General features: G+C 46.7%; 3 protein-coding genes and 1 long non-coding RNA gene across 16 annotated transcripts in view; 3 read left to right on the top strand and 1 right to left on the bottom strand.

The window, feature by feature from the left end:
- LOC116782713 overlaps positions 1-200 on the top strand; it is a 1,044-nt gene extending 844 nt beyond the window's left edge. Inside the window, exon 2 of the long non-coding RNA XR_004355328.1 lies at positions 1-200. This exon is cut by the window's left edge and continues 225 nt beyond it. This is a non-coding gene — a long non-coding RNA (uncharacterized LOC116782713).
- A 67,278-nt stretch (positions 201-67,478) lies between these two features.
- Positions 67,479-70,109, bottom strand: CRYAA (crystallin alpha A). The gene is made up of 3 exons (XM_032679565.1): positions 69,912-70,109; positions 68,845-68,967; positions 67,479-67,796 (listed from the first exon to the last, which is right to left on the bottom strand). The coding sequence occupies exons 1-3, from the start codon at positions 70,098-70,100 to the stop codon at positions 67,587-67,589; spliced, it is 522 nt and encodes a 173-aa protein (XP_032535456.1). The 5' UTR covers positions 70,101-70,109; the 3' UTR covers positions 67,479-67,586.
- A 19,468-nt stretch (positions 70,110-89,577) lies between these two features.
- Positions 89,578-107,103, top strand: U2AF1 (U2 small nuclear RNA auxiliary factor 1). Of its 11 annotated transcripts, none has more exons than XM_032678540.1 (10): positions 89,607-89,696; positions 90,577-91,100; positions 92,141-92,228; positions 92,440-92,496; positions 94,976-95,042; positions 99,260-99,309; positions 99,923-100,021; positions 101,128-101,261; positions 101,578-101,670; positions 104,061-107,103. In XM_032678540.1, exons 6-10 carry the CDS (start codon positions 99,280-99,282, stop codon positions 104,197-104,199), a joined length of 495 nt encoding a protein of 164 aa, XP_032534431.1. In that variant the 5' UTR covers positions 89,607-89,696; positions 90,577-91,100; positions 92,141-92,228; positions 92,440-92,496; positions 94,976-95,042; positions 99,260-99,279; the 3' UTR covers positions 104,200-107,103. The 11 variants fall into 11 exon arrangements, with proteins under 11 accessions (XP_032534425.1, XP_032534426.1, XP_032534431.1 ...); XM_032678537.1 differs by lacking the exon at positions 90,577-91,100 and adding an exon at positions 95,852-95,918 and having other exon boundaries at positions 89,608-89,696; XM_032678541.1 differs by lacking the exon at positions 90,577-91,100 and having other exon boundaries at positions 89,615-89,696.
- Positions 107,104-115,432: 8,329 nt separating this feature from the next.
- On the top strand, positions 115,433-141,111 carry LOC116782691 (cystathionine beta-synthase-like protein). Of its 3 annotated transcripts, none has more exons than XM_032679538.1 (17): positions 115,433-115,598; positions 121,472-121,591; positions 122,601-122,812; positions 123,405-123,511; positions 124,422-124,556; positions 127,065-127,144; positions 128,351-128,485; positions 129,023-129,092; positions 130,708-130,799; positions 131,608-131,733; positions 132,431-132,515; positions 132,711-132,816; positions 133,579-133,653; positions 134,347-134,481; positions 135,425-135,533; positions 138,874-138,958; positions 140,545-141,111. In XM_032679538.1, exons 2-17 carry the CDS (start codon positions 121,550-121,552, stop codon positions 140,652-140,654), a joined length of 1,704 nt encoding a protein of 567 aa, XP_032535429.1. In that variant the 5' UTR covers positions 115,433-115,598; positions 121,472-121,549; the 3' UTR covers positions 140,655-141,111. The 3 variants fall into 3 exon arrangements, 2 of the variants coding, with proteins under 2 accessions (XP_032535429.1, XP_032535428.1); XM_032679537.1 differs by having other exon boundaries at positions 115,450-115,598; positions 134,347-134,458; positions 135,372-135,533; XR_004355316.1 differs by lacking the exon at positions 140,545-141,111 and having other exon boundaries at positions 115,450-115,598; positions 134,347-134,458.
- Positions 141,112-141,515: the final 404 nt, after the last annotated feature.

Here is a 141,515-nt window from a genome sequence, read left to right as displayed (position 1 = left end):
CATGGAAACATAGGGTGCAACTGAGGAAGACACTGCTTTTGTGCAAGAAGTGCCACGAGGATTAAAGTGCACCAGGTGCAATGGGTGTGGATGAGTCAGGAGATCCTGGCTTCAAATGTGAGCTCTTCAAAGTGGTATCTGCCTTTTTTGGTGAGCCTCACGCAGACCTCTCATTTAAAGAATGCAGAACCATAACAAAAGTCTGAACAGCTCTGATATGTGAACTGAGGTTGCAAAGCAGGGCTCCCCAGGGGTTTCTTTCTGCCCCCAGGTGGATAAAATACTGCTGCCTGTCTTTCTTGTTCTTGGAGAATGGAGATGGGGCACGTGGCTGCCCATCCCAGGGGTTTGCTGCTTCCACCAGCCAGAAGTGCTGCCAGCTCTGCCCCAGAGCTTCCTGTCGAGGCAGAAATTTGCTGCTCATTAAAAAGAGACAAAGGACAATTAGGTTGCAAATAAAATGTGTTATCTCCTCTTGGAAGGCCTGCCAATCCACCAGGCCATCACTTTCTCCAGATTTAGAGAAGGTGTCATGTTAGTTCATAGAATCATAGAATAGTTCGAGTTGGAAAGGACCTTAGAGATCATCCCTGCCATGGGCAGGGACACCTTCCACTATACCAAGTGGCTCAAAGTCACATCCAATCTGGCCTTGAACACCTCCAGGGATGGAACATGCACAGCTTACAGCAAGACTGATCAGCACCTGAATGGGAAGATCTATCCCCAGATCAGGGGTCTGCCCCTCAGTGTCTGCTCCATGCCACACAGGCTTTAGGCTTGACCTGGAGCCCTCAAACACTGTGTTTGTAAATAGTTTTGGTATTAACTCAGCATCTCTAAACCCCACACTACACTATTCTCCTCCAGATTCAAAAGAACAGTGCTCTCTCTTGTAGCACTGCTTCACTGAACACAGCCCTATTCGTGGCTTAAACCCAGCCTCTTTGGTGAACTGACAACTTCAATCCACATGTTGCACTCTGCTTATCTGGAAACTGACTTCTTCTGATAAACCATAATCTGGTTGCCCACCATCCTCATCCTCGGCAGAAGTGCAGAGTCGATGCAACACTTCACCCAGGCAGTTACCCAACATGCAAAAGCTCTCCTGCTCATGTTAATCCTCAGTGTCAGATGCAGTGGAGACAACAAGGAGGTCCTCACAGCACCTCTCCTCCCTTCCTCCCTCCCTCCTTCCCACCAGACAGTGGGACCTGGACTGTGCTCAGCTGGTAGGAGCTGAGGCAGCACCAGGGGTTGCTGGTGTTTTACTCTCCTGTCCACATAAGGCACCCATTTCTAAGCCTAAAAGCAGAAGACAGTTTTACAGTAAGAGTCAAAAGTCTTAGTTTCACTGAACTCAACATACAATAAACCAACGTGAGTTTGGATAGCATATTCAGGGTTTATTTCTGCTTTTTTTTTAACTTTTAAGAAACCTTCAGACCCTAGAATGCAAATCAGCATCTGCAATTAGCAAATGTTTTTCAGGCATTTGCTCCTCTCCAGGAATAAGGGTTTTCCCAAAAACTGTCAAATACATTTCAGCAGTTTTTCTAGAGTTTTTAAAACAGCATTTGTACACTGTTGTTGGGTGTATGTTAGGTCCTGCTGATTTTAGCCTGTCCAGCCCGTTCTCTGCTGTCACACTGGTTATGGAGATCTGGTAAACCATTTTGATTCAAAGCCGTATTATCTTCCCTTTCACCCCCCTCTTGTGGAGAAACAAACGAGAGGGAAGCTTTGCAAGGAGATACAGAAAAAATACCAGCTCAAAATAAGAGAAATTTGTGTCCTTTGGTAGCGTGGGTGAGGACAGGGAAGAGATGGGGAATAAGAGAAATACAGAAACACCTGCTCACTGCGTTTTAGGGAGGAGAGGTGGGAAGGGACATTCTCGAGGAGGGTTCCACAGCGAGCAGCAAGGAGAGGACATGGAAACAGCTTCTCTGTGTGGGAAGCATCGTGCTGTGGATGTGGAGGGATGCACGCGAGTACCTGCCCAAAGGATCTTCACTGACAGGGGATCAACACAGGGAACCAGAACCACCAGCAAGGGTGACTGCCAGGCACAGCTTAGCCATGACTGGACAGCTGCTGCAAGGAGCCAGAGGGCCATGAGGGCCTGTGTCCTGCCTCAGATCCACAGGCTACACGAGGTCTTGTACTTGCCTTTGTGCTGCTCCCAACTGGGACAGGTCCCAGCCCTGTGCCTCTCCTATATCCTACCTCCTGTGTACCCCGAAATCACCTCAGCCCAGGAGAAGAGCCTGCCTGCCTTCACGGGTCACTGCTTCACCCTCCTGAGCAGCACCTTCTGAGCACCTTTCTGAGTAACACCTTCCCAGTCTGCTGCCCATCCTGATATCACCTTTCTTCTTCCTCCATTGCTGCCTCCCCTTCTTAGCAGTCCAAGCTCCAGCCTCTTTGCAACATGACTGTAAGCTATTTCCAAATCCTTTGTTTGGAGCTGGCAGCTGAGCCACAAACCATGGCACTCGCTTGCTCCCAATCCCTGTCCATTCACAGGCAGGGGCTTATCCAATGCATCCATCCATCAGCTGGAACTGCATGAACCTGCAAGGAAAATACGGATGCTGAGTGGATGCTTGGTGCTACCCACTGCTATCTCGGAGGGTGGGCTTCCAGTATTTCTATGTGTTGTGAGGAGAGTGAGGAAGAGCTACGCAGTGCTTCTTTGGTGCCAGAGTGGTTGTCTCCATCCTGTGTGGCTGCCTGCCCTCAGAAATGCAGGGACTTGGCTATTTGATGTCATTAATTGCATGGGCGAAGCTCTTAGCAACGCTCTGAGCCATTTGTAAGGCTCAAAGATGACAATATATATGTAATTGCTGCAGTATGCCAGACATGGAGATCTGGTCCTGTAGTGCTCCCTCCAACCAAAACAGATGTTCATTAATCACTCCTCAGGTGGCACTAGAAGTGACAGCCACTGATTTTTCCCCAGCTGCCCACGAGGAAGGACAAAGCTGCAAGGGGGCCTGGGACAGGGTGGAGGGCAACTCCAAGGGAGTCCTCACACAAGGAGCTACTTCAAAGGACAAGTGTTTTTCAGGGAGCACAGTGAAAAATATCCTGCACAGCCTGGTGCTTTCTGCAGTTGAAATCTTGGACACTTTCCCTCCATCCTTATTTCCTCACCATTCATCGATCCCGATGCCCTTTCAATCCCTCATTTTTGCAATGTCAGCAGCATTAGTGATCCCAAAATGCTCCAAAGTCATTTCCATCTTGCTCTCCCTGACACGGAGACCTCATTACCCTAGAGTGCCTGAATCCATCTGCCTTTTCCTTGGGGACTTTATTCCTACGGGATACAGATGTTTTTACAAATGACAGAGGCAGTGCTGTGGGAACTGGGGGAAGAAGCACATTCTTCCTGCCTCAGCGGGGATGTCCGTATGGGCAGCACACCCATGAGATGGCCTCAGCTGGAAAGCTGTGGTAATGGCAGTACAACACCTAAACCCTGAACAAAGAGAGAAAAGTACAGGGCATCAGCAGTGTGAGCCTACCTGTGCCTGCCTGACACCCCAAAAAGCAGATAAAACCTCTTTGGTTCTCACTTAAGTCACCAGGTATATGCATGCACAGCTGTGACAGGGATTGAGCTGCCTTTTCCCACTTTCTCAGGCAAAGAAAGAGACTTCCGTTGGAGAAGCTGGTTTATGTTTTTTATTTATGCCTTGGTAACCTTTAAGTCATGGTTTAATCACATTTGATCAACAAAACATGACTGGAAAATGAGAAGTCAGATGTTTAAAATTTTGAAAGTACCCAACAATGCTCTGAGGTTTTTTAAATCTGATTTTGTTTTTCCCTCTGGATTGTTTTAGCAGAGAAATTTTGCGCTTCTTCAGTTCAGATTTGAAAAGAGTTTCATTTGACCTAAAATGGCCCTTTTTTTCAGTGAGAAGTCCATTCATTCTGAAAACAAAATGCATGGCAACTTCCAGGCAGAACACCGTCCTCGTGTTAACGCAATGCTGTGCCTGAACTGCTCTCCAGCCACCCCTCCCCTCCACCCCAAGTTTAACAAAGTGATGCATTACATGTGCACATGTTTTTATCCTCCTTCCCGCCCTCAACTGGATAAATAAAGTCCCTACCCTACACCCCAATGAGATCAGTGGTGAACGCCTCAGGCAGAGCCGTCACACCCCCATGTTTGTGGCTCTTTGGGCTGCTTTGTGGTCCTTGGACCTCCCCGTGGGTGAGTTTTGCCCCAGGAGACTGAGACAGTTCAGGGCACAGCAGGACAGAGGAGAAAGGCACAGTTGGGTGTCGACATCAGGCTCAGAGAGAATAAAGGAGCTATTTTCACCCCTTTTTCTGACTGGCCTTGGCCTTTTACTGCTTGGCACTTGCTGTTTTCCTCCAGGTCCACAAGCCATTGACTGGCTAATGGAATTCAATGGAATTGGTTAACTGGCTTGCACAGTCACCAAAGGAAAGGGAAAGCTGTTTTATCCTCAGCTTCAAAACCATCATTCAGCTGCGCACACGAAACACCCATAAATGGAAGTAACAGCAGATGAGAAAACCATTCACCACCCCTGCTCCATACTGAGCTCTTGCAAACTCCCTACTGGAGCTCCAGCCCGCCAGGCAACACCATCCTCAGCCAGGCAGCTCCACCTTGAGACTGGTGAGAAGGCAGGGAATCTGTACCCTGTGGGCATCCCTGGTGGGCTCCAGCCTTTCCAGTCTTCTCCAGGCCTACATGGACACCAACTCACTAATAGGCTGTCTCCTGCTACATGGCAGAGAGGGATTCAGATATCAAATAGATTTTTGTCTGGGCAGTCAAACTACTGCTGCTACAAACTTCAAGAATGTTGCCAGGTTTGATGGTTACTGGGCACAAAAACATGTTCATACACAGCAGCCTCTCTAATGCAGACAAATCCACGGGATCCCAGAAGCTAAGGGAAGGAGAGAAAGATGCCTTCTACCCATCATCTCTGTCTGTTTTCCTGGGTTTCTCCATCTCTCTGACTCCTCTTCCAGGACAGTCTGTATTTTTTTTATCTTTTTTTAATCTTATTTTAACCCCTCAAGCAGAGTAAATAACAGGAAGGATTTTTAAGTGGGGAGGAAGGTAGGGCATTAATTACTGTAAAATACCTGAGAACCACCACCCACCAAGGTGTCTGAGATGTTAGGTGTACAAACAAAAGGAGCAGATCAACAGGCAGATTAGGTTGTTTAACCTCTCTATTTTACTGAGCCAAAAAGGAAAAATTGAGAGGAAGCCTTGAACAGTTTGGCAGTGCAGAAAGATGCAGCCAAGACAGAAAAATGTGGAAGAAAACACATCTCCTATTCTGAAAAGGAGGTCTTAAAAAAAAAAAAATAATAATTTTTGAGGCATTTCTGCATGAGACAGACGTTTGGCTCCCAGAGCTGGAATATGGGCCAGAAGCAATCAGGGACGGCGGGCAGAGGGAGCATCCATAACGAGGGAGCCTGCATGTGGGCTCTTATCACTTGGAAGCTAATAGATGATGAAGACAGCCTAATCCATGCAAATATAGAATAATGACAACCTTGACTTCATGCGTCATAAAAATAGGGGGAACAAGGGAAAAAAAAAAGAGAGACGGAGGGTGAGAAGTAAAAACCAGCAGCATTTGAGTCAACGTGCGTCACTAATGGATGGGGCCAGAGAGAGAGAGAAATAATCAATCCCAGTGCAGGGCAGAGAGTTGGATCCTGCTCGTGTGCATGGGGAAACCTGGCAAAAAGGCAGCGACCAAAGCCCTGCCATGGTAGTGGTGCAATTAATTGATAACCAATGGGACAACTGAAGAGGAGCCGTTGTGAATTTAGGAAATTTTGATTATCCATCGGATATTTTCTTTCCCGGTGATAACGTGCTGTCTGGGAAGCAGCTCCTCCTACAGGCCAAAGGCTGTGTGAGGTCCCACCAGGTGGCTGTGGAGGTCCATGGTGTCACAGGTGGGGATGTGACAGGGTATGAGTCCACTACAGGCAGGCGGCCACACAGCCAGATACAAAGCAGCACATCCAACTCCCCCCGAGATAAGCATCCACACAGAGGTGTCTGGGTCTTTGTTTGGAGTGTAAAAGCTGCCATTGCTGACAGAGAGGGTTTTCAGCACAATCTGTAGGCATCTTATCCTTGGCCTACTCCTTTCCTTCTTCATTCCTGGTAATCCACTCCTCCACTTATTACTGGAGAGGGGGTCAGATAGATGAGACTCATGGCATTTTTTTGTCTGGAGCCTCAGCTATTTTTGCTGTAAATACATTGAGTTAGTCAGGTCAGATCTATTTTTGGTAACCTCCTTGCTGAATTTCATACCATTTTGTATTAAACTCTACGTCTTGTGTTATTCCTCTCTTCAAAATTAGTCAAATGCCTGTCACATTCCCGAGGTTACGCTAACAGATCAATTATTGCCTGGATTAATTTCCCTACCCCTGCAGCCTCAGCAGTTTTCCAGTCTCATGGCCCCTGCTTTCTTTCAGAGACTGATCCAAAAGTCTGGCTGTCAGGCAGGTAATGTCATGTGCCTGCTTTCCTAATTGTTTGGGGTGGAAATACTGGCCATCTGGATTCATGGATTTCTTCTGACTCCTCCTCAGATGTCAGGGCCCCTCCATACTGACCATCCCTTCATGCCTTTGCCACACAACCCATCAAATCACTTCTGGTCTGTATTATTGCCACACCTTTCACCTCACCAATATCTCAGTGTTGTCACAGACTTTAGCTACTCATGGTTTATCTGGTGAAAGAATCCAAATGTACTGAACCTCTCCCTGTTCATGGAGAGAGACTTTTCAAATGGGCAGGTAGTGACAGGACAAAGGGCAATTGTTTTAAACCGAAAGACAGTAGGTTTAAATTAGATATTAGGAAGGAATTCTTTATCGTGAGGGTAGCAAGGCACTGGAACAGGTTAGTCAGAGGAGATGTGGGTGCCCCATCCCTGGAAGTGTTCAAGGCCAGGTTGGATGGGGATCAGAGCAACCTGATTGAGTAGAAGGTGTTCCCACCCATGGCAGGGTGTTGGAATGAGACGATCTTTAAAGTCCCTTCTAATCCAAACCATCCTGTGATTCTGTGATTTATATTGAACTAGTATGTACTGTTAATAACTATATTACCCTTTCACCCAGTTTTCCTGAGCCTGTAGTAAGATTCCATGGGCTGTGCAGTCACACTGGAATTCTTGCTACAGTTGAGTGCAAGATTTTAATTCTTTTTTTGATTCTCTGATAAAATAACACACTTAAAGGAAAGATCACATATTTTGTTGCCAGTTTAATTACATATCTGTATCCCTTTGCAAAAACTTAGCCATGTGTTGTTTTTTCACAGGTACAACTTATAGCTATAACATGGAATCCAGTTCCAGGGGGAAACTTTTAAAAAGTTGGGTTCTTGCAACTTGTTATTACTTATACTGGTTTGGGCCAGTTCCCTTCCTTTAGTACTTCAATTCCTGATGAAATCTTAGCTCTCTTTAGCCTGAAAATCATATACCTGTCATGCAAACGCCTTTCCAAACATCCTCTGTAATGTCCTTAGCCTTTTAAATTGCCCTGTCAGCTCATTTACAGACCTGTAGTTCAGCAACCCTCTGGCAAGCTTCATGCTTCCTGTGCGCCTGAAATGTTCTTGTTTGCTTTAATATCTTCAGCACTTGCCTGTTCTGGACCGTTCTCAGCTGTCATAATTTTTTTATATCACATTTCTCTTGACGTTGCCTGCACGTCTTTCCACTGGTGTTATTCACTGCAGGCCACTCCTTTCTAAAGGGAGAATTTTTGGGGTCAGGCTTCCTTTTAACCCTCCCTGGGCTTCAGGAGTTGTTGGTTGTCATGGGTGGCACTCACTGAAAACTGAGCTGAGGCAAGGCCTGGTGGTACCCAGAGTGCATCAGGGTACCTGCCTCCCTGCCCCTTGTCATCCAGACCTCTTGCTCTGCCTGGCACATGTCTACAGGCTAAGGAGCCAGGAGCAGCAGTCACTTTAATGCCTTCCAGGCCTTTCTACTGAATCTCAATAATCAGATATCTGAGGAGGAAACAAAAACCAGAGCATTACCTGGAGACTTTAATGCTGGTCACTCCCCCTGGACTTTGCTAATAGGAGGGATTGCATCACCTGTCCCATTATACTGCCTGTGACTTCAAAGGCGTTGCACAACAATAATATCTGCTGTGCAAACAAGCTGCATTCGCTGCTCAGGACCTGCACGGCCAAATTGTTCTCCTGCACTACTCCCTGACGTGGCCTCTGAGCCCTCAGCACCAGCTCTGCCTGCTCTGACCGCTGAAAGTGGGTCACTCACCCGCGGGCACACAGACCTCGCTCTGGGCTCCGTGTCAGGCTGCTCGTCTCCTGCCGTCCTTATCAGGGAGCTGTCCCTGGGGACACAGTAACACCACTAGGCACTGGGAGGTACTTGAGACAGGAAGGTGCTTCAAGAAGGCAGACAGCCTGCCTGCCTTCTCACTGACCGCTGTGGATGCCTTTGAAATGGGGAGTCGCACTTGCTGGACTGATTCTCTTTGGAAAAAACATGTCCAGGCAGTACAAAAAAAATCTTAGTTTATTTTCACTGGCTAGAACTGTGCAGGCAAACAACACTGTAGAAAGAGTCTATTAAGGCTCTGCACCACTCAGTTTGAACTCTGAGTGCTGTCGTCTCACAAAATAAGCACCTGATCTCATTTCTCTGGAAAGGGCTTGTCTTGCCTTGATACGGTGCTGAAGCAGGGATGATATTATCTTGTCACTTCCCGTGTTCCTCTTAGGCTGTTCCCCTCCTCTTGCAGAGGGGATCACCAGAGGCATGAAGAGGCTGTTTTTTGGGGTGGAAGCAGGCTGAGCCTGTCCCAGCCGGGTCCTTCTTGCAGCAGTGGGGTGCAGATGCCCATGAGCATCATGTCTTTTACCAGTACCTCAGGGCTGGGGCTGCAGCACTGAGTTTCTCCATTCGTTTCCCTGCCCCTCTCCCCCTCATTATTCCAGTTTCAATTCGGAAATGCCACGAGGCCAAGAAGAATATGATAAAGGCTGAGGACACCAATGGGGACCTGCATGCTAATCCAGCTCTGCCATGGGTGAGCTGCATGCCTGTCAGCAAGTCACTTTGTTCTTCCCATCCTTCACTTCCTCCAAAACAGGAACAATCATTCTCAGCCACTCACCTTTGTGAACGGCTTAAGTTATTGTTACCCCATACTGTAAAATTTAACCTGCCACTAACAAGCTAAGGGATGGTAACAGTCTCTTCAGGCCATGGCCATCCCACTTGCACCCCATCTGCCCTGCCCCTGGGTGAAGGCCCTGCTTCTTCTTGCTCTTCTGCTCTGCCAAGTGAGGGCAGAGCTCAAGCTCCTGAGCTGCTCCATGACAATTCTGCCACAGAGGAAGGGAGGTTCATTGACACCTTTTTGTGGCAAGCCAGAAGATTGTCCCTTTTTTCTGCCATTGTGTCTCAGGGTGAAGAGGTCACCCCATCTTCTGGTAAGAAAATGTTGTTTTCTCTTAACTGCTCCTCACACACACATCAGTGTGTTAAAAACAATACTTAAAGCATCTGTGAGTAATGGTGAGAGGGGGGAGCTTTGGATGGCACAAGGTGAGCTGTGAAGGCAGGATCCTGGTGTCCTGCCCACCACCTCAATGTTTGGCTACACTCTCTACAGCAGAAAGGGACTCTGTGGAAAGGCTACAATAGGCAGAGCTTTGAGGCACTCAGGGTTCCAAAAAAGTGAGATGTGGTTTCCTTTAGCAGGAAAAAATGCTGCTCTGGGGTACAGACTGGTGCCACAGGGCATAGGGTGTGTGTGCTTGCACCCAGAGCCGCTGCTGCCACCTCAGCACTGATTGTGGTTTAGAATTACTATTCATTTTTTCATTGTGAAACAAATTTAACAGGCTGGGCTGACTAAAATGCAGTCCAGAGGTGGCCCCACACAGGAACATCACTTCTCTGACCTCACATGCTTTGTCATGCGAAATGGGATTCAAGCTCCCAACTGCCCTGCTGCTCACCGCTCCCCACTCCCCCTCCATGGCCAGGGATGGAGTGCTGGGTGTCCAAAGCCAGTTGGGCATGGTGCAGGGGACCAGCCTGTACTGGGCAAGGGGTCAGGGACTGTTTCCCTGGTACAGCCATTGCAGGAGGAATGATAGAATCATAGCATAAGAGAATGATTTGGGTTGGAAGGGACCATAAAATCGTGGAGTTCCAACATCCACTGCCATGGACAGGGACACCTTCCACTAGACCAGGTTGCTCAGAGCTCCATCCAGCCTGGCCTTGAACACTTCTAGGCATGAGGCACCCACAGCTTCTCTGGCCAACCTGTTCCAGTGCCTCGCCACCCCCACAGTAAAGAATTTTTTCTAATATCTAACCAAAACCTACTCTCTTCCAGTTTGAAGCCATCTCCCCTTGTCCTGTCACTCCAGATCCTCGTAAATAGTCTCTCTCCATCTTTCCTGTAGGTTCCCTTCAGGTACTGGGAGGCTTCAATTAGATTACCCTGAAACCTTCTCTTTTTCAGGCTGAACAACCCAAGTTCTCTCATCCTTTCCTCGTAGGAGAGCTGCTCCATCCCTCTAATCAACCTGGTGGCCTCCCCTGGGCTCGCTCCAAACCAGGAGGAACATCTCTCTTCTCAGCAGCACTCGCTGGGCAGCTGCTGGGGGAGAGAAGGGAGGCAAGCAGGTAATCGTGTTTGGGGGAACCAATTACTCCTGTGTTCCCAGCCAGGGCTTTGGCTCTCAGAAACAACAGTCTCTCAATAACCATCCAAGTTTTCACTTACATCGTGGCTCGTGCTCAACCGGCGCGTTTGGAAGTGGTTATTCCCTTCAGCAGGCACATCTGGGCAGGTCGTGGTTCTCCCAGCATCTCCCTGCTCTTTACAGGGGTGCTCAGGCCTTAGTGCTTTAATTTGCAAGCTTTGCTGCAGCTCCCACTTTTTTGCCCTTTGCAGCCAAAGCTGTAACTCATGGTGAGGGATTTCTGATCCAAAGCCTGATGTGCAGCTCCCCGGTGTTTGGACATCACGCTGAGTATTCCGTCTGTCACCTGTCTCTGCTCCTCTGAGGGAAAAGCTAAAGCCAGAGAGAGACACAGGGAGAGAGATATAAATCCTATTATAGTTTTACAGGTCTAATCTGCCAAAGCAGAACGGGAACAAGTTTTAATTTTTTAAGCACCCACTTTCAATGTTATTCAGGGATACTACTCTTTTCCACAATCAAAAATTAGTTTAAACTATCTTGAGCTTAGCACCTTATTACACAAAGCTTCTTAGAAATAGGAATAAAATAAATATTCTCACACAAAAGACTGGCAGACCAAAATGGCCTGCGAATGCATGGCTAATTCAAAGTCAATGAGATTTCAGATGTAAGGTACATACATTTACAAAACTATTATTCTGCTTCCTCAGAAGATGTTCTTAGTCACAATTTTAATCCAGACAAGGTGTCTGCTGGAGGGGGGTCTTTCCCTGTGAGGTGAGATAGAGAATTTTCCCCTCATTTCAGGCAGCATAAATCTAGAGTTCTGCTGCTGCAAACAGTGGTGTGACAGGATTTCACCCTAATTTCACACCACTTCCATTGGGTATTTACCCTCTTTTTTTTTTCCAATCTTCCGATAAGAATTTTCTTTTCAGAAAGGTAATTAGTCTGAAACAAAGAGCTGAATCCTTCTGTAAACTCTACAAGAGATTAGGCCACTTTTGCATATCACTCCAGAGATAATAAGAGCTCTGGGAGCTTTTCAGAGAGTAACTTATTGGGCATAATGAGCTTCTTACTGAGGCACCTGCCACCAGACCTGCTTGAGAGTGTCTGCTCCCAAAGGTCTCTTGAAATTTAACTGTGGTTTATTTTTTTCTCCTAGTCAACTGATGAATTTACCCCTCAGAGACATCACTGCAAATGGCTCTCTCAGAGTCCCACGTGGTGTTTCAGTCCAAGACTGGGCAGTGACCTTTGTATGTCCACAAGGCTTGAATGGTCCAAGCTTAGCACAGAGGGTGTTTGTCCCTCTCAGCTCCCCAGCAATGATGGCACTGGAAGCAGGTGCCAGAGGCCCAGAAACCATTTAAGTGAACCAGCTCCAGCTCCGGGGTGTGGGCTACACCATCACTGAGGAGCACTGTGAAAAGAGAAATGATGTGCTTATGCACCTGCAGACAGGTAGAGGAGGTGAAGAGGACCCAGAGCAGAAGGAAACTTCTGTAGGTTCAGGGAAGCAAACACTGGGTGAGTCAGCACTCTCCCCTTCAGAAAGGCCATGATTTCATTTGCTTTTCAGATGGCATTTTCAGGGCTTATACAAAACTGCAGGCATATTCCAGGCTCCCTGAGCAGCTCTTCCCCAGCTCCAGGAAGTGCTTGTATATACACACAGCATGGTAAAAGTCACTAGGCAGCACAGTTACAGATGGGGTACATCTACATAGACCACAGCAACCCATGGGTGTGCATGAGAGGGGCAAAACTAGGTCACTGAGGGATGACTGATTGGGAAGGTGCAGCAGTGAAGCCTTTGGAGTTGCCTGGCACAGCCCAGGGGGACTCTGCACTCACACATTGCTGTCTGAAAAGGCATAGCTGGGACTTGGCAGCACTTTGCATGCTGTGTCCAGTCCAGGGAGGACAAGGTAGCACAGTCGTGTGGGTTCTGGTACAGGCTTCCTCTGACGAAACCCTCTTCTTGAGGAGACATGCTTCCTCCCTGGGAGCAGGATTTGTTCTCTGGGTTGATGTCAGGCTGCAGTTAGCATTGCCTCCAGTCCTCCTCCTCTTTGTCCCTTTCCCATTAGTGTCCGGGCTGTCCTTTGAGAATGATACTGCCCATTCCTCCCTCTGCAGAACTGCAAATTCCCACTCAGTAACCTCAAGACCTATACTTTTGCCCTGCTTCCTACTCCCTCAGAGCTGTGGCTGCTTTATTTGCAGCTCAGTGCATGGCCTCTCTTTCACTTTCTGCCCACAGACATCACCCCTGATACCTGTGCACCGCTAAGCCCAGCTTAGGAGTGGGAGTGGAGATGGGAAACAGCCAGAGCACACAGGGCTGCAACAAAGACCAGGCTGCTCACAGGGCCACTGCACCTTGACCAGACCCTGAGGGCATCAGGTACCCCTGCACCCTGGGGATAACCAAGTGACACAGGTCTCACAAAACCTGATGAGCCTGACAATTCCCACCACACTTCACCGGCCATGGCATCACCTCTCCCTCCGTCTAGAAAGACAAAAACCCTCCCAGTCCACCAAACAGGTTGACCCATTTCTGTGTCTTGTGCCTTACTCAAGCAAGTTGCCCAGGGGAGGTAGAGTTTCCTTAAAGGTTTAAAGACTCCAGTAACCATGGCTGAGCTGGCCTCATGTTGGCTGTATCCCTGTTTTCGGGGAGGAATGCAGGTGGACTAGATGATCTCCACACTTCTAATAGTGCAACTCTTTATTGCCATATGGTTTATTTTAGTCTCTCCCATATTCCTTGCAGACAGAAAACGTTGTAGCCCAAAGGAAAGATTTAGCAGGGAAAATGATTGCTTTTGACAGTATTCAGTGTGGCCTCTTGCTGAAAAGAAGGCGGGCGGGCAGTAGCTCTGTCTTTTTAAGATGACAGATGGGAATACTAACATCAGTGCCTTTGGTTTGCTTCATTTTGCAGAGAAATCGTTTGAAACTGCAAACACCTCTCACAGAGCCCTGAAATATGGCAGCCATAAATCCAGATATGCCTTCTGTGGTGCTCCTTGAATTGTGAGTCTCTCTGCAATGGCATCTCAGCAAAGGGAAGCTTTGTGTGGAGATAACAGGAGCACCGTGCGCTCGGCTCGTTGCCCTGAGATAGTCAAGAGCCAGTGCTCACACACTCTCTGCAGGAATCAAATTTCATTATGGAAACTTTTTACTTGTTGCTGCTTTTAAATAATCCCCAACTGGGCCTGTCTTCCCTTTCCCCCCATCTGTTTCATATCTGTAGCAAGGAAATAAAAAAGCCCACGTAGGAGAGAGGGGAGGAAGGCTCGTACCCTGTTCCTCACTCACTAACCCAGCACATTAAAAACCCTTGGCTTTGTCTTCACCTTACCTTCATCACTGGATGGGGTTTTTTCCGAACTTCACACTTAAACTCATTAACATCACTTTTCCATTTGACCCACTTAGGAGATCTGCGTCACCGGCGGTGTTTCAGCGCTGAGCAATCTCCCTCCACTTTTCTGCTCGTATCCTTGGAGGAGGGGGGCAATGCATGTGGGTCTTGGATGAGCAGCACTGCCTTTGCATGGATCTATATTTATACAGAACACCTGAATGGGCTCAGATTTACAAGAGTTTTCTCCAATGAAGCTTTGTGTCAACACCTAATGGGGCACTTTTTCACCTCTGGATGCTGATGTGCGGAGCCTGCGCCGCTGCTGCAACGCCTGCTCTGCACAGTCAAACAAAGCTGCTTTTTTTAGACTGACAACCTATAATACTGCTGGTGCTGTGGAGAAGTGATAAAGGTAACATTTCACATCGCCAGTCAGAAACTGCCTCTCTTAGGATAACTTGGCAGAGAAAAAAAAAGAGGAGGGGAATAAGCACAAAGCAGAGTGCGCAATTGTGAGCAGCGATGACGTCCGTCGCCACATAATCTCTCCAGAGCCATGTTTTGAGCAGGGTTGGGTGACACTGCTGGAGGAAACACAGGAACCAGACACCGAAGGGATGCTGCTCCATTGCCCTCCAAGCCAGAACGCTTCTCTGCAAGTCGTACGTGAAAAGAAAAAATATTTCTAAAACACTGTCTTGGTGTAAAAGATGACCAGTGAACGTGCAGTTTTCTGTGGCAAAAATGGTGCTGCCAGTGAGGGGACCATAGCAGGGAAAGGCCTCCAAAGCCGTGGCTATTTCCCTGGCTCCCAGACCCGCTCAGCTTGCCCCAAGGAGAAGGCAGAATGCGAGGAAGAGAGGCTTAACTCTTGCTGCCGGCTTGGCAAACCTGCCCTGGGCTCTGACAGGCAATCTGGGATCATTCCATCCCCTGCTTTATCGCCTATAATGGAAGAGCAGCTGGCTACATTAGACCCTCTGGCCAGGGTTTTGCAAAGCAAAGCATTCACTGGTGATAGGGGCCAGGAGAGCAATCACCACACTGGTCTCAAGTGCTGCAGTTCTCCCTCCTGTTCTGAGAGGGGTCACCTCACCAACACCTTTTGGGCTGCACCCTGAGCCAGATCAGAGAACTGATAGCACTTTCATTTGCCAGTTTTGGTTTGGTTTTTTTTTTTTAGTTGGTTTCACTTCCTGGAGCTCCATTACATGCCTCAGTAGAATGTGGCCCTGGCAAGCCTTCACCAATGCCTGACTCCTCTGGGGCTCATTGTTAAACCAGGACTGCATCTGGGAGGACCCTTGGATACTGTTTAAACCCACTAATGTGTCCCCATGAAGGGCTGGAGCCAAAACTCATGGTTAATTTTGAGCTGGGAAAGTCTCTTACATGCCTTAATTCACAGCAAGCTCTTCCTCAGTTGCCTCCCTTACAGGCTCCAGGCAAGTCCATCAGCCCTACACCTTCTACTCAAGGCCTGGAGTGGCTCCACTTCGGAGCTTTTGGAAACCCCACATGAAATGGCTTCACTTTCTCCTATCTCTACTGGATATTTAAAAAGTTGTGGTTCACCTGACATGCGGTTTTCAAGGGCAGATAGTGATTTTCCCCTTGGCTTCCCCCAGCAAGCCACCTTATCCCAACCCCATCAGTGGCACCTCTCCCTGGGCATACCTGGGCTCACCTCACTTGCTAGACTATGACGGGTTTAACAACTCCTTTCCAAACCTGTATCATCACACTTGGAGGTCCAAAAACTTTGGCTCCAAAATTTCCCCCCCAGCCAGCGAGCACAGGAACACCATTGACGCAAAGCTGCTTTTGCAGGTAGTCCCGCCTGTTCACTCAGCCATGTTTATTCCCTCAAGTAATCTGCTTGCAGAATAAAGGGCAACGGGAAAACGTCTTAAGCTCAGACTCCTCTACATTACAAAATCACCTGGGAGATTTTTCTCTGCTGTAACAAAAGCTGTGCTGTGCTCTGATAGAGAAACTGCCCGCCAGAGAAGAGTCTGGAGGATCGGAAAGTTCATTGCTCAGGGGCGAGGGAAAAGGGTCATTGCTTGCTTTTTGCTCGGTGTTTTTGTCTGAGGCTGTATTTTTTTAACAGGACATTTTAGCAAATGGATTTTTACCCCCGGATGATGGTCACCCTTTTGCCTCTTAGCTGTTATGCCCTTCCTTTGATCCTCCTTCGGGACCCTTCACTGCTGCAGGTCACAGGAGAAGGACTGATCAGCTTGTTTTAGGCTCAGGTGGGGAGCAGTGAAGCTGCACAGGGAGGCTGTAGGCTATCGATCCACTAAAATCTGAACGAACATGATATTTGATCTGTAATTATGTAGCCAGAGAGGCTCTACAGGGCAGGCAGAGTCAGCATTTTGGATTGGATGTAATGTGCTTTTTTTCCTGTTGCTGTAAATTAGCTGTGAGCGCACCTTTACACCTCATCTTACAGTGCTCCCTGTCAGAGATCTCTGCCTCCAGCCGTGGGCAGAAGAGCAGCACTGAGCTAATCTTGCTCCTTCAATGCCCTTTTCACATGCCATTCTTGGCTTGCTTTCTGTCTGGGTTTCATCAGGCTGTAAAAGTTAACTATGTGCTTCAGTCGTACTTTACGAGGCTACAATTTAATTTAGCAGCTCATTTATGCAAGTTATCCATGTCTCCCTCTCTTCCATTAGAAGGCAGCTGTTGGATCCACCCTGTGCACAGGGGAATGATGTCTGTGGATAAAGAGCTGGGAACTCACCACTGGCCTCCAATGACAAAAGGCAGTAACAGGAGGTGTAAACAAGGCTGGGTTTGACTTTAGAGGTTTAGAAACACTGCCCAGGTGTGTAGGATAGTGCTAGGAAAGGCAAAGCTCACCTAGAGTTGACACTTGCAAGAGGCGTCAAGGGCAACAAGAAGAGTCTCTGACCCAACATTAGTAGTAAAAGGCTGAATAAGGAAAACAGGGGCCCCCATATTGCAGCAGGTGATTTAGTGACAGCAGAGACAGGTAAGGCTGAGGTATTTGTGGCCTTATTTGCCTCAGTCTTCAGCAGCAAGGTCTCCCAGGCCTTTTAGGGACAGGGTTGAAGGGCAAGGAGAACAACCAGCAGTGGATGAGGATCAAGCTTGGAGAGTATCCTGCACATGGGACCCACCAGACTCCCCACAAAGGTGCTGAGGGAGGAGGCTGTTGTCCTCACAAGGCTGCTCTCTATCATGTTTGAAAGGTTGTGGAGATCAGGGGGTACCCCAACAACTGGAGAAAGGCAAACATTGTACCCATCTTCAGTGGAGGGCAGAAGGACAGTCCAGGAGACTGCAGCCCAGTCAGCCTCATGTCAATCCCTAGGAAAATCAGGAGCGAGGAAACTCAGGGACTGACATACCTTGGAACATTTTCTGGATACAGGAAATAAAAGAAGATGATTGGGAACAGCCAGCATGGATTGAAGAAAGGTAAACCATGTTGGATCAACCTGACTGCCCACTGGGTTAAAAAGCTGGAGGGAGATGTGAATGAGGAGTCAGCTTCTCCACTATCTGGAGACTAAGCAGATGAAGATGGTACCAGCTAATTTGGGGTATTAGGAAGAGTTTATTCCCTGCTAACAGGCCAGATACTCCCATAGGTGCAAAGTCTCAGGTCCAGGACACGTCCTGGCATTCTGCATTTTACAGTAGCAACCAAATAAATAATGTTGCAAAACCTTTCGCTTTCTTGTTTGGTGTCAAAAAGGGGAAAGGAAACAAACTTAGCAGAAGTCAGCCTGCTCACATGTCCTAGTATTGATACACCTCAGACTTTAAGAATTTTTTTAACCCTCCTAGAGAAAATTATGTTTTCCAGCCACCGTTGCTCTTCTTTCCTTGCCCCTTGGTGGTGGTGATGTCAATGGGCCCTTTTTGGAGGACTCTCCATACCTCAATCCCATAAATGTACATTTTCAAGGGATTTGAGTTTCACAGCCTCCAGGGAGCAGTGACACTGTCTGATTTGGCCGGGAGGCTTAACAGGCAGTGAGCTTGTCAACGAGAAATAACAACTCTGCCAAAAAATCTAGGGCAGCATCTCACCTTGCTGGGGACGAGTGCTCACCTGATTATGGACACATGAGACTGCAGCTCTTGGACACTCTAGAAAGCCCAGGAGCTGGGATTTCAAAGGAGATCCAGCCCTGTTGGCTTTCAGGCCAAATTTCCCATGAAAAAAAAAAAGGTTCATCTAAAAATAAAAAGTTCAGACACGAAAAACGAAATAATCATAATAATAATAATAATGAGGTGGTTTCCCCAGATAATTACATATTTCAAGATCAGACATTCTGTACTTGCACACAAAATATGCTCCCTGCAGGTTTTCCAAAGCTCAGTTTTCCTTCAGGGAGCAGCACTTTCTGTGCACTGCTGCTGCTGGTTTCCTGTGAAGGTAAATGTTTGTTGGTATACAGCTACAGCCCTTTTTACTGGCCATTAATAACTATATGCTAACAGACTACAGAAAGCCTTAATGTTCAGAGTATGAATATTGATGCTGTAAATTCATGTGAGGCATTTGCATTTATTACTATACATTATTTGCACAGTGTCTGCTGAGGGTTCTGTACCCTTGTGGTTAATATGTATGCGAATAAATCAGTGAGTATTAGTTGCTGAGGCTTAGTCTGTGGGCTCTGGATTCAACTGGAGCACTACTATTGAATTTATGAAGGGAAAGTCCAGTCCAAAAAGACTACTGAGGTTTGATTGCAGTGAAAAATTATTGAAACTGGTAGAATTTGTTACTGAATTGAAGCCTAAATTGGAGTTTTACAAGCAATTTTGACAGACTTCAAGGGTCTAAAAGCTTCCCTGCACATCTCTGGGAGCAGGATCAGGGCAAAACACTGACGGCATGTTACAGAAAAGCCAGTCTTTTATTTTCTGTTAGGATGGCACATGTATCTAACATTTGGCAAGTGCTATTGCTGTCTTTGATACATTTGCAGAAAGGAGCTGTTAGGACTTTTTTTCCTCTTAGCTCTGAACTTTCTCAGTAGAATTTCCTAATATCCCCAATGAATCTTGCAAAGAAATGAGAATTTTTTCCTTATGTGGTATCCTTCATGGATGTGGGAAGTTTGTTTCCTTGAGCAGCCCACTGAAACTGCTTTCCCAAGAGATTTACCAAAACATGCAGCTGTAGCAAAGGCAGCCCTCATCAAGCAGTGAGGCAATTCCCAGGCTGCCAGTGGCACAGGAGTGATGGAGTCAGTGTCTCTGTACCATATTCCAGTGCTCCTAGCCTGGAGAATTACAGATATGGATGAGGATGAGCATGCCCTGTGCCCTGAGAGACTGACCAGGATGGCTGCAGTGGGGGACACTCCTACTGGTACCCAGCATGGTGCAGACAGCTGGAATCATTCCAACATGCATCATTATCCATAACCACCATCCTGAGGTGCCCCATGCCGTTTGCCTTAGAAACAACTCCTCCTTTTAAAGCAGGTACGACAGTGGGAGCTCTAGAATTCAAGCCCTGCCTCTGCAAACCTCCCTCTGTCCCCCACCAACCCATTACACACCCACTGCATGGAGCACAATGCTGGCCACAGGCTGGGAGCTCGGAGCAAAGCAAACCAGATTCTGGTGTCCTGGTGCACAAACCAAGGAACAATTTGCATAATTAGGGCAACGCAGGTTTGAAAATGCTAAGCACCTCCTTTGGGTGCACGGCAAGCTCAAAGGGATCCTGCTAAACCTTCCTGTGGCTTGCTGGTTATCTCTCTTTCTGTCTTGCCCAGGATGGTTCTTTCAGAGAGATTTTTAGCCTGTGTTACCTCTCGCCTCCTGGCTGAAAATATTTTTACCACACCTCATTGCACACAGAAGCAAAGTTTCTTAGATGATAATAACATACGAAAGCTGTGGTCTGTTCCTCTCCTTTGCAGGTCTGTTCATCTCTAGCCCTTCAAAAAACTCTGGGATTGACGCAAAAATGCAGGGCTATCCCTGGCATCATGTTCCCTTTCCTCAGCTGTCTTTCACAGTGTGTCACATCTGCCTCTTGTGGCAGCACTGGTGTAGGACTGAAGGGCGAACTCATGGGGGCGGGCAACACGTGTCCCCTTTTCCCAGCTTTGGGGAGATTACCCACAACCTCTTTGCTGTATGAACCGTTCCAGCCCAACCGGTTTCTTTTGGTTTTGAATGTTTTTTTAATGATTTCTGATGCCAGTTGCCTTTGCTCTGTCTGTCACAAAAACCGAGAGGCTTTGTGAAGATCTTAGCGTGTCTGTGGTGTTAAGTAGTGACTCATCTGACCGGCAGCCACCCCAGCAAGGGATGTTTGAGAGTGCATTTGTGTGTGCACGTGGAGAAAGGCTCCTGGCACAGACCTATTGCACAGCCCTGTCACTCCTGACTAGTGACAGAAAAAGCAGTTTGCAGAAGACAAGCCTCATCAGCGGTGTTGGTGGCATTGCATGCAGAGGTGGCTGGGTTTACCTGCAAGTAATGTGAGCCCTCAGAGAGACAGAGAGCAGATGAATGGGCGGGGGGCAGCACATTCAGGGCTTTGCCATCAAATCTGAGACTAAAAATCCAAGAGCATTGCAGTAGCCACTGAAAACCCCTCCACCTGTTACCACGTGAAACCTCTGAGGCCTGAAGGTACGCACCACTGGCTCTGGATTCATGTGCCACATGTAAAAAGAAAAAAAAAGGCTGCATGTTTCCAGGTGTGTGAGCCCTTGGAATTTTGTGTCTGAGTGAATTAATTAATTGCTTGACAAATTTATTGGTGAATTAACATGGCTAGGCTAATGCTCGTGTTCTACTCCAGCATTTGTTCGTCCCTGGAATCCGCTGGGGCAGCGTGAGAGGAGGAGGATGGCCAACCCCACAGCCACAGTAAGGAAAATGCTGAGGTTCGGCAGTACCAGGCTGTGTCCTTGGGCTTCCCATTGCTCTCTTTGCTCCTGAGTACGCCCAACACCATACACTGCCAAGGGTTTACCGTTCCCCTCCATGTCTGTCTAGCTTTCCCCCTACCTATCTCCCTGTGGGAGCTCAGACAAGGCGGGAGGAGGGCGGGGAGCCCAAGATAAAGCACACGCACTGCCTGTACGTGACCAGTGCCACAGCCACTGGGATCAGGCTTTCACTGACATTAGCAAGAGCTGGATCAGGCCTCACCAGCTCAGTGGTGATGGCTGAGAAGGGGGTGATTAGCCGGGTTTGTAGAGGCTATGCTCTCCAGGACCTGGGGACAGCCAAGCAGGGCCCCTTCAGGCTGTGCTGTTTGTTATTCAGCCCCCTCCAGGAGGATTAGAGCACGAGGCAAAAATTTTTTGGGCGTGTGATAAGATTTTCTTCCTGAATTTCACGCTGAGTCTGAGCTCACTAATCTTCCCCTCAGAGCACGGTAGACGACTCCTCATGCAGCTGACACGGAATTTTAATCCCTCGCCCTGACCCAGCCACGAGAAAACCACTCGTAACGCCCCTCCCGTCATTCGGGAGCCTCCCCGGGAGCAAGTGACACCCAGCAAACCCCAGGGTGGAGAAGACCCCCCCCCGGCCCCCCAGTGCCCCTGGGCAGCCCATCCCTCTCCCCTCCCATCCCGCAGCTGCTGACATCAGCAGACGTCGGCACAAAGCGGCTCAGGAGGTGGCATGAAAGGATCAAGGAGCAAAGCCGAAAATTGAATTAGCGCTTATTAGGAGGGCGGCTGGCAGGGCTGTGGGGCGGCCGCGTGTGGAGCCCCGGGTCCAGCGTGTCCCACACGAGCGGCTGCAGCACACGTGGGGCTCCTGGGAAGTTCCCCCTCTGCCTGAACTCACAGTTGGAGAACCAAATCCAGCCCTCCTCCTCCTCCTCCTCCTCCTCCTCCTCCTCCTCCTCCTCCTCCTCCTCCTCCTGCTTCTGCTCTGCAAAGGACACACGTCAGGGCCCAGGCAGTGGCGTCTGCATTGGAAACACTCCACGTAGGGAGGTGGTGGCATTAGGGAGCTGAAACACCCTGAGCAGAGGGACTTTGGCGTCACAGAGGTGGTGGCTGTGTGTGTCCCCCGGCCTCCCCCACTTGAGAGCACTTGCTCACAGCTCCGTAAGGGGGTTTATTACCCACGGAGCCTGTGTGCTAATTGCATTACTAAGCAAAGTCCTCATTAGACAGGAGGCCGAAAGGGAGCACCAAGTTAGTGTCAAGCGTGTGTTTGTGGGGAGAATTTACATTGACGCTCGTATTTAATGCTCCAGTTGCAGCCTATTGCAGACCCCAGGGTGAGCAGGACTGATCTCTACCTGGATCAGAGCAATTCTCCTGGGATGTATCCCCATGATGTAGCAGGTCCTCAAAAGTCCATTTTTGTCTGCAGCCAAGAAATGCTACCACGTTGAGGGTGTTGGGTGACAGAGCTGAGGAAGGCCCCTGAAGGGACTGGGTGGGTTTACCTTATACTGTCAGGTTTGATTTTTGTTGCCTTCAGCTCCTGATGGATTGAAACATCCTCTGTAACAAGGCCCATGCTGTGGGAGCTCTTTGTAGCTCCACACTTAGAGAAAAATGCTTGGCTACTGTTAATCTTCCTAATAACATGGGTCTGCCTCTAGATGTAAGTGCTAGCTATTAATTCAAGCAGTTTCTTCTCTGTTCAAAGGACATAAAGACCTCATTTATTGCTTTGTACCTGCCCATCCTCCTCGTAGACAGTTTACTTGGTAAGACAAAAAGTGCTGCTTCACCACGTCCCCTTTGTTAAAAGTGCTGCCTGTCCCAAATACAGCATCCTAATATTAAATATTTCACAGTGCTGCGTGGGAACGTGCTACCTCAAAAGCAATTTAGTGCCTGATGCTTTTGACACTGAGTAGTTGAGAGGGCTCAAAATGTGGGATTGTGTGTCAGAAGAGGAAAACTGCTTGGGGCCAGTGTGGGACCTGCTTGAGGCCAGGCTTGTTGAGTGTGCTGCTCCCAGGGAGAGGCAAGGGGAGCATTTCAGAAGTAGACTGGAGCCTCAGATATGGTACCTTGGTCTCACAGTACTCCTGCATTTGGGTCTTGCAGTGGTGCTGGCAGGACTTCCGGTTGGGAGGGAGCTCTTCTGGAGCCACGGAGACCCATATGGGATGGATTAACATTTGATGGAGCTGTTGCAATACCACCCAGCTCACTGGAGTGAAGGCTAAGCATGATGCAGAGCCTGTGGCACGTTAGTCCTGTCCCAATTTGCCCTGCAAAGCTTGGTGGTTTCTTGTTGGCTTGCAGAGCAAGCTGCCCTCATCCTGCTTGTAAACATTGGCATTCCACTCCCTCATCAATGGCTTGGCATGAACAGCATGAGCTTCCAGCTTTATCTACTGCCATGCTTTTTGGGGAGGGAGGCTGCGGGCTGCTGAGGGGACAGGGATGGGACCATAGGCACATGCGGAGGAGGAGGACTACAGAAGATGATTAAAGGACTGGAGCTTCTCTCCTACAAGGAAAGGTTGAGAGAGTTGGGCCTGTTCAGCCTCCAGAGGAGACGCTGAGAGGGGGCCTCCCCCAGGTCTGTAGGGTCTGCAGGGAGGGGGCAGAGGATGGACCAGGCTCTGCCTGGGGGGGCCCAGCAATGGCACAAGAGGAACAGGCAGGAACTGATGCCCAGGAAGTTCCACCTGGACATGAGGAAGAACTTCTTTGCTGGGCAGTGACCGAGCACTGGAACAGGTTGCCCAGAGTGGGTGTAGAGTCTATTTCACAGAAGATATTCCAGAACTATCTGGACACAGTCCTGTGCCATGTGCTCTGGGATAGTCCTGCTTGTGCAGAAAGGTTGGGACAGATGACCCGCTGTGGTTTCTTCCAACCTGAGCCACTCTGGGATTCTGTGACTTGACCTGCAGGGATTCTCAGGGCTCCTCAGAGGCACAGCCTCTGGCCCTCTCACCAGCTGCAAGTGTTTACCTTGGCTTGACCATACACATGGGATTCTCAAACTTTATAGCACATCTTACGCTTTCCCTGCATCTTTTTTTTTATTATTATTTTTCCCCATGCACTGAGCACTGGTTCAGATAACATTTTTAAAATCTTACAGTTTTGAGATTTCCCAGCATATACTGGCAGAGTGCTGCTATTTCCAAGTTCTCCCCTCAGGGCACACAGTCCCAGGCTGTGTCACTGCCAGACTTTGCTGGCTGAGCCAAAGACAATGTCATTGTGGATGGATGCAAAGGACTGCCTTCCTCATTTGGCAGATGAGAAACCCTGACCACTTTGAGTCACTTAAAGTATTAATGTCATCTCCAATAAATGCTTTGCTTCTATCTTTATCTTCTTTATTCTTTTCAGTGATGCTGGTAACTGGTTTTCTTAAAAACGTCAGAAAGAAGGTGCTTGGATTTTTCCTCGGGCATAAATATTTGTCCAATGGAGCACAAATCTACTGTCAGCTTCTTTCAGCCCAGGACTGCAGAGTTCCAGGACTTATAAATGATTTGAAAAATGTAAACCAGTTTTATCTGTCTGACTCAGCTCCCTATCCCTCCAACAAGAACACCGTGGCTAACAGAAACCTCTTGAGCTCAATTATACGGATATTGACATTTATTCAGCTGTGACGTTCACGGCTAGAGACAATAAGAGATTTTTTTCTTTTCCTTTTCCAGCATCACCTCAGCAATCCTGCTACCCATAGGGGAAATACTAGCAAGGGGCATTTTGCACTGAGCACCTATTGCAAACTTTGCTGTATTGACTGACACTCTCTGGCAGCCGAACACGTCTCTGCTGCACCCGTGTCTGGCAGTCAGGGAGTTTCTGTAGTTACTTACTGCCCCAAGAAAACTCAAGCAGTCAGTCAATTATTTCTCTTTATAGTCAGATTTAGTGCCCGATGTGGAGCTGAACAGTCAACAGAATCACAGTGTATGAGCCAATTCATCTTGAACCGGCCTTGCTGTGGGGCTACATGGAAAAAAGCCTCCCACTGGGGAAGTTTTTAAAGTATCAGTGCCCTTTGACTCAGTGGGACAAGGAGGAAAGAGGAGAGGGCATCGTGTTGCCCCCACTAGCACTGGGACAGGGCGGAATTCTGATCCCACCATAAGCAGGAGTCTGTAGGGGCACCCTTGCTGTCAGGAACAGATCTTTTTTCAGAGCTTGCCAAAGAGCAGGAGAGAAAACTTGGCAGACAGCAAGGCAAGGAGGTAAAAAGGGGAATTTTTTTGACTGGAGATCCAGGCAAGTGGCTTTTTCCCAGTTCCCTGCATTTTTATCACCTGGATACAGTTTACCCAAGAAATTGTGGATCTACCATTGTCTAGTGGAGGGTGTCCCTGCTTGTGGCAGGGGGGGTGGGCTATATGATCTTTGAAGATCCCTTACAACCTAAACCATTCTGTAAGAACATGCTTAGACAACTAAGGAGATATTGGAGCTGAGTGAATAAAAACATTTCAAGAAGGTCCTGGTGAAGAAAACTGCCCACATCTTCCCCTTTCCAGAGTCCTTCTACAAAGATAAAATTGCACATCCATCCAAAAAAAAAAAAAGTGAGGGGGATTTAAACAAAATAATTTGAAGGCTCCTATCTTGTAACTTGGGACTTATTGCACCATCTGTGAGCAAGCTCTAGGGTGCCTCACTGGGAGCACAGAGGTAGCTCAATCTTGTAAAACCCATGACTGCAAAGTATTTGACTAAAAAACTGAAACCCCAGGAAAAAAAAAAAAATCTCTGTCCCTGCTTTTGCCTGGATGAACCAGAAAAGTGTGTCTGTCTTTTCAGGAGACGGCACTGCTGCAGATTCAGCTGTGCCTATACAGGCTGCAACCGACTCCTTTGTTTCTCCTTTCAGTTTCCCACAAATACAATCTATAGCCGATGTCATGCTTTTCTTTTTATCAATATATTGCTGGGCTTTATCAGCAAGGCTTTTATTGCAGCTCTCCCCGCAGTGATTAAAGGTTAAAAAGGACCAGCCCCGAGCGTATCTGTGAGTGGGGCTTGTGTAATCTGGGAGCAGTGCTGGTGCAGGGCTTCGCTGACGTAACCGGCTGGGGAAAATTACCGAGACGCCTGCTGGGGGACAGAAGTGACTAACTCTCATCAGCAGAGTCCCGGCTTCTGAAGGAGCTGCTGCTAAGGCAATGGGCTAAAATAGACCTGGAGGGAAGCTGATTTCGAGCAGCAAGGGCCCTTTTTATTTATTCTTATAAAGAGCGCTCTGTGCGGATTGCGTGTGGAACTCTTTGTGTGCCCCTGTGGAAATCGGAGGGATAAACAAACCTGGAGGCGACTGCTAGAGCCTGACATCCTTTTGCTGGCATTTATCAGCCCCTGGCAGGATCCCCACGAGGATCCCAAGGGCAGCTGAGACCTGGCCAGACCGCAGGCTGTCCTGCTCCCAGTCCTGCATTAGATAAGCAGAGCTGTTCCTCAGAGCATCATCCTGCTCCTAAAAGGAGCGAAGTTCTGGGAGCTTGCGTAAGGAGACAGAGCCATCAGATGCAGGTCTCTCGCCTCCAGCTGGCTGCCGTGATTTTGGGGATGCTGAGTGCTGCCTGAGGCTGAGCAGCAGCGCCTGGCTGGAAGCCATGAGATCTCAAGGGTGAGAAGAGCCAGAGTAAAGCCCTGGTGAAAGCCCTGGGAGCCCATCCAGAGCCAGGGGATTCAGGGTTTGGCCCTTGATCTAATCCAGGGACAATCCCACTCACGTTGCACAGGCTGCACCTGCTCAGGCCTGGAGGAGGGAAAAGTTGTTTTTCTAGCCCTGCCCTGTGGCCTTTGTGCTTGGTGGCGGGTCAGGAGGGCCTTCCAATGCTTCTCATGGGGCAGGGGGGAGGACCCAAAACCAGGGAGAGTCCTTGGCTGAGAGGTCCTCCAGTATCAACCTCCAAAGCAGGGGTGTCCCCACAATGTGCCGACCTCACAGCCAGAAATAAGGCACATTTCATCCCCTGGTCCTCACAGGGGGCCATGCCAGCAAAGTCTGAATCCATGTCATGACTCCCAACCCCACACCTGATCCTTCCACTGTGTGACTTCTGGGCTACAGATGTGCAACGGCGCTTTCCTGTCCAACTCCGTGCAACTGAGAGAACCCATCTGGGCTCAGATAAATAGGAAGTCAGACCTTGTCTCATCCCCTGCCAAGCTGGAAGCCAGTTACAGACACAGAGAAAAAGCCTCCTGTCTCGGTTTCCTCTGGAAAAGCACAAGGGGCTGGACATAAGGAAAGCAGCAAATCTGTGCTGCTGTAGCTGGTCACCATCCGGAAAAGGACTGCAGTTTGTCCTGGCTGTGAGAGGTAGCACTGACCTATCTTGCTGTCACTGGTGAGGACAGAGTGGCTGCATCAGTCCACCCAACAATTGGATGCTAGAACCAAGGGGAACCAAGATATCTGAGGTGGGACACACTTGTGCTAAAAGGAACCCCGCTGGCACAGCTGAAGCATCTCCTCTGCCAGATGTGAATTGCAAATGCAGGTGGGATGCAGTCACTGGGTATCCCTGGCAAGGTGGACAGAACGAGATCTGAGGTTGGACAGCCAGCCCAGGAAAGCCTGGAAACATTTCCAAGGCTTCACAGTCTTTCTCCAGCTACTTAGGAGGCACAAAGCTTTTTCACAAACATCGTTTGTGGTACAGGCCAGTGTAATAAACAGCCACTTTCTACCAAATCCTGTGCACAAACTATGTTACTATCACCATGTGAATGGAAGCTGTAGCTGTGTTTGTAGACTACTGGCTGCTGTAAATGTATCCCTGTAGGCTTTAAATCCATGCCTGGTTGTCTGACGATTGGTTTAACTGGTGCTAATTCCCTGGAAATGAATGGAGCTACTCATCAAATGTTTCTCCCAATGAAATGTGCTTTTTCTCCCTCAGGCAAATCGAGAAGTGCCCCGGGAGGGCAAGAAAAGCCCTGGGAAGCAAGGATAGCTTAAGCAATAGCCATGAGTTTGTGGGTAGTCCTGGGGAGACAGGAGGTGCCTGTCACAAGCCCAAAAGCTGCACAGATCCTGGGAAGCCCTGGCCCCTCTGTGCCCTGAATGGTGCCAACTGCCAAAGCACCAAGAGAGACATGGAACTCTCCAGGTGGACCAGATCAAAAGAGAGTCGTTTCCACCAGATCTATGGCTGTAGAGAAACAGACTCTTTCTGTGCATCTCTGCCTTGCATTTGTGTTAATCTGATCTCCACAGAGGGACAGGGAGCATCTCCTGCGTTCGTCACCACTCCATGTCCGCAAGTAAGGCTGGAGGGAGACGTGGTCAAGGGATCACAGCCCTGCCCTCAATCCTACCACAGCCATGCCATTCCAGAGAGGTGTTTTGCCTATTCACCGAGCACAGAGACTGGTTGGATTCACAGCCAACATGAGGCCTCTCACTGTCTGCCCATGCACAGTAGCTCGCTCCTGTTGATAGGCGTGCAGCAAACATTCAGATGCATATAGTATCACAGAAAAATAGGGATTAAAAAGTAGCTTTGCTGGTGTTTCGTGGTAGCAAATGACACCAGCTTGTGCTCTGTGTTGTAAAAGGCTCTGAAAGGTGTATTCACGGGAAGGCAGTGTGGGAAGCATGTGTCATGGTGCCATGTGGTGCCTGAGTCAAGGTTTAATCGCTGGGGCAACTCCCTGAGGTGAAACTGAAGTAGACACGACTGAAAACTGGAAGTCAGAGTAATTGTCTTTCCCCTCTTTATAACTGAATGATCTTTTATATTTAGTTTTAACCCACCTGCTGCCAGGAACGTGCACCTCCACAAGGAGGTGGAGAATTGGTGCTCCACAGGAGTGTCAGCCAATCCTGAGGGTATCTAAATCTGCCCAGAGATAAATGTTTAGGCAGTGGCTGATTACATTTTGTTATATTGACTAGATAAAGACTCAGAATTAGCGTGGGGGGGAAAAGTGCTGCTCTGCTACAGTTCTTCTGCATGACCTTGTGCTGGTCATACAACTCACTGTATCTCATTTTCTGGAATAACACCACCCATCACCCAGATCTGCTGCAAGCTAACTTGGTAATTACTAGTAGGGTGCTTTAGGAAGCTGTGCTAGTGTTCTAGGAAGCAACCACTGTTGAAATTTTTTCACAGCTGAGCACCTCAGGCTGGCTGGAAATGGTTCAGGACAAGAAAAATGGACTTTCACAATGTGGGGGCCCCTTTAGGGCACAGGATTTGAGGTGACTCAACAGCAAAGAAAGGATTTGTTTGGTGAGAGAACACAGGTGTGCAGAAAAAGTGCTGTGATTGCTTCCTTCAAAACAGGCAGAAAGAGATTGCCATGTATTTACTATCTCTAATGTAAGTCCTTGGACACCTCAGGGGTGTTCCCTCACAGCTCACAAATTCTCATCCATGCACCCAGATGACTGATGTATGATCTGCTCTGCTGAGGAAATATATATTAGAAGATACAAAGATGCAATTCATAAGACCAACAATCTTCACCACTGTGTTTCTTTTTTTATAAGATCAGACTCCTCTTGGGGGCAATGTGATGAGAACCAAAAAGATGGGGCTTTTAAGGGGGATCACACTCCATCCTTCTCTCAAACAAGTGGCCTGGGGACATGTTTTGTGAGGGTAAAAGGAGCTGGAAGCACAAACTTCAGCACAACCTCCATTCACTGACCCCTGCCAGCACCTACCTCTTTTACTCTAGAGTTTGTGCACTGTACTTGATGTGGTTGATTTTTCCCAGGCTGCAAGTGGAAGTCACCTTAGTGACTTATCCAGCTCATAGCTTGAAGAAACTGTGTCTCTCAGCTTCCCACAGCGTAACAAGATAGAGCAACTGGCTCTAAGTAACTCCCAAACAAGTTCAGGAGGGCCAAAATAGATGAAATGGATAGCACAGAGTTCATTTCCCAGCAGTATTAGTCATCTATTGCTTTTCCTCTGTTTCCCTACCTTCTTTGCACTCGGATACACAAGCAAAGTCTGTCATAAAAAAGTTTCAGAGCTCCAAAATGGGGAGGAGAATGAAGGCAGATTTTTAACCTTGCTTAAAGTTTTAAAGCCACCTCTGTTGTGCCGTCTGAAGGAGTACTAAGTGGGGGGGGGGGAATAAATATAATATTTCAAAAACACTCTGAACTGTAAGAATATTACACCCATAAAAATTCCAGCCTGAGCTTATAAAACTTTAACAGTGGTAATATTAAAAATGCAGAGGGGACCAACAGAGAGCAAAAGGGAGAGCAGTAAAGAAAAGAAGAACGTGGCAGGAGGAAATACACAAAAATATGTGGATTAGCTCAGGTGCTTTAGGCATTGGCTCAGCATGAACTACATACATTGTCAGTCCAACACAAACTTTTTGTCAGCAAAAAGTTTGGGGTAAAGGGAAGTGGAAGCAAATGCCTGGGATTTGTGAGCTGAGAGAGAAGTGGAGATAAGGAGCACATCAGATCTAGGGGACAGGGATATCTCCAACCTGGTGTGCAGGAAGGACAACCATTTGTAACTGCAAGGCTGATAGTTATGGCTTTTCATGAAGACACCAGGCCCGTGGAAGGGGATGGAAGAAGACTTGTTGACATAGCTGGGAACAGGGAAGGCAAAGGGATTGGTGGAACGTGGTGGGAGTAGCCATACAACAGTTCATCTGGCCCCTGCAGGATAAAGGTGTGGGGACAAACTCTGCAGGAAGGATGGAGACACGACAGTGCATGATAAATGGAACAAAGGAAAGGATAAGTTTCTGTCGTTGGGGAGAAACAGTTTTTCCCCCTGCAGTTATAAAATGGTAAAACCCCAGGGGGTGGTGACCGTTGAAGTTTTGAAGTTTTACCCAATGGACGCTTCTGCAAAATGTAAACATATCACAACCAGAACGGAAGAGAAAGTTGTTGTAGTTTGGTAGTAGAAGAGGTGACCATGTTGTAGGAGCCACGAGGAGAGGGCAGGAGCCCCACTGGGGGCTGGGCCCCCCCAGCCCCAGCTGGGACCTGCAGAGACTTGGAACAGTGTTAGACTGGGCTAAGTGTCTGTAGTTGAGCTGGGAGATGTTTCTCCACTGTGAGCAGCAACAAGAGATCCTGAAAGCAGCGGCAGACCAGCACTGACCGGAGAAAAAGCGGCGGCACAGAGCCAAAAGATAAGAGAGCAGCAAACAAACATGCAGCAAAGCAGACAGAACTTCTGCAAGCTGAGAGAGAAAGAACAGCAGCAGAGAGCAGAACTAAGTTCTACAGAGAGAAAGTTTGGGGGTAAGAACTGCAAAACTCCCTTAAACTTTCTTTGAGATCCCTCCAAAATGGAGGGGGTGGACTCTTACTGATCAGAAGTCCTAAATGGAGTAAAGGAGCTAAGAAGCTCGGTTGTCCTGAGAGCTCAGTCAGGACGGTGTGTGGAGGTTGACCTTGGGGCCCTCCCTTGCTGCAAGCTACAAAGAAGCTCGCAGCCATCTTGAGGCAGGGCACAGAAGCTCTGCAAGGGGCTTGAGCCCCCTGAAGATACCAGACTGTCACAAAGACCCCCTGTGCTTCGTGGTATGACCGTGGTGGAACGACCTTTGTCTGGGGTGACTTAGCCCACGGAAGACCCCTTTGCCTGCGTCGAGGGGCCGAGAGAGGCTTGGAGGCCTCCCTCGTGTGTGCTGGCAGAGATCCAGCTCCAACTGCTGCATGGAAGACACAGAGAACCTGCTGCCTTAGAAGATACTGCTGCTCAGAGACTAGAAGGGGTCTTTTTCTTCTCCCCTCCTGGACTTTTATTTGGAGGGGAGAAGAGATTTGATCCATTGTAAATACTATTATGTCATGGTAGAGATAGCTAAGGTTGTAAATAATGTGTTGCAGTATTTATTTGTACAGTCATTGTAATATATTCCCTTTTCCCCACTTTGAGTCTGGTGTGTTTGTCTGGAAAAAACCCATCTCACACTGGGTTGAGATGTGGGAGGGGGAATGGAGCTAGGGAATTAGACTTTGGGGATCTCAAACCATGACAGTTTCCCAGCTGTATAGTCTGTGCCTGCCTTGCTCGAGTCAGGACACAGGGGAGACCAGGTCTGCCTGATTCCTTGTTGCCAAGCAGGGATGTGCTCATTAAGATGGGGTTCCCCTGAAAGAAATTTAGTCTGGGTCAAGAACCAGCCAATGGGTAGAAAAAAGGCCTTGTAGAAAAGGGAATTAAAATCTGGCAGTGAGCTCCCGGTGGAGTTCATCGAGGAGCTGTCTTGGACACTATCTTAATCCTTATTTTCTCTAAATGACCCTAGCGGAGAAGGCAGGAATGACGTGAAGTTGGGAGTCACTGCTGGTACTGATAAGGATTGGAATAGTGCGTAGGAGGAGCTGGTTGCCCTTAAGGGTGAGACTGAGACAAATGGGAGGTAATTTAGCGGTAAAAAATGCACTGCCATGTACTTGGACACAGCAAGGAGGAATTTCTGCTGTATCCTGGCAGCTTATCCACAAAGGAGCAGAGATAGATCGCTCAGCCTTAGGATGGCTGTGAGCCACGAGGAAAGGCAAATGCAAATGGAATCAGTATTTCCAGGAGGGCCTGGAGAGAGCAGTGCCAGGGGATGAGGACCCGTGGAGACCTCGGCAGTGCTCGGGACTGTGCTGGAGCTGCTGGAGACATCTCCTTGTGCCAGCTCAGGCCTTGGTCCTGCGCCCTGTGATGGACCCCAGCAGCTCCCTGCAGCCTGGGGGGCTCTGTGGGCATGTGGCCACTGTCCATAACCACTTCTTTCCTTCCAACATGCCCGCTAAAATTTGAGAGATGAGTGATTTAAGCTTGAGGATAATGCTGGCTGTTGAGAAAATGCCTCTGAACTATTCCTGACTGTGCTCAGACGAGACATGACAGCACTAATGACTGCTGGAGGAATGGAATGCTGCAAAGGCTTTCCTGCAGGAATCCTAGGAGCAAAGCACTGCCCAATTTTAAGCTGGAGCTTTGCAGGCCAATAAAGGCAGTTGCATAACATGACTATGGGTGACAGAAGAAGATACGACACAACAACCCAGGAGATCCTGTCCAGTCTCATGATTTTAAACTCGTTATCTGTAGGGAGAGCTACAGACATTGATAGAACAGGGGCATCCAGCTAGACACACTGGTATTAAATCTGCAGATGAATCATGGCCAGTACTTTGGGGCAAATAAACAAGGTATGGTTTATTTCAGACTTGTCTTTGGAAAGCCCCCTTCATGACCTGGGAATTTAGAGTCTCTAGGGTGAGGGAAGTAAAGAAAGCCAAGATAGACAAAGCCACTACATCAAAATGCCTCCTTTGAAGAGCAGTGTAGATCTCTGTTGAGCTCCTAAAGAGCAGGACAGACACAGCTCTTACCTGTGCCAGCTGGCCCAGAGGCTTGAAGGGACCTCTAGAAAGGACTAGAGATCCCAAAACCAGCCTGTCCTCTTAATCCAATGCATTAATCATATAAATAGGCAACAAGCAAAGTTATAACAAGAATCTACCTGGATACCACCTTCTTCTATGGTCTGGAAAACCATAAATGTTTCTGTCACATCCTTTTTAATCAAGATAACCAAAGGTCATGACCAAAAGGACAGTGACCAGATATCACTACATGCCCTGGGCATGAGTTTGGAGGGCCAAGGCAAGGGCAAGTAGGGTGGTGACCTCTCAGGGTCAGTGCTGGCTGAAGGGTCCAGGCAGGTCCATAGCAAGGGGAACAAATCCAGGGCTTTGGTGCATCTCTGGTATCCCCAGAGTTGGGCTTCAGGGGCATGCTGGGCTCAGGATAACTCAGAGAGCAACATTCATTTTGACTCCTGCAGAGATCAGATCAGGCTGGAATACAGGAACAAGAAACAGGAGAACTTCTTAGACCCTCTGTCTAGCACTAAACCTAAAATGCTGGAGGATCAACTGCTGAACATCAAAGTACCCACAGCACTCCATCCTGCAGCAGCTGGGAAGATGCAATGACCTCCAGTGAAAAGATGCAGACTAATTCCACTCTCTTTGACCCTTTTAGAGGAAATTGTTTCTATCTCTCAAGAGAGGAGGGTTCGATTTAAAACACAGCGGCTGACTCGCTCTGGCCTGTAAATTGCTTTTAAAGCACCAGTCCCGTGAGAATCCCCCACTTCAGTTCACCTCCTGCCCTGCCCAGTGCAAGGCAGATTTCAGCTCCTCGCAGACCAACCTGGCAGCCTAAGTAACACTCTGTTCATCAGTTTATCCCCTGCCAGACAAAGGAAAATCGACCCCCTTGATCCTCGCTCAGGAAATGGAAGTGGTTCTGAATGAACTCCATGTGTGAACAGCCTCTGGCCCTGCTAAACTTGGCTGTAGGAAGCAGTAATTTCCTCAGTAGCTGGCTCCTCTCTTCCCATGCCAGAAGGACTCTCACAGCATGGGGTGGGCTGGCTTGGGGAATGGGTCAGGGTCACCCCCAGCTCAGCTGGAGAGCTGTAAAGCACTGTACTGTGGATCCGTGGTGGCTGGATTGTGGATCTGGGAGCTGGCCTTTTGCTCACACTGGGGGAACCTGCAAACTGGGAGGTGACACCAAGTGCTGGTGAGCCAGACTTGAAGCTTTCTGTTGAAGGGTGTTTACTGATTTTGACTGCACTTCGTTTTTTCAGTCCAGGTAGGCTTTGGCCACCCCTCAGGAAAGCTGATGATCACCTGCTGAGAGCCTCTGCCTGGAGTGTGGGACACTAAGACCTGAGCAGGGACAAAAACTTTGTTCCCCCACGTCCTGAGCAATGGAAAACTGCCTTTTAAGGGGGAGAGGCTGGCCCAGAGTCTGGCTCTTCCCAGCTTGGCACAGCCCATTTTGTTCGTCCCAAGCTCTGGCTAGAAGGATGGGGATGAGCTGAGTGGTGGTAAGGGGAAGAACCAAAAACTCAGGTACTTTATTTTTTCCCAGGGGAGCAAAATATATGGGAGATCAACCTCCTACCAGCCAAAGCACAGACTTCTCAGATGCTCCTGCAAAGCCGTCAGGTGTCAGCAAGTGAAAGAGCTCCCCAGGGTGACGAGATGATATGTCTGAGTCCAACCAGACCTGCCAGGGTCAGGGGGTAGTGTGCTGTACCCCAGCCTGTGCTCCCTGGGAAGGCCTCAGATTTCACTGTTAATCAGCACAGAGTGGGTGCCATAGAATAAGAGATTTCCAAAGGTCTCTTTTCCAAAGACCTTTAAGGTCGTCAAGTCCAACCATTAACCCAGCACTGCCAAGTCCACCACTAAACCATGCCCCTAAATGCCACATCTATGTGTTTCTTTGAACACTTTCAGGGATGGTGATTCCACCTCTTCCCTGAGCAGCCCGTTGCAATGCTTGACCACACATTTGGTGAAGAAGTTTTTCCTTATAACTAATCTAAACAACCCCTGACAGACACAACTTCAGGCTGTTTCCTCTCATCTTGTCACTTGTTACCTGGGAGAAGAGGCCAACCCACACTTTGCTACAACCTCCTTTCAGTGGTTGTAGTTCTAGAGAACAATAAGGTCTCCCCTGAGTCTCCTTTTCTCCTGGTTAAACACCCCCAGCTCCCTCAGCCACTCCTCACCAGACCTGTGCTCCAGACCCTTTACCAGCTTCCTTGTCCATCTTTGGACACCCTCCAGCAAACCTTGGAGTATGTCAGACCCTCCCTGGTCTGTAAGCCCCTACCTTTGGGGTAGGAGCCCCATTCCTTCAGACAGGATGGGGGTCACTTAGCTCATGCAGCATAGAGGATGAGTGACCTGCCAGAGGGTCTCTTGTCCTTTGCATGCTCATTCTGTGCCCTCCCAGCCATGACTTTCATAAACACTGCTCTCTGCTCTTCCTTCTTGGGCCAGAAACTTAAACACTGGGGTGGTTTCACTTTCATTCATGGGGAACACCTTCAACCTGCAGGTGATTCTAGGAGGGTTTGGGCACCCTCTGAGAGTGTGGACTCCTGACCCCTCTTCCACTTTACATTTGACTTGGACCCACATGACCTCCTGATACAAGAGGGAAAAAAAATCTATGTAGCTGAAGTAGGTCCTCTCCGAAGTGAGCTGGTCAGTCAGTCTAAAGAAATCCAATTTGTTTGGCTTGTCAGAGGGAGGAAAGTCAGGAGGTGATGTGACCATGGCTGACAACCCCCCCCGGGAAGAGCTCTGTGCCCAGCGGATCCGTCGGGACGGTGAGAAGAAGCACGACAGGATGCCATGGGTGCACGTGTGCCCAGGCAGGCCAGCTCAGATTGGGAATAAAAGCATGTATTCACTTCACAGGCATAATTAACCACTTCAACAGCTTGCCCAGGGATACGGCACAGTGCCTTGCAGCCTTTAAAGTCAGGATTGACTGCCTTTCCCAGAGATTTATTAGATCTCTGAAGAAAGTCCTGGGCTTGACGCACAAATCACGCTCTGTGCTGTATCAGGGGTCAGGCTGTCCAACTGTAATGACTCCTTCTAGCCTTGAAATTTATGGCCAGTGTCAGAGGGACAAATAACTCCTCTAGCAGTGCCTGCTGGAGGAGAGAGAGCTCCCAGGGCATGACCATCTTCAAGGAGAGAGTGGCAGAAGCGCTGCCCAGGTGGCCCTGTCTGTCCTGTGGCCCTTGATGCTGTGCTGGGTGACAGCCTGGGGACACAGCCCCATCCTCCTCGAGGCTTACCCTCCTAGGCAACCCAAAACTCTGATTGAAACCAGGGAGCCGTCAGAAGAAAAGGGCTGATAAATGTTCTGCTTATCTTTCAGGCAGATTTTGTTTTGCAAATGGGGTTTAAACAGAAAAAAAGGAGAAGTCTTCTGCCAATCCTGTTTTAAGGTTTTCACAGCAAAAGGATCTGTGGGTCTCAGCAGATGTCCTATGCCTTAGGATAGCACAGTGAGATTGGAGGGGGAAGGTCAGGCTTCACCCTTCCCACTCTGCCTGTCCCTCTGTAACCCTTCCCCAATGCAAATTTCCATTTCCTGAGCAAGCTGCTCATTCCTCCTATGCAGGGACTTCCAATTTTCTCTCCACGCAATGATTGCAGCAAAGGCTCTGCGAGGGGGAGGGGGAAGTCTCTGTAAAATGATAACTCAGGGGGTAACTCTTCAACAGGATCTGGATAGTTTTAGCTGTGCAACTGTCATTTACATTAATGGGAGACATACAGCTAAATAAGCGTACTGGAAATACCCTGTTCCCCAGCTGCCCAGTCATATGAAAAAAAAAACAAACCAAAAACAAAACAGAGGAGGAGGAACAAAAAGGTTCTGTTCTTCCACCGCAGGAGGCCAAGAGAAGACCCGTGGCAGAGGCAGAGATGTCACTCACTCCTCACCCGTCACAGCGCAGGGCAGCAGGGAATAAGCATTCGTGACGCTGGGGGAAGGCCGGCAGCTCTCTGGGCATATGTTACTGTAAATTTGAAATTAGAGCCACTGAGGGGATGCAAAATGACAAACCCAGCTGCCAACGGGGGGGTGCTGGCTGCCAGCAGAGTAAAGTGTCAATTATTTACCATTTGCTAAAGGACACCGCTCTCTGCAGTCACGCTGAGGGATGTGTGAAGCGCATCTTAATCCATCCGGCGTGTGGGTTGGTGGAGGCAGCCCCAGCCCTCCCCTCTGCTGGAGCAGAGCTTGGAGCTGGGGCATCCCACTGTGACTCCTGGAATGTCTGGAACCTGCACTGGCTCCCCCGGGGTCAACCCTGACGGACAGGGCAGAAAGCAGGGCTGTGATACCTGAGGTCGGGGCAAGAATGGACACACACACAGCATCACCTCGCACCCCAGCTCATGAAATTGTGGTTTCCCCAGTGAGAGGTGAGATCAGGCAGCACCTGGGTGGCCACTACAGCATGGCACAGCACACCTGGGGTCAAATCTGGGCCAGGAGCTGTGCTTGGGGCAATCCCACTTTGCTGGTCCCACTGCAGTGGGATGTGTAACTTGAAAAAGCGATGGGGGAGAATTGGAATTTTATAAACTGAGTGTGTGTGTGCAAATAAAGCAGATGGTGAGGGCGTTTGCATTAGCACTCATGCTGAAAATGCTTAGATTATGTCTTCTTTCTTAGCTTAATTAGGGCCAAATTTGGGCTGGGAGCATCACTTTAAAAAATCAGTGTTCTTCCTGCTGTTGTGGGCAAATGTGGGCTCCCCTGGAAATCTTTATTCATCAAAACATTCCTCCTGTCTGACCAGAACCTTCTATATTTGGGGCCCTGACAAGTCAAGGCACTTCACGAGCGCTGGTGGCTGCTTAATCACAGGGCTCTCATGAGGTTCAGTCATCCTAAATAAGTCACCAAGGCCATGAGTCATGTCACAGGTGGGCTCCACAGTGATTCAAGGATGAGATGCTCCCTCCTGATTTATTTCATGATATCATTGCCCCAAAGAAAACTCATTTAAAAAGAAGTATTCCCAAGCCTCACATCCCACTTCTTCCACTTGAGCTTGCAGTCTCTTCTTACTGTCTTCCAGGAGAGCCAGCCAGAGGAGCAAGAGATGCTACTCCACCAGCTGGACTTGAAGGGAATGGTTTTAGTGGAGGTCTCACTTGACCTTCACTCGCTGCCTGCCCAGACTTCCCTCTGAGGGAACATGGCAAGGCTTTTCTCTGGCTGGCTGGGACAGCATTATCCCCTGAGGACTTCCAGCAGTCAGGCATAAAAGGAGCGCTGTTCTTTTGGTGATAATACAAAGGGAAGGTACGAAACCCATACAACACTATCTTTTGAAACACCTTGGCTACAGCATTTAGCACCCCCCCAGTCCTGTGTCAGCTCAAGGACAGTCACTTGTGATTGATGCTCGGCTGTTGGGAATCGGTGGATCGTGACCACGGGCTGCGAGCAGCTGTTTCAGAGCTGTTTGCTTGCTCTGTGCACAGAGGCTGAGGGTCAGGAGGTGTTTTATGGCCAAACTTTATGTTCTTGCCTGTGTATTCGGGCAAGGGAACTGGGCATCTCGTGCCCACCACAGTCATGGGCACCCTGCTCACCATGTGCACACCTCCGTGTTTTTAAGAGCCACATCCAAGGTGAAAAAAGAGAAGACCTGGGGTTTCTGCATGCCCCAGAGAGGCAAAAATGCCCAGCTGTTCATTTTTGCTCACAGGCACATGGTTTCTCCCTCATTTATCAGGCTGAGAGCAAAGGGAAAGTTTCCACCTGTAATCTGTTATCAGAACTATTGGTGATGACTCCTGTATATCAGCATTTCGGGTGAAAGGTAGGGAATGCCACACCCCAGCAAAACTAGCTGGGAAGTTGAAAATAGAAGATTATTGATCTGGAGCCAGTCTTTTGTGTTATAAAATAAACGGGTGTTAAAATAACTCTGTTTCGTGCCATGTGTCCGTGTCTGCATGTGTGCATATGCAAAAGGACAAGGCTCATAAGATAAACAGCAGGGATAAAGGAAACTCCTGGGCATAATCCAGGTCTGCACCACGATCTGTGGGAATTTTATCACTGACTTCAACATGGCTTCACCCCAGGTTGCAGCAGCAGTTGTGACCTGGGAACTTTGTACTGCCAGAGAAGGGGAAATCTCAGGACAAGGACCTGGCACTCACTTCTGTCCTCTGACATCCAAAGATGTCAGAGGCGGCTTTAGATAATTCATTTTATAGCACTTGTAAGACAGCTGCTGTCTCCCAGCACATTTGGAGCCCAGGATGACTAAGTCAACTGGCTTTGCAGGAGGTAGGACTGGAAAAATTGTTCCATTAAAAAAAAATTAAAACAGTAAAACTTCCCTGCAGATAGTTTTCACTGCACTGCAGGTGGCCTTCAGAGAAGCACAGGGAGATGCTCTTCTCAAAAGCAGGAGCAAGGAGCATTCATCCTCACCCTGAGCAGGGCAAGGAGGAGCTGCACAGTGCTGGGTGAGGGGGTAGGGGGGCATCTCAAGGCACCCCAAAATATTGTTTTGTAGTAGCCTGGCAGAGACGGACCCCACAGCCCAATGTCTTGGTGGCAACATGACAGGAAGGACAAAATGCCATGCTGAGTAAATCCAATCCGTGCATGAGATCTCCCCACCCAACCAGCTCCAGCCTTTCCAGAGTAGTATCCTGCCCTTGGAGGGCTGCTGCCATGCACCCCAGCAGGACAAGCACAAGGTCCTGGGGGAGAGCAGGGACCAAAGAACTTCTTCTCCTTCTTCTCTACACATTGTTTGCTTTGAAGTGCATGGATTTTATTTGTAGAGGCTACCAACCAGTGGAGGTCTTGAGCACAGAAAATTTCCTCTAAAAATCTGTATTTCGATAGCAACCTGAAGCAAGACAACTCAAGGCAGTTCCCAGAGAGCAACTGAACATCAGTACTACCAGAACAAGAGGTTTAATGGATCAAATGCAGCTGAGGCCTCTCAGGGTTTATACCTGTTCCTTACACACCTCTGACATGTGGGCTGTGACTCTATAATAGTCTTGTTGCCTTGCCAGCTGGGAGGATCACTGACTCTGTGAAGTCAGGAACAGGTCCCCTGTCTGAAACCTGTTTGTGCAAAAAGGTGGATGGAAACACCCATGTTTTGTTAAATGAATTTGGCCAGTGGAACATGGGAATCACACACAGTGATAGGTGATCAATGGGAACAACCAAGTGTATCCCAGGTGAAAACTGGGTGGTGGTGAAAGATGCTGGTGAAAGAGGCTGTTACCCTGTCTGCCAGTCAGCTTCCCATACAGAGTAGGGAAACTCTAGAGGATTGATCCAGGTGAGGCCAAGGTCCTTCTGGGCTTTCACAAGGGGCTTCTTTGCTTGTGGAAACTCTTTGGGAGCCAGGGAGGAAGCCATGGGGCGGTCTTTGACAGGAAGGGAGATGGTGCCCTGATGCCCCCACAAAAGGTGACATCAGGGTCTCTTTTGGATCTCTCCTTTTGGGTCTCATGGCACCACTGGCATAAGGGTGGAGGGGGTTTCACCATAAAGTTTAAGGAAGTTCCAGCCCGTTTGCTGCTGCCCTCCCCACTTTAACCAGCCGAGGGCCACAAGGTGTCTGTGCTCAGGCCAGCCATCCACAATTTTCTTGACTGTCCCGTACATACTCTTGGGGTTTGATTCAAGTTGCATCAGTAGCATTCTCTTTCTTGCGTGATCTCCTTATTTGGTAGATTACAATGCTCAGAGTGTGAGATGCTCACTACCCTGACCCCTCACTCCCCTCCTGCCCCATTGCCAAACTCAGGTCTTGGCCCTGAGTGAAATACCAAAGGTGAAGGTTTTGACTCTTGACTGAGAAACACAGAGGAAATCTCACAACATTTGACTTTCCCCTGCTTTGTATTGACTTCCTCGATATGATAACAGGTAAAAAAACACTGCCTGCATTTTCACTGAGGCAGCTGCTCTGTCAATAGACCCCAGTTCTCCTGGTCTCCTCCTCCCTCCCTCTTCACAGATTAGCTTCTCAGAAAAATGGAAAATTATCTTCAGATGATGCAAGGCTGACAGGAAGACAAATCACACCGTGGGCATGAACCATAAATATTGTTAAACACCTATTTCAGATGGTGTTGCCTGACTCTTGAGAAATTATATCTAGCATGAAAAAACCACAGCTGCCACTGTGTGTGCTAATGATGGCACGTCAAGAGCACAGTGTCATGCTTGCCTCTCTCTATTGAAGTGACAAGTTGGCACCCTGGCAAGGTGAAACCCACCTGGCAAGGGGTGCTCTTCATCAAAGGCCATCATCACGTGGCTGGAGAACAGCTCATAGAGCAAAGACAGGGATGAGAAAGAGGAAATTACAGGTGCATTAAACTGATCTCAGTCACACAGGGGCCCAGAGTAATTGCTTCATGAAAGAATAATTACAAGTAAGGTAGTGAGGAAGGATCAAGATAACCTCTATGCATCACTGAATTAACTGAATTTAAGGTGTCTTTAGGCCTCTCTGAAATGACATTTCTGTTAGAGGAAGGAGAAACAGTCAATGTGGTTGTACCAGTGACTTCCAAGGGTTCAACAGGAACATACAGGGCACGCTGCCAATCTTCTGGGGAAGTGACTTGAATCTGGCACCAGAACAGAAAAGACTTCTGCATCCTTACAGGACGAGACTGAAAGGCCTGAGCTTATGCCTTTTTGTACATCCTCACACTGAACACAAGGGAACTCCCTGTGTCGGCCTTATTTTCTAAAGTGAATGACTTCAGATAATCAGAAAAACATACAGGCCAGAAGTTAGTCTTGAAGGTTGAGGAGGTTTTAGAACATTTTCCAAAGCCCAAGAGAGGCAGCAAGACCCCCCCTGCCTCCTGCCCCCCAGCATGTGTGGGCTGCAACGTGGTAGATTTATGTCCAGGCTTATGGGACTTGGCTGCCTGCCACAGCAGGGACACGACTTCAGTGACCCAGGAGTTCCCTTCACCTCTGTGCTTTGTATGTGCCTCTGACACACAGAATGGTGGTGGCCCTCAGAGCTCGTAAAAATACTTCTCTTAATCCGTTAATAAATTCTGCTTAGTGTCCCCAGTGCAGGGTCTTAAAAGCTTTGCTGTGCTGAGGTTTTCAGAAGGATGTTGTGTCCTGGGCTCAGTGAATCCTGCAAGAGTCAAAGGCCGCTGATTTTTGCAGGGCCTCAGAAATTCTGGATTGGCTGTCAGGGATGAACTTCCTTGATTCATGGATATTTTTATGAACTGAAATGACCCTGATGACTGGTTATATTTTGTCTAAGAAGTGAGTTTGTTCTCTGTCTAAGAGATAACCAGACACTAGCAAGTGCCATAAAGGTATAGAGAAGCAACAGAAAGCAGGAAAATGAGGTTATTCTTTAAAGAGATAGTGTAAATGTGGAAGATAGAAATCAGACACCTTGTCATTTCTTAAAATGCCAATTTTTGAAGTAAAAGAGCACCAAGGAAACTAGAGGTCAGTACTACCAAGCCAAGAATGGCCTCTTAGGAAAGACACTCAAACTCAAATCCATTGGTGTCGTAAGCTAAGCAAGGCAATAATATTTCACAAACTAATATTATGAATACTTATCATATTCATTGCATAAATAAAATATATTTAAATACAAAACATACCTATATATGTAGTTAATTAATCATATTTTGCTGAGGAGACTATATTAGAGAACTTTACTGTCCCAGGAAAGCCTTGTAGGAATTAAAATCCAGCCAAATCAACAATGCTTTTAAGTGCACATTTTGATATGAAAGACAACAAACTCCAAACATATTTCTTTTCATCTTTACTTAAAGGTAGAGCCTTTTTTTGTCTTTGTAGTGGCCTGTGTGCTCTTCTCTGCCAGACTAATGTGTCTGCTGCCTTTCTGTCGTTCTGCAAAGATAATACGCATTCTTGATCCCTATTTTTGAAAAGCCCTTAGGAAAACATGACTTGAAGGAGGAATAAAAAGCTGTAGCAAAGGACTCAATTTCTAGGTAATTTCTTCTAAATCCTGCTTTCAGTTTATTACCCTGACAAAGAGTCCTACAGTTGCAGAGCAGGGCCCTGCCTCCCGCGGGGGATATAAGGAGGATTATCTACCCTGAAATGAAAGTCTGTTGACCTAGGGAAAACATTTCACTAAATAACAGCAGTTGTGAATTGAAGGGACCTGTGGGGTATTAGACACGGTGTAAAAGCAATTTGAACAGCGCAAGAAAAGTAAGTGGAAATAGTTTTGGGCAGGAAAAGTAGATAAAGAATGTAAATGAATGCATTTGTGGGATGGGTAGGGGTTATGCAAAGGGAAAACACGCTCGATTTTCCACGGCTGCCCTCTGAAATGGCAGCTGCAGGGGTGCTCCAACCTAGGCAGAGTCCCACAGCTTCCAAAGGGGGCTGCCACCCAGAGAGAGGGGATCTGGCCCTGCCCCAGTTCCTGCCCTACAGCAGGACTCATATTCCCCACGGATCCCAGGATGCTGCCTGCACCTCCACCGGCACTCCCTGCCTGCAGTGTCCCAAGGCATCACTCTCCATTTCAGACTCTCCATGGCTGTACCTCTGGATAACCCTGCCTGGGCCAGCAGCGTACTGTGTTTTCAAGGAAATTAGGAAGCCACCAATTCTTGAGCTATACCAAATTAAAATCAGAGGAAGGAAAAAACCCATTAAAATCACTAGTCTTGAGCTTATCTTCCCAGCCTGCAGCCAAGCAGAAACATGAACGTGCTGGTAACTTTGACTGAAGTGACTAATGTTGGTGAACCAAAGATTTGGGATGCTGCTGTGACTCTCTCTCTTTTTGGTTCACTCACATTAAGAGCAGGAGCAAGTAATTGCTGGCACCCCACATGGTCCCTGGACCACAGGAATGAAAGTATTTCTGATGTTCTGAGGAGAATTATGTAGCTCCCGTTTCCCTTTTGCCCTGTGTTACAGTGAGATGCCAGCAGTTTTTATTAAAACACACCCTCCTTCCCTCTCCAGAGTAAATTAGTTGCTCTCAGGATTAAGGAAATTTTCTGAAGAGTGACATCACAGAGGGAAAGATGGCAGGGGATCTGCTAGGCTCGATCTCCACGCTCATAAACTTTGTTTTCAAATCCTGCATAAAACAAAAGGTGGCATGAAATACGATTTTAGGCCAGGAAATATCTCTGGCTGGGAAATTTTTCAGTTGTTGAAACACCATCTGAGCCAGTGATGGAATAGCTACAGCCTAAGTCATACAAAATGAGGGTGGAAAAAGGACCTTGACTCTTTTATGGAGTTTCTACAAATCCAGGGCTCAGCAGGGGCTCTGCTGTGCCAGGCGATGTGAGTTACAGTAGAAGCAAAAGCTTTTGGAAGTCACCAGCGTTGTTCACACTCCTCAGATTTTAAGGAGCTTCCTTCCAAGAACCCTTTTTTGTTGAAAACTGATTTTATTTTCCTAAATACAGCGGATCCATGAGATACAACCCCCTCTGTGGGCTTGATGGATACCAAAGGTTCAACAGCAACTTGCCGACCCTTGACCAGAGCTTTTATTAAAAAAAAAAAAAAAAAAAAAAAAAAAAAAGTCATTTGAGGAAAGGATGAGGCTGCAGTGCTGGTTACAACACTTCCCTGGTAAGGCTGGTCAGATAAGAAATACTTTTATTCCCCACTTCTCCAAACCAAGGATATATTATTGACCCCTCAGTTGCCCCAGTTCAACAGTTTGCATGTCCATTGAACGCCCTCAGTTAGAAGGAACATATACAAATCTTGCATTTTGTGTTCAGATGATGGAGAGTGATGCCTGCCCCACCAGCCTGTGCCATGGCCAAGCCATTGAGTGTGGAGCAGTGGGGAAGGAAGGGTCTGGGAGGCTCAGGGTTCTGTGTGGGGAGAGCAACCACCCAAGGACGGTGCAGATCCCTGGATGCTCCTCCAGCCCTTTCTTTCCCCCATCTGCTTGTTGCTGCCCTTGCTGCCCATCCTCATATTCAGGATGGTTTGCATGACTCAGCCAGGGATGGGTAGGAAAATGAATGTCATCATTTTGATCCAGTTAAAAATAATTTATCTGGTGCTCTCTCTCTATCCTGTCTCGTCATCCTCCCTTCTCCCCTCCCCCCCCTTTTTTTTCTTTTTCTTGAAGAGAACTATTAGCATATGTTTAGGAAGGTAAATTGTCCCCTGAGTTAAATTAGCACCTGACCAAATGCGTGCAAAGTGCTAATTGCGCTTTGCAAGCAAAACCAACTGAAAACAAGCTTTCAAGACTCCAGCGAGCAGTCATGAAAATTGAGGCCATCCCAAAGCAAGGGGAGCTGACTGCAATATTACTCAGCGATAAAAGTCTGACCATTTCAACCCGAACAAAAGGAGCAGACAGGAAGTTAATTTCTAAATAAGTATCAGGCAGCTCTTTTGGCCCCACCGTCCACTTGCAGATAGGAAAAATTTTTTCTTTCAGGGAGAAGGACGTCTGTATGTCCGGCCTCAGGCGCTGGACACGTATTTCCTATGGCCTGTGTAAGACCAGGAACAATGCTGATTTCTTCTTGAACATTCACTCTCCTGTTCCTGGTGGTCTCGGCAGGAGAGACTGTTCTTGGCAGCAGGAGCTGTGGGGAGGACAGAGGGCAAGGCATCATAGTCACTCCCCAGGCAGGAGCCTGCTAGGATGCCCCAAAAGACAACAGAGGAAACTAGTAGGACTAGGACCCTCCAACTCTTGAGTTTCTAGCAGAATTACCTGTCTGTATTTATTTATTAAAAAAAAAAAATTGGATGGTCTGAGGTAACTGCTGTGGCTTTCTGGGAAAAAGAGTATGGAAGCTTTTGGTCCTTTGAAGATGAGATACATGGAAAGAAGATGGGTCTGTGGTTTTTAGGTGGCACGTGATGTCACTGAGGACAGCACAGATGCCCCTTGACACAGGAGAGCTGAAGGCTTTGGTCCCAGAGGGATTTGACACCCCGACACCCAACAGGGCCAGGTATGCCATTTTTTTGGGAAAAAGGGGCAGCAAGAGGCTGTGGCATCCTTGGGTTTTCTGAAACTGCTCAAAAGTTGCTGTTTCCTCTCTCTCCCTCATGCTCCTTCTACCAAACTGTAACTTCATCTTAAAGGAGAAAAAAAAGGAGCAAGAAATATTGGGAATTTTCAATCAATTAATAATTAAAAAATGTTTAGATGGCAAAGCCAAACACTCTGAAGGCAGGTAGGGCACAAGCTGCCTGCACAGCCTCCTTCTAGATACACTTTATGAAACAGACTGATTTCTAGGAGTACCTGCTATTTTTTTCCCATCTTTAAATGTTTACACCTAAAAGCCTGAAGTTTGTGGTCACTCAGACAAGTGCAGATGTGGCATGTCCCAATATTAGTATCCCCGATGCTGCCATTTTTTCTCTTAACATCATTTATGTGAGTGTCACTGGAACCTCACACCTCCTTTTCCACCCGGAACAGCCAATTCTGACTATTAAAACAGAAAACTAAACCAGTCCCTGGGGTGGAAACAGCCTCCTCATGGATACCTGTGGCCATCCAGAGGAGCTGCTCTTTGTGCCACGCCATCCTTACAGCAGTCAGCCTACGATTGCATTGATACTTATGCTTTTTTTTTTTTTCAGTCTTCCTCTCTCCTAATTTGCTTGCTCTGATAATTAGCCAAACGATGTTACTGCTTCTCCCCCCTCCAAGCAATCTCCACCTTTGTACAGGAATCATGCTAATGTGCCAGAGAGCTACATGGCATTTGCATGTTTTTCCATCTCTAATTTGGCAGCCTCGGTACTTAAAGCAGGTGTGATGCTAATAAGGCAACTTGAGCAATCAGCCCAGGTAGGGATTTGTGGATTGCACAAGAATTTTGTTTGGAGCGTCTTTCCATGTCTGCGCTCAGCGTGCTAAATATAGATTGGAGAGGGAGAAGGAGGGAATCTGAGCATGTAAGAAGGACTAGTAGGAAGGCTGTGGGGTTTGCTTTTTCTGAGGGCCTTAGAGCAGAGGGTACCTGCCCCTCAAGTCAGCCTGAACAGTTTTGTGTTCCAGAAATGACCAGACGTGGCACTTCCTGGCATGGTTGAGTTGACAAGGTGTTCAGTCAAAGGTAGTGATGATCTCAGAGGTCTTTTCCAACCTAATCCATTCTGTCACTCTCCTCCATGGCCATGCTCAGGAGTGGACATGTTTCCAGGAGGAATGGAGGGTGCATGGGTCCCTGTCTCCTTCTACCTTCAGTGCTGAGCAAAGCACACAGATAAATAGAACTGGCAGAAGTGTTTTGGCACCTGCAGTCCTATTGAGCCATGTTTCTCCTGGGTCCCACAGATGTTGTTATTCACCTCCCTAATCTGCACCACAGGGATCTTGCAGGAGCTTCCAGCACATGAAGGTGGGGAGGCCAGCAACCTGTCCTGCTCTGCTCTAGCAAACAGTGGGATGAGGTTGAACCAGGCTCACCTCGGCACAAGGCTGTTCCACAGCTTCCTCCATTTGGGAGCACCTGGTCCCTCCTCATTCATCGCCTCCTGTTCTCCCTGCTGATGAGTGAGCCGTGCTCTGGGATGGATGTGGAGTCTCTCCCAGGGGAGGGATGTGTGTTGCTTCCCTGAGCTGAGAGCCCAGGTTCAGGACCTGCTGCAGCGTGTCACCCAGCCCATTAGTAAGAGCTTCCTTTGGGCAGACAGGGATGTCAGGGCTGTCTGGGTAAATTAGAATCAGTTCAGTCTTTGCTGTCACGTCAGCTCTCACTCTGCCTTGCTCGCTTTTCTCCCTTGGTTCCTGTTGGCACCGGAGCCCTTGAAATAAGAGAGACATTGTAGAAGTTTTCCACAAGTATGAATTTAGATTGTTCTAGGTGAAAACTGCATTTCTCAGGTTAAAGAGATTGATTTTCCCCCTCATCTCTATTATCATTTATTTAGTTGTTGTTTATACCATTATTTATACTGTTACTATTGTTATTGCTACTGCTATTACTATTTACTAATGCTATTACTATTGCATTTTCTACCACTGTTTACTATTACTATTACTATTCTTTTATTCCACCTAAGCTGGGCTGTGAGTTGAGAAAGCATTTGAGGATATCTCCTCTCTGCCTGTTGTTACCCCAGGTGCTACAGGTCTGGGACTCGGGGTTTGGGGAGGGAAGAGTCTGTCTCAAGACACAGAAATGAGCCTTGAAGATGGTCCTGCTGTGTGGCTCTGAATATCCCTGGCCATTGAGAATGGTGGGGACATCTGACCCAGGCTTGAGTTACCCAAATTGCCTCTGTCATTGTCATACTGATGAGGTGGGTTAAACCCTTTACTCAGATCCTACCCTACATTGAGATGTTGCCATCTGGAAGCATGTCTGTATCTGCACAATATATCAGGCATTAGCAGAGAAAAACCTGAGGAATCATCTGCTTTCAGACACCCACTGTGGAAATGCAGCTCTTTTGCAAACCAGAAAATGCTCCCACGCTGCATAAAGATGTGGAGCTGGGGGTCACTCTCACTCCTGCCTCCTTATTCTCTTTTGGACCAGAGCAATGACCCCAAATGACACAGAAAGGGACTTTTTCCATGAAACTTCTGGCTCTCTGGAGAGCAGGAATAGCTGGGGGTTTCATGGACAACTCCTGGGGTGTGCTGGACCAGGGTGAAGCTCATCCCAAAGGCAGGGGAGGGTGTCACAGCCATCACGTCCTGTTCTGCCAGCCCTGCAGGCACTCCCACTGCTCCCAGGACTATTCCAAGATTAAATCTTACTTTACTTAAATTTCCTTCCATGCAAACATTTCCTTGAATTAATAGTTTCTCAACAATAGATAATCAAAACACTTGTCTGTATTTTATTTTTAAATAAACCAGGTGACGGTCAAAAGCAGATAGAAAACAGACTGATTAATGAAAGAGGGTGCTGGGGAGTTTTTTTAACTTTCAACAGATGGAAAATCAATTAATTTTTGGTCTGATTCTGTTGTTTTGATTTATTCTTCATGAGAATCCTTAAAAAGGCTTCCAGCAAGTTGTGGCCCCAGTTGAAAGCGTGGCTGGGAAGGAGGCCACAGCCCAGCGCACTGCAGGAGGGCCAGCACAGTTCTCTGGGGAGGATGAGAGAGGATGAGATGTGTCAGCCAGCTGAAGCAAAGCAGGAACCTTCATTTGTTTGAAATACCTTCTTTAAACAAGAAAGAGGATCCTGGGTAGGAATACAATTAAAAGGAATCTCTCTCTCTGAAGCCAAATCTTGAGGACTTTTGCCTCTATCCAGGCAAAATATCTTCCCCACACAACCTGGAAAGATTTGCCTTAGCAAAGGGTAGGCAGAAGCCATGGAAGAATCCTGGGGCTTGGGACTCTGTCCTCACTCCAGCAGCACGTCAGCACCCTCAGCATCCAGCCTGACAGAGATTCCAGAGCCACACAGCAGATGTCCACAGTGGAGTGTGGCCCATCCTTGGCTTTGTTCTGGGAGCTGGGCTTTGAGTGGGAGCTACCAGCCTCCACTTGCGGTCATACACCTGCTTAGGGTGGGGGGAGGTTTCTAGAAATTCATTTGGAAGCCCCCAAGTGCTTATATTTTTCCTGCCTTGATTTCGGTGGGGAATAAGGAGTCTGAATATTTCTCAGCACAGGCATTTTTAAACTGTAAATAGTTCGTCCAGGTTGCCTCAGCTGGACATACTGTCACCCAGCTCAGTGGGAGGGAGAGAGAGCACAGAGAGCAGGGGCTGCCTAGCTTCTCCAAAAATTGTCTGGCTCCAACTTCTGCCCTCCTTCAGAGAAAAGACAAGCCCTGCTTTCAGTGTGCTTAAACTCACTGAGCTGACCTTGCCCATGATCTCGAGCCAGAGTAATCTCTGGGCTCTCCCTTGTGATATTTGTGCCCATAAACACCTGGATTAAGTGACCCGTGTCAAGCACGAAATGACAGCAACGTGGTTTGCTCAGCATTGACCCGTGACCATGTGCTGTAGCCCTTCCCAAGCAAGAAGGAGGTGGTATTCAACAGGCAAACACCTGTGGACACGCTGGCAGGCCTCTGCAGTGCCAAGCTTTGATGATTTAGGACAGAAACAGCCAGCTGGGGGTCCCTGGGGACCCGGGTCTCCCCTGCATGAGCAGCTCAAGAAGCACTAAGCTCTCCCAGCTCTCAGTGGCTGGTGACAGGAGCTCGGCTTGTGCTCCCAAGCCAGGGTCAGCACTGTTTTTCTTTCCCAAAGAGCACAGGCTCACTGGTGAGTTGTCACAGATTTGCAGTACCAGGAATTAGGGGTTTTTTTTTAATGTGAACACAATGTTATCTCATGTGTGCTCTCGGGGCACCACAGCGTGAGGGAAGCAATGAAAACATCTCTCCCCTTAGGGCAAGGCAATTTTCTAACTGGGACAAGAGAAGGGTTATCCTGGGCCAAAGCCAGGCATGAGGGATTGCTGGCCAAGGGAGAAGCTTTAGTCCTCTAAAGTCTCTCCAAAATCCCATTGGCAAAGCTGGGTTACATGGAGAAGTAAACATCTTCATTTTGGGATGAACTGCAGCGCCCAAAGCTGTACAATGCACAGGCAATGGGCATCGTGACTTGGCACATCCCTCACGTTTCACTGTCTCAGAAAATCCCAGACCTTTAGCCTGCCTTGACCCAAGGCTTTCTTAAAAACCAAAGAACTTTCTTAAACTTGGCTTATGTGACTCTCACCTCAGGCTTACTGAACCTTTACAATCCTTTGGTAAGGGTAAGGGACCTCAGGGTTAGTAACTGAACCTGAAACTTGTGGATTCTTGCAGAGCATGACTCAAAACCAAAATGAAAGCTTCAGCCTGTCCACTGGAAGACTCCCATGAAGACCTAAGGCCACCCTGTGGAAACTCAGTAACTGAAATTTTGCCTATGTTAAAGCCACAATGCAGATAAATGACCTGCCCTGCTTTGAAAAATGAATGCATTTTATCCCTTTGGATTACAACACAGGAATATATCTTTTGCTCTCAGTGAAAAGCATCCTACTGTTTATTTTAGCTGGCAGACTTGCTGCCAGAAAGGAAATGAGAACATTATCTCTAATGAGTCTTCTCATAATGACAATTTTCTAAAAGAGGTACCAATTCTAGGTTTGTGTCAACAGTCCCACATCTGCAAGGCACAGAATAAACCTCCCAAGCCTATTACAGTATGCAGCCTCACTCCTCCACAGTCAGTGTGGTAATGTCTTGACAGAGCAGCAATTCCAGTTTTAATAGCAATATAGATTTTTCCCATGTGTGTACAAACACATATCTAAAACGAGCGGTCTAAGCCACATTTCTCTTCCCCACTTATCTGTTGATTCTTTGACACGTTCAGGCTGCCCACCATTTAAAATCCAGCCCCTAGGGATGGAGTCCTGCCCCTGTGTCTTTGTAGGTGCCTCATTTTAAGTCATTTGACCCATGTCTGCCAAAGCCATTTGAGGGAATTAAAGCAACATCTCCAGAGGTCTCGCTGGCAGGAGGCACAAAACCACAGTGTTCCACTACATCTGCTAGTGGGTCAAAGCATCCACCTGCCTCCTTCTGCATCCTGGTAGCAGGTGGGTGGATAAAGCCCTGATCAAACAGCCCTCTGGCTTTCAGGTTTGGCAGAGCAAAGGGTCACCTCCTTTTAAGCCAGCTCCCAGGTGCGACTGGGATGTGTCAAAAGTCTCTGATCCTTGCACCATGTGGCAGGCGAGGTGATATGGGGGTTTTGGCTGGGGTGGAGTTAATTCCCTTCACAGTAGCTGGTGTGGGGCTGTGTTTTGGGTTTGTGCTGGAAACAGTGTTGATAACACAGGGATGTTTTTGATGTTGCCCAGCAGTGCTTACGCAGAGCCCAGACCTTTTCTGCCCCTCATCCCAGTGAAGGGGCTGAAGGTGCACAAGGAGTTGGGAAGGGACACCGCTGGGACAACTGATTCCAGCTGCCCCAAAGGATACTCCACTCCATAGCTCAGCATATAGAGCTGAGGGAGGAAGAAGAGGAGATATTCAGAGTGATGGCATTCACCTTCCCAAGTCAGTGACAGGTGTGATGGGAGCCCTGCTTTCCTGGGAATGGCTGAACACCTGCCTGCCCATGGGAAGGGGTGGATGAATTCCATGTTTTGCTTTGCTTGAATGTGTAGCTTTTGCTTTACCTGTTAAACTGTCTTTACCTCAATCGACAAGTTCTCCCACTTTTACTCTTCTGACTCTCTCCCCCACCCCACCAGAGGGAAGAGAGCAAGGGGCTACATGAGGCTTATTTGCCAACTGTGTTAAACCACAACGGGAGAACAATCAAGAACAAAGTCTGCAAACCGGTCCCACTGCTTTGAATTCGTGTTTGGTAAGATTTTTGCAAACCCTATCTTTGTGCCTGGCCTTTGCACAAGAAGGTTGTGTTCAACTGAACGTTTCATTGGTTCAGCTGGTCTAGGTTTGACCCTGTTCTCCATTTCTGTAGTGTGTGTGTGTGTGTTGAAAAATAAGAAATGCTTGGGGGACACCCAGAAATTAGGAGGTCCTATGTAACCCCATATGGAAAATGTCTAAAACAGGGCAACAGTGTCAATGATAAAGGAGTGCAGCTGAACAGGGCAGGATTTTGACAGACCACTGAAATAGTAATTTCGGCCATGGAAAATATATTGTTCATACCTTACACTGGATTGCTTATCGCGGTGTGCAAAGACCCCACCAATCTATCAGGAAGCCAAGAGCAGCAGAAGCCTTCACAGGACACCCTTCAGCAGGACCTGGAAAATGAGCACAGTCAAGGACATGCTGGCTAAGGAATTAATTCCTGTGCCCTGGTGCTGACTGCAAACCCAAGAGATACTTTGAGCTGTCCTGTGGTGGCAGGATCCAGAGCTCCCTTCAAGAGCACGAACATTTCCCATCTTCCCCTGTACAAGAGGGATCAACATCCACATTCAAGATCCACACTTACCACTGCTGTGCTGTGCACATGTTTGGACAAGGCTCTTGGGGACATGGTGGGATTCTTGGGGCTGTCCTGTGCAGGGCCAGGAGATGGACTTTGATGATCCTTGTGGTTCCCTTCCAACTCAGAATATTCTATGATCCTGCGATTTTGTAATGAATGCAGCAGCAAATTTCTTGTACTTCATCATGAGCCTATGAAACAAGCGAACCAAAGCTGAAGGTTTTTAGGGATTCATGGGTCTTTCAGACAAGCCAAGGCCAAGTCTCAAGCAAACCTGAGCCAATGCCTTTCACTTGGAAGGCGCAGGGTAACCTTAGACTCTGATATAGCTAACACCACAGTGGGGTTATAAATCCAAATCCACCAGACTGCCTTAAGACCCTTTCAAGATCAGAAGAATGTGTCCAAGCACATTTCCAAGTCCAGACTTGTTTCTCTGCTGTAAGAAGTAATGCTGCAATATGAATAAAAATGCAACAAAGTTCAATGCCAGACTTGATAAGAGGAGAAGAGTGATTAGTTTTTACAAAATGAAAGTCACTCCCTCATACTGTCACACTCACACAACCCTAAGCACTGAAAAGTTTGTATCCTCCTGATCTGGCCACGATTCCTCATGCTGGCACAGGGCACCAGGAACACTGGCTGCCCAGTCCTCACCAGGTCTCCTGAGTGACACTGTCCAGGTTCAAATATGATGTTTTTCACTCATCAGGAGCTGACAGCAATGAGTCTCTCCATCCTGCCACACCCCTTTGTGAGTCATCAGGATTTTATCTCCTGAGTCCTTTGTCTCCTGATCTGGGTGTTCTGAGAAGCTGTCCCTGGATGTACTTCTCAAAGACCTGCCAGTCCAGGTGCCAGCAAGAGCTGCCACCCGTCCTGTCACCTCCTGCCAGTTGCTCCTTTGGTAGTTTTGCAATATTCCTGCAGTATTCCAGTATTTTCAATATGCCTTTATTCCCATGCATTCTCCCTTTGTCCCAGTCTTCAGATTTTTGCCATGATTTTCTCTACTGCCACACAGGCTCTGCATGAGACTCTACTTGGGCACACCTTTCAGCTGAGCCCCAGGATGCTACAAAGAGGGAGAGCCCACCTCCCACTCAATCCACAAGGAAGGGTTCAAGGGATTCAGGTGAGAAGCAAAGTCATCCAGCAGGTCTTCTGTACTCAGTTCTTCCTGAGCACGAGGTGGGTGCTTTGGATAAGATTCATCCACTCAGATGTAGACAATTGGAGTTAAATATCTCCTTCTGAGCTTCCTCCGTAGCCAACAGACAGAGCCCATCCTGGGAACAATACCTCTCTTCCTGGTGGAGATGGCTCAGGTGGGTTAGATGGGGTTTGCCTGTGGAGTGGCTATTCCTTTCCAGTGCCTGCCCAGCGAGAAAAGGGCAGTGAGCTCAGTCTGAGGTGTCTACTCTGCAGACTTCTGAATTTAGGAGAGCTGAGTCCTGTCCCTGCAGCCCAGAGAAGAGCAAGTAATGGGGGTGGGAAGCACACAGGTGATGGGGCTTGCCATTCACAACCTGATCCCAAGCCCTTTTTCAGCTGCTCATTGCACACGAGTTTGAGCTCCTCCATGCTTCCTATAAACTTCCTAAAATCATGGGCAACTTGAGAGCAGGATTCTTCATCTCCAGACTTCTCCCTACCTTTTCACCTCACAAGCATCCTTCTCCTGACAAGTTGCTGGGATGCTGGCAAGGCCCTTTGAGCTCTCCTGCCATCCCCCTCCAGGGCAGCAGAGTTTGTGAGTTTTGATCTTTCTCCCTGTCAATCTCAGTTGGCTCAAGGATGGTCAGGAAGTGCTCTGTGGTCAAGAGCGCATGGAAGAATGGGAAGAAAATGTTCTGTGGGGCAGGACAGGCTTTTATGTGGTTGCTCATGACAGCAGGGGGCTGGATGGGGTGAACCAGGAGGTCACTTCCCCACCGACATTCCCAAGTGCACCGGTAGGAATGCAGTCAGTGGCTCAGCAGCCTCCAGTTCACTGTCTTATCGACATCCAACCTTCTGGCTTTTGCTGGTGGCTTTGACTCTTAGAGGATGAGCCAGGGGAACGTCACATTACTGCTGGGGGAGTTTTATTGCCAAGCCTGATCCAACGGCAGCAAAGTTAATGTACTTTCAGGATCCAAGGGGAGTCCCGGACACCAGCCATAGTGTTGGTGGCAGCCAGGAAATTTGTGGGCTAGGGAAGGATGCTGCTTGGAAGTGTTATAGAAGACCTCGTTGACTCCATACTTCTCTGGTGCATATGAGTGCACTGGTTACCTCAGTAACAGGTGTTAAAAAGTCCCAGCTTGCTGGGAATAGGCTTTGCCACCCTCCCTCTTCCCGTAAAATCCTATTCTCGTCGAGCTGGCAATAAATAACCCCCTTGTCATGCACCGTGGGCACACCAAGTACTCAAACAGGGCCATCCTTTGGAAAGGGAGGGTTATTTTCAGCAGCAGATTTTAGCTGAAAAGGGGAAGCTCTGAATGGAGGCTCTGGCATTTTGCAAGGCTTAGCTGAATTGTTGGTGCCTGCTGGTTCCCACAGTCCTCCCGGCGTGGTGGTGTCACTGTGTCCACACAGATGAGGGTAAAGTGATATTTTGATTAATGTCAGCAGTCTGGCGCTTGGTGAAGGTGCAGCCTTTGCTCTTTCCTCAGCTGAAAGACAATATGGCTTTGTCACTCTTCAGCAGTCGGCAGGGACACATCCTGATAACCAGCTGAGCCCAGTGACTTGGTGAGGGGAAAGAAACAGGAGGAAAAACTACTTGTTGTTTTGATACAGAGATTCTACCTCTAAAATGCAAGGGAAAAGAAGGGTCAGATGTCTTGTATGGTTAATGGTCAACAGCAAGTAGGATTTTAATCTGACAGGCATATAAAAACGGACTTCTAAAAGATCAGCAGTTCAGCCTCTTCTTCCAAGAGGGGACATGTTTCTTGGTTTCCAGTTGTAACCTGGACATCTTTCTTTCATATCAGAGGGTTTAATACACCACACTGTCTGCAGGGCTGTTTCCTTCCCGTGACTCAGTTGGGATTAACATGAGGCCAGTTGGTGCTCATGCTCTCTCCCTGGGATGAAGCTCTGGGCAATCTGATCCAGGTGGAAGGTGTCCCTGCCCACGACAGGGGGGTTGGAACTAGGTGATCCTTAAGGTCCCTTCCAACCCAAACTATTCTGTGAGTCTATAATTCTGTTACTTCTTTGGCATTCCCACTGCATGTGTACAACACACACAGCAGTGCCTTCCTTTGCACGCACCAGATGTGTCTGTTCAGTGCCTGCCATCCCAGCTCAGAAGGAAAGGCACTTTGGAAAGCTCAGCTGCCCAATTCGCCTGGCAGAGCAGCTGCCCCAGGGGTACAACATCAGGAATTAATCCCACCAGGTGAGCAGGAATGAGCTGCTGGAGGGCAGCTGGGAGCTGGCTGCAGAAGGGAGGTGACAGGGAGGCAGAGTGAGTGCTGGGGTCAGTTTGGATGTGGGGCAGTGCCAGGGACTGGTGGGTGGATCAAAGGGCAGTAGCCTTTAGGCGGAAGACACTTGCCAGAAGGAAGGCTCGAAGAGAACACAGTAAAAAAATCTCTGAGCTTGTCTGGAGCAGGGGAGGTTGGTGCTTTGTTGTGGAGCACATAACTCATAATAATAACAAAACCAACCAAACAAACAAAAGTGGCTGCTGTTCCCTTTCTTCATGTTCTCTCTACAGGAACCCAGCTAATGCCCCTGAGATGCCCCAGGAAGGGTCACTGTGCCCCAGCCCAAAGCCAGGCACTGGGCCCTTCCTTTGGGGTAGGCAGGGGGGTTTCCACCTATGCATATCTTTGTCTTCTCCCTTAAGGCCTCTTCTCCACCTCCTCATGCTGGGGCTAGTTTGGGTCTTTCCCAGGCAGTCTCCGACTCTCCAGCTGCAGGGACTTTCCCTGGGAGCTTTTTCTCCCCACCAGGACGTGCCTGAATTTTGTCCACCCTGTGTGATCAGATGCTGCCAAAAAAAAAGCTATAACAAGAGTAACAACACCCACACTTTTTCCCAGGGCACCCACCCACCAGGTCCAAAATACCACGAAAACCATCCTCCAGGCACAGATCCTGGCTCACATGGGCACAGCACACCCCTCGAGCATCGTCAGCTGGTGTTGGTGCTGGTGCCCCACAGACACTTAATCACAGAATTATCCAATGGTTTGGGTTGGAAAGCACCTTAAAGATCACCCAGTTCCAACCCCCCTGCCATGGGCAGGGACACCTTCCAGTAGACCAGGGTGTTCAGAGATCCATCCAACCTGGCCTTGGACACTTCCAGGGATGGGGCAGCCACAGTTTCTCTGGACAACCTGTTCTGGTGCCTCACACTAAAATTTTCCTCACACCCCCTTACAGTGAAGAATTTCTTCCTAATATCTGATCTACACCTACTCTCTTTTGAAGCCATTCCCCCTTGTCCTCTCACTACATGCTCTTGTAAATGTTCCTTCCTAATGAAGGAACTCCATCCAGCTAAGCTGGTCTTTTTCCTTAATATCCTCCTGGGTAGCTGTTCCCCCATCTCTGGCACCTTCCTGGGCACTTGCACTTCCTTGGTAAGAGCTAACTCAGGGACTAGCCCTGCAAAAGACAATGTGGCTGCCAGGAGCCCCCTTCCTGCCCATGCACTTGTTCCTGCAGCTCCTCTTCTGTCCCTACACCGGCTTCTTAAATGTTGTCACGCTTAAACTTTGTCCTCTGCTGTCAAGGGGCTCAAAAATTCCCTCTCCCTGTCCCAACCCTACCCGTGCAGGGCTCATGCAGCCACCTGAGCTCATGTGATCTCTCTGCACAGAGCCACCCAAGCAGCTCCTGTACCCAGAGCATCCAGCCTTAAAAACAACCCAATGGACTAGAATTTTCTCCCCAGCACCTGTATACTGTACACCTGCAGAGCACTTTTTAATAGGAAACATCACCCCTAATTTTTATGCTTATCTTATAACAAGAAGTAATACAGTTGAATTGTATCATACCCATCCTTTTACTCATTGGCATTTTCCAGACTTCCATCTTCTCTTTCCTTAAGGTTTATCTGAGAAGTGAGCTTATCAGAGAAGAGATTAAACCAGATTTCTGTCGCTGTTGCACAGTTTCCTAACTGCTTCCATTTACTGGCAGACACGTGAGTGCTGACAGCACCTGTGAACCCAGGGAAGGGCTGCAGAGTAGGCATTGAGCAGGAAAATTTTGGTAGATATTCTGGCAAATCTGTCTTCTGCCTCCTATGCACGACCTTGCCCTCTGCAGAGATGAGTCCTTTGGACAGGACACGGCAGTGAAGGGGGTAATGTGTGACCTACCATAACAGCCATGGCCAAGGCTCGTCTCTCAAAGCCCTCACTGACTTGTAGATTGGCTTCAGAGCCCAAAACCTCCTCTAGTTTTTCCAGCTGTGCTAGTAGATATAATGAAAAATATTCCCTCTGTCTACAACCCTTTGACCTGGCTGCGTCCTGAGACATTGCAGCTACAGCAAAATATGCTGGAGACCTCCATGTCTGGTTCTCTTCCAAGGCAAAGAGAGCATTTCACCTCAGATGCTTGAGAAACGTGAGTTCACATCTGATCTATTGGAGGACTTTGTTCTGTGGTGCAAACACGTGGCGAGAAATTCCTCTGTGCCCTGAGTGCTGTGTGGGTCACAAGGAGAGGGGCTTTTGGCACAGTAACTGCTCGCCTCAGGCTGACTCCCTGTCACTACATCACCCCTTCATACAAACCCCTCATGAAAGGTCTGGGCAAATGAAACCACGAGTGCTATGGGTATGAGTTTGGATATGAGTTTTTCCAAGACATTTATGCTGTCTTACTCCAAAATGTACAGGTAGAAGCTGTCAGGCTCTGCTGTCTTGCTTTTTTGAGGTCTCTTGGTTGGTTGATTGTGTTTTTTTTGGTGGTGGCTGGTTTGTTGTGTTTTTTGCAATCTCTTGGTTAAATTAGTGCCTTTTCAGCAGTTTGGTTAACAACCTAAGCATGGAACCCACACACTGAGGCAACCTTCTGCAGTTTGCCAGGCATAAATGTGAATGAGAAGCTTAAATGCCAGCTCAGCCCCCCTAGGACTTGGAGCATCAGGTGCTGGGAGGGAGAGCAGGACAGTCCAGCTGCACAGCAACCACACACTGATTTCTGCTATACTCAGCTGGAGAGCATTTACAAGTGCTTCAGAAACCGGGGTGGCTCCTGAACTTCATCTTATTCAAGGAAAAAAAACAGATGAAAAATACATATCTATCCTCCCTTGCATGTTTCTTTGTTAGGTTTTTTTTTTAAGTTTGTGTTATCAAATCATAAAAGAGTTGATCTATGCTTACTACTCTAGCTGGAGACCTTGTCTCTCAGTTATCTGCCAGCTCCCCAAAGGAGAAGTTGGAGTGTGGTTGGGCTGCTTTTTCCAAGGAAGAGGGAAATACTGTTGTAGCCAACTTCACTGGTTCACCCATGGGTACCATCTCTTTTTTGGGTCTTCGTTGCATCCCAGTCTACACCTCTCTTACTCCATGATGCCTTTCTTAGTTAAAATGATAGGGAAATAAAATGATAGGGCATTAGTAGTTCCTGGAAGAGAAAAGCCAACCTGGCAAGCTTACAAGTCAGCTCTGGTGTGTTCTGCTAGAGAAACTACTGACCAGCAAAAAAACTGCTAATGATTGCTTTCCTCTCCAAAATCCTTTCCCAGACTCCACTGGATCTCCTTGCCATTGTTAATTAAGTTCATGGTATTCCATTTTCTCTGTGTGGATGTGACAGGGTGTTTGTTTTGCACTAAATTCAGGTGAGACTTCGAGCTGACGTGTTGAAAATCAATGAGAAGCAGAAATTATCAGCGGAAGCCAAATTGCTACAGGGGCTGAATGAGCCTGTTGGGCTTCCTGGTTTCAGTCCCGTGGACAGGGTCATAGATCCTGGTGTCATGAACCTCACAGGGGAAGTAATGACATGCCCAGAGACTGAAACAAAGCTATGTATAGCTTTTCTTACCCCTATGGCCCGCTGAAGCACATAAATAAGTCAGGCTTTTTGCATTACTGTTTTGTGGAGTGTTTGGAAGTAGTTCATAAATTATTGGAGAAGAAAGGTCAGGCTTTTAAAGAATGCTTTGGAAAATCAGCATCTTTGGGAAGGATTTGACACGCTTTGTTTACAGTGTGAGAGAGTTCAACACACAAATCCTCTGAAAAGCCCAAGGAGCCTTCCAGCAAAACCAGTGGAGACAAGGCTAGACATCCCAAATATTTCTCCTTAAGTAAAAACAAACAACAATAACAACCAACCAAAAAAAAAAAAAAAGGCAGGAAATTAAACCCCAGACCTTCCTTAGTCAGCGCTGAGAATTATGAAGCAGACTTTCTAAGGCCTTTACAGCTCACCTCTGAGCTCTGGCAATAACTCCTGCTGAGTTATCTCAACATGAACATCATCAGAGCCAAATGTCACTCCAGTGCAAGACTCAGCCGCGTGTCCGAGGGATAAGGATGGACTAAAAGGGACCCCTTTGACCAGAGACACACCCAGTGGCCTGTAAAACACTTTGGGGGGCATATTTCCCTGGGTTGCCCCTTGTTTTCGCTCTGGTGGCTTGGTGGTAGGGTGACACTGCACATCCCATCCTCCAGAGTGGCTCGACAGGGAGGAAAAGGGCATCAAAGGGCTTTGGATCTGAGGGATTTCTCCGGCAGAAAGAGGAAGGGAAAGCAAAAGGACGTTGCAATTAGCAATGTGGAGGGCAGACAGCAGTGCATTAAATCCTGCAGCGAGGGGCTGACATCAGCCTGAGTGGGTGGAGAGCTGAGACAGTTTGGACCATGGGGCTGCTCTGCTTCCTTTGAGCACATTGTCAAAGAAAAAGGGAAAAAGAAAACTGAAAGAGTTACTGTTGGGGTGTAGAAAAATAAGGGGGAAAAAACCCCACAAACCCATAACATTCTCCGAAGGAACATACAGCAGATGCTCAGCAAATACCGAGTGTGACCTTTCCGTCCTGTGTTCCCTTCCAAGCCGGGGAGGCCACTCGGTCCCACCGGCGAGGGGCTGCTGCCACCTCCCGGGAGGGGGATGTGCTGCTGGTGCCGGGCGGCCAGGGCAGGAAAAGCATCTTGAAAGGTACCGAGACGCAACAAGAGCCGGTTCTTTGGAAAAAAAGCAGGAATGGTTGGACGAGTATGTAAAAATCCTCTGGCACAGCATCTCGGAGCACAGCGCTTGAGGTACCAAGGAAATAAAGCTGTTCGTGTGCAAATGCTGTGTTAGATATGACATGTTTTGTGCACACTGGAATACACACGTGTTCAGAGCTTCACTGCACTGATGGCCTTAAAGGCAGAGCAGCCTCTGGATTAAGTGAAGCTCCTCTTCCCCTGATCCGAGGTTAATGAAATGACCGACCAGCTATGAAATCTTCACAGAGAAATCACTGCAAGCAAATCATGGAAATTCCCTTTTTCCCGACTGCCAGCTGTGCTGTTAGTTCCCCTGGGACACACCAGCCCACACCATTCAACAGGAACACTGCCCATGAGCCCCTTGAGAGGTTGTGTGCTGAAAATACTCCATACGGGGCCTCCCTATGCCTGGAACCTTGCACAGACAGACCCTTAACCATCCCAAAATAGCTCCAGCAAGATATGGCAGCGCTCTCTGGAAGCAATGAACGCTACAGAGGAGAGTCTCCAGGGCCTTGTGGATCAGCCTCTGCCTATATGCCAGGGTAGTTGGGTCTCTCCCGTGTTCCCAAATCTGCCAACTGACACGTGCTGCCCCCCTCCCCGATTTACAGCTCCCCCAGCACGGCTGTGTGGCAGCACTTACTGGCCCCCTGTCCCAACAGTGGTGTGGATAAATGTGGGCTGTGAAAGGGCAAGCCAGGCTGGACATCATGCAGAGCCTGTGGTGGCTGACAGGGATTTCCCCAGCAGCAGCAGCAGCAGCAGCAGGTTTTGCAGAGTCCCTGCCTAGCTACCACCACCCCTGCTGAGGCAGAGCACCTTCTCCAGTCCAGGCTGAACCCACCCTTCCCAAGAAGACTGAAGAGTTCACAGCCCTCATGGTGTGTGGTAGGTCTCTGCAAGACAGCTGGAGGATGGCCTTTGAGGCAGAGACAAGTCCTCTGAGTTTTGGTCGACTTACATCGCTCCATCGTCTTGCCTCAGGCTCTCTGACTGAGATCTCATTTTTATTCCTCTTGTGCTGCACTCCCGGAAATGCCACAAACATCTACACCACGTCCCAACCTCACATTTTTCATTAAAAGTACCAGTTAATGGCAAAGGAAGTGCCAGCCATGTAACCTGGCTCCAGCCTTGCTGCCTTGGCTCTGTGCAGATCCTGATTGCACTTCCCCTGGGAAAACTCTCCTTGGCCACATCAGGAGCTAGGAAACCAGGGACTTGGCAGGTACCTGCTCTTCTCACATGAGCTGGTGGTTTTCCAAGCCAGTCCTGACAAGAGGTCACACTGGAGTGACAAAGTCCAGGTTGAGGGGGGCAGAGTCCACATCATCATGGTCTCCGCTGGCTGCTTATCCCAAATTTACATGTCCAACAGCAGAAATAAACTGCAGACGTCTGCCCAGAATATCAGTGTTATGCACTTTTTAGAGAATATTGGAATTTTTTTAGATGTGTTTGGAGCCCTTTCTGCTGCCAACAGGGGCAGCTACTGCTTTTTTAACCTCAGATCATAGAAACTTATGTAGCAGAGATCAAATCCTGATGACAATACCTAGGGGATGAGGGGTTATGGGGGTTGCATGTAACAGAATTTGCTTTAAAGAAAAAAAAAAAGAGGTGGAGGGGGGAAAGGTGGGGAAGTGCTGGCAAACTTTCAGGCTACTCCCAAATTTTATGTAACACTGGCTAACTCGCAAATCAATCGGGAACCAAGAAAAGCCAGAGTTGTGCAACCTTTGTCGGTTCCATGTGCCTTGTGCCCTGGGTTCCCGTCTCCCCGGGGAGATGTCAGAACCCGGGAGGTGAAGGGAGTCCTTCTGAGAGCCAGAACGCAGGAAAGGCTGCCACCCCGTGGGGACACAGCTTTTCCAGACAATCCCTGCCTCTCTCCGGGGCTGATCTGCCAGAATCCGGGCGACTTAAGTCCAAAAGTAGTGGATTAGCCAGGGGGGAGATTGCAGCATTCATTAACTGCCTGCTCCCTTGTAGAGAGGGCTGTGAGAGCCCTGTGTGCCTTCTCCAGGAAAGGGTGAGGAGGGTCTTCCTTATCCCCCTGCCAAGAGGGGAGACAAGGAAGGAGCCTTGCCCAAAATGCTCAGGGACAGCATCCTGGCTGGTGGCCTGCAGGTCAGATCCTGGCAGCTCTTGCTCCCAGCTTTTTCTTGGAGGAAACGGGATCCTAGCAGAGGTGACATACCCTGCTCAAGGAGTGCAATGAGGAGGGCAGAGGGCAGGTACAGCACCAGCAGCTACTGCTGCTCTCCACGTCACTGCCACCCCCAATGAGCTACTGGAGCCTCTGGGAAGAAGGGGAATTGCCTGGAGGAGGGTGCACATCCCTGGACCACTGTCTGCTGCATCCTCCTCGGAACCCTTTAACAATTCCTCTAGAGGGGAAGCTGCTTTCTTTAGGCAAGCAAGGTAATCAGTTTGTGTGGAAACAGAGGGCAGGTAATAAAAACACATTGCAAAAAGGATGAATAGTCTCCCTGAGCAGAAGCCCCTACAGGTTACAGGCCACCCTACGCCAAACTACCTGGATGCTTTGAAGGTTCCCTGTGGGCAGGGTGCTCTGATGCCTTTCCCTCCGTGACAAAATCATCCACTGAATCACTAACCAAAAAACCTCAAAGAAATTTTGTTAGTCCTTGAGGAGTGTTATCAACACCTTATTAACAGGTGAATTTGCATAGAAAAGCTGTGGTGAAGACCTCCTTGCTGAAATCGTGGTCATAGGCTATGAATGACAAGAATTTCTTTAAAGGAAAATTAATCTTGGCAGAGGGAAGCAATAACTTTTGCAGAGCCAAGTGCACAGAAGCAGAGGAAGAGGAGGAGTATCCCAAAGGGGTGTGACTAGGAAGACTTCTGGGTGAAAAATGTGAAATATTTTGAGTGACACATAGGCACCAGTAAGCAGGGAGGAGTTAATGCCAGTGCTCAAGCTCTTTTGCAAGTGGATGAGCCCCTCGAGGCCAGGGGTACTCTTGGTTTGGGGACAGGCTGGGGAGCCTTCAGTGACATGTTTCCCCTCCTATACAAAACACCATCAGCCACTCAGCATGTCCTTGCACAGAGGCTTTAGAGTTCCTCATGGTTTTAATTAGCTGATGGATTGCAAAAGGCTTTAAAATCAGCCCTTGTCAGACCAGCAAGGCAGTCAAAGTCTGGTGTCCCTGGGATGTGCCCCAAAGGTGAGGGGCTGCACGGGTGCTGGGCTGCTGCCCCTGTGTGTGGCTCCTGGATTGCTCCAAACCTCTCCTGATTTCTTATCATCAAACCCTCACTTTCTGCCATCCAGGCATGAAGAGGTGCCCACAAAAGGTTCAAATCTCATTTCATGGGACTGACAGACACACAGGCTGCTCAGACACCTGCAGGCAACATCTGCACACTGATCACACTCAAAATGTGTTTTCCTATTTTTACATCTCTGAGAGGTTTGAATGGGGGCTAAATGTCTGGGGCTGGGACTTGGGGTTTTTTGCTTCTGGCTTCACTGAGTTTCTGTCAGCATGTGGTGGGGAGGCACCAAGGCTCTGGCAAGAAGCTGCCTATGAGGGGAAGAGGGGAAAGCATCAGAGACCAGGGGCCTTTTAGTGACAGGAAAAGTAGCAAGAGGCAGCTTCGAATAAAATGCGCTTTTCATGTCTCCTGGAACAAAATTGCCCTCTCCCAAAGTGGGCTCATGCACGCTTTTCCCCTGGAGATGCAAATGCAAAAGGCAGCACAATTTTTGGTAGAAAGCTTTGAGATTGCCCAGTAATTAATCTCAGTAAAAAATTGGTTTAAAATGGTGTCAGATGCAGAGGGGATTTATTGCTTTCTAATTACCAGGCAGTGATCACCCTCCTTGCCTGCTCATTCCTGATTCTGCAGCACTCCCATCTCCTGCAGCCTCACTCCTCTCCCTGCTTCTCCTCCAGCTGCCCAGTTCCCAGCAGGCTCTACTATCCTGCTGTGATGCTGATCCCAACAATACTCCCAGCACCCCTGTCCTTGGGAGGTTTGGACCAGGATGAGCCCTGGGACACACTCACTTTCTCTGTATAAGAGGCAAAGCCTTTGCTGCTGACTGCCAGCCCTGCCTGGGTTTTGGCCTTGATGAGGTGGAAGTAAGCGCTTTTTAAATTTAAATAGTCACAGAGCTTCTGTGTTTATGGCTCATATTAATATTTAAACCCATCCCATGACAAAAACAAACAACAAAAACCTGCATTTTTTTTCTCTTTTTTACAGCTAATCATCAGCAAAGAGGAGGCTGGTGGGGTCAGCTTTTTGACAGAGCAGACACTCTTTCTCCGACTGTTCTCACCTCCCAGTGAGGGCATGGACCTGTGCTCTTCCCTGGGAAGGATGTCCTTGTTTTGTTGTCACCCTGCCTTGATTTGTAGGTGGGATCCAGGACCCCTCAAAGACATGATGATTGAGACAAACATGTGTCTGCTCCCAGGGAAGCAGTGACCTTCTCTACTTGGGAGCCAAGGTGGACCTCAGAAGCTCCACCTCCCATTGCGGGTCTTGGATGTGGAGATCTCAACCAAGAGGAAAAGCACTCTGTGTCCAAGCTGATTTTACCTATGGGGTTAATTATGGGCATGTGGGGTTATCAGCCTTTCCTAAACACCCTGGATTTCCATCTGCGTGGAAAGCTATTTGAGTGGAGCACGAGTGCTGAAACCTTCAGTCTTGAGCACTCACATCTGTGCAGACTTGGGAGCTGTGGGTTTCGTGTGTGGCAGCTGCAGGGAGAGCTTGTACCTACACCCTACCTGCCCTGCCATCAAGCAACTTTAATCATTAATTTGGGATTAAATCCTCCACATTGTTCCACGGAGATGAGGTCTGCACTGCTGTCTGTACCGACTCAACAAACTGAAATAATGGCATGGTTGTCAGGCTGCTGAATTTCGTCCTTTTTCCGATCCTTTTGTTTTGCTTGCATGAAGGACAACAAGAACACGAAAGACAGGGCGAGCCATCATCCCAACAGTGGAAAGCTCATCCTTTAAGCGGTGATAAGCACCACGCTGACCTCCAAAAACCTTCCAAAGGAACAAATGAAACCCCTGAAGCCAATTGCGTGTTTCCTAAATCACTTTATTGACCGCCACTGACCACGTTCTCAGGTTGAGTGCCAGATACCAGTGGGAGAGGTGGGGCTACCCTAGAATTACAGGGAGAGCAAGGGAGACGGTGTGTTAACGCACAGGCTGGGGAGAGCTGGCTGGGGATGTGAAGCCTCTGCACAGCGGTGAGCCCCCCTCTCTCCCCCGAGGGCCTACTAAGACAGTAGAAAGACATGCTTGTCCTCCTGCCAGTTGTCCCCGAGGGAAACGACAGGGCAGTGGTGTGAACAGATACACTTAAACACTTCACTGAAAAAAAAAAAAAACAACCAAACCCATGTTTCAACCCCCTGAAGGTGAGATGTTATTATTTCTCCTGCAGCTGCAAGGAACTCGTGGCAGGTTCATCGCATGCACGCGGGATCTCGAGTGTGGGGCTTGGCTCTGTTGCTGTTTTGTTGGGGGTTTTTTTAAGAGTAACCAGTTTAACTCTGAGTGGGGTAGAGCAAGTCTGCAGGGCTTTTCCCCTGCTCCAAGCCTCGCCTGGAGACTTGGTGCACCAGGAGCCAGCATTACTCGTGCACTCCCTCCTACCTGATGGTGGATATGGGCTACAGCACCGGACGAAGACCCTTTCAGCAAGTACAGCAGCATGGCAGCATCGCCATCCATGCCATCCCCACAGGTTTAAGCTTCAATTAGTCCACCAGCCGCTCACCCAGCCCCTCGTTCCATCCAAGGGAAAAAGGGGGGGGGAAGGGAGGAGGAAGGAAAAAAAAAAAACAAACCAGAAAGGAAACAAAGTAGGGGAGGAACCAACAAAATAAACCCCTCTGGATATTCACTGATATCTATGCGATGGCTCTGGGGATGAGCCCTGCGGGTGGTGGCAGCCTGTGCGCCGCGGTGGCAGGCGGGCTTAGGAGGAAGGAGCGGAGGTGGGCTTCTCCTCCCGGGACACGGGGATGGGCCTCTCGCTGTGGCCGGCGTCCATGTTGGAGGGGACCTTGGGGCCCGAGAAGGTCAGCATGCCATCGTTGGACAGCGAGCAGGTGATGGCGGCCTGGTCCACGTTGGCGGGCAGGCGGTACCGGCGGTGGAATTCCCGGGAGATGTAGCCGTGGTCATCCTGAGAGGCAGTGGGGAAAGGGGGGGGGAAGGCACGTCAGAAACCCTCCGTGCCTCCCTCTGCCCGGCCCTGCGGGGACATCCGCATTCCCTCAGGATCATCGTGACGCTGCGCTGCCAGCACCGCTGGGCACATCACCGCCTTTTTTTAATGCTTTACAGGTTTGTGGGGCCAGGTGTGCCCCGTGATGCCCCTGAAGCTGCAAGAACTGAGCAGAGCAGCAGGGTGTGTTTTTTGGCCATATTACAGTTTGAGACCTGATTTAGGCCGCTCATTTCAAAGGATGCTTGGAGACAAAGCCCAGAGTTCTGGGAAGGTAAAAGCAAGGCGGACGTGTGCACCCATGTATTTATTTACTAGGCTGCAATGCCTTGTCAGCCACAATCCTGGCCCCCTTCTTTTTCTGGCCAAAAGAATGAGAAATGCAATTATTTTTTCTAAGTCGGCCATGAAAACAGCTGCTCTCTTCCTCTGGAAAAAATAACTATATTAAAAAAATACATACTGTTTCCAGACTAGAGCTTTGTCTGGCCAAATATGTGTATGAGAAGAATTAAACCCCTGCTGGTATAATTCACTTTTCGACCCCCACAGATATTTCCATGACATACACGTTAAAAGTTTCCAAGCCTGAGGCACTTGGTTGTTTTTCTTTTGTTTTGTTTGCTCTTGCTTTTTTCTCCCAGATCAGCACATGAAAACTCTGTTTTCACTAGTGATTCTGGCTTATGAAAACTCAGCCATGCTTCAGCAGCACCAGATGATGTTCTTTGTCTGGTCCAGTGTTATTAGGGAACAATGGACACCGTCATCTGACGGTTATGGAAGATGATGATTGAAAATAAACAAAAGAGGAGTGGATTAGCTTGTTATTGTCAGATATCAAGTTGGGGCTCTATGGGAACTGGTCATGCCAATAGTGACAATCGATAAATAACTCCTTCTTCTGATAAATTCTTTTTTTTTTCCTTCAGCTGAGAACTGTTGGAAAGAAGGAAAACGGAGCTCGACTCCCCAGTTGCTCCACCATCATGTCACTTCCACTTACCTGTCTTTCACTGTGCTTGCCATGGATTTCCACAAAGTCATCAATAATCTTCACACTCAAGTCTTCGGGAGAGAAGTGTTTTACATCCAGCATGATTGTAAACTTGTCCCGATCAGACCTCACCTGAAACAAGCATTGTCAGATAGTAAGACCCAAGCTCTGAGTGTGGAATCAGCACCAACAGCTTAAAAGCCAGAGATGGAGTGGTCTGGTAGTGGTACAGTTTCTCCTTCCGTGACTATGGGCCTCAGCAGGGGTTTTCTTTCCCATCACAGGGACCCAGGGACACTGGGAGGCCTTGGTAGGTGTAGGGACACTGGGAGGCCATGGTAGGTGTCTGCACCATTGCAACTATTCTGGGGAGAGGTCACTTCTTGCTGCTATTCTTGTGTCAGGGACCCTTTTGCACTCAGCAGTCTGTCAGACGCACTGGGCATTTTTACTCAGCAGCAAGGTGGGATGGAAACCACTGTAATACTCTCTGATAGCATGTGTTTTGTCCTTTCCGTGTTTAATGGTTTCTTTGTGGTCTTCCAGTAAGAAAGGGCCAGAGAAAGAACTGGTCCCTGAGCTCAGAACGCAGCCCCCACGGCTACACACTCCTACAGCTGCCTTTGGAGGATTGCTCCAGGGTCCTTCAGCGTGGGATTGTTAAAACCACCGTGTTCCCAAGGTGGAGGAGGGGGCTGGAGAAAGCTCCTGCCCACCAGGCTCCTCTCCAATGCCAAGCTGCCCTTGCAGGCCCTTACTCTGGGAGCAGCCTGGCTCTTCCTTGCCACACGGCTGGTGGGCACAGAGCAGCAAAGGCAGCTTTTTACGTGTTGGAAACAACCATCGGGAGCCAAAACAGTTTCTGTTCCTCAAAGGGAGGGCTTATCCTCAGGGAAGGTTTCCCTCTGCGCCCAAGAAGGGGCAGGTGGACTGTGCTTGGTGGTGGGCTGGAGGTCTGAGCCCCCTCACACCACAGCACAGGGCTACAGCCACTGGTGGGATGCAGGTGAGGAGGAGCAGGTGGAGGCACAAGGAAGGAGCAGAAGGAAAAGGAGAGGAAGTCAAAGGGCCCTTACCTCTGAGATGCCCGACTCCAGCACGCTGCGGAAGAGGGACTGCCTGTAGTAGGGGCTGATAGTGGACGAGAACAGAGGCAGGAGGTCATACTCGAGGAGACCCTCCCCGAAAAACTGGTCGAACAAACGGCTTGGAATGAAGGGTCCCAGAGCGCGCTTGAACCAGGGGTGCTGGATGGTAATGTCCATGCTGCTGCTGCTGCTGCTGCTGCTGCTGCGACCTGTGGCTGCAAGGGGAGAGCAGAAGGGGCAGTGCCGCTGCTGGGGAGACGGCGATGCCTTGGCTGGACTGCGCGGTGCAGCCCCAGGGAAGCTCCCCCTATATATACCGGTCTCGCAGAATGAAGGCATTAGCAGGATTCCTCTGGAAAGACATGATCTCATGATGGGGGCAACGTGGTCAGCAGAAATGCGGAGACTGACCTGGAAATGACAGTCTGGTTGGAATCAGTGCCAGATGTCCTGGAGGGATGATGCCAGGCAGTGGGCTGTGAGACATGGGGTGCCCAGCGGGACTGGCAGGTCCCCTACAGGATCAGGCAGGTTAAACAGAACACCCCGCTGGGCATCTCAAGGATGATTGTGGAAGAGGTCTGCTCCACAGGTCTTGTAACCCACCCTTGGCTTTTCATTAATTTGCTTCTGTTTCTGCCCCTCCTTAAAACAGAGACTCAAGATTTCTTCCAAATAAATGAAACAGCTTACTTCCAAGCAAGGGAAAAGGGGCTGATTCAGTTTGAAGAAAGGAAAACTTCGTTGTGACATGCTATGAAGTGCCTCTACCACTTGAGAGGAGCCTGATGCCCCTGGCACAGGGGTCCTGGCAGGACTGGCAGGGAAGCAGGACTAACAAATGATGCAGAGCATGAACACGGTTCTGACAAAACAAAAACCTTTAACAAAAAATAATTTGGCAAAAGAAAGAAGGAAAAATGAGTTTGGTTGCCGACCGCAACGGCAGCCTGAAAGCTGCTCTTGAGAGGGTCCTTGTTCTGATTTAGGAGTGATGTGGGAGATGCATTTATCTCATGGTGTCACAGCACAGATCCTGCTTAACACGCATTTCTGGTTACAGCTGTTTTTCGTTTCTGTTTCACTTAAAGCCTCCTTTAAGGGGTCATCTGGCACCCCGGACTGCCCGGGGAATGGGCTCCCTGCCCGCTGCCAGAGCAGCAGGCTCTGCCAGAGAGCTGAGGTGGCTGGGCAGCAAAAGGGCGGTGAGGCTGCCCAGCTCCACAGCAAGGCTCAGCACAGGCTGTGGAGACAGACAGAACCCCATTTCCACCACAGCCAGTGATGCAGGAAATGCATCCCAGGGGCCTATGGGCAGCAGAAGCACCTGTGATGGGAATCTTGCGCATCCCAGCACCTTTTGTAGTCAGCAGAGAGCGAGGGAGAGAGAGAACAGGGCACTTCCAAAGGGCACTTAAGAGCTGAGGGGCTGAATCAGCCTCTCACGTTGCCAGGCACTAAAGAAACCAAGTGTGGCTGAGATCCTGTCATCAGTGCTTTGGGAGAAATGGGATCGATCCAGGCCAGGGGAGCCAAATTCAGAAGAGCACTGAGGTAAAGTGACATTCAGCTGAGCATCACCTGGCATCCAGGTACCGTGTGGTCTTGGAAAATCCTTGGCCTTGACTCCCTCACATGACCCCTCCCCACGTAGTGCATAGAGGCTGGAAAGGAAAAGTGGGAACCAGGAAATCTTGTTCCTTCACTGAAAACAAAAGGTTGAACAGAAAAACACCCAAAAAGGCAGTCGAGACCAGTAAGAAGACAGACAAGAGTTTAGGTTCCACCTTACCAAGTTCCAGCAAGAAAAGGCCCCGTGATCTGGCCATGGCTCTTGGGCATGAAGGCTTTTCTAAAATCAGGTGCCAAAAAGAGATAAAAACCCACAGCAGACAGACCTAACCCCTCATTTAGTCCCATTGTCCCAAATCTGTCATTTTGATTGAGAAAATGAAGGGAAAGACAAAGTGCTTCCAAGATTTTTCTTCAAGAGCTCTACAAGATTTGGGTCTTTGCCCCAGGAGTGAAGAAAATCTCTCCTCAGCCACGAGTTCCAGAGACCTGCTAACCTGTATTTAACCAGCTGCAGCAGTGACCTGATAAAGAAAACATCATCTGATATGCAGAGTGAGAGGAAAAATGAGAGGACAGATAAAGGAACAGGTTCAAATCCCAAGCCACTTCCCAAATCTTCGTTCGCGAAGCTCAGCCATGATGATGATGATTTGGCTGGTAGAGGAAGAGGTGGGAACTGTACCCACAGAAACTGAGATAGATTTGGGGGTCTGACCATTTGGGCCCCAACCATGTGTGAGGGATGAATGCTATCCCTAAAATGTGTTGGTAACATCCCCTTTGTATGTCCCAAATAGGGGATTATGCCAGATGCAAAGGGAGCAATGCACACAATGGCAGGATCCTCTCTGGACATCTTTCAGTCCTTATGAAACTGCCAAACCCTGGAGCTCTGACCTCCAGCATGTTTTTCAGATTATTCCCTGGATTACTGAGGCAGGGAGAAAGGATGGAGGGCCTGGAACACTTCTAGGGATAGTTCCACAGCTTCTCTGGGCAACCTGTTCCGGTGGGATGGAACACACATGTGTGTTCAATATGTGATATGTCACCAGAGCACCCTGTTCAATGGGATAAAAGGAATTAGGTGTTCAGAAAAAAATGACCAATATACCTTCAACTTAATTTTTGTCTAAAATTATGTATATTACCACACACTGAAATACTTGAAAAGTGGCAGCCAACTTTACGGTTCTATGTCTTTATCTTCTTCTGGAACCACATTTTCATGTCTTTTCCTAGAATTAATCATATCCATATGTCTTTGATGGACATTTTTGTCTTTTATGGGCAAAAATATTTCACTGAAATGTAAATTTCATTTACAGGAGGTTTTTTCCTGAAGCAGACTTTGCACTGCCTGCATGCTATTGGGAAAAAAAAAAATAAATCTTGTGAGATGCATCACATTTCACTTCCAGTGGTCTAAAACTTAAGTGTCCAGCCCAAGTGAGTGGTCCATGCTCCCTGTCCAGTCGGTAGAGACAGACAGATGCCTCCAGATGGCTCATGTTATGATGTGGGTGGGTAGGAAAGGTGAAATGAGACCCCTTTCAGCAGTGCCTACGTCTCAGCTGACTAAGGAGGGAGCCTGGAGAGCTGACTTGGAGGAGGCAATTCTAAATCTGACCTCCTTCTGGATGAGCAAAGCTGGTGAGATGAATCCAGCCCAGTGGGAATTCGGTACGAGAAAGCAATCATTTTACAACAGTTCAGTAGATCAGACCTCACAAGACACACAACATTTGAGCATCATTATCACCTGCTAAGCAAAAGCAGTGAGATTTATTGGTGTTCCTACAAAACTGATCCATGCGCTCATGAATACAGCCAAACGCAATGCAGCAAAGGCAGGTTTTTCCTGCATTGCAAACTTAGAATGAGTTGAACTGAAAAAGTCCTCCAGTAGGTTCTGCTGTCCAGTTAACGTTTGAAATAATCCCTTCCTAAATTGTGATGCATGATTGACAGCACATGAGACATTTAGTAAAGGATGTTGCCTCGTACAAGCTGCAGAAATCCCATATTATATTCCTGAGTAAAGCTGGCATCAGCAATCAAGCACAGCCCTTTGCTTGTATTTAGCTGCTCTTAGTTTGTCTGCATGATTGACTCTCACCTGACAATTTCTAGGTGAGTCCAGGGCTGCCTCCAACCCCCATAGTCAAGCTCTGTACGAGTTCAAAATGAAAAGAATGTATTTAAGTGGAGGAATGACTGGTCAGGTGTAGCTGTGGAGGGTCTGTGTGAGATTCTGAAGTGCTAATAGAACTGGTACTACTGTTTCCAGCTGGTGTGTTGCAGCCCCAGGATTGCCCAGAAGGGCAAATTCTGCTCTGATCTGCACAGTCTCTCAAGTCAAGTGGTTCCTGTCAACTTGCAGAGGATGAAACTCTTCAGATCTTAATGGAAAACAGGAATGCATTGCAGCACTTTTTCTTTCAAATACACCTATCAACCCAAAAAAGTACAAGTGTACTCATTCAGATGGTCCTCTGCATTTAGATATCAGCTGTTTAGTGACAACATAAGAGATTGAACAATCTCTGGAATATGTAATCATAAAATTGTTGCAGCATGCTAATCAGACTGAGTTTCCCCTTCATAGAAATCTGTGAGGTACAAAAACGAATTCATGACAGGCACACAGAGCTAGGGCAAGTAATAATGTGATTTTGTTGCAAGTTTTCTTCCTACCAGTCTTGCTGTGGTGGAAAATACTGCATAATGTGTGTGAGGGAGCTGTTGAGTGGTGAAAAAAAATTACAAACATTCTCAAATTAGTCAAGCTGAAAGGGAGCCAGCGCTATCAGTTTTGGCTGCTAAGCACTTACTAAAAGCTTTCCCTAGAAATGAACACAGAGCATTTCTTTCTTTCTTTTTAAGGGAAGAGCCCTTTCTTTAGAACACACATTTCCTGTTCCTCATGGCCAGGAGCTCCAAACCTTTCTACCACGTCTGACCTGGGATGCTGACGGAGGAAGGAGCAGCTGATTGCAACAGCAGTGAGACTCATTTTCCTCTGCACTCGACCCCCACCAGATACCATGGAAAGCACTAAAGCAGTGATTCTGATGAGTTTTGAATGCTGTTGATATCTTGCTGAAGTTTATACTGGATGGGAAGAGGCCAGGCCACATTGTCAGTGCTGTTTGCAGAACGCTTATGCGGGATTGAGGTTGAGGAGTAACAAAATGGGAGGGCTGGCATGAGAAAAGGCAGGTGTTATATTCTTTTTTTATTAGAGGAATAAGTGGTTTTTGTCAAAAACAAAGAGAACACTTGAAAACCCCTCCCTGAGGACAGTTCACAGCAAGAAAGAAGCCAGTTAGTGGGAGGGTTGCTACATTCTTAGCACCTTTGAAAATTGGGCCACAGTATTAAGAAATCTAAAGATAGGTCTAGAATCCTAACTCTCTGCAAGTGTATTTAAGAAAACAAACAAAGAAACCACCAAATCTGGCTTGCTTTTCTTTTAAAGAGAGATAAGCATGTCCCTAGAGAACCCTGCAAATTGCCATGCCTCTCAAATAGCTTTCAGCTGCTCCCTGCCCTCCAGCCTCTTGGTTAAGCTTGTCCTGGTGTAAGTCACCACCCTTCTCTCATCTCTGCAATTCTTTCTTAATGAATGGTCAAGCCCTGTACCCCAAGTTTTGTCCCAGGTGGTCCTTACTCATGCTGACAACAGTTTTTGTCTCACAGGGACTGTAGTTCCAAAGTTGCTGAACACCAGAGCCAGGGAAGGAGCAATCACAGCAGAGGCAAGCTGTGAAGGGGACATTTCTAGTTTTCTGCCCAAAAATAAATCTTTGCCCCAGCATTTTTAAGGCACATTCTCCTATTTTATTGCTGGCCTTTGGGATTCTTTTTCTACTCCAGCAACTTCTTCCCTATTTTAGAAGGATGGGGCAATTTTTATTTCATGGCTTATAGCGATCCACGGTCAGATTTACAATTTAGCTGTACACTGGAAAAGTTAAATATCCACTCCACTCATACAAAGACTGATATTTATTTTATCTAAAGAATTTATATAATATCAACAGTCTGCCTTGGTGCAGCCAAAGAGGCTTAAAAAATTACTAGCAATCCCTTTTTTCCACCTCAGAGCCCACATCCTAAACACTGAACAAATCCCATCAGTGTTTAGGGCACATAATATCATTGTTGTCAAATCAATGGTGAATTTACGTGCTGTTAATCCTTGGCACTTAGTCAAACAAGCTCAGCAAGTTTTAGCAGCACAATGCATTTTATGTTTTCATCAATGGATTTGCATAGGGAATGAGGGATGCTCTTTGCTTCCCAGTCTGCAGCAGAGCCCAGAGAGTGGGAGATGTGGAGAGAGCATCTCACACACCCAGAGAGCAGGAGAACAGACTCAGGAGCAGGCTTGGAATTTTACAGCTGCTAAGCAATGATGCTTCTCCCCATCTCAGAGCGCTTTCCAGAGGGGGTAAGTATCATCATGGTGACTGGGAACAAGTAAAATGAGTGGTAGAGGTACAATTTGTGAGCCCTTTTCACTCCCCATGTCCTTTCTTTGAATAAAATCACCTTGCTTGCAACTCCACAGAGCTTGCTGCTGAGAGTCCCTCTGCCTTGCAACCAGATCTCATCTCCCCGAGCTTTCCATGGCCCCTCTTCCTGCTGCATAAAATATTCCTCTGGTTCTGGAAATTACACCCATTTTTTTTCAGACCAGAGAACTTGAGAGCGTAGGTTTCTTTTGTGACGTGATGTTTACTCATCTGAAGCAAATAATTATGGTAAGTGATACAAGAGTTTGAATAATTAAAATATTGGCTATTTTTCAGAGGAAAGGGGAAATTATGTCAATTCCTGGTTTGGTATGAACATCAAATAAATAAATAAATAAATAGATAAATAAATAAGATATATCTTCAGATTGAGACATCTTTAAAAATAAATCACAACTTGATATATGGTTCTTTGATTTTAAATATTTTTTTTTTTCTTCCAGTGCTCTTGACAGTTTAGGTGTGAGTTATTTCTCCATGGTCAACATGAGCATTCCTGCATTGAGCAGATCATCCCACAAAGCCTATAGCAGTCTGATCCTATAGATCTTTTTTTTCTCCAAAGGATCAATATCCATCCCTCTGTACTAGAAAACTATGGCATCAGGGAGGAGCAGGGGCATTACAGGGAATGCTCTGCCACAAATAATCAATCACTCAGCAAACAGGTAATGTGAAAGGCTTGGGAAGCAGATGAGACTAGGGTAAGTGTCTGGAGAAGGGGAAAAGAGGGCGTAGCCAGGCAAAAAATTGGCTTTATATGCTAGTCCAGAGAAAGAGTGAAATGGAACAAGTGGTGCTGATGTAGTGGGGAGGGAGAAAGAGGAGGAGGAGGTCTGTAAGAGCACTGAAAGAAGACTGGAAGTGATGATAACACGGAAGGAGGGTGGTCTGGTCAGGACAAGCAGCTCCATAAAAGGCATTCTGCAAACCCTGCAGCCACTTGGTGATCCTGCAGTGAACCCGACAGTCCTGGTCTCAGTCTGCCTCTCGCCATCTGAGTGGGGCTTGGAGGGAAAACACTGCACATTGAAGGCAGATGTCACTGCATGAATGATTAAGCCACACAGGAAAGCTCCAAAGATTCCCTAATTGCAGGTGATGCTGCAGTAGCTGTTCAGTGCTCAGGTGTAATTCTGGCACTGGGAATTGGGTTGCTTGCTGGTGCTAAAGGAGGTTGGCTCACAGAGGTGACAGGAAATGGACAGGGCAAAAAGGCAGTATCAGGTCTAAAAGAGACACTGATGAAAGAGGGTTTGGGCAGGTAAAGTCATATTATTGATTCAGGTTGGAGAGTGAGAGGCATTGAGAGACTTGCTGGTACTACAGACCCTGAAACCAACAGGATTCCACACCAGCTTCTGTGTGCACACAGGCTGCCTGTTTAGGTTCTTTAAAGTTAAACGAAATAACATACGGGGATTGCACAATACACAGCACCCAGAGACTACTGCAAGGAACACTTCCTTTAACAGGCAGTCACAGGGGTGAATCTCTCTGAACCTCCAATAGGTTCAGAGCCATAGGATCTGCAAATCTCCCTGTGCTGAGGAGAAACACAAAATAATGACAGCTTTCATGTGGCTTAAAGGGATCCACTCTGTCCATCCAGCAGCCTAACTGAGAGCAAAAAAACACCAGCTCTCGATGGGATAACGATCCCTGTCCCTTACGCCTGGATGCCAGACGAGTCTGTTACGGTGGCAGCTGTCTGGTGACTTGGAGAATTTATTTTTACAGCAGCTCGGTGATGGGAACCTCAGGAAAAAAAACATCACTTGGCAGAGAAAGACCCTAATGAGCCGTTTGTCTAAGCTGCTCCCAAATCCTCTTGCTGGATTTGTGTGCACTCATGTGAGGATGAGCATTAGTGTGAGGGTGGTGGAGGGCAGTGGTGAAAAGATTAGGGCGATAGACAGGCGAACAAAGTGCTGAGCGCGGCTCTCGTGCGTCACCGCGTGTGCGCGGGGACAGCGTCGAGGCCTGGCCCCGGCACAGCTCCTCAGCTGCTGCACACCACAGGCCTATGGCTGCTCTGCATCACTGGAGCACGGGAAGGAGTCAGAACGAGCCATCAATCCCCCTGACACCTCTCATGATCTTGAGAGGTAAACAGAGAACACAGGCCGGGGACCGGAGCACGCTCCTGGGGAGGAGACCACAAAATAAGGGATGATCGAGCTGAAGAGCATCACATTTCCCAGACTTTAACCCACTGGAAATTATATGTTCATAAATGTTATAGGTTCAGCAGATGGGATCAGACTTCAAATTGCTGATGCAACACCAATGGCCACGGCGCTGCTGTGTATAATTAAGGTTAAATGACAAAGGTTGTCTCAACATCTCCAGTCCAATACAACCCCTCTTTTCACTTCCTTTTTTTTCCCAGCTGTTTTATACATTGTGTCAAAAGGTCATAGCTGGGGGACCAAATACAGTGAGGGAAAACAAGCAAACAGAAAAATCCCCACTGCAGCTGTTGAGTAAAAGAAATAAAGGAATTTTGTGTGTCACTGCTGGGAAGAGTGGTGCAGAGGAAGGGAATTGCAGCTGTGGGTTCAGTAATAGGAGGGAAATTCAGAGCAATCTTTTTGAAATGCAGGGCTCCAAATCTAAACCCACAGCATCCAAACACAAAAGTCCTTGCACAACATTTCTCACTTCCAAGGGTGACACAGTGACCTGTAGAACACAGAGGAGCTTTTCAGTGACCCAGCGAGGGTGTTCTCAGTCACAACTGTTGAAGTAATGCACTTTATGAGTAGCTATGGATGTAAGAGAGAGGTTCTGGAGGCTTCTGATGGCATTTGGGCAGATGAGCAAATACAAATGTGCACTGTGTTGCCCAAGGCTTGGTGTTCTTTCTCCACCTAGAGCATGACAGATGTTCTGCAGCCGCACCGAGTGATCCGCGAGGTGACTCTCCTGCAAGTGCTATCCACTGTTTTGTTACTGACTGAGTGTGTTCAGCTTTCCTTTCTCACTCCAGTCTTGTTCTGTTCTCCCCTCTGACTCCTCAGTTTTATCCACTGGGATATCTCTGTGTATTTCTGTGCTGCAGAGTGATTAAAACATGTCAATGCTGTTCAGTCCTCTTGGCCTGTGTTGCTTTAAGTCCTATTCCAGGGTTCCTGAAAGAGTTGGCAGTTTCAAAGAGCAGTTTGCTCTTCACAACACCCCAGCAAAAATCAGACATTGATGCAGCTGTACCACTTAATTGCAAGCCCCTGCCCTGATCCAGGGGGATGGCTTATCCTGACCTTCAAGAATCCAGTTTGGTTGAAGAAATAAGCGATCAACCAAGGGAATACTTGCTGTAATCAATAAAAGCATCAAAAAAGATTGGTAAATATATCTTTAAGAAAATGAGGACAGACTTTCTGAAAGCTGCTTCCCTTCCTCTGGGATTCCTAGGGCCTGAGAATTTCAGGCCACATAAGCAGGAGTGCAGCCCTTGTAACGACGTGTAATAAATGTCTTCATACAAAGCAGAAGAGATGCTGCCCCTCTTCAGTGAATGTTGTTGCCAGGGTTTGGACATGGCTGCTCCATGGCTTACACAGCTGGCAAGCCATTTTTACCTCCATAAACTGTAGCACAGGCAATTTTTCCAGGGTGTTCACAGCATACCAGAAGCAATGTGCAGCCTTCAGTTGAGATCACAATATGCTCTACATCCCTGTAACATCTATTCCCAGAGGTTGCCACACTGCAGACTTGGCTTTTCCTTTACAAAGCACTCAGGCAGAATGTGCTCTAGGGTCTGAAATTTTGCACAGCTCTGGAAGGGCTTCAGCAGAGTTCCCAGACACATTGTAAAAGACTTTTCCAAACTGCCTACAAGATGACCTGAGTTAGTCAGGAATCTCACCTATCCCATCAACTTGAGCTATCAACCTTATTCTCTAAATAAGGGACAAATACAGGTGCTTGTTTTCACCCTTAAACCAGGATCTGATTTTCAAAGTGTTCATCTACCATCTCATTTTGGGCCATAGACAACCAGATTTGTCCAAGCAGCCCCCAGGCAATGTGCCATATTCTTCTAATACCTGGCACAGATAGGCAAGAGGTGGGAAGTGGCCTATCAGCCAAACAAAAGGAAAGAGCTGGGGTTTCACAGGTGCTGCTGCCTAATTTCACACCCAATCAAAGCTTATCTTTCAGTCTTTGGAGGTAAGCACTGGTTTTATCTTGTCCCTGCAGTGTGGCCTCTCAAGCTGAGTGCATTACCTGGCCCAAAGCTAAATTCTTCCAACTGCAAAGGGAAGTTCAACTCCAGAGCAAAGACATGTTATAGGACCCTCAGTACAAAATCCAGAGCTGAAACGTGTATCCTGAGCCCTCCTCAGCTCTCAAAGCTGCATCCACACCCAGGGAGGCTCCTGGTCCCCCACATGTGGCATCTCCTGAGTTTTGCACCAAGTACTGCAGTAACCCAGAAGAGGCACACACACCCTCCAGGCTGGATATGTGCTGGACACTCTGTGCTCATCTAGTCAGTTAGGGATAGATTAGGGATGGGGAATCACCAGGAAAAATTGAACAGAGCATCAATTTATTTTTCTTCCCCAATTTTTATCTGGGCTGTAGGAGCTCCCAGGACCAGACACCCACTACCTACCACATCAAAACAGTGTGAGGAATGACAGCTGTTTGATTTGACCTTGTTAATCCAGCTATTTAGTAGAATGTGTAAGCAAACAGCAGCTGTAGGTGAGCCTGCATCGATACACCTGCTCAACACCCAAGCACGGCTAACAGGACATTTTTTGCAGCTGTGACTTTAGAACCACTTCTGGTCTAGAAACACAGCAAAATTCCCATGACATTCCAGCAGAGACAACTGCTTAGGAAAGCAGTTTATATGGGGGGAAAAAAACAAGCAGGCTCTTTTGTAGGCATTGGCATACTGATTAAAGTGCCATGTATCTTGCCTTAGGGTGCTCTCTGTGGCTGCCCATTTGTTGACAGAGACAAAGGGCAGAGGGAGCATGTGTGGAAAAGTGCACAGACCCAGGCTGGGGTGGGCATGTGCTGCTGTTCAGCCTCTGCAGAGATGGAAGTGGTTGGTTTTAATAACTGTTACCAAAGGCAGACCAGCAATCCCTCTTCATCTCTGTGGAGGTGCCTCCCCCTGTCATAGAATCACAGAACGGTTTGGGTTGAGATCATAAAGACCATCTTATTCCAAACCCCTGCCATGGGCAGGGACACCTTCCACTAGACCAGGTTGCTTCGAGCCCCATCCAGGCTGGTTTTGAACACTTCCAGGGATGGGGCATCCACAGCTTCTCTGGGCAACCTGCTCCAGTGCCTCTCCACTCTGACAGGAATTTCTCTTTCTGTGAACTCATTTTAAGTACTGAAAGGTCACAATGAGGTCTCCCCAGAACCTTCTCCAAGCTGAACAACCCCAGCTCGCTCAGCCTGTCTTTATAGAGGAAGGGCTCCAGCCCTTTGATCATCTTTGTGGCCTCCTCTGGACCTGCTCCAACAGGTCCATGTCTTTTTTGTGCTGAGGACCCCAGAGTTGGAGGCAGCACTGCAGGTGGGGGCTCACCAGAGCAGGGCAGAGGGGCAGAATCCCCCCTTACCTGCTGCCCATGTTGCTTTGGATGCAGCCCAGGACACGTGGGATTTCTGGGCTCCCAGCGCACACAGCTGGGGCATGTCCAGCCTCTCATCCACCAGCACCCCCAAATCCTTCTCCTCAGGGCTGCTCTCAATCCATTCATACCCCTGCCTGTACTCATGCTTGGAATTGCCCCAACCCATGTGCAGCACCGTGCACATGGCCTTGTTAAACCTCATGAGGTTCCTCATAGTCACACTTCTCAAGTTTTCCCAGTTCCCTTTGGATGGTCCCATCCTTCTGTTGTGTCACCTGCCCTGCTCAGCCTCCTGTCACCTGCCAACGTGCTGAGGGTGAGCTCGATCCCACTGTCTGTGGGACATTCCAGAGCCCTGGTCCCAAGGCCGAGCCCTGAGGGACACCCTCATCCTCGGCCTCCACCTGGGCAAGGAGCCACTGGCCACAACTCTCAGGCTGTGTCCAGTCAACATCCACTTCAAGGAGGTGAACAACCTGATTTACACACCAGAGATGCCACTTCCTTCAAAAGAACTTCTTTCACACCATGCTTGCAGAAACCATAGCAAATGTGTGCATTTCTTGAGTCAAAAATTTATCTATTTTCAAATAATTTCAGATGTTCCAGGTCATTTGAGGTTACACTCAGCCCTTGCTGCAGGTTCCCTCCAATTTAGTGTATCTTCAAGCATTAGCAGTAATTTAATCTCATTTTGTTAAGGAGAGTAAAGGAATAAAATTCAGGCTCTTTCTGTGGTAGATGAGACCTAGAAAATCACTGTGGCCGGTGAGATGAGCTCAATGAGACTGCAGCACCGTGGCTGTAAAGTTTCCTGATTGCTGCAGTGTGCTCCCGGCCCATCTTTGGAATCTCTCTGGGATCAGGCTGGGGGTGTCTGCAGTCTGGGGGCTGGGGGGGAACGAGGTGTGGGCAGCTGAGGAGAGGGACCCCCAGGTCCCTTTACAGCTGCCAGCCCAGTGCCAGCAGCTGCCCAGGCTCCTCTGAAAGGTCCACAGGGAGCTTTTTAGCCGTTCAGTACAACAGGAGGCAACATGGGCCAGAGAACTGAAATCAGCAGTGCACATCTGAGCCTAACGAGTGCCAGGGGCTACAGGAAAGCTGTTCCAGGTGCAGTGGTAAAAAACCTTTCAGCAGCATCAGTGAATGGAGAGGGGAGTCTGTTTAATTTAGGATCAGCTGAATGGCTGAGTAGCCTCATGACAGCTGTGGAGTAACTGAGCTATGCAGCAGCTTCAGCTGCCTTGTCCTAGCAGAGCTCAGGTTCCCTCTTATGACACTGTCACCTTCCAGCTCTCTCACTGCTGCCTCATACCAACAAAGTTAGTGGGAACTCGTGCTTGTGCTGTGGTTGTTTTAAATAGATTTTTATCTTGTGGGTAAACAGTTGTCTAGTATTACTCCAGCTTTCAATATTGCTCAGCTCTGAAATCTAACTCCAAAACTGGGCTCCTGGGAAACTCTCTTTGCCTTTTGCTAATCCACAGGAGTACAGTAGATCCTTTCCAGGACTCTGGTTGTGCTACATCCAAAGGACATTTCAACAGCCACCCAAGTGTTGCGTAGGTTTCCTGTAACAGATTCACACCCCAAGTGTTACTTACTGAGTTAGTATTATTTCAGCTAGAGCTACTTTACAGTGCTAAAACTAACACTGTAAATACTATCGATCTTGGGCCCTGCTCTGAAAAAACACAGTTCTGCTGGATGCTGTGAACATTTACTTCTTGCTAAGCTCCAGGGAAATGCTTTAAGGGCATATAGCTTAGCAACAACACTGACCTTTTTTCCCTGAGCCTCATTTCTTTCTCAGTCAGGTGGCAGCAAAGTCTGTTGTTGCAGCTACTGCCCTGAAATTAAGAGCTAGAACAACAATGGGAAGAATTCACACGAGGCAGCACAGCCCTTCAGCTGCGTCAGAGCCAGCAGCTTTGATGCCCGTGCTTTCACAGGGCTGACTAAACAGATCGATTAGATCTGCACCAGCCATTCTGCAAGCCATAATTGGAAAATAATATTTTCACAGGATTAGAGCTCCTTGCTTTGAAAATAAGCAGCTTGGCTTTGGGTAAAATTTTCCAAGGCACCTATGTGTGATGCAGAGAGCAGAGCCCTGTTGCAGCACAGGTCGTGAGACCCGTGGCAGCTCACCTGGCCTCTGAAGGGTGATGGTGGCAGTGGGGAAGTGGTAGCTTGGGCTTGGGTTTCACCTCACCTGAACCCCTCTGAACCTGCTTGCTGGAGGGTTTCTACTGCCTTTGCTTTTGGAGGTGTATCTCCTGTCTCTTTACCTGTGGTAATTAAGCCTCTATGACAAGGGCCACAAACACAGCCCCACGTACAGGCTTGTCTGTCATCCACATTATGCACTTGCATGTTCACATCAGGCAGGGACAGCCTGACCAGGACTGGCCTCCACCTCTTGCTCACATCAGAGGATGCTCTGTGTAAAGCTGGGAAGAACACACTACAATGCTGGATACCTGGACAGGCCAGAGTGAACCCCTGGGAGCCAAACAAAACCCCACAGCAAAACTGCAGTTTCTTTGCCTAGCTCTGACTCCCTGGGGAAGCAAACAGGGGTTGCAGGCAGTCTCCAGTGCAGCCCACTGGCCTCCACAGGAGCTGCCTCCTGTCACGGGATGCTGCGGGGAGCCAGGAGAGCAGAGCTCACACACCACAGCCACACTTAGCCAGGCAAACTGCACAAAGCAAGAGAGGCTCCTGTTTTCATCTCATGAGTTCCTGAGGTGTCACATTCCCGGTGTCACATTCCCATCCTCTCTCAGGGCCTCCCTGTAACTGTCCTGCTTCTCTCTCTGCACCAGGAGTTTGCCCAGAAATGTCACCTCACAACTCGAGCTGCTCTGGTAACACTTTCGTGAGGGCTGCCATGCCGGTATAGGGCCAGGCAGCTTTTCCCAAGTTATCCCTCCTCTCTCCCCCAAAATGGATCCCTCATCTGAGTCCCTTCATGGGCAACCCCAGGATCTCCACGTCTCCAAAATGATACAGCAGTCCCCCCTGGCATCACCCAGTATCTACGTACTGAGGTGAACAGAGGCAGCACAAACCCTGGTGCCTTGTTTCACATGCCAGTAAGAGTGACAGGGGCATAAAATCCCCCACGTGATGGACATTTCTGGAGGCTCCCTGCCGCTCAGAGGGTTCCAGGTGGGGGGGACAGGGCAGCAGCACCTGCACTGGGGAGAGGCCACACTGCAGAAGAGGGAGATGCAGACTCCAAAAGTGTCAACCACATCACTGAAGCAACTCTCCTGCTTCTGGAGTTCAGGAGTCACTCATCACCCTGCACTGGGCTCTGCCGACCCCTGCACGCCCATTCCGAGCGCCTCATGCCGTCAGCAGGGTCATGGCAGGAAACGTGTCCCTGGATAATGCCCAGCTCAGTTTCTGCCACGGATTTGTAGCGCTGCGGCGGGTGAGCCCTTCCAGCCGAGTGCCACCGGAGGGAGCCCCAACAAAGGGAATGAAAGCTCACGGGAGCTCCTGCATCCATCTAAAGCAGTGGCTTTCACCCGGGCATCCACTCCGGAGTCAGGGGATTATTTCGTGGGGTTGTCAAAGAAAGCAAACCGAGAGCGGCACTGTCTGCTGTCAGGAGGCGTCCACCGCTGCACGTCAGGCTCCTTCTTTACCAAGCCACAGGACACAGTGATGCAGGAAAGATTTAGAGCACCTATTGAGTAGCTGAGTACCTGTGCCACAGCCTCTTCACCTACACTTCTTACCCACACCTGGCCCAGGAGAACTCCCTGGAGTTGGGGGAGGTTTGTCTGGCACAGGGAAGCAGCAAGAAGCCTGTTGTAGGTGTAGTGTGCCTTGCCTTTCTTCAAGCAGTCATGACTGGGCTGCTTTCCTAAACAAAACATCCTCTGGATTTCAGGATAAATCTGGTATGATCCCTGTCTTTGTGAATGTGGAGCTGTGAGCAGAGTTCAACTGCAGACAGCAAATTAAACGTGCAGTAGGTTTCCCCACTCCACAACAACTTGCTCTGATATTCCTGCTCTGGTTCCCTGGCAGAAACACCTCCTATTTTTAGACTTAATATCTGCTGATAAAAAAGCTCCACTGTGAGGGTACAGTCCCGTGACGGGCTTGAGCTGAACAACTTTGCTGCTACAGAAAGGGAGAAGCCTTCTGTCTTCCTCCTTCTATCCTCCCTGATTTCCATCCCTCCTCTCACCCTGTGCTCCCATCTGTGCAGTGCAGCTTCATTTCCCCTTGCAAATTCTGATTGCAAGATAAAATGATTCAGTTTGGCCATTTGAGCCAGTTCAAGGAGCTTACAATGCAGTCAGGCAAGTATGAGAGATGGAAAAAAAGAGGCACTGGGAAGGGTGGAGGGAAACCTGCCCTTATACTGGGGCTGAGCTCATGTTAGCCAAGCTCCTGCTGCACCAGAAAACCACAACCAAATGAAGCCAGCTGGAGCCAGGCTGAAAACAAACAAAATTATGGGACAGGTACAGCAGATCTGCAAGCTGCTCTCACATGCACAGAGCCTGTATGGGCTCAAGGGGCACCAGACAAGTCCTTGGAGTACAGATATAACAAAAGGTTTCCACCAAACTCTCACTGTTGTCCTCTTGGTCCTCTGACTGCCACAGAGTACCTGGGGGCAGCAGGCAATACCTGGAGAATTTTTCCAAGAGTACTCAGAAAGGTCCAAAGATGACAGATTCTCCCACAAAATGCTCCATCCAAACTGCCTGGGACAGCACAGAGAGGAATTTTCCTTGAAGGAGTATCTGGATTTGCTTGTCAGATGGATTTTTGATTACTTTCCAGTCAATTCTTTCAGCCCTCGGGGCATGCAACAGCGGGGAGGTGGATTAGGGACAGCCCTGGGGCAGCACATCTCAAGGCTGGGGAAAGAGGTCTGTCTGAACCACCAAGGCTGTTCTAAATTTTTATCCTGATTCCAAACATCTGTCCATCTTGATGCTGGGAAAATCACCTGATTTCTATATCTCCTTTGTAAAGGGAATAGGATGGCACTTTTGTCTAGCTTGTAAGCCCCTCTGGGGACGGAGAGAGGGCTTTTTATAAAAAGGAATTGCCATAACCATGGTGACCTCAGATGGCACAGCAGCTTGCTGGACCAAAATGCTGTGGCACTTTGTGTTGAACTTGAAAGCCCTGCAGCTTTATTAATTTTTCCTGGTTTACAATTGTAAATCTCTCTCTAACAGCAATAGTTAACAAATCAGCAGCGTTCCTAATCAGGGTCTCAAAAACTCTCCAAGGAAAAGTTTCCCGAAGTTGGCAAATCTGCCAACTGTGCTCTGTGCTAACTGACTCAGCATTTCTTCTCCTCTTCCCTGCCATTCATCCCACCCCACTGTCTGCCCCTCATAGCAGAATAGTTCAATTTACCTCCACCCACAGCATCAAAGCAGGGCCCTCACACCCCTGACGGTGATCAGTGCTCGACTGTGAGTGACTTGGAGGCCTCAGAGAGGGTCTGTCCCCCTGTGCTTGGTGGCAGAGTCCTTCATGCTGTGCTGTGCTGCGTTTACAGGGGTTGCTATAATTAAGGAACTTTGATAAGACCTGCTTATATAACCATGGTGATTACTGAACTCTAGGCATGGAAGTAGATTAGATGAGATTACCAGCTACAGCTCTGCTCTAATGTACATGAGCTGCCTTCTCAGATTAATTTTTTGACGTTACATCTTAAATTGGTTCTCTTTCCTCAAGGTCGTGCCGTGTTCCAAGAGGTGTCAAGCAGAGAGCTGGCAAAATTGTACAAAGGGTGGCTGTGGTCACTAATTATCCCTCCATATGCACTGTTAGAAAAATCCCTTTAACCTGAGAAACCAAGTCCTGTGCGCTGGCCTGGAACTCCAGGTACTTCTTTAATTAATGTGGAGTTCTGGGCACTGGCAACAAGAAAGTGCTATTTTCCAGTGAATGCACTAAGTACTTTATGTACTGACCCCCCTGGATGTGTTTCTGTGTTTGCTTCATTCCTTTTTCTATATCCAAGCACTGCTGTCTTTTGTTTCACAACCATTTTTTCCCCCCTCACCTTTCCTCCTTGCTCTGCCCCTCTTAAAACTGGCTGCTTCCCTCTTTATTTTTTCTCTCATCGCTTTTACCTCCAAACCAAATCTGGGCAGCACCATTTTGTTCTCACCACTTTTTAGCTGATATCCAGTGATGACACTGGGCCTTAAGAAGGCAGAGCAAAACAGGAGGGTTTGTGGCATCATAAGATTTCTGCTTGTCACGTGCAAGGGCATATTTCCAACATGGGAGCAGCTGGTTTGTTTTCTAATGGCATCTCCAGGTCAAGTTACCTGTCTGTGAAACATGGATATCAGGGTCAGCAAGGCTTCAGCACAACAACTGACTTACAGGGCGTAAGTTAAAGGTACTCTCTGGAAAATGCTTCTTACCCTCAGCAATATACCAGAGAAAGGGAAATCTAAAGTGAATGGGGTCTTTGCAGGTTAAGGTCTGAGAACCCAGTGCACTTCAAATATTCAAAACATATTTTAATTCCTAAGGAAATGTATATTTTGATTCCTCAGGAAAATATATATTTTGACATATTTTACCTGAAGGCTTTAACAAAAACACTAAAGCAAAAATCAGCACAAGTTTGTTGGAAGTAGTAGGGAGGAGGTGAGCGAACCTTGCATCCCAAAAGATAATGTACAGAAATAGCATGGAAGGGTATAGAGCAGTGCCCAGAGGACTGTCCCTGTCCTGTGACAGGACACAGCGTCCTTGAATCAGCTCAATCCAAATGAGGAATTTCAGGAGGTGTAAGGCTGGATGTGCCTTGGAACAGCCTGGGATAGTGGGGGGTTGGAACCGGATGATCTTTAATCCAACATAAACCATCCTGTGATTCTATGAATATTCCTGTGGACTTCAAATAGGGTTGCGGCATTACAAATCATATTGGGTAATGCTTCATGGAATTCCAAAATATCTAAGGGATGAATTTTACTTGTAACACACTGAGCTCTCAGTCTTGAGCAAAGCAAGTAAGTTTCTTCCACGACGTGATTTTAAAACTGGAGCACCAGCCCCGTTGCAAGTGGAATCTGTTCCATTAAAAAAGGGGGATGTATAGTATTGGAATCTTCCACGTTCGTTGCTATTCTGCTAAAAAAAAATTCCCTTAAAAAAATTTTCAATTCACTGGGTTCAAACTTGCAGCTTATGGCTCATTATTCCACAAGGCTTCCTTAAAAAAAAATGAACAGAAAGAAAGAATTTGGTCCTACCCTGCACAAAAAAATATCAGAAAGAATTTGGTCCTACCTTGGACAAAAAAATGACCAGAAAGAGTCTGATCCTACCCCGCACAAAAAATTATCAGAAGGAATTTGGTCATACCCTGAACAAAAAGTTATCAGAGAGAATTAGGTCCTACCCTGCACAAAAAAACCAAACCAAACCAAACCAAACCAAAACAAAAACAAACTCAATCAAAGAATTTGATTGTAACCTCCACCCAAAAAAAAAATAATCAGAAAGAATTTGGTCCTACCCTCCACAAAAAAAATGATCAGAAAAAGTTTGGTCCTACCCTGCACAAAAATTATCAGACAGAATGTGGTCCTACCTTGCACAAAAAAATGATGAGAAAGAATTTGGTCTTACCCTCCACTCTAGTTTTAACGAAAGTTTTACTTTGCAGCTTTATCCACTTTTTTTACATAAACTCCTTCGGGTTTTTTTTATTTTAAACCCCTTCAAGGTGCACCTTCCCCCTCCTTGGAGCAGATCCCTTCATTCCACCACTGTCACGAACCCCAGGACAACCCCTTCCCCTCAGCGCCCTCGGCGCGGGCGGGACTCGAACCCGGGACCTTCCGAGTCCGTTCCCGCCACCGCCCCTGCGCGCGCCCCGCCTCCCCCTCCCCTCAGAGCGGCGTTTCCGGCGCGGCCGCTGTGACGCGGCAGCGGCGCCGGGGCGGTGCGGCGGGCGGGCAGGGCGGGCGGTGGGAGATGGCGGAGTACCTGGCCTCCATCTTCGGCACCGAGAAGGACAAGTGAGTGGCCCCCATCCCCTCCTCCCCCGCGGCTCCGGTGTCCCCCCCTTGCCCCGCGGGGGGGGGAGGGAGCCGGAGGGGGAGGCCGGAGGCCCGTAGCGGGTTGCGCGGGGACGCGCGGCCTTGTTCGGATCGCGGCGGTCTCAGCCCTTGCCTTCCCTTCCCCCCCCTTGCCCCCCCACTTTTCCCTGCGGGGGGAACGCCCCCCGGCCCCTTTCGCTCACTCCTGGCCTCAGCGGCACCGCCGGGGCTGGGTTCCCCCGCCATTCCCAATCCCGCTGGAACGCGGCGGGAAGAGGGAAGCGAGAGGCGGCCGCGCTCCCCTTCCCCCCCCCCCGCCATCGCCTCCCTCAGGCTCTTCCCCTCCCCCCCCTCAGGAATGCGCGTGCGCGCGGCGCGCGCCACCCAAGCGAGGGGAAGGGGGGGGAGCGCGCGCGCGGGCCCCGCGCGTTCCCGCGCGCGCGCGCCCGGCGGCCCCGCCCGCGCTCTTCGCCCCCTCCCTCCCCCCCCCCCCGCCCTCCCCCAAAAAAGGCCTCCCTCTCCCCTCCTTTCCCAGCCCCCCTTCCCGGGCCGGGGCCGTTCTCGGGGACCTTCCCTTCTTCCTCTTCCTCCTCCTCCCCTCCCCCGGCCGCCATGCGGGTGTGCCCGCGCCTCGTGGTGCGGTACCGCCCTCCCCCGTCCTTCCCTCCACCGTCCTCCCCCCGCGGCTGCGCCTTCCTGCCGGGCCCGCTGGGTGCCGGAGCTTCCCGCCGCCTCCTGCCAGAAAGCGCCTCCTCCTCCTCCTGTTCCCCTTTTGTTCGTGTCCCTGCGCCTCGCAGCAGCCCGAGAGCTCCCGCTCTGCTGCAAGGACAGCGACTGGTTATTTCTCCCCCCTCCCCAGGGTGCGGAGGATTTCCCCGACTGCTGCATCCTGATCCTACAGGCTTCTGCCTGCAGCCTTCCACGCGTCCGGGAACGCCTCTAGTTTCTCTGGTTGTTGGAAGCACACACACAAAACCCTCCTAACGAAAATTTGGTCACCACCGGCCTGACCAAACCGGCGTGTTTTTCCACTCGTAAAAATGAAAAGGGGGCGTCGATGTGCTGCTGGACTAAATTACTCTTGTCAGCCCCTGGCCATGGGGCTTCTGCTCTGCTCTGTAGTGCTGCCATTCCGGGAAAGCAGATCGGCAGCCTCTCTTGAGCTCTGTTACTGTAGCGTCCTTTCTCACAAAGGAGATACATATGAATATAATGCAGTACAGTTCCACAGTATTAATCAGGCACGAAATTCCTGTGCAGCTCTTATTTTCTGTTTAGAAAAAGCAAACGGAACCTTCCAGAAGGTGCTGAAGTTGGAAGCACTATTGGAAATTTTATAGTTAGGTATTTCTTTTTATTTCAGGTTAGAGTTCAGGAAAGACAGTAAGTATATTATAATGCTAAGTGTTTGTTTTCAAAAACATAATGAAGAGTAAACGTGTTGTAAATTTACAGTAGAATGTTTTGCTAGAGATCAGATATGCTTTAGTACTTAAATAATTCTCCCCTCGTTGAGTTGATGTTGGTTACACAGGAGTGTGGAAATAATTAGTGTTAACTACGGGAATGATAATCTTTCTTCCAGGAGAGTTCTAATATTTCACTTACCCATATATAGCCCATAGTAGCTTTCTTGCTCTTCAGAACTTTGCATTTCCCTGTCAAGGTAACTTAAACTCCTTATGGTTTTCTTTCATCATTCCATGTGAGTTACACCTTTTTGTGAGAGTTTTACTGGCATTTCTAAACCAGCATTGTTTTGAAGGTGCCATGAAATGGATCATTCAGGGAAAACTTGTGGTTTAAAAAAAATAGCTTACTCTTAAAATTATTGACTATATTCATGGAAATGACTTCATTAAATGAATTTATTTTGCTTCTTTGTATTCTCTCTCTAACAGGATTTTTCTCTTCCCTGACTTTATTTCCAGTACTGTGTTGGCAGTAGCTTGAATTACCCTTAGAGTATAACTTTTAACAGGTGGTTTATAAAACATGAGAGAGGTGCAACTGTGCCAGCTCTAAAGCAGGTTTTATTGCCTGGAGCAGGGGCTGCATGAACTCAGACACAGAGCTCGTGCAGTGTAAATTTTCAGACCGTTTTTCACATCCCTTCCTGTCCCAGCCCCCACTGTAGAGACAAGGATGGAGAACCAGAAGGGTAAAACAGTGATCACTTGTGTGTGGTGGATCATGAAACCACTCAGGGTGAAATCAGTCAGATTCTGCCTGTAAGTCAGGGGGGAAAGGAGTGAGTGTGGACAGGTTTGCTGTAATACTTCCCTGTGCAGTTTTGGTGTGGATTTCCTTTCTGTGTTACTTCTCCACATCAAGATAAAGACATTTAGGGCATATGCTTTTTTGCATAATAATGCTTTCTGTTCCAGTATGTAACTACTTTATTCTTTTTTTTTCCCTTGCAGAGTCAACTGTTCATTTTATTTCAAAATTGGAGCTTGTCGCCATGGAGACAGATGTTCTCGATTGCACAACAAACCAACATTTAGCCAGGTTTGTTTCCCTTTTGTTTCCTCTTTCTCCTGGAAGTATATTCTGGCTTCTTTAAAATGTAGATTCTTAGATAAGAGTGAATAATTAGCGAGCTCCAGATTAACTAGTTCACTTTTGGCCCCAGTTTATCTGGGTCTTTGCTTTTTTGGGGGTATTCCATTTACTTCTCCCAGCATTTCTAATTATCTCCTGTCACCCTTAATGGCTGCAGGAAGCGATGCTGTTGTAAGCTTGCCTGTAGTAGAGACCAACCAGTGCTAACCTTCAGGTGAGTGTGCCTTCTCAGTGGTGTTCAGGCACTTAAACCATCCCAGATTTTTTAAAGCACAGACAATGGCAGCAAGTTCCACCTGTCCCAAAGATGGGAACTTTAATCTTTCATGCATATAATAGAAGTAAACTAATTGATGGATAGAAGTCACTCATCTGTCATTACATTTGCTCTCTGACCCAGGCTCTTAAGTTTCAAGAGTGACTTGCATACTTCCTTTGAATGTTGTTAAAATGGGTTATTAAAAAACAACTTGCCTGGTTGCTGAGGGTGAATTGTCACTTGACATGACAGATTATTGAATTTTTGGCTAAGTGAATATTGTTAGAGACATTATGTGTGACTGCATATCTGCCAGAAATAAAAACAAATTTTAAAAAGTGCAGTGAGTGACAAAGTTTTTATTACTGTGAGCTCTATAGTTTTCACAAATTACATTCTTGGAGAACTTTGTTTTCCCTCCATCTATCACTGCTGATTGTCAAGGTACACAGATAAATAGATTTCTTTGGGAATATTGCACTTGAGAAGTAGTGCCTTTGAAAGTTGTTGCCTTATCAGCAGTCTACAAAGATAAAGTTTACATAAGAAAAGATCTTCTGCAAGTTCATCTCATCTGCCTTGGAGCAGAATTGGTGAGAATGGTGGGCTGATGTTGGTTTGGGAGAAATTAGGGAGGCAAGTACTATCCATGTGACAAGTCCAGAGCTGTGGTGCTCTTCAAGTTAAACTGTGAGTGGGCAGGGACAGTTCCAGGGGGGAATGTCAAGGTTGCTTATCCGTGGGGGCTGCTGCTGGTACTTCAGCTACAAAAACACTTCCCTGCTTCTGGGAATTGAATTATTTTTAATGCAGATACTTTATTTCAAAAATAATATTGTCCATTTTCAAAACTATTCCGTGTTGCTGACCTACATGGAGCACCTGCTGAAATGTGATTGGTTATATAGAGGCCTGAATTTAGGTCACTGGCTACTAGAATATATTTCTAAATCAGACAAGTAGTTGCCTTTTAAGTTAAAAAACCCCACCAAAAACCTAACACAAAGCCCCCACCACCCCTAAATCCTTTTTTAACAATAAAACTTTGCAAGTACAGCTTCCTGTGTCGGTGCAGCTTTAAACTCTGCTTTAGACTCTGTTTAGCAGTGCCAGCTGAAGCGGGTCAGGCGTGTCCCATTCATCTGGGGATGTGTGGGACTGCACAGCACCGTACCTGGCACTGTGCAGGGCTCACCACAGAAATCTTTATCTGTGTGCGGGTGGTTAATCAGCTGTGATAGAAAACAGAAGAACAGAGACTTCACTAATGGGAAGTTTTCAGCCCAACATTTTTTACCTTGTGCAGCTCTTGCTGGTGCAGCTACTTTACAGAAGAGCTGTGTTAGGAAAGGTCACGCAATCCAGGGGGATCAAATTACCCCCAGTCAGCAGGAACACCAGAACTAGATGCATGTTTCTGGCGGTCTCCAATTGTAGGCTAAATCATGGGTAGTTTAAACCTGGGCCATGGAAGCACAAAGCTTTGGTTGGTATGACTGTACCCATTAGAAAATGTGTGTGATTTTAAATGTGATTTTTTTTTATTTTTTTTTTTTTTAATGTGTTAAATGGGCAGCATGTGTAGGTGTGGCATTGCTGGTCCTGTGACTCCTTTAAGCTCTGAATTCTTATTGTGACTAATAATAATAATGTGTAAGCTAAAATTACTTGGGGATTGCCATTCATACTGACTAACATTGAGCTTGTATTTTAAGTAATCAAATTTCAATTTTTGAGCTGCTTACAGTGATATGGACGTTTGGAATTTTTTTGTAATATTAGTTTACTAACTTAAACATGGTTTGTTTTTTCAGACAACTTGATTTTAAGAAGAACGGTACAAATGTAAGGTTTCAAGTCTGCCTGGGCTAATTCTTCAAGTAAAAAGCAGAAGGGCTAAAAGGATATTGTCCTTATTTGAAGGATCGGAAACATGTGAACCTATGATGTGCTATTATATTATTTAAACAGAAATTCCACCAAGAAATTCCTGACGCACAAAACGAGACGTAGCTGTTGCCTAAAGGCCTTACTGTCTGGTGTAGCACTTTGGAGACTGTGGCATTATGTATTACCTGCTGTGCACATAACACTACTTTTTTCCCCCCTAGACTTGGCAGTAGTGAATCTGGTCTCGAGGGCTTAGTCATCTCCAGAACACCTCGTGTGACGTTTTAGGTTACTGTGCCTCACACCTCCCATTTTGAGGATAGCTGTCGAGACAAACGCAGCTCTTTCTTGGTGGTTAATTAAAGCTGTTTTCATAATATGATGGTCTGGATGCAATTTTGGAAGCTACTCTGCAAATACAAAAGGAAGTCTTTAAGGATAAAATATGACTTTTAGCTGTTTGCAAACAAGTTGTCTCTTTGCAATTGTCTATTATATGCACAGCAGCCAGTAGAATTCCCCTTTTTATTTTTTTTCCCCGCAGACCATCTTGATTCAAAACATCTATCGTAACCCCCAAAACAGTGCACAGACGGCTGACGGCTCACACTGTAAGTCCCACAGTTGGAGAAATTTTTTTAAAGAATGGTGTTAAAGAGCCCACTCCTAATTATGAGAAAATAATGTTGGCTCCTGAGCTGCTGACATAAAGCTGTTGCAAACAGGACAAGTGATGGAACTCTTCTTGCGCACAGATCAAGAATTTGGGGAACGTGTGCGATTCCAAGCGCATAAGTGGCTGCATAAATTGGACTTGATGCAGGTTCCCTTTTGTGTTCCAAAGCGAAGCTTGATTTCTCAGTAACACTGCATTCTTTTTAAAGGGTTAAACTGCAGACATTTCTCAAATTCTTGATTTAACAACAACAACAACAAAAAAAAAAAATTAGGCATATATGTGATGTACGGTAAGTTTCCCAGAACTGGGTTTTCTTTCATCTTAACTTTTTTAGGTAACTTTTTTAGGAAAATGGAGATTTCATGTTATGCTGTAATTATTGTATTGCTTCCTTTCCTGCTAAGAAACCATTCAGTAAAACCAAATTTGAATTACTATGCTTGTAATGTAAGTGGTGTGTGGATGCCACCTATTACAGAGCTGTCTGAATTAATGCAAAACCTCTCTGTAGTAATATTGGTGAATGGAATAAAATACAATAATGGAGTGTCATGAGATCTCCATTACTTTACAGTGTTAGGTTGATTTAGAAAGGTCACCAGCTAAGTGAAAGTTCTCCTTCTTGGGAGAGAATAACCACCTCTCTTTCAGCACAGACTCGGCCAAAGCGACCCTAAAGGAAACCAGTTTCTTGTTAAAATTATTTTCCATAATATAAAGTTGTTGCGTTTTGTATTTCAGACCATTGCCCTCTTGAACATTTACCGTAACCCTCAAAACTCTTCCCAGTCTGCTGACGGTTTGCGCTGTAAGTTCATACAAGTTCCTTCACTGGTTCCCTGGGCTTGATTGTCAGAGCTCAGTGTCGACTTAAGCTGGTCTGCCATTTTAGTTTAACAGATCAAACTGACCACGTTTCGTTAAATGTGTTCAAAACAAACACAAAAAAAAAAAAAACCCGAGGAAAAAAATAAATCCCCAAACTTTTTTTGTCCCACTCACCTTCCTCCCTACTCCCAAAACTGTGAGGGGAATCTGAATACCAACTACTAAATCAAAAAGGGTTCAAATTGTACTTCCCCAGTGAAGCAGTCTTGGTTGCACTGCTGTCTTCCTGTCACCTTTCTCCCTGCCAGTTGCCTGCATCCTAGGAATGGTTTTCTGTATGTTTTGTGCTCTCCATTAAGTTCCACTGTCTAAAGAGCAGGACAATGACACATTGACTTCATCCAGAACAAATTTCCTGCTCTGTAAACGTTAAGAAAACTTGAATTTGAAACTTCTCAGACTGCATGCAGGAGTTTGTCCCAGGTTGATGCAGCTTCCATTTAGGGAGTGCACTTTGGAAGGAATATACCATGAGTGACAAACGCTTCCCTTCTGGCAGCTGTCCTTTCTGGATGGGTGCGTGCTTAAAATTCCTCCCACGCTTTGAAAATTCAAATTCCAAAGCCAAGTGGCGTATTTACCCAAGAAAATATGTTTTTAAAAGTACTTTTGAGGAGGGGAAGGCATTTGGGTATGGTCATGAAGTAATTTAATGACTCCTCCTCAGATAAAAATGGGCATAAAAGCGAACGCACCTCCTGTGAGACTGGCAGCAGTTAATGAGCAGGACTGATCAGTGATTACCGATATATCAGTGTAACTGAATCATCAATATTAGAATAAAATTTAAAAAAAAAAAAGTTTTAGGACCAAAAAAGGGTCGGTGTTCTTTTCTAACTAATATTTCTTGTTGAAGTGAGTATTGACTGTGTGGTAATAAAGCTTTGTTTGGCTATTCCTTTTTTTTTTTTTTGACTGTTGGATTATAGACTAGTTCAGATTAGTTACCAGCATTTGATTAGAAGTGCCTTGTGAAATCAGCCACTAACTTAAAAGTCAACACTGCCTCTCTTGCTTCTAAAAGTAATAATGGCTCAATTAAGTGATTTGAGTCTTTGTCACACTAGACATGCTGTATAATTTTGTCTAGATGCTTAAACAGTTCTATTGGTTTGTAGGCTTTCTTGTTGCAGATGCTTAGTAGTTAACGCTGTTTCAGTAGACCACAAAATTTCCAGTTGGGTGTTTCCACTCTCTCCCTAAACTCTCAATGCGCTGGTAACTAATTTGCACAGAGTGACAGCAGTTTGGTCTGTGGAGCTGTTTAGATTTACAGCTGCAAGAGTCTTGAACAGATTCTCCAGTGTTGCAAATGCTGGTATCCAACTCTAGTTTGTCGTGACAAGCGAGTAGCTGTGTACCAGAGCCTCACTATACCTCCTGGGGTAGAGCTGGAGCTCTGCAAGCAGTAGGTTTGCTGGAACTCCTGGCTCCTTGTTACTTTGGTATTTGTCCCTATTTAAGTACTGCATGTATTTTCAGTGGATAACTTGGGTAGCTATTTAATGCTTTGTCGTTGTTGCTTAACTGTCTTCCTTTCTATTGCCGTCGTAGAGGATTAACCTTAGTTTTGAACAGCAATAGTTTTCCTGAGTATTTTAATTAGTAACTGGGGCTTCTCAAGGTTCAGATACCAGTAGCCCTGGAATAATATGGATGTTTGTAAAGCCTGTGCATATGTATGCTTCCCACTTTAGAAGGACATTGAATAGTCATTAATTAACTGTTGTTTATGATCTCCTAATTTGACAATGGAATCTCCTTAAAAGTTTTTGGCACTTGTCCATCTTCTAACAAGTCATTACTCCCAATGTGGCTCACAGAGCCCCTGTCTGATACCTTTAAAAACAACAACAGCAAAATCCTTAGGTATTAGTAAGCTGTTATCAGTGGTGTTGGCAGAACCTTGAGAATATAGTTAAGTATTAAACTGCCTAGAAATACTGGTTTAATGTTTGATACTCCTTAATTTGCAGTATAACCATGGGGAAGGAGAAATTTCTTAAAAGCCAATAACTTTTCAAATGCAGAGATACTGTTAGCCTAAACTATAAACCAAATGCTCCTTAGCCTCTTCTGGAGGTGAGCTGGGTGGAAGAACAGGACCTGCAGTTCCAGAGAATGTGGCTGGTTAATATTAGAGCCTTTGAAAAAAAATATAAACTGTGTCCAAGTGGTAATAATAGCCAAAAATGACTGAGCCCAAAGCATTTATTTTTTTCGTAGCAGCCTGAAAGTGAATAAACTTTCCTTTATTGGCTCAGATTTTTGTCTTTCATGTTCTGTGAACTAAAGCAGCAATGTTTCTAATTTAAACACCAGCATATTTTTCTAGCATAAAATGTGGGGTTTGTTTTAAAACTGCTCCACTTGATCTTAATAAGCCACTTAACTGCTGAAGAGCTAATACATTAGACTTTAATGTATACAGCTTGTTTAAACTGCTGTAGACTGGAGGAAATAAATGAAATACATTTTTATACTTTTAATGCTTTGAAAAATAAGCCAAACTTACAGTGGTTTTTGTAGCAGCAGGCAAGCAGCACTCATTTTTAATAAGTCCAGCTTGGAGCATGAAAATAATCTAACCTGAATATGTGGCTGGCTTGTCTTGCATTAAAAGGTGTTCTGCAGGACTACAGAAAAACTTAAATTATATTCAAAATTAAAATAGAAAATTGTTCTCTCTTGCAAAGCATTATGGTACCCTGCTTCGAGGGCACTGAGAAAAGTGTGTCATTTCAATAACTATTTTGAGCAAATTTAAAAAAAATAATTCTGGGCTATGTTACATTGTGAACTCAGATTCTAGTGGATATGCTGGAGAGGTGGACATAAAATTCTGCCTTTAGGAAGAGGAACACTAAACTGTAATAATACTTAAAATATGGACATGTAACAAATCACTTGCCTTCTGTTTAGGTAAAATTGTTAGTAGATAGAGAGTGGGACTGTACATTAAATTTAAAGTGATACTTCAAAGGAATTCCTTTCCCCTTCCTTTGAATTTGTGGCATACAAGCTTGGCTCTGATTAAAACTTGCTTTGATTTGATCATATCAATGTAATGTTTTGACAGATACTTTGGGGACTCAAAGCTCTTCACACATCCTTATTTTTTAATATTCCTATTAGTTAGCTCCATGCTATATGGTGTCTCTTATGCTCCAGACGGCCTCTCTAGATTGTTTTGTAGTATGATCAAAATCTCTTCTTCCTTATTGGCAGGCTCTAATCACTGTGACTCTTTGACTTTTGCAGGTGCTGTGAGCGATGTTGAGATGCAGGAACATTATGATGAATTCTTTGAGGTATGTAAAAATGCATTAAAGTGTTAGTGGACCTGTCACTGCAGACAAGTGAAATGGATGTAGTGCGTAGCACAGGGAGGTGGATTCAGACAAAAGCACTTATTTCCTCAGGTGTTCATATAAAACTGACAGCTTTATTTATTTAGCAGTGCTAAATATTTCCTGGTATAACCTTTGGTTAGTTTGGCTTTAGCTTTGCTGTTTGAAATAGAATTTAATCAAAATCAGCAGCTTAAGCGATGTAGCATTTCGATTCTGTAATCTGCTTCCTTTTTATGAATTCAAAATATACTTAATTATTTTTACAGAAAGAAAGTGAAACTATAGCATCAAGGTTTATGTGTTGTGTTTTCAGTGCATCTTATGTGTTGTGTAAATACTGTTTGCATAATGTTTTCCATAGGTTTTTATTGTATCTTGTTAGTGCTGTACCTACAGATGGACACGGTACAGGCCAAGCAAGTACTAACTTTAAAATCAGAAATGTAAAAAAACACAGTGATTTCACTTTTTTCCCTAGGGAAAGTTGTCTTTTGTACTTATAGCTAAATACAACGTTTCTGTACTTAGAACTAACGTGCTGCAAACTTGCAATGGGTTTCTCTGTGCTTAGGAGGTCTTCACAGAAATGGAGGAGAAATACGGTGAAGTTGAGGAGATGAACGTGTGCGATAACCTTGGAGATCATCTAGTTGGAAATGTATATGTAAAGGTAGGATAAAGAGGCATCTTTATGTAATTCCTAGGGGTGGGGTTTGTTCATTTATAATTTTAAAAGCTGCTGTGTGCTTTAGATTTTAGAAGCTCTCCAACGTCGTGATTTAGAGTGAAAATGTGAAAGGAATCTGAAAGAAATTTTAATAAATTACGAGAAAGTTTCCTGATAGTCAAAATCTGTAATTTCAGAAAGATTAACACTTGTTTTTTTAGCACAGTTATCAACACTGTACTGCTGGACTATTTAGTTTGACAGGATTAATTTGGGATCTGTCTTGCCATCATGCTGCCCTTTAAGCACTTCATTATGAAAGAGGTTTATTTGCAACAGGTGCATTTATTTATTAACTTCCAGTTGAACACAGTATCCTGTAATCCTGTAATATTTGGCACTAGCTGCATGGTTTAAGGTGCAAACTGGAGCACTCAGGTTTAGCTTTTAAAAGTCATTGGTATCTCTTGAATAACCAGTACAAAATTGTCACCTGGAGGAATTTTATTGTGTGTGCACAGTGTTGGGGAGGTGTGACAGAGTTTGTTTGAATATTTGGATTGTGCATTCCCTTAACTGGAAAGTATTTTCAGACCTGTGTTGGTCATAATCAGAACCAAAAGTTGTTTTTAAAGATTTGAAAGTGGTTAGCTGTGAAAAGGCGTTTCAGATGTTTTACAGTCATCATAAAACAGGATCAGATTTTTGTAAGTTCTGATTTAAATGAATGAGAGCTCCAGTTCTCCTACAGATCTCTCTTAAATGTTTGAAGAAATCCATTACATCAGGAGTGTTGGTGTTCCAGAAAGTACATCTAAGCATTCTCTTGGTTTAAAGCTGTACTAAGAAAGCACAGTAGCTTTTATTGACTTTTTCACTTGAAAGACCAAAGAGAACATAATTAAGAGGAAAATCAATGTTTTGATTAGCTCTGAGTCCCAGTTAATAAAGAGCTGACATATTTACCCTTGATTTGATGGACTGTCCCAGGAACTCTGAAGTAGCTTCTAGTTCCATGACTGATCCTGAGCACAACTGATTGGATGGGAATCTTCAATCTGCTTCTGTTATTTCTCTCTAGAGTGAGAAAATGTAACTTTTGCTTTTAGTTTCGCCGTGAAGAAGATGCAGAAAAGGCTGTGATTGACCTGAACAATCGCTGGTTCAATGGGCAGCCCATCCATGCCGAGCTCTCGCCTGTGACTGACTTCAGAGAGGCCTGCTGCCGTCAATATGAAATGGGGTAAAACACTAACTTCCTCTGGCCTTGGCAGTGTCTGAGAAATGTTTGCACAGGCAGGGAGGTTGCTTGGGTGTGGTTTTTATGTGTGGCTGAGTGTAGGAAGAAAAACCACTTCAGGTAACTGTGATGTGGAGGACCTGTGGTGAAACGCGTGACTTTTGCCATCTTTTTGGGTTTTTGACCTAGGAGTGAGTCACTGTCAGTGAACGATGGTTGCAATGTACTGGTTTTTATGTTTAACTTTTGGGTATCTAAAAGTTCAAACAGGTAGTGTAGAGCTGGGAATTCTAACTGTGCCTCTTGAATTCTGTTTCAGAGAGTGTACACGAGGAGGTTTCTGCAACTTCATGCATTTGAAGCCCATCTCTCGAGAGTTAAGACGTGAGTTGTACGGGCGTCGTCGTAAAAAGTAAGTTTCTTTTTGAACACCATTAAAATGAGTAAATTAATGATCAGTTGCTGAAAAATCTGAAGGCAGGTCTTTAAACTTAATGTTCTTGCTTTTTCTAATGCACTTCTGGTACGTGCCAATGGAAGGGCATCAAGTAAAGCTGGCAAGTGGTTTAGAACAAAGGTGAAGGTCTCTAAATAGAAAGTTATGGTGCTTCTTGCTCTGTAGTACTGTGGGTGCTCAAGGTTGGTGTGGCTTTAGGAGAAGGCAGGGTTAAAGGAGAGGAGAATTCACTGAGTTTACTGAATATATAGGCCCTGTCTGTGACTCAGATCTGCAAACTGTGCAGAAGGACATTATTTGGGAGAAATTACTTTATGCCTCTTACGTTTTATTGTCTTCTAGATGTGTTTGCTCATGGCCTCTGTCAGGCACAGGCTGCTTTGCTAATGGGCATTTTGGCAGCATCAGATTGGCCTCTTTCAGCATTTTGTGCAGTCAAGCATATCTATAGATTATACTCAGGACCCAACCTTGTTTGCTTTTAACTGTTAATGGCTAATTTTTGTAGCCTGTATTCATTTCTTACTGCTAGTAACAGGCAGTCACTGTACTGAGCTCACTGTTTATTAATACCAGCCTCACAGTGTGACCCTTCTTGATAGGAATTCTCAGTAGGAAAAAAGAATAGTAATTTTGTTTAATGGTAAAAAAAATGTGAGAAATACATTCTGTTATATATTATATTACTTATTTAGTGAGGTACCTTGTAGGAAGGCTTATACCTCTTGGTGTTACAATGATGGTTCATTTGCAGCTGGATTCAATCTGCTTGCATTTAGGACTTTGATATTTAGTGTAGGCATGAAAAATTGTTGATCTTGTTTTTATATAGAGCACAATTTTGTAGGTTCCTTTCAATGACAGAAGGAGCCTGGGATTGTGGATTTGTTTTTCCAATAAATGTCTCTAATTGGCACTGTCTCAGAATTTGTGAGGATGAATTTAACTTTCAAAAACGTGGATTGCATTGCTTAGCCCACATGTATTTGTGCCTAAATACTTTTCCTAAATCATCCCAATTAATATTAACTTAAATGTAATTTTTTAAGATGTTTGAATTATTAATGAAAAAGACAAAATATGCTTTTTGTATTTGCCTCATTGTTACAAATCTGGATCTCTCAGGCTTAGTAATGCTGATTAAAAGATACCACCTTTTTTTTCAAGAAAATTGTGTGTTGGGCTTTGGAATATGATTGCTTTATCCCTAGTCCAATTTCAGTATGTGCTAAAACAAATAAAATACTGAATCATCTATCCAGTTTTATCTTTATTGGGCCTATTTGAAGTCTTTGTGCAGCTGTCACAGGTTAGCAGTAAGGTTTGGTTTAAAAGATACCAGTTCTTGTGTCAGTGGGGTTTCACAGGTAGGTTGTATAAACTAGACTGTCCTGAAGTAGTCCTGCACAGAGTGAAGTGTGTCAGAAGGTTTTTGAGTAGGAAAAAGAAGGGTAAACCAGAACTTTTGAATAAAAGGCGAATTTAGTAATTTGGGCCAGCTGAGTGGTGTGCAAGAGTTAAGTATATGTCTTTGTCATACTAAAACTTGTCACCACACATAATCCCACCCCAAAACATCTCACTATGAAACAATATTCTGCAAACTGAAGACTTTTAGCATTTGTTTCCTTGAGTTTTTTTCAGTTTTGCTTTAATTTCTACATGTATTTAGAACTGCACTGTTAACTCGTTTTATGCAATTAATGTTTCTGAAATGCTTAAAACCATTGACAAGTGCCATATATGCTATAAATTCACAGTAGCTCTGTTAGCAGGATGGAATGGATGGTTTTAGCTTTGTTCCTGAATTTTTCATCTGCCACAGGGGCAGGGAAGGTGATTTGCCAGTGCTGATGGCTTGGGGGGGAGGGCGTGATGTAGATAAAAAAAGAGGGGGGAACAACCACAGAGAACTGAGTTGTACTTGCTAATTAATGCAATTGATTTAATGTGAATGGACTTACAAGCAGCTTTAGGCTTTTTGGCATTGAGAGCTGTTCCTATCTGCCAAAGCAGGTGTCCCTTTCTCCTGCTTTAATTAACAGCTATGTAACAGTGCCTTTGGTTCCTCTCCCTGCCTTTCCTTAAGGTTTGCAGATCCACTGTAACAGGTGACTGCAGGGAACAGTCCATTCTTGTTCCAGTGTGTGTTGACTCCCTGGTATTCTGAGTTCGTGCAGTTTGTAAACACGCGGTTTCGCATCCCGAGTGCCAATTAACCAGCCCTTCTAATGACACGCTGCCTTTCTTCTCCCTCATTACTCACATCCTTAATTAAGTGTGGCACCGCAAGTAAACTGCTGGCTGGGATGAGACAGTAAAATGTTCCGACTTCTTCTCTGCAGGCATCGATCCAGGTCGAGGTCCCGTGAGCGCCGGTCTAGATCCAGAGATCGCGGCCGTGGCGGCGGCGGCGGCGGCGGAGGAGGCCGCGAGCGCGACAGGAGGCGGTCAAGAGATCGCGAGAGATCCGGTCGATTCTGAGCCATGCCATTTTTACCGTATGTCTGCTAGAAAGTGTTGTAGTTTGACCAAACAAAGTTCATAATGACGTTTTTTTTAAAAGATGGGCTTCTGAATAAAAAAAATTTGTAGTGATACAGTATTCTTTGTGTAACTTGTTTCTTGTTGGGGGGAGTCTTTTTAACTGTCATTCCTCTATCTTGACAAATACCTGGATTAGCTCTGCCTGAGGAAAAGGTGGTAAATGTGTTGGAGGAGCGCTGGTTTTGGTTTGGATTTTTTTTTTTTTTTTTTTTTTTGATTATTCGGGTATAATTTGAACTGTTGATGAAAATGTATGTGTATATAATATAAAATATATTATATACATAGTAAAAATAATATACTGCTTAAGAAACAGTTACTCACAAAGTTTCCCTTTTCTGCTATGCTGTCTGCTTATTTAGGTTAGTTTAGGCACATTTAAGAGGAAGGCTGTGCGAAACGCATTTATTTACCGAGTAGAAACGCTTAGTTACAAAAATGTATGTTTGTTTGTTACCAAAAGTCTGTGCTCTGTCTATCAATGTGACTGTGGCATTTAAAATAAATCCAATTTCTTGGTGTAAAATCTAAAGCCTATTTTCTAAGCACTCCGGAGTAGTTGAGTTGCTACTCCTGGCTGCCTATTTTCTAAGCGCTCTGGAGTAGCTGAGTGGCTGCTCCCAGCTGTGCCAGAGTTCATAGTTCAGGTTTTTATAATTCTTGACTAAATTCCTTGTCTTTGGCTGGAAAGTTGCCTAGCGTAGTGTGGAAAAAAAAAGTAATATTTTTATTGCAATGATTCATAATAGGCAGGTGAGAGTTTAGTGGAAAAAAAAACCACCAAAATTCTGCTCCATGCAACATGATACAGAAGTGCTATTGAGGGAAATGCAAGATCCTAAATACAAGGATCGAATTTCTTAACTGATTGATTTATTTTTTTTTCCTAATCTATGCTCTCTTACCTGTCATTTATTGAAAAGCATTTTGTTAGTGTTCAAGGTCATAGGAGACTAACTGGCAAATAGAGTGGAAAATAAATCTTTTCTTCCACCTTTACTTGCTTTCTGATAGTCTGGAGTGTGATAAAAGCTAATGGACAGATGTCAGTTTCTTCACAAATTCGTATTTCTTTTTCTGAGCTTGAATTGCACAATCACTGAACATCACAGGTTGTGTCTCAAAGCGTTAAAGCTCCAGTGGAAGTGTTGGAACATCTTGAGAGGCAGTTTGTACAATGGCTGAGTTGCAGTTTCACCTCGTTCATGTCTGCTGTTATTCAAAGTGTAACATAGCAAGAAGTTCTGGTCAGTGATCATATTTCTGCAAGATATAACTTTATGTGCACAAAGCTGTGTGATGCAATACAGTTTTCCAGTGGGGGAAAGAATTTATTAGAGCTTTATTAGTTCTGAGCCAGATAACTTGCTAAATGATGAATCTGCAACTTGATGATTATTAAATAAATAAAAAAAAAAGGAAATAGAAGAGATATAGATTCGTCACATAGAGGAAAAGAAAACCTGGTTCGTTAATCTAAGTATAAAACCATTTTGCTCACTGGAACTTGGAAAACAAAATAACATTGATAAACGAGCTTTTCTAAATGAATCTGCTTTGCTTCTTACAACTCAATTCTTGCACAGGTTCAGTTTGAATTTTTTTTGTTTCCACTGGATGGTTTGGCCAATGACACTGTGGAACTTAAGTTTGCCAGGACCCTTTCTGGAGAAATACCACTCAAGCAGTTGAAGCTTGACATCTCCACGTGATGTTTTGTTAAGCCTGTAAAGGAAATGATGCTTTATTTTTACTGTAAGAAATTGAACAGTGCCTGGCATTAAATGGCTGAACTGAAAACATATTTCTCCTAGGCATTAGGAATTTCACATTGATAATTTAGTTCTTGCAGTTTACAGGATATTAATCCTGTTCCATTTTTTTTTTCTTGGTGTGAGATTCAGCATTATTAGTGAGCTAATTTAAATCTTAAACTCCAAAAGGTGAGGATAGTCTTTCTGTTTTGTTTTTCTTCAAACAGTGTCTAATACAACGTGGATACCATTTAAAAGGTTTAAGATAATTTCTACACAGAGTAATGACACAAACTGATTTGCCCTATAAACAAGTTAGTTTAAAACAATACAGATGTGTTCCTGTAATGGCTTTAATCTGTTTATCTAAATCCTGTTAGTCTGCAGGTATATTTTTGCATGAACAGATAGTGGAAGTTTGATTTCTCTCTCTTCCCCAATACAATTTTACTTAAGAAAGCACTCTTGAATTCCACCAAATGTGTAATTGTATGGTCTGATTGCATGGCTGCCCAAAAATTAACAGTGTAACTGGAACACATCAGGATGGGCACTGAAAGCTGTGGATTTTACTGGATATTCTAATGGGTGCCTAGTGACAGCATTCAGCATATAAACTAAGCTCATGACATATCTTGTTAGGTTCACATTTTAAGACTGTACTACCAGCAAAGTTCATCAGATTTGAAATTTAAACTGCTCCAATTTGGTTAAACATTTATATGTGATAGTCCCACAAGTGGAAATTCTACCTCCCCCTTCTCTTGTTGCTCACAATGTCTTTTAAGATTTATTTTTTCCCCTCCTCCCCAAGGTACCGACTTTCCAAATATTTCATTGTTGACTCTTCTGTTGAACAGTGAATCTTAATTTATGGAATTCCTTTACCTCAAATAAGGGACAGCATACAGGATTTTCTGAAGTCTGAGTCAATTAGGTTGAAACTGTTCATCCCAAGTGGCTTCCTCTTCTTTGTATTTGGCTCTTATTCTGTGAAAATGCTGCTTGTCCATGAATATGATGTATGTTGAGACTGTAAAACCAAATGGAGAAAACTTGTTCAAAATAAAGCCTTTTTTTTATAAGAGTGACAAAAATTATCCCTTTCCTTTAGATGGGATGCTGCTCGCTAAATGACTGATGAGGACATAGACTACTTTTCCAATTCTTCACTCTTGAGCTATTTTTTGAGCAGTTCTTTGTCTTCTGTTCTTTACAGCTGATAAAGCATGTCTTCAACTAAAATAACCCCAACCCCTCCATATTTAGTTGATAAAATTGAATTCCAAAGAGTGCAACTTGGGGTTAGGAGTTGGGGTGTTTTGGTTTGGGTTCTTTTGATTGAAAAGGGTTTTGGCTGAGACATCCTGCAAGTTTCTGTTGTGGTGGTCCATAGAAGACAAGAGGGCTTACTTTTGGCAGAAGAAGGTTTATTTTTGACAGAAGCAGCATGTTTAATTGAAGAAATGAGTAATGGAAAAGGGATCACGGCTTTTAAAGATGATTCCTCCTGGTGTTGCATTGCTCAAGCTGCAAAACTTGGGGTGTTAATGACTGTGTCCAGTGCTGCTGTTGTACAACAGCACCTTACACGGCATCTGCTGTCTTTAATACATTAGAAGTGAAACTGCTTTCATAGCAGCTGTGGGGTGGGTGTGAGTAAATCTTTTGAACTGCATCTGCACTAAAGACTGTCCCTAAAAACAGTCCTGTTCAGGAAAAGTTCCAGCTGAAAAACAGAACTGAGTTAATGTTTCATTTCAGCTGGTAAGGCTGCGACAGGAGAGAATATTTGTAGCTGCGTTTGCCACTTATTGCAAGGTTGGAGCTGAGCTGTGTTACTGGAGAGAACAGTTTTACCCTTAGGGCGAATTAATTGCAATTTAAAATATCAAACTTGCGTCCAGATGCCCGTAGATTAAATCAAATTCATGTTGAATTGATACACAAGTATTTCTGAATTCATCCGTTCAGCCAACGTTGCTTTCTTACGAATCACAGAATGGTTTGTGTTGGAAGGGAAGTTAAAGGTGAGTGAGTTCCACCCTCCTGCCATGGGCAGGGACACCTTGCACTAGACCAGGTTGCTCAGAGCCCCTTCCAGCCTGGCCTTGAACACTTCTAGGGATGGGAGGTCCATAGCCTCTCTGGGCAACCCGTGTTGCAGTGTCACAGTGGTGAGGCTGTCTCCAAAAATTTTTCTTTTTTTTTGCAGTTTTCATTGTGTTCCATTCACATGTATGGAAAACAGAGCACATCTCAACTACACAGTCCTTCCTTGGCAGCGATGTACTCATCAATTATAACCCTCTAATCCCCTGTCATGTTTTATTTCTTGTAAAACTAAAACTTTCAACAACGAAGAGCCACTGGTGGGAGGACAGCGCTGTCCCACCCCGCAGTCCTGTGGTACTGCATCAGCACAGCTGCTTTAGGAGGCCCCTGTTTTCCTGCTGATAGTTACTGCCAGAAATGGTGTTAATTCAACAGATCTCAAGTTTCAACTGTAAATTGGATGTGTGGAATCAGCTGGAATGGTAGAAGCCAACAAACCAGCCCTGCTGCCAGCAGACCAGCTCCGGTAGCCAGCGGCTTCCTTTCAGCACGTGAAAAGCGGGATGGGGGAAGGGTGTGCTTATCTCTCTGACTGTTCAAAGGCAAGTGCCGACTCCTCAGTGCTCTGACAAACATCCAGTTCAGTACTTTTGCATAATTTCAGTTTTGGTGTTTGCTTTTGAACTAGATTGTTTTAACAGGACAGCTGATGAAGTGGTGGGATGGTGGGGGGAGCGGTGGGAGGCAGCAGCTTCACGGGTGAGCTGGAGCCCTGCAGCAGCTCGTGTGTGTGGCTGCCCCTTTGACTCAACCACTTTAACAGCCTTCAGAGCTCTGCAAGCTGTTCCCACGAGGCAGAGAAGATTACTCTGATCCAGGTGTTCCTTTGGGATAAACCCCTGTGTTCCTGACATAGACCTGCAGAGCACTGTTTTCCTGAGCACTGTGAGCTCAGGACATCATAGGCCACTTCCAGCTCTTTGTTTCCAAGACTGCACGTGTAGGTGGGTCTGGAGGGAAAAAAAGTAGTTTCTGCTCTGGTTTCAGTGAGCCACGAGACAAAGTGAGGAGAGAGGCAGCAGGGAGCACTGGAGCTCGTGTCCCTGCCTCCTTGTTTTTTGTGGAAAAGCTTTTAGTCTGCCAGGCTTAGGCCTGCTGTGCTTTTGCACAGCACCTGGCTTGATTTCAAGTCTTGCTACCTGTGCAGCTGAATACTGGATTGTGTTTCAGATCCTTCTCACTTTCTTCCTGGAGCCGTCTGGGATTCTGGCCAGGCAGAGGGAGGGAACTGCTCCCACTGCAGCCTGTGCACCAGCCTGCCTCCTGGGCCTGGGAGCTGTGGGAAGAGCCAAGGGGAACCACTGCTCCTCCCTTAACCCACCCATTTTCCTTCAGAGCTATGTATGGCCAGTCTTCGCGAACGAAGATTTGGGAAGGGTCTTTGCCCTTCGAGCCTGCGCAGTGGATTTTTTAGGTGAGACACAGTGTGCGCTGAGCTGAGCCCACCCTTTAATCCTAAGGTTCATCTGCCGGGGCCGAGCAAGCCTTCAGAGCTAACACTGAGAGAAAGAGCCTGAGAGAAAGATGGGAGACAACTTCATGAATCAAAGCAGTCCTGCAACTTCCATCATTCCTTCTTCTTTGCTCTCTAGTGAACGAGGAGGATTCTTCCTCTTGTGGTGGAGGAAAAGAAGTCCTGGAGCCACATGAGGAAGAGATTCGGTAAAGGGACTCTGAGGCAGGACATGGAGAACTGATTTCTGGACAAAGCACAAGTGGAGAGTGAGCTGCCAGCCTTCCTGCCCTGGGGGATTGAGTGAAACATTAATTGTTGCACTGCTGGACTGGGGATGGGCAAGGGAAATTCCAAAGACAGGCAAAAATCTGCCCAAGTAATACTCACTAATGTCTGGACCATTCTTTCCATTCTGCAGGGGTTTGGCTCGTTATTTTTTTACCCTTTCATGTGACCATGCTGACCACAACAAAGAGACATTTAATTGCCCGCCTTGCTCAGCCTCCAAGGAGGGAAGCCTTCAGTCTTTGGGACAACTCTGGGGTTCTCAAACACACGTGTGGTGGCAGCTGTAACACTTTACAGAGAAAACATCTTCAGCCAAGGGAATAGTGCAGAGTGAGCAGCAGATTATGTCATCCTTGTAGTACTGATTTGAGGTAGGTGATTTGAGCAAGGTTTCTGACTGTCTCTGTTTCTGTTTTCTCTGAACAGCTTCACTTCCTTCAGTCTCTACTCCTGGGCCATGTTTCTCTCTACACTTTGTGCTCCTCTGGCCACGTCCTGCATGGGCCATGTCTTTTTTGAAATGCAGCATTCCAGATGGGAGGCAAGGTACCTCCACAAAGCTTGCTGCTGCCGAGGGTGCCGTGTGTGCTGCAGGCTGTATTCCTGTTTGCATAACCCTGCACGATGTTTGCTTTTTGCACAACAGCAGGGCCTTGTTGACTCTCACTGAGCTTGGCCTGGCACTACAGTCCTATCTTCCACTCTACACAATTACTGTCCAGATAGTGGCCACTCAAGAAATTTTGCACTCTGGCTGTAAAATTTTGTATTAGTCCTTATCAGCCAACTTCCTATTTTACTTTCTCATCTCATTTCCAGCCTGTCAAAGATCATTTTGAAGTCTGTTCTCCAAATTGTTTGTGGCCTCTTGCATGCAGTTAAAATATGGAGTGGCTCTTCCTGGGCTGTGTTTCCTTCCCTTTGCATAAAAACCTTTCCATGAGCTTGTGTGATAGCCTTCTGTTCTCCCATCCCAAAATGGCTGTGGGTACCAACAAAACTCTGATGGTTCTTGGGGTGCCTTCATTAGCTGGTCACAAAAAGCCTCCTCCACGTGATCTTCCTCCTTCAGTGATCCTACCACAACAGCATTTACCTTTTTTCCCCTCTCCCTTTGATCACTGACTGCACTGGTCCAAGGAATCTCTCTCCTCAACCTTTGAGTCTTCAGCATGTTTTACTCATCACTGACAGAAGAAACATCATCCTCTCCTTGCCATTCCTAAACAAGCTGTTTATTTCCATGTTAATATTCCAACGGGTGTCACATCACTGCTGCACTGATCAGATCACAGTTTTGATTTTATCCCAACCCTCACTGCAGCTCTTCTTGTTCCTTGCAAGAGAAATAAACCCAAGCATTACCAGATCTCAAGAAATGGATGAAATGGCTCCAATTACAGTATTGGTAGTGACCTGCTGATTTATATGAGTTGTTCACAACTCTGGGTTGAAGAATAATCCATGTATCCCACTGATTGGGCTCAGCCCTAATGGATCTAATTAGTGGGCAGTGGAGAAAAGCTCTGTGTGTTCATTCCCAGGCACTATGACTGATTTTAATGCCAGTAATGCCCATGGTACAGTGTGGGTTGGTGTTGCTCTGGAGATCTTTGAAGTCAGTTTATTCTGTAAGTCAAAACTCCTGAAAGGAACTTTTCACAAGGGCATGTAGTGATAGAATAAGGGGAAAAAGCTTTAAACTGAAGGAGGGTGGGGGTAGAATAGATATTAATAAGAAATTCTTTACTCTGAGGGTGGTGAGGCCCTGGCACAGGTTGCCCAGAGAAGTTGTGGACTCCCTGTCCCTGGAAGTGTTCAAGGCCAGACTGGATGGGGCTGTGAGCAACCTGGTCTAGTGGAAGGTGTCCCTGCCCATGGCAGGGGGGTTGGAACTCGTTGATCTTTAAGGTCCCTTCCAACCCAAACCATTCTGTGCTTTTCTTGTGTTGCCAGTTTACCTTCACCTGGCTCCTGACACAGTGATGGAGATCAAATCTTGATTGCAGAGCTCTCATTAGCCTCACACATCATGTCAGATAATTTCCAACATGCCTGGCGCTGTCACTTGGTCTTACAAGTCTCCTCTGAGGTATCCCTTTCACATCTATCAGGATCTGGCATATCCATCTGTGCTGATGATTTCATACCTGGACACCCATCTGCCTGAAGTTGCAGTGGTTGCTGCAAGGCTGGCACTTCTTCAGAGAGAACAGCTCACTCAGTGCCTCTTCCTCAGTCCCTCCTGACAGGCATGAAAGGTATGGTTATCCCTCCTTGGATACTCTCTATGGGCATGACTGCAGTTTGCAAACATTTGCACTCATACTGTTCCAAATATTCATGGATTTTTCCTTAGCTGTGCTTGCCTCACGTGTGCCCTGGTGTCTCATGGTTTTTCTGATACCCACAGCAGGGGCCAGGCCTTCTTAGCATCCCTGTTTTCACACTCTGCATTCCCCTTGTGCCATTCCATAATTTAGCTGCGCCAAACACAAGCTACACTCTGTTTCCACATGTTTTTCCAGTTGATGTTTTTTCTGTGGGGCTAACAGTTACTTGTTTGTTACAGTTAAATGTACAAACCTCTCTTTATGCTCATATTTCAGATGTAATTAATGAAGCAAACTGCAATTTAAAGTAAATAGTTGTCCTGTTTAAGAACAATATTTTCTACTAGCTCTTTCTAAATGAGAATAAGAACATGAAACTAAAAGTAGGTTTGCATCTACTTTGAACCAGAAAGGGATTGGGAAAAAGCAGTGTAATTTCAGTCAGGAGTTGGATTTTGATGATCCTCGTGGGTCCCTCCCAAATCAGAATATTCTGTGGTTCTGTAATTTGTCATCAGTGTGGAGGTTTCTCTGCAATTTGTGTGGATTTTTAACATGTGTAATGAAACAGCTGCTTCAGTGCCTCTACTTAAGGCAAATATAAAGTATCTGGCTCTTCTTTTTAATTCTTCAGTGTTTTTCCTGCTTCTTTTTTTTTTTTTTTCATGAATTTCACCCAATATTCTAGTCACAGTCCATTTTCTTACCAGAGAGACCCTTGACTTTGTAGTGCTGAAACTGGTCACTCAAGCTTCAGACCAGTCACATCCAGTTGTAAAGTCTCTTCTGTCACTTTTACCACTTGATTAAAAAATCCTGTTTCTTATTTTTCATATTTATGCAGAATGCAATAGTCTCCAAAAAGCTCTACTGCATAGCATGTGTATGTACAGATGGAGACACACAGCTGCCTCCACTCCTTCGATTATCTACAACACATGGAACACTTCAGGGTGAATCATATTCTAAAATAGACCTCCTTGAATTGCTTTTCTCTTTAGTGGTACTTTTTATAGATACAGAAGAAATTGCTGCTTGGATTTCCCACAGCCACAGGCTGTGATCTCAAAGCATTTCTCTCTGGTAAGCCTTTTCAGTACCTCCTTCTTTCATGCAAGAACTTCTGTTTTGCTTTGTTTTAAACTTTCTCCATAATTTAGAGCACCTTGTTGTTGTGAAGAATTACTCTGACACAGTTTGCACGGAGCATATTAAATTCACCTGCATCCCATGTTGCACATCACCAAGCTCTGTTCACAACTGCTGTGGATGCAGCTGTTGTGACACTGAGTGACTTCCCAGGTGAACACCTCCTTATCACATTCTCAGACTCCATCAGAATGGCCTTAACCTGAAGGAGGGCAGGGTTAGAATGGATATTTGGAAGAAATTCTTTACTGTGAGGATGGTGAGGCACGGGAACAGGTTGCCCAGAGAAGCTGTGGACTCCCCATCCCTGGAAATGTTCAAGGCCAGGTTGGATGAAGCTCTGAGCAGCCTGGGCTAGTGGAAGGTGTCCCTGCCCATGGCAGGGTTGGAATGAGATGATCTTTATGCTTCCTTCCAACACAAACCATTCTGTGATTCACCAGCCTCCTTGCCCCAGGATGGGTATTTCCAGGGCTTCCTGGACATCTCTCCTCCCACTGCTGGTCTCGGCAAGCTGAGATGGGATTCACACTGCCAGCACAACCTTGAGGTCTTTTTGGGGGGAGAACTCAACTGCTGCCCCATGAATCTCCCTCACAGGACCCCTCAGATGGTGGGTATTTTCCCCCCAAACCAGGCAAGGAGCTGCTACCACAGGCTGTGCTCAGGAGCCACCAGCAGCCACGTGTGTGTCCCCTACAGCCACTGCCCACGGGTGCATGAGTAAAACACCTTCAAAGGCCAGGGCCTGGCCACAGCCCTGGCAAAGTCCTCTCTCCAGGGTCACACATCAATTAGGCTGCAAAGGACCTCTGAGGTCATCAAGTCCAACCTTTGACTGAACACCACCTTGTGAACTAGACCATGGCACTGAGTGACACGGCCAGTCCCTCCAGGGATGGTGACTCCAGCACGCCCCTGGGCAGCCCATTCTGATGTCTAATCACCCTTTATGTGAAGAAATTCTTCCTGACGCCCAACCTAAACCTCCTCTGGCACAGCTTGAGACTGTGTCCTCCTGTCCTGTCACTGGCTGCCTGGGAGAAGAGGCCGAACCCACCTGGCTACAGCCTCCTCTCACAGAGTTGCAGAGAGCCACAAGGTCTCCTCTGAGCCTCCTTTTCTCCAGGCTGAGTCCCACCAGCTCCCTCAGCTGCTCCTCACAGGACTTGTGTCCAGACCCTTCACCAGCTCCGTTGCCCTTCTCTGGACTCACTCCAGCCCCTCAATGTCCTTCCTGACTTGAGGGGCCCAGAACTGGACACAGTCCTGGAAGACCCTGTGGATAAACTCAGGCATATCCCCCCCATTCTCCTCAGTGATCCAGCTGGACATCACTGGGCACCACTGGATATCCCTGGACATGCCTAGACATCCCTGGGCATTGATGGACTCCACTGGACACCACTGGACATCTCTGAACATCACTGGACATTGCTGGGCACTGCTGGACACTGCTGAACATCTCTGGACACCGTTTGGACATCCCTGAGCACTGTTGGACACCATTAGACATTGTTGGACATCCCTGGACATCTCTGGACACTGCTGGACATCACTGGATATCAATAGACATCACTGGACACCGCCGGACACAGCTGGACAACACTGGACATTGCTGGACATCAGTAGACATCACTTGGACACTGCTGGACACATCTGGGCATCCCTGGACACCACTGGACATTGCTGGACACCGCTGGACATCCCTGGATGCTGTTGGACATCTCTGGATATCACTGGGCACTATTGGATACCGCTGGACATCTCTGGACATCTCTGGACACCGCTGGACATCCCTGGAAGCTGTTGGACATCTCTGGATATCACTGGACACTGCTGGATACCGCTGGACATCTCTGGACATCTCAGGACACCGTTGGACATCTCTGAACACCTCTGGACATCCCCGGACATCCCTGGACATCCCCGGACACCTCTGGACACCGCCGGTGCCGCACCGCCCGCGTTCCGCCCTCCCATTGGCTGGCTCCGACGAGCCGACGCCCCCGCGGTGACCAATCAGCGCTCGCGTCGCTGCTCCCGCCCCTCGGGGGCCGGAGGGGGCGTGGCCAGGGCGTGACGAGGGCGTGGCCAAGCGGCTCGCGCGCTGCTCTTAGCGCGCCGCGCATCCTGGTCATCCTCACCCTCATCCCGGTTACCCTCCTCATCGTCCTCCTCATCCTCCTCCTCATCCTCTCCATCGCCATCGCCACCGCGGCGGTGTCCTGGATCGCGCGGGTGAGGTGGCGGCCGCAGCGCGGGCGGGGGGGCGGGAGGGGCTGCCCCATCCCTGCGGCCGCACGTTGCATCATCCGCGGGAATGGGATGGAGTGGGGAGAGCTGGGGGCGGCCGTGCCCCCCCATCCTGGGGCGGGGTGAAGGTTTGGGGGCTGCGGGCTGGAACAGATTGCCCCGAGAGGGCGTGGAGTCTCCCCCGCTGGAGATATTCCAGAACCGTGTGGATGCGATCCTGTGCCATGTGCTCTGGGATGGCCCTGCTCGAGCGGGGAGGTTGAACCAGATGGGCCGCTGTGGTCCCTTCCAGCCTGACCCACTCTGTGGTTCTGTGAATGTGGTGCTGCCACACAACTGGACTTCTGTTCTGTGTTTGTAATGAAGGGAAGGGGTGGGAAGGGGCAGGTGCGGGCGAGGGGAGCCCCGGAGCCATCCCTGGGAGGAGTGGGGGATGCCCAGGGCAGGCCGGGAGCGCCTCCTCCGAGCAAGGAGCAGCAGGAGCAGAGATGGGGTCTCGGCGTCTCACGCTGGCTCTCAAGATGACTTTGTGCCTTCTGGTTTTCTCTCTGGGTTTGGCACCAGCTCTCTGCCCAGGCTTGGCTTGTTGTCCGTTGCTCTCGTGGGCACCATGAGGGTCTCCTGCAGCTTTTTTTTTTTTTTTTTTTAATTTTATTTCATATATTGCCCTTCCCCCATTGGGAAGGGTCTGAACTTGACGAGAACCTGAGCGAGCTGCTCAGTATCAGCGTTAATAATGCTGCTGGCACATGGAACCAGCCACTACTTGAAAGACAAGTGATTCTTCTCCTTCCTATTCCTGCTTGAATATCTAGTCTGCTGTGCATCTCTCTAATCCTAAAGCCTTTGACCACGAAGTGCTGGGCCCTGTTCCAGCATGGTTGCTCACACTGTTTACCCTTTCAGCGAGTCTGTTTGCTGATTTGTGGCACGAGAGCTCCGTGTTCTGCAAAGCTTGTGCTGCAGGAAAGGTGGAAAAAACCAGAGTATGGAGAGAGGTGAAACGTGGGAATCTCATGTCAGAGAGGAAAGGTGTTTCCTGAGAAACTGAGAGCTGCTCAGAACGTGGTATTCCTCAGCAGGGGAACGTCTGTGGTGAGATCACCACTGATGAAGTGCAGTTTAGGTGCTGGAGTAGGTTCAGTATTGGGGTGTTTGTCACCCTTTTTCATACTGATTGGTGGCTGTTGTTATCCTGCCACTAACTCTACGTGTGAGTTACCCAGCCTGCTCTCCTGCAGCCACCTCTAGCGATGGTGGTTGGTATCCTGGGGCACAAGGGACCTGTGTCCCGGGCTGTGCAGGCCCAGGGGTGCCACTGACCTGGCACTGGCAGCATGGCAGCCTGCCGGGGTGGTGGGATGGGCTGCTCCCTGGCTGTGGGCAGGTGCCAGCAGCCTGCATGTGACCTGGGAAAACTGCCTGTGAGCACAGGGGCTGGGCACCCAGCAGCACCCTGCCCGTGGCTGCACTGGGGGTGCCTTGCTGGGAGCTCCGCGGGTGTAGCTGTAGTGGTGGCAGTTGTGGCCTTTCCCACAAAACATGCACCAGCCCAAAAGCTGGCTTCCTACCTAGGCAGTGGTGACCAGCAGTTCTCTGCCAGCCTTTATCAGAGGTCCCTGGGCTAACAAAAGTTGTTTTGCCTTGCAGGGAGGCACCATAATGCTGGGGAGGGGGAGCTGTGCTTCTGCCCGTGTTACAGACCTCTCAGAAACCGAGAGCAGAGCTCCAGCTCCCTCTTTGTGCCATGTTGGGCAGCTTGCTTAATCTCTGAGCCTCTCACCTGTAATGCTTCTCTCCCTGTTCTTGGTGAGCTCGGCAGATCAAAAACACTTTTCAGGCTCCCAGTGTTGGTCCATCTTTGTGTGCTAAGGAGAGGGAGGTGGAAGCAGGGAAAGAAATAGTGAAAGCTTCTGACTGCAAGAGGTAAAAATAAAGCATTCTCCAGATAAAGCATTCTCCAGGCTTTTGTCTAATGCTGTTGAGCTCCTGAAGACTTCAGTCTTCACTCAGAAGACTTATTAGGTGAGTTCAGACAGGGTTGGAGTGAACTCAGGAAATGGAGATGTCAGAAGACACCTGGATTAGAGCTGCAGGCACAGTTTCCCTTCTGTGGGGGGGGAAGCAAACTGAACATTTTCATGTTTCCCCTGGCTGTATTCTAGTATAACAATTGCCACAGCTGTGGAAGTTGCCTTGCTGTTGACGTTGAATCTTTGCAATGTTAGAGGTGGGGGCATTAAAGAATTACCCACTTCCTATCAGGAATATTATAAGTATGTCAGTCTGGCTTGAAAAAGGTGATGACTGAGCACATGCATGTGCTCATCTGCTCTGTAGGAGGAAATGGAAATGAGACTTGGGATTCTTGAAGGATCTCTTCCTAGAACCTCAGTGCTGTTAATTCATTTTCCAGTTATTTCAAGTCACTTGTTGTCTCCTGACACAGGAGGTAGGGCTGCCTGCTCCTGAGGAAGGAGCAAGGATGCACACACACACACTCACAGAGAAAGCACAACAGCAAAACAAACCAAATGTCTGACTGTCTCCTGAATCATTTATAGCTGTGGTGTTTCTGTGATCAGCTTCCAAAGGCTGGATGGGTACCACTGCATCTGCTTATCTGCAAAGATCCTAAAGCTCTCTAAGACCCTGTGACACTCAGAGTGAGCAGAACAACTGTTTTGTAGTGGTTTACTTGTGCCTGCTTAACGTCATAAAGTTTCCCATTCTCAGCATAATGGAATTCTGTATCTCATCTCTTGCTGAGCAGTCAGCCCTGGGGGCGTCTCTCTCTGATTCATCTCTTACACCTGTCTCTTAGAGAGCTTTATTTGTGCTTCAGACAAGAATCAAGTTCATTAGGTTCTTGCACACATAATATTTAAATGGTACAGTACATTAGTGCTGATATCATACACTGTAAACAGCTGTAGAAACTGTATTTCCTGACCTGTCTGTGGAGTGAGTCCAGCTCAGGCTGTTTGGGCATTAATTTCACTCACTGGCTTTCAGCCCTTTTCTGTAGGAGTTGAGAAATAGTTTAGGTCTTGGGTTCCCTGTGGAGATGGATCCAGAGATGTGAGCCTTGCCCATGACAACTTCTGCATCTCACACCTCTGTGTCCCACTCCCCTTTGTGACTTAGGTTTAAATGACTTTGTAAATTGTCTTTTTGATTATTTTCTGTTTGCCTCGTGTGCTCTGCAGATATAATGGCAGAAGTTAGTCAGGCTTTTCTAGTTAGACTCTACCCACACCCCCAACTAGTTATGGGAGTGTTCCCCTTTACAGCAAAATTAAATTCAGGCCGACAGAATTTCTTTTCAGAGGATGGGCAGCTCTTCCTGCAGCTTGTCTCCCTCAGGCTCTCCTGAGCAGTGTCCAATTTCAATTATAGGAGCAAAGTTGCCATCCTCCTGTCCTGTCTCCCCAGTCTTTCATTCCCAGAAAAAAAGACTGAGAAGAGGGTTAGGCTAGCAAAGGAGTTGCTGTCATCCTCTTTTTTCGGGGTTTCTGCTCACCCCCTTTTCTTTGTTCCCCAAAGGTCTCCCCAGTAGAAAGATGCAACAGGTTCCTCTGGCCTGTTTTGGGTCTGTAGGCAGAATCATGTGGGAGGATTTGGATGTCCCAGACCACCTCTGCCCCCTGTTTTGCTCAAGCTGCATTATCAAGGGCTGTAACCAATGAATTGTGTTGCTTAAGGTTAATATTTGGTTAGGATTTTCTTTGGCAATGCTTGAGGTTGGCTTTTTGTCCCTCTTCTCATTATTTGTTTGGAATTGTTCGGAATTGAAGCCCCATTATTGAAGCTTTGATCAAACATCAAGTATTGCCATTCTGAAAATACAAGAGAGTCTCACAGCTCAACTGAAGGCAATAAATATAGCTTGTTCTTAGTTTCTGCTGTTTCTAGTTCAAGAAGCGATGGGAGTTGCTGTTAGTGAATTATGGATTTTTTTTTTTTTTTTGCTTTACAATAGAGGAAATGAGATGGCATTGTCTTGCCCAGTTCAGAGGGAATCCTTCAAAATACAGCTTTTTGAGAGCCATATTAATTTCTTTCGTGCTGTCAGTACAGAGAATAAATACTTGAAACCTCTTAAATTTTTTTCTGCAACAAATTTCTCCCCATTTCCCCTCAATTTTTGGACCCTTTTAAAGGATACTGTGAATTGGTGATTTTGAAAGCTTTTAAAGGTTTTGTGCTCCTATTGTATGAGAACCTGGAAGATGAGCAGAACCTGCTGTTTCCTGTCTCTAACCCCCTGCTGCTCTCCTCCTGTGTGTTCAAATAGTTTGATCCTTTGGCACCAAGGTCCCTTTATTAGATGGGCTTTGTCAGTACTGTCAGTGTTACCCGTGAGCAGAGGCAGTCAGTGTCTGTGTCCAGTGTTTCATGTCAGCTGGGTGAGGGAACATGTGGATGTGGCTCAAAGGAAGCCTTGAAACTTCTCCAGTGTTTCTTTTTCCTTTACTAAAAAAAGCCACCGATGTTCTGAATTGTGAACCAGGAACCTCCTGGAAAGAGAAATGAAAGGTGGGTTTCACTCTGGAACTGGAAATGAGCTGATTTTCTGATAACAAAGACTGTTTGTTGTTTGATTATGTGTATTTATAGGATCTTAGCTTTCTTGGGCTGGTGTCTCTCGGTTTAGTGCTGGTCAGTATTCTAGGACAGGATGTAGTCCATCTTGGCTCTTGGGCGTGTGTTAACCTAAATAAAGTAAAATCATACAATTCTGGTGGCATGGAAACCTTGATATCCAGGAGGAGAATTATTTCAAGTCTTAGGCTGGAAAGTTGACGCTTTCAGAGGTGGTTTTTTTCCTAAAGCAGGGCAGTTTAAATGGTTTAGGAGCTTTCTTCAAGTCAGCATGCAAGAAAGGAGTTGGTGTGCACAAGGCAGTACTGGTTAGTGGTCCATATTAACTTACAGGATCAAATACTAAAGTTCACTCAGCCTGTGATTCAGGTTTTTTTTTCCAGTGTGTCAGCAGACCATCAACTCTGTGTCTGTTTTATGTGCATCTGTCAGAAGAAGGAGGATGAGGCCAGGGACCCTTCCAGCACAGTTCAGTAATGGAAAGAGAGCTGAATTTTGCTGCAAAATGGTGATGAGAAAAACAAATATTAGGAGGAAAAAAACCCCTCATGCTTTCCAAGACTTCAGCCACATTTTTGCCTTTGGTGGAGAGGAAGCAGAGAGGCTCTGTGAACAACTGGCTGGTGCAGGAAAAATGAACTTACTGTTTCCATTTTGTATTTACTAATTTCTGAAACAAAAAGCCTCCTAGAAGGCTGAAGTGTTTGCTGTGTGTATGTTATATCCAGCATCACTACAGCTGTGCATGCAACACTGATTCATTTTGGGTAGGAACTTGTGAGATTTTGGTCTCCTCAAGGGTTCAGAGGCCTCTGCAAGTGTTCCTGGATAAAGCCCTTTCCTAAGCTGTGTGCAGGGTCTTTTGGGGGTGGCACCGTGAAGCCCTTTCCCCCTGTGTGTTCCTAGAAGTCTATATCCTGTGAACTGAAGTATTTCCTGTTACTTTGTGTGGCTTTCAAGCTTATGGAATTGCAGACAGTCTGATAAAAGATGTTTTCTGCTTACTTTCCTGCCTCTGAGAGGGAAGATTATGTAATGCAGGAAGGACAGGGTCGGGGGACCCTCCATCAAGATTGTGCAATGCCTCTGCTGCATGATTTTATTTTTTTTTTTAATCCTATTTACACAGGTCATCTTCACTTTGATTTGCAGCTTCTTTTTTTCTCTATGAAAAAGCTGTCTGTGTTTTGCCTCTGTGAGAGATTCTTTTGTGACAGTGTTTTGTTTTTTTTCCCAACTTGCATGATCCTCAGCATTGAAGAGGATTCTGGTCTTGTGACTCTTTCCTGAAGGAATTCCAGTCTCCTGGGCCATCACCTTCACCAAAAGACATGGAGAAGTTTGCATCAGACAGGCCTGTTCCTGTGTCTAAGGTACTCGTGGGTCTTTGGGGAATACTGTTATCCCAACTTTCTGTCACCAGAATTTGGGATAGCCCCACCTGTTTCCAGAGAGATTTCTAGGTTGTTTTGCTGAAATGCTGTGGTGGGAGGTGCTGTTGAAACCAGTGGTCTTTCTGAAAGAGTTCTCCATGACCATAAGTAGGAATGCAGAGCCTTTTGGCACAATTTTCTTATTATTCACCAGGTAGTCTTACTGTGTTCCACTCTGCTTGGAATGGGGAGGTTTTATTTCAGAGAGCTTCTGGTGTGGGAGGGGTGTCTCCCATGAGACCTGTCCTGTTTTCTTGATATTTATGGAGGCTTGTTACAGTGAGCACGTGCCTCAATGTATTTACATTATTCTCATGCTGGTGATAAGGATTTGGCAAATCAAAATGGTGCTGAAACACCTTCCCATCCTCAGTACTACAGAAACATCAACTGACCATCAAAATACCTGTTTATTGTGACCTTTTTCACATAAGGGCAAAACAAGACTGAGACACTGGAGGATGGGATTAATCTGAGACATGCTGTGCTTCCTTCCCTGGGTCTGAGGTGCAGTCCCAGGATCTCTTGTAGTCAGTGGCAGAACCTGTTCTTGGGTGTTAAAACTGCTTTTTGCCTTCGCCCTTTTTAGTTCATGGGCAAGACTTGTCTCCTGGACACTGTCACCAGGGTAGCTGCTACTGCTCAGGCTTTCCTCAGGAAAACTGCATGCTGGAACACCAGACTGGGATGGATAAGTTGGTGGGACAAGAGAGACAACAATAAGGGCTCCTTATTAGCAACGTGATTTTTAGCTGTTTTAGCAGGGGGCAATGATGTGAAAGGAGGATTTCCCATGGGGTGGAACTTGAGTGACTTTGATAATCTCAGAGATGCTCTGACCCTGTTACAGCAGGGCAGACAAATCGCTCACTCTCTCCTCAACCCTTCACCTTTTTTCTTTTCCTTTTTTTTTTTTTCCTCTTTTTGTTTTCCTTCTCCCTCCCCCAAGAACGGAATCCCTACTCCTCCTTCCCAGAAGAAGCCAGATACAAACTCCTGCCCTCATGCAGCAGGCAAGCGTGTTCTCCCTGGCGGGGTGGACAATGAGAACTGCAAGAATAATGAGAAGGAAAGGCAGTGGATCCGCCCTGATAAACCCAGCAAATGCACGTGGAAGCTTGGGAAACCCCTCTCTGCCTCCCCACATCATCATACCTCTCTGTAAGTGTTTTATTTGCTGCTTTTCAGCACTAATCCAGGTTCCCTCGGAGCCATGTGGATTTAACAGCAGGTGACTGATTTAAATGGAGTCTTGTTTAGCCTGTAGATGTGCAGGTGCTTTTTAATTTCCATGTCTAAGCAAAGCTAAGAACCCAAACTGAGCGTACAAGGGAGCCTTGCACCACAGATGTGAAAGTACATGGACTGGAATGAACTTATTTTAAGTCACCTGGCAAGCAGTTCCCTGACTAGATGAAAGTTTGCACTATTAATGCCTTTTGGTTATAAACTAGCTGACTCTGAGGAGTGCTGAGCTACTCCATGCCAGGAGAAAGTGCAGAGCACTTCATTCTTGCCTCAGCACTTGGCTTGATGTCTGATTAATCGATGTTTTGGATCAAGGACTTGATGTTTTGTGAGTTTGTATCCCATGGTTGTTCTTTTAAGCTAAAATACCTAAAGTAACTACCCTGATAAACGGGAGGGATAAAGCTGGTTGAAAGAAAAAGGACCAGAAATGCTGCGTGGTTGTTGTGTGACCTGCCTCTGGCCTTTTCTGGGAATACACTGACTTTGTTTGTATTTATACCAGGCCAGAGCCTCCAAAGATCCTGCCAAGCATCCTGAATAAAGTTGGCAATACACCTTTGGTGCGAATCAACAAGATTGGGAAGCATTTTGGACTCAAGTGTGAACTCTGTGAGTACTGCTGCAGGCAGAAAATCCAGCTAACAAACATTGTTTCGGAAACTTGGGGTAATTCTGGTTAGTAGTGCCATGTAACCCTGGGAGCAGGAGTGCAGGCACCTGACAGAAAATGGTGAGGAAAAATTCCTCTTTTTCTTTGGTGGATTGTCAGTTTTTATGGAATTGGTCATTTAAAACATCTTTCAGTTTGTACTTCATGAGAACATTCCCTGCGGCTTTTCCATTTTTGTAGAAAAAGTAAAATGTTTTTCATAGAACATTTAAATTTTAAAAAGTTGTATGACGTTTTTGACTGCTTCTCATATTCAGAGTATTCATCAGTGTGTGTAAAATGCAGATCAGCAGTTATCACCAAAGATCACTGAAAATGATTAAAGAGATGAAACTGTCAGTGAAAGGTTTTTTTTGGTTGGTTGGGGTTTTAAACCCGACTGTGCTGGAGATACCTGGAGGCTCTGATCAGAGTCCTGAAAGGTGGTGTTCAACACCACTGAAGGGGTTATTGCTGGGGGGGACTGGAGTGAAAGTGTTGGCTGAACAAGGGGAGAAACTTCCAGTTTGATCAGGGGCAAGACCAGGTTTCAAGACCAGGTTGGATGGGGCTCTGAGCAACCTGGTCTAGTGGAAGGTGTCCCTGCCCATGGCAGGGGGTTGAAATGAGGTGCTCTTTAAGGTCCCTTCCAACCCAAACCATTCTGTGATTCCGGTGACAAGTTGCTTCTTGTTGTGACCCGTAACAGAGGAGATGCCTTGAGCTGAATCCCCCCCTCTGCTGTTGGGAAGCAGGGAGGTGAACTGGGCAAACATGTTAACAGAGCTGGTCTTCCAGAGGTGTTAGGAATCAGCAGCCTGCTACCCAGTGACTGTGCTCAAGAGCTGTGCTTGGTTTCTGTGATTCCAGTGGTCAAGTGTGAGTTCTTCAATGCCGGGGGCAGCGTCAAGGACCGCATCAGCCTCAGGATGGTGGAGGATGCTGAGAGGGCTGGGATCCTGAAGCCTGGGGACACAATCATAGAACCAACCTCTGGAAACACAGGTAGGGCACGGAGAGACCTTAGCAAAGTGTGGGGGGAAATGCTGTGGTGCTTTTCCTGGGTGAGCCAAGTTTGAGGTTGTAGCATGAAGGCTGCCTGTGCAAGGAAGAAGTGATCTCTTCCTGCCTGCAGTACCTCCTCCATCTTGCACAAGGAACATTTCTACAGTGCCCTATGCTGACCAGAACAGCTGGGAAACAGTTCTGCTAAATTTGCAGAGCCTTCTTGCTTTAAAAGAAAAGAAGTGTTAGGCCGGATCCACTAGAGTCTTTAGGTCCTATTCAGGATTTCAAGTCTGACTGAAATTAAGGGGAGAAAAGGCACCCAAAAGACTGGTAAGAATCTGGATCTTCCCATTCTTTCTGTTTGGGAAGTCCTGTGGTCCCTCTGTCAGGTGAGATGGGCCTGGTTTGAGAAACAGCCTTTCCAATGTGGGTGCAGTTGAGGTGGGAGATGAGCTGCATGCCCACAGCACAGCCTGCTGACAAAGCCCTTGCTCACCTGGATTTTCAACATGTTCCACTGTTGAAAATCACAGGTGATCCACAGCATCTCCTCCTTGGAGGGCTGGGGGAAGGAACAGTCCCACTAGGCAGGGGCCAGGGCAGAGCATCTGATGATCCAAGACACTGGAGTTAACCTGGCTCCTGTGTCAAAGCTGTTGTAGTTCTGTTAAACTGCTCTGCTCCTGGGGAGAAAACATACCTGGAGTGTTCCCCCTTGAGTTAAATATAAAATATATGATATAGTTAAATATAAATAGTTAAGTATAAAATATACTGCCTCCTCTGAGCATGTTCCTGAGCTGAGCTGCAAGCTTCTCTCCTGCCTGATGTGCTCTGGAGAGGGATTTTGTCCTGTTCTTAAACTCCTTCCTGGGCGTCCATCCACTGTTGCAAGATATTAGGCACAGGCCAAGCAGATCTTTCTTTTGTTCTTTTGGTCCAGTCAAACCTTTTTTACTGGAGGGACTGGGATGATGAGCTGATCTGCCTTCAACAAAAAACTGGGAGGTCACATCAGTTGCTGTTGTCTCAGCAGCTGTTCTTTGGGGGGTGCAGTGCAGCTGAAGCCTTTGTGGATGTGGCTGAACAATGGCACGTAGTGGAAAATATCCATATGTATTGCATTCCTCCAGTATCTAAGGTCATACTGTGACATCCTGCTTTCTGGGTCAGTACCTGATAAATGATTCTCCTTGCCACAGAATCCTAAAAGGCAGAACTGAAGGAGATACAGGACAATTGCTGCAGAATGCTGTCTCTTTTTTTCATATAAAAGCAAAGACCAGGGCAGACAGTAACCTGAGACACTTGTCATTTGCTCTGGGCTCCTGCTCAGGGCTACCGAGTATGTTGAGAACTAATGTGTTATATTTTTATCCTCTCTGCATCCCACTTCTCCCTCAGCCAAAGTCCTGTTTTAATGTTTGCTGCATTTCCAGTTCAGTGGCAGAAAGTACAAAATATTGGAGTTCAGGTCTCAAAATTCTTTCTTTATCACAGACTGTAAGGAGGAGTGATGGATGGCTTTTCTTCAGTCTCTGGCCTTAGTGAGGCCTTTTCTGTCTTATTTTTGTATTTGGGCATCCATATTTATCTGTAATACACTGAGAAAAGTTGTTTTTCTTCCCACAAATATATTAAACACTACTTGAATTACTTGAGGTGTGAGTTAAGCTTCTCTTACACTAACAGTTAAAGATTATTACGTGTTTTTTTTTACCTCTGTGTGATTCAGCATCATGTAGAAACAGAGCCAGCTTTGAACAAGCAAGTCTCTGTGTAGGGTAAACTGCAAGTGTTTGTCCTGCACCCAACACAGCAGAGGAGCTGCCTTGCAGTCTCACCTCAGACACTGATCAACCAACTTGATCTGTTTAGCTTATCCTGCAGAGAGGTGATCTAATAACAGGTGTGAGCTTCTCTTCTCTGAGGTACAGAAGATGACCAGCTGGAAGTGCCTGTCTCTAGCAATCAGGGTACTTCACTGTGCTAGCAAGTTGACCCAGTGCATTAGAACCTCAATCACAAACAGCATCTAAATAATTTCATTCTAGAGAGGCCTTAGTTTCAGTGCATTTTAAACTAGGGGTTTAGTGCAAAAGTGAGTCAATAAAGACTCTGATCTTCTGGCAGTATCAAAGGGATCGCTCTAATCTTCTCTGTCTTGAAGCACATTCCTTTCCCAAATTCCTTCTGTAAAAATGAAGTGGGTGAGACAGGAGGAAGGTGATGTGCATGTGGTAAAGCTAGCAGTTTGCACATGTCAAGCTTTCCCACCCTTGGCTAAACTTTCTCTTGGCTGTGAACCTCAAAGAACGAGCAGCATCTGAAATCCGGTTCTGCCCAACAGACTGAAACATTCTGTTTGCCACCCCTCTAGAGGCACTCTATTCAAGCCTCTGGTGAAAATCTGATTAAATCCAGGGGCGTGCCAATGCTGGCATTGTGGGTTTTTTTCTCTGCTGCTCCTCACTGTGTGGTCTGCATGTCTTTGCTTGCTTTCAGGAATTGGGCTGGCCTTGGCTGCGGCAGTGAAGGGTTACCGCTGCATCATCGTGATGCCAGAGAAAATGAGCATGGAGAAGGTCAGACCTGCTTGTGTTTTCAAGAATTTTAAAAAAATAAACGTGTTTGCACTCGCAGAATTCCTGGTGCAGGAATGACTCTTGGTCTCCAGGTTGTTGGCCAGGCAGAACTCTGCTGAGGGGCTGTTGCCAGCGCCCACAGAAATCCAGGTTGGCTAGCCATGGGTTGAAAATGTCTTTAAGACCCATCCCCACAGCATTGTCACTTTGAAAACTGTCGTAGGTGTTTTAAATACAAATGTCAAGGGAACTTGGGATTTGCCATGCACATTGAAGGGACTGCCTGTCCCTTGCTGAGCAGAGGGTGAAGGGAGGCAGTGCTGAAGCTTTGAATATTCTGCAAATATTCAGGGCTCAGGGCTGAGTGTAAGGGAGCCTGTTGAGCTCCTCAGGTTACACTGGCTGGTCCTGGCAAGCCTCTGAGTTGTGTCACCACAACAGCAAAGGGGAAGGAAAAGCTGCCTTGCCTTCCACTGACCTTCACTGTGGAAAGCACAAAGCATCTGTTTATAGAGCAAGCCCTGTCCTGTGGTGCTGCACCTGCAGCCAAGAGAAGAGAGTAGAGGAGATCCCCTGTGTTCCACAGCTGAGGCAGCAGCACAAATGAACAACATCCCTTGAAGGCCTGTACCCATGGCTTGCTCTTACCTTCTGTGGAGGGAGAGGTACCACATGGCCATTGCCATGTGCCACATGGCACCAGAGGTCTCCCTGCCCTCTGAAGACAGGCTTTGCCTTAGCTCAGTGTCATGAACTTTCTTGCCCTTGCAGCAGTTGAAAGGTGCACAGGGCCCTGGAGGATCTCTATTGCTGCCCAAAGGAGGGGATAAATAAACATAATTTGCACTTAAACATAAAATACTGGGCTACAGCACTGCTGGACTGCAGAACTTGTGACTGATGTGAGAGGACAGGGTGTTTTGGCTGAATGAGACTTCTCAGTGTGGTAGTAATAGTTCCTACAGGTGTGAAGGCCTGGACTAGAAACAGGAATTTGACACCTGGCTCACCAGTAAAGCTTAGTTCAAATCCTTAATGTCATTTGGTTTTGATCCATGGCTCAGTGGCTCAGGCTTTAGGAGAACCACTGAGGAGGCTATCGCTGGCCAGGTGAAAGGGAAGTTGCTTTCTTCCCCCTTTCATCCAGTGAAGTCTCTGTGCTGGGAGAGCATTGTGGGGTTTTGTGGCCGCCTTTCTTTGCTACAGGTGGATGTCCTGAGAGCTCTGGGCGCTGAGATTGTGAGGACCCCAACTACAGCCAGATTTGATTCTCCTGAATCTCACGTGGGAGTGGCGTGGAGGCTGCAGAACGAAATCCCCAACGCACACATCCTAGACCAGGTAAGAGCCAGGATGCAGAAAGTGCAGGACAGCACGGAGGAGGAATTGCAGCCTTGTTCCTTAGTGTCCTTGGTTGACTGTTCAACACCCTACATGTGTCTCTGGAGGAGAAGATGCCCTAGATCTGGAGCTGTGGCTGAGCAACCGCTGTGCTCCAGGCCACCGAGTTTTTGTAGTCACTAGAGAGCAGCAGTGAGCCAGTGTTTGCCAAAACTGCAGCACTTAAGGATGTCTTTTTCCACTGAGTTGGCAAGCCTGTGTGGAAGAATGGACACAGGAATCACGTTGCTAAAAGTAGCTGTCCCACAAACAAGACTGATTGTTTCATTGGAGGGTGCTGGCACCTTAGAACCACTCTTAAGTCACAAATTAGGAAGGTTGTATCTCTCCTCGGGCCTAGGTCCGGGTAATAGATAAGGAAACAATCTGCAAAGAGTGTATGTGGCTATTGTGGGGCTTGGAGATTGTTTGACATGTTCTTGAAATGCCTCACGATGTGAATTTTTGTCTTCATGTCCGTTCTGTCTTTCCATTTAGTACCGGAATCCCAGCAACCCCCTGACACACTATGACACCACAGCTGAGGAGATCCTGCAGCAGTGTGATGGTATGTCTGCTCTACTGCTAATCCCCTCCCCAACCAGTCCCTGGTAGTTTTGTTGTTATGTTCTTGGAGAACAAGACCTCAACTGGATGAGAAATATATGGATTTGGCACAGCAAATCCCATACCTGTGGTCTGTGTCATTAGAGAGTTACCTTATTTCAGTAGTCACAGTAATGATTTTTTTTTTCCATTAAAGAAGAATTCTTTGATTTTTAGATTCTTCTGCTTGTATTCAGGTGGAGGAAGCAGTGATGCATAAGATACCTTATTAAAAATAAAAAGGCATAAGTAGACTGCTGTGAAATAGGGTCATTTTTCTCTGATCTCAAGTACAGAAATAGGTATTTTAACATTCCCAGACCAAATACTCCGATACATTGGAAGATTCTTCACTTAGGGGTCCTCAGGAGCACAGACTGCCCTGTGTGGCAGTTGTCACCAGTAGGACCCTCTCACTCTGTAGGGATCTCTTCCATCTTAGTGCTGGGCAGCTGAGCTGGAGAACCAGCAGGGACTGAGCTGTGGCAGCACAGAGCTTCTGCTGGGCTCACTCACCCAGCTGAGGAGGTGGTTTGAGAGCTGTTGGAGACATTCCATGTGATGCTGCAGTCTACCCTGGGGGCGTCTCCATAGGTGGTAGAATTAAGTCATGTGGGAGGCTACTGACCTGCATTATAAAAATGTTATGCTGTACAGTTTCTGATGGGACCCTCTCATAAGAAAATCAGCTATTAAATTCCTTCTCATTAAGGTGGGGACCATGTGAAGGGTTCTCCTCCCTCCTAAAACTCTGACTGTTCAGAGGATTTGGCTTGTCTTTCTGTGACAAAGTTTAGGTTTGAGTTTAAATGAGTGCACTTTAACAAGCTGCCATCCCACAAATTGGGAGTCCAGATGAGTTCCAGCTTTAGACTTCTTGTTTGTATTTACTTTCCCTCACAGGGCAGGCACTGTTCAGTTGCCCCTGCTTGGTGGGGTGTTATTCTCTTGGCTGGTAAGCATTTGTTTTCGTGTGTGAATTGGTGACCTTTTAAAAACTTAATTTTATTTTTTAATTAACAAAGCCGTCATGTGGATGCACCAGGGAAACTGTAGGTGGTGACAGAGGGATAAAATATATTCACACTCACTCTGAGTGCTAGTGACCAAACAGTCTTTTTCACTGGAAAATGAGCAAGTAGTTGTGTTGACCGTTCTCTCCATGGATGCCTAACCCATGCTCTTGGCACTCACTCAGCTAATTAACTAATATAATAGGCTGCTTGGTTTAAATTAGAGAATGAATTATCTGTATCAGCAAATACAGTAACAGGAAAACTGCAGCTTTCAGCTTCATGGGCCACCTCCAGCTGTGTCCAAAGTGCCACAAGTTGGTGCCTTGCTGGGCCTCTGGATGGACATTTCAAAGCCCTTGTTGGATTAAATGAGGATTGAGCAATGTGGGCTCAGGGCAGGTCTCATAACAGCTCTTGGGAAGCAAGGGGCCTCATCTTGCCCTTTTCAGCCACTTTTTGCATTTTTGTTGAAGAAAGTCCATACTTAGGTTTAAGTGGGGTTTTAATCCGTCATTCTGCTGGAGGTTTCACAACTGCCTTCTATCCCTCACCCTCAAACAGGAAAGATAGACATGCTGGTGGCTACAGCTGGCACAGGAGGGACTATCACTGGCATCTCCAGGAAGCTAAAGGAGAAGTGTCCAGGATGCAAAGTAAGCGACAAACCTCATGTATTTCTTTTTAGTGGGGTCAACCTCAGACTGCTCCACTTGGCACATCTCATTCCTTGCAAGCCTGCCCTGGATCTCTGTGGGAAGCCCCTCTCTGTTCTTAGCTAAAAGATAGTTCTGAGAACAAAGAACGAAGGTTTTCAGACTGCCTGAAATCCTCTGGTCTCAGTGGTGACCAGAGTTTGGGTTTGGCTCAGCAGGTGAAAACTGGCCCTCAGATCCCTTCATGGGCTATCTGAGAAACTTCCCCCTCTGCTTTGTACTCTGCAGCCTTGTGTTTCCTCTCTGACTGTGCCATCACTAACTTTTTTGGAGCTGCTGAGGTTTTACCTGGTGTAATTGTCTCTGCAAAGATTTCCTCACAGAACTTGGTATCCTGCTTCCATCGTGAACATTTTCCTACATAGGCAGGGAGTGATGAAGAAAATAAAAACCGATCTACTTACACTTGGCCCAAAATGTCTTGGCTGTAATGATGCCTGACATGTGAATGAGGACAATCTTGTCTTGGGGAAACCCTGTTTTCTGTTTAAAACAACCAAAACCCACATAGAGCAAGTGGTGCTCCTCGGTATCCACACATCCCGAAGAGATGGGATGGGTTGCCAGAAGCAGCAAAGCATTTTGCTCTCAGGGGAGGTGAATTTTGCCAGAAAAAAGAGTAGGAGGCCAGGTTGCTGTTGGCTTGGCTGAGTGTGACACCAGCAGCTGCAACAAGGCCAGTGCTCACACGTGCTGTGCCCCCGAAAGCAGTGTGTCACAGTGGCCTGAGTGGAAACTGCTTCTCCAGATCATAGGTGTGGATCCTGAAGGCTCCATCCTTGCTACACCAGAATCACTGAACAAGACTGACAAGACAATGTATGAAGTGGAAGGAATTGGATATGATTTTGTCCCCACGGTGTTGGATAGATCTGTAAGTTGTGCTGCTTGGTTTCAATGCCCTTTGCCCTCTGGTGGGATGCAGGAGCGAGGTAAAAGGCAGAGGGAAAAGCTTGGGGAAGTATTCCTTTGAGGTGAAATGGGAGGACTAGGAGGCAGGACTATTCCTGTTCTTTCCATCAGCAGAAGCAGTCCTCAGAATGTTTGTTTTACAGTGCCAGTTCAAAAGGCTGTGAGTAGATAATGTTTTCCTAGAACAAATTTATTTTTACATTTAAAAAAAAAAAAACCCCAAACAAAACATACCACAAACTACACACACAATAAAAGAAACCCAAACAACAAAAAACCACCAACTAACCAATAAAGAAAAAGTCTCCAGTGAAGCATCCCAACCCCTCCTGGACAAAGGGGTATGACAGCATCTTGAGCAGAGCCTGTGTCCTTGGGAAGCCCTCCAAGAGGGGAAGAAACTGATGCTCTCCGTGGCTGACTCACAGCAGCCTGTTCCCACAGTGAGGTTCTAATAAGGAACCTGCTGTACTGATGTGATCATCTTACCTTGGCAAAAGAAACCCACTTGGCATCTGGAGGATGGAAACCCAGGCACACGGCTCAGTAGGGCAGCTGTTACCTCAAAGAGCGTGGGTTGAATTCACACTGGTTGTGTAGTTCCCCTGTCCCTCCTCATTTAAACAGCCCTCTGTTTCTGTCTTCCTGCCCCTTCCCAGGCAGTGGACCAGTGGTACAAGAGCAATGATGAGGAGTCCTTTGCTTTCGCTCGCATGCTGATCCGAGAGGAGGGGCTGCTGTGTGGTAAGAGCTGATGTGGATCCTTTGGGTTTCTCTGTGGGAGGCTGAAGCCTTGTGTAGATCAGAGAGACCTCCTTCCACCTCGGAACTTGACTTCCTCACTCTGGGCTCATCTCACTCACTTTCTCCTCCTCTACTTTGATCATTCTCATTTCACTCATTGCTTGACAGTTCCGCCTCTGCTCTATGTTTTGGCAGGTGGCAGCTCAGGCAGTGCCATGTCTGTGGCTGTGAAGGCAGCCAAGGAGCTGAAGGAGGGTCAGTGCTGTGTTGTCATCCTCCCTGACTCTATCAGGAACTACATGTAAGCACCTGCTGGTTTTCTCCCTGGGAAAGGGGTGAGGCAGTCCCTCAGACCTCCTTACAGCAGTGGCAATTTGAATACTTATTTCATGTATCACCCAGAAATGTGTTTGGGGCACAAGTTCCAAGGTATCTAAAAAGGGCCTGACATGGAGTAGACATGTCTTTCCCTTTGAAAGTTGAGCTCTGATTTCAGTAGATGGTCATCACTGGTTAGCATCTTTCACAGGAAAGGTTTCACTGTGTTATTTCTGGGGGGCCACTGGTATTATCCCGTCCCCGAGCCCACAACAGAACCCAGCACTCCTGCAGCAGCAGCCACTGTCAGGGTGAGTTTACAGGTGGAAGTGTGAGGGCTTTGAGCTGTGCTGAGTAGTTTTTCTCCTACTGCATTGAAGCATATCCCAAACTATGGTATTTTTAGCTGTGTTTCCTGATTTCTGTTTCATCCAACTCAATACTAGAGACTAGAAACAGCTAGAAGCTGCAGAGAGACCTTGCCTGGCACACCTCCATTCCAGGCTGTGTCTCTGTTGTATTGCAACAGATTGATGTAGTTGGAACTTTGTTTCTTATGGGATTCCTTTTTCCTCCTCTAAATATTTTCCTCCATGTCCCTGGCTGGTAAGCTTGGATAGCAAATGATGGTCTGTTTTCAATTACACTTTATTTGTTAGTCATAGTGATCTGTAAACAGTTGCCTGTGTTTGCTGTCAGATACTCAACCTGCTAATGAGCTTTTCACTTCTTGATGATTTTCCAGGTCCAAGTTTTTGAGTGACAAATGGATGATTCAGAAAGGGTTCATGAAAGAAGAGGACCTTGGCAACAAACCCTGGTAAACCTGTCAGATCCATTTGCATTTTCATGAGTCTATTCAATCGAGTTTATGGCAGTTGCTAATTCAAAGCTTATTTCAATTTACACTACTCCTTTGATTTAGCTAATCTTTCATTGCCTTGTTGTATAATTGCAGCTATTAATCAAATCTGCCTAAATTAGTTGACATTCTTCTTAGAGTTGCATGGCAGCAGAAGAAAATTTGGTACTTAGTGAGTTTTTTTAATTTGGAATAAAAATAAAAAAAAAGTAGTATCCGAAGAACCCTTCTGAGATCAGAGTTCTTGAGTGCAAAGGACTGCAAGTCTGCAGAGGTGGAAGGGAATCTTCCCTAAATTGTTGCCTATAGTGACTGTAAATATGGGTAGGTCTTTCAGTAGGAGCACAAAATTTTCTGTGTAAGATATAAATATTGAAACTGGGGGGGATTAGTTCTCTCCACTAAGTGTCTAATCCTAGAAAGTCGATAAAATGAAGGAAAGAGTTTCAGTCTTCAAGCCTTCTCACACTTCAGTGACTTTCTGATATTGGGGATAAAACTTCAGAACCTTGAAGCTTTATTGACTCTGGCTGAATCCTTCCTTGCTCCCTTTTGTCATTCCTGTGGTGTTGGAGGCCACTGTACATGAAGAGCTGGTTCTGTTCTCTCCATAAATCTTGCATGGGCTTGTTTTTTTTATTTCATCCCCAGGTGGTGGAACATCAGTGTTCAGGAACTGAGCCTCTCTGCTCCCCTGACTGTGCTTCCAACTGTTACCTGTGCAAAGACTGTTGAAATTCTCCGGGAGAAGGGATTCGACCAGGTACCAGTTGTTGATGAATCTGGGTATGTCCACATATATCACTATTCATCCATATGTATCACTTCCCTCACCAGGTCCCAAGGGATGTCTTTTAAGTGCTTGCTGGAAGTATAATATCCTCTCACTCATCTTTTTTTTCAGTTCTAGTAACACAGTTCAGAAATGTTACTGGATTTGGTATGTTGTCATGCCAGGGTTGTCCTGCTCTTCACATAACTCTAGTGATTATTGTGATAAACTTACTCAGTGTATCTCTGTAGGATAATGCAATTAGGGTTTTCTAAATAATAACTGTTTAACTTAACAAAGCAAAAATATTCTTGTTTAAAACAACCAAACCCAAACTTACCCACCTCCACCGCAGTGTCTACCCAGTTTCTTCAGAACACTGTGTTACAGTGCAATGCTGTAGTTACCCCTATAACCCAGGGTGTCCCCAGCAAGCTGGCATGTGCCTTATTACCCTGTAGGTCTCCTGTGGACCTGCTGAATAATGGAGAGTTGCTCAATTACCGTCCAACTGCAATGCTAAATCAAGGAATGAATTATTGTAGATCCTTGTAGGGAGAAGGGGAATGAGCAAAACTGGGGTGAGCATGTCTCTGGCTGTCACACCTTTCAGAAGGACAGAGGAGGGTGTAAAACAGTGAAGTAGCTGGTGCTTTTCAAAACTCCCTGAGACTGCAGGAAGCTCTGCAGTTACAAGGAGCAGAGATACAAAGATGCTCAGAAGGGCCAGGCACCCACAGCACCTGCTGACTTGTGTGTGCATCTCCAGATCTTCTGAGAACTGGACTTTGTCTCCTGCAGAGACACAGAATCCAAGTACAGCATCAATAATGTTGCATTATTACCATGAAGTAGCTGAACTGACTTCTCCAGGTTGGCTGAGAGTTGATGCTTTTATCTACAGGAACACCTGAGGCTTTGGTGTTGCTTAGCGCTGTCTTCTCTCTCCCTCCCCAGGGTGATTTTGGGCATGGTTACCCTGGGTAACATGCTTTCCTCACTGCTTGCTGGAAAAGTTCAGCCTTCTGATGAAGTCAGAAAAGTAATCTACAAGCAATTTCAACAGGTAGGCAGATATATTGTACAGCTCTTAGTTCTCTGGCTTGAGGTACTGGAGTAGGTGTCCCAACACCTCAGTGGCATCATGTTTGGGTAAGGTTCACCTGGGACCATACAGAGCAGCTGTTATTGAGCACAGACATTCTCTAAACCCTATCCTAGATCACTCAGTAGCTCCTAGGTTTGTGTTGTGGCTATATTGTGCTGTTCCATTACTTCATCAGGCTTTCTTCCAGCGTGTCTGTCCTTTCCTCCTGCCCCAAAAACCCCAGCACAAATGTGGGCAACGTGTAACTATCCAGGGGAAGAGACAGGAAGATGTTGAAACAGCTCAGCTAAATAATTTTTGCATCTGCTGAAAATAAACAATGTTTTATGTCTCAGGTGCCTTGCTGAAGCAGGGGTTGGCTGCTGAAAGCTGATATTGTCAAGATGTGTGAATTTTGGTGTTAGTCCATCCAGTGTGGTGGGTGTTGAGGCCCTGGCACAGGTTTCCCAGAGAAACTGTGGCTGCCCCATCCCTGGAATTGTTCAAGGCCAGGCTGGATGGGACTCAGAGCAACCTGGTCTAGTGGAAGGTGTCCCTGCCCATGGCAGGGGGGTTGGAACTCGTTGATCTTTAAGGTTCCTTCCAACCCAAACCATTCTGTGATTCTATGGTAGCACAGCTTCCTGGCTGTATGGGCACTCTTCTAAAATATATAAGTAGTGTTATTGTTGCTTTGATTCTTTTGCAGGAAAGAATTTTCGTTTTGACATGGGGTTCTTGACTTAGTTTGCACCAGGTTTTAAGTTTGAGCACTGTCTCAAAGTAGATGAAGTGCTGTATTCTGGAAGTGTGTGTAATGCTTCTCTTCAGTCCATGAACCACCAGGTCCCTTTGGCTGAGCAAGGACGCTGGTTCTTTATGGACACATGTAAATTCATTTTTTCCTTCCCAGGCAGATAATCAAGCATCATGTGGATATGTGGTGCGTAACACAACTGCTTAGTTCTTGTTCTCCCTCCCTTGGACACCGTAAGAGTTTCTGTGGCTGGTGGTGTGCAGTTGTTTCTGTGGCTATGCTGGTGTTGGCTGCACCAACCAGTTCTCTGCACTTCTGAGGTTGTGGCCTTTGCCGTGGGCAGCTTGAAGTTTCTCGTGCTTCTTCAGTAAAGAACAGCTTAACCATTTCTTTTCCCTTCAGTTCTGGTGTTTTCTTGGTGGAGGATGGAAGGAGAGTGACACAAGCAGTGGTATTGCTAACATGCTAACTGGAAGCCTCATTTGTTGATGGTTTTTCTATTTGAGTTGATGGTTTGATGGAGAAACGTGGTTAAATGCACATAACCTCAGAAGTATTGTGGGTTTTGCTTTTCTTACCACTTTAGTCGAGGTTATTTGGCTTGTTTACTGGTGAAATTGGGAAAACAGATCATCTGTGCCACTGAAATGACTTCTCATATCCCACATAGGATACCAGAGTGTGCATGAATAAGAGGTAGGCTTAGCCTGTGGCTACCAAGGCAGAGGTATCTTTTTGTATCTTCTGACTTTTTTTAGATTGCCCAGAGAGGTTGTGGACTCCCCATCCCTGAAGCTGGTCAGGAACAGGCTGGATGGAGCTCTGAGCAGCCTGGTCCAGTGGAAAGTGTCCCTGCCTGTGGCAGGGGTGTTGGAACTGGATGATCTTTAAAGCCCCTTCCAACCCAAACCATTCTGTGGATTCTATAATGGGGGATGCTTTCTTTGATAGGATCACCACAATTATTTTGTGGCAATCTCCTAGAATGGAAAAGGAATGGTTATAGCTTTTTTCAAGTCCCTGGCAGGATAGTGCTCTGGGAATTTGAAGCACCAGTCACAGGATATTTTGCCAATCCAAACAAGTGCTGTTTGCCAGTGGAGGAGAGGAGAAGCATCCTTGAGGAGTCAGATGTTAGTTCCATGATGTAGTGTAGTACCATGTGTGTAGACTCATTGCCTTAAAGACTTAGTAAGTTTTAAAAAAATACCTAAATGTGGGAAAACTCATGGTAAAATGTTTAGGGAGCTTGAATGAGCACTAGTGAGACAGGTGAAAACTCCGTGGGGGTTCTGTTAAATATCCATTAAGCATCTCAAAACATATTTATGTCTTCATAGTTGTCCCAGTGCTGCTGAGGGGCTGCTTATCCTGGTTTCCTTGAGCCTGCCCAATCCCTGAAAACAGCCCTATGGATGATACACAATCTGATGGCAAGGGGCTCTACCCCTTCAGGAACCTTTGAACCCGGGTTCAAAAGTTGGGCTTTGCACATACATTTGACAAAACTTTGTCAGTGGTGGTGACTGATAGGTCATGTGGCAGTAAATCCAGATTTCCCACCCCCCTCCTTGCCTGGCACACAAGTTTAGGGATTGATGCCTCACTCTGCACTACAGCCTGCTGGTCCCTTAAACACTGGGAATCCTTTTGATATCTTCAAACTCCCACTATGGAGACAGAGCTGTGTGTTCCAGTGCAGCCCAGCTGTTCATGCTGTGGCATTTATTCCTCGCTCACAAGCTGAGCTCACTTTTGAAGGCCTTTTGAATCTGCAGCATAAGACTTTTCCTCAGTGTGAATTCCTTTAATCCCCTTTAATAAAAATATGTCGGGTGGTGGGTGCTGCATGGACCTGGGGAGAGTCACCTGGGTAATGGACCTGTGGCTGCTGCTTAATGTGTTAAATCATATTAAGAACGGTTTTATGTAGTTTTTTTTAATGTTTGCAGCAGGTGATTAGTGAAGTGTTTCTGCAGGGTCAACATGGTGCTTTCTTGTTCAGTCTTAGCAAAGTTGAACTTCACTAAAAATGAATTCTTAACTCTCAGTTCCTTGATTTGCACCCGATTACAGTGTTAGCTCAGCAATCTTTCACCTTTGGTTTTGTTTTTGGCTTGTTTGGGCTTTTCACCTGCTGCCTTTGAAGATCGTGTTCACTTCCACAGTGATTTACAGCCTGATTCATTCACTTTTTCCCAGTCTTGCTGGAAGAAAATCACCAAGTATAAAGAGTTTTATAGTATCTTCTTTTGTTAAGACATGTGGAACACCTGACCTTCTTCTATTATTGACATTTTTTTCAGATATTCAGTATATTCATTATGTTTACAGAAGGGGAGTGAGTAACCTCACATAGTGCTTTGTTTTCTTGGAAATTAGAAACAAAGAAAACTGATCTTTTAAGTTGGCCTTGATTTGTTGGCGTTCTACAATACTTCAGATGAGAGCAGCAACAAATGCTGATGTATTGGTTTTAGTTCTGCATGAAGCATGTGGGTTTTATGAACCACTGAACATAGAAAGAACTGTTTTATTTAAGCTTTGTATCTCTCTCCTCAGATTAACCTGAAAGACAACTTGGGGAAACTCTCTCATATCCTGGAAATAGACCACTTTGCTCTAGTGGTTCATGAGCAAATTCAATGTAAGTACAATGTACTTGTGCCTTGTGAGAGGGAATCTTTGAGTGATGACAAGAAGCGAGAGTGAATGTGTAAACAAGATCTGAAAAAGCCAAATCCTCCTTCCCTCTCCTTAACTGTGTGCTGCTTACACTAACTTCCATCCCTGGAAGTGTTCAAGGCCAGGCTGGATGGGACTCAGAGCAACCTGGTCTAGTGAAAGGTGTCCCTGCCCATGGCAAGGGGTTGGAATGAGATGGTCTTTAAGGGTCCCTTCCAACTCAAACCGTTCTATGTTTAGTAAGACAGTAGCTCTTTAATTCTGTGGTTGCTAGGTTAACTACTCTCCAATTTTTTGTCTTTCTAAAGCAAAATAATTACTACAACTGCATAAAAGTTATTAAGATCTAGATGTTGACACTGACATCACTGTCTCAAAAATATTTCTTTTTCCTGTTTATTTTATTTAAACTAACTTCACTTGATGTTTACCCTCCAAACTCTACTTTTCTTCATCCTTCTCAAAACTCTTTGCACTGCCTTCTTTATGAACTGGAAATGACTAAATAAATCTTCAAAGCTGGGGGTATATCACTGTTATATGCCAATAATACTTTTTCCTGTTTCATCTTGCTTGAGGCAGACAACCTGTAAAATTACAAACTCTGAGAAACTAGACTAAAAACAACATTAAGACTCACCAGATAAATTTATCTGACAGCTATCTCAATTATAACTGTGAGAAGAATAGACATCAAATTTGGGGGTGTTCCTGATAATCTCCATAAGGATGTGCTCTTGGCTCTGTGCTGGCTATTTATAAACCTAAAATCTCACTGGAAGCTTGCAGTGGAACAGAGACTGAGTAAATGTAAAGCCCAGGACAACCCAGCTGGCTGAACAAACTGAGTGTAAAGTAGACTAAACATCTCGGTACAGCCAGACTTTAGGAACAGGGAACTTAGACTAGTTAAAGGGCCAGAAGTCATGTGGCCACTTGGTTCCCAGGTCAAAGGCTTATGCTCAAAATGGAAAAAAAATCACTTCCATCTGTGCTCTCAATGCAACAAAGATTAAATGGTTACTAAGTTTTTTAGATATAATCGGTAAAATGTTGTATTGTGATCTTTGTACTGATCCTGTATTTGACAGCAGCACACGGAGATGGCAGTGTCACATTTCCTCCTCAAAATGTGATTCCTTTGGGCCATTCAAGTGCTTCCACTGGGATGATGTCACTTGCAGCTGTTTCAAGTAGAGCCACAGAAACCAATGGATGAGGAAAATACACTTTATAACAGAGGATGTGGTTTGAATTTTCGTGTCAGAAAGAGTAAATCTGGTGGCCCCTTATCCTTCCTTCCGTAACGTTGCGGTTTTGTTGAGAGCCTTTCTGAACTGAAAATCCTTGTCACTTCCTCTGTGACTGTTGGCCAAGATGCCTTTTGGGTTCCCCCTCTGTGTTCCAGGGTCCCCAGTCATCACCAGCTCCAGGCTCTGCCACGTGGAGCTGGTTTGGCTCCTGCCTTTACAAGCCATGCCATTAAAACCAAGTGGGATATGTGGGTTTGTGCCTGCTAAAGCCAGAATTCCCTTTGTTTCCGTGCAGATCACACTGATGGCTCCTCCAGCAAGAGGCAAATGGTGTTTGGCATCGTCACAGCCATCGACCTGCTGAACTTTGTGACCGCACGAGAGCGGGAGAGGAAATCCAACTAAAGCCAAGGGGCGACGTGGAGCCTCTTCACCAACCTTTTGCAATCTCCAACAAGGAATCAGGTTTATTTCTTTAGTAGAATGGCCTTGAGTAGAATGGTCTTAGGGTGTTTTTTGTTGTGTGGGGTTTTTTTTTTTTTGTTTTTGGGTTTTTTTTTTAAATTCTGAAAATAAGCAGTTAGCTATCCTGGTGTCCGCTCTACAGCCAATGTGTCTTGCTGTATTGCACAGCTTCTGGGGACTTGTTTCTTAATCACCTTACACAATGTTTCTTATCAAGACAATTTTATTTTTTTACCTATATATATACATATATATATATATATGTGTGTGTGTGTAAAAAATATTGCCTAAGTTAACTGGTATGTTCCTTGTTATATGTCTAATGTCTGGCTTTCGAAAACATTGTTTCGGACTCATAAAATATGTTGAAATAAAGAGTTAATGAAGCAGAGGCCCAGGAGAGCTCTGGAAAGTTTCAGATGATTTCTCCATGCAGAGGGGTTAAGGTAGATATTGCCTGTGTGAGACAAAAATGGGACCTGGGGCATGGGGATAAAAAAAAGGAGGGTTTCCCTTTTGGTGGCATCAGTGTAAAACAAGAGATTTGAGTTTGGTGGTTTGGTGGCATCAGTGTAAAACAAGAGGAAATCCTGGGGGTTGCAGCTGAGACTTGCTTCAACCATCTATTCTGAGGAAAAACTAGTTTGAGTAGAACCATGGCAGTGAAGTGACAACCATAAAGTAGTGGTTTTGTTTTTCATGGTGCACCAGCTTTCCCTATGAAGACAGACCTATTTTTTTTCCAATGACACCCTGATAAGTAAACACAAATGGAAAGATTTAAAAAGATCAAGCTTCTTG

The sequence above is a fragment of the Chiroxiphia lanceolata genome, chromosome 2, assembly GCF_009829145.1.
Source record: "Chiroxiphia lanceolata isolate bChiLan1 chromosome 2, bChiLan1.pri, whole genome shotgun sequence".
Lineage (NCBI taxonomy): Eukaryota > Metazoa > Chordata > Aves > Passeriformes > Pipridae > Chiroxiphia > Chiroxiphia lanceolata.
This window is presented reverse-complemented; position numbering and strand designations above follow the sequence as displayed.

Bases quoted from the DNA above. Each gene is read 5' to 3' on its own strand.
- LOC116782691 (XM_032679537.1), top strand. From the start codon at position 121,550: ATGGAGAAGTTTGCATCAGACAGGCCTGTTCCTGTGTCTAAG. The intron at 135,534-138,873 runs GTAGGCAGATAT...CTCTCTCCTCAG, and splicing joins TCTACAAGCAATTTCAACAG to ATTAACCTGAAAGACAACTT. The intron at 138,959-140,544 runs GTAAGTACAATG...GTTTCCGTGCAG, and splicing joins GGTTCATGAGCAAATTCAAT to ATCACACTGATGGCTCCTCC.
- CRYAA (XM_032679565.1), bottom strand. From the start codon at position 70,100: ATGGACATTACCATCCAGCACCCCTGGTTCAAGCGCGCTCTGGGACCC. The intron at 68,968-69,911 runs GTAAGGGCCCTT...TGCTTGTTTCAG, and splicing joins TGGAGTCGGGCATCTCAGAG to GTGAGGTCTGATCGGGACAA. The intron at 67,797-68,844 runs GTAAGTGGAAGT...ACTGCCTCTCAG, and splicing joins GCAAGCACAGTGAAAGACAG to GATGACCACGGCTACATCTC.
- U2AF1 (XM_032678545.1), top strand. From the start codon at position 92,182: ATGGAGACAGATGTTCTCGATTGCACAACAAACCAACATTTAGCCAG. The intron at 92,229-92,439 runs GTTTGTTTCCCT...TAATGGCTGCAG, and splicing joins ACAAACCAACATTTAGCCAG to GAAGCGATGCTGTTGTAAGC. The intron at 100,022-101,127 runs GTAGGATAAAGA...TTTTGCTTTTAG, and splicing joins TTGGAAATGTATATGTAAAG to TTTCGCCGTGAAGAAGATGC.